General features: G+C 37.7%; 1 protein-coding gene across 1 annotated transcript; it reads left to right on the top strand.

The window, feature by feature from the left end:
- The first annotated feature begins 22893 nt into the window (after positions 1-22893).
- On the top strand, positions 22894-98140 carry LOC140234874 (probable phospholipid-transporting ATPase IA). Its single transcript, XM_072314921.1, has 37 exons — positions 22894-22946; positions 28167-28305; positions 31166-31265; positions 36395-36493; positions 39542-39587; positions 42423-42463; positions 55545-55618; positions 56721-56924; positions 58019-58130; positions 59428-59484; positions 60128-60236; positions 63571-63698; positions 64903-65069; positions 67256-67316; positions 67949-68057; positions 69022-69104; positions 69894-69943; positions 70663-70732; positions 71754-71838; positions 72763-72815; positions 73714-73848; positions 74259-74349; positions 74832-74986; positions 75789-75871; positions 76892-76997; positions 77964-78152; positions 78978-79052; positions 79390-79512; positions 81661-81801; positions 82548-82604; positions 83430-83537; positions 84131-84219; positions 86127-86228; positions 91244-91285; positions 94879-94970; positions 96473-96516; positions 97614-98140. The coding sequence occupies exons 1-37, from the start codon at positions 22913-22915 to the stop codon at positions 97686-97688; spliced, it is 3528 nt and encodes a 1175-aa protein (XP_072171022.1). The 5' UTR covers positions 22894-22912; the 3' UTR covers positions 97689-98140.
- Positions 98141-124622: the final 26482 nt, after the last annotated feature.

Genomic DNA, 124622 nt, shown 5'->3' with positions numbered 1-124622 from the left:
CAGATTGTGTGTTTAGAGCGTACAACCCAGTAGACTGTCCACCCGGCGTCAACTCAAAACAATGACCGATTTCTCCCGTTTACGAGGTGAGTATGTTACCTCGAAATAATGATATGAATGTGGTAGATTAATTTGGACATAACATCCCTCGTGCATTTGTGTGTGTGACACTGTGTAGTGTACGGGAGACCGTCTGAACGGTCAGCCCGCTTCATTGCAAGGCCGTATCGAGTCTCACACAGTAGAGCGAACATCCGTGTCTTGCAGAAGGGAAAGTAGCGGCGTGGGCGGCCTTTTGATGTCGGGTGCCGGGTTGAGCTAGCTGTACGTGTGTGTGTGTTGTGACCATGTTTTTGTCGTGCATTCACGCATAGCTGCTGGACACGGCACGCACCTGGGCCTGAAGAGGCCGGATTAAACCCCGAATAAGAAAAAATAGAAGGACTTTCGAATTAAAGAAAATTAGATTTTCGATTCACAGTATGTGCCTACTATGTGATATTTAGATGATCATGTCGTGATGATTCAAGATCTCCTGTTAGACTCAATTATAGACATTAGCCTAACTGTAACAAATATTCAACACATTCACTGCTACCTGCTTGCATTCTACAATATTTGGTTTGCAGGATCTACTAGTACCGGTATCACATGAGGATATCCAAACATTATACTTTTGCTTCAGCTTCATCAGTCAAACTTTATGAGCAACTGCCAATAACAAGAACACATAGGATTGAATGGTGAAGCTCTAAAACTGGGAATTATGGGTAGGCCTATCTATGTTCAAAGAGGCAGTCGTGGCAGTGATCATGGTGATGAAATGTGTATTAACCCGTTGAGGAAGAGTCCCAAGTAAACTCGGGCAAGTGTCTATGGGAAATGTGTATTGTAGCTAACTCAAACCATCCTCAACAGGTTAATGAGTGCAGAAGTACAATGACAGTACAGTGTCAACAACCCGTAGCCTTCATAGGCATAATACATAAATTCAGGTTTTGCAGTTCATTCATTAACATGCCATTGCTATGTACACCTGACCTAAGGTACATACTTCCATTTTTTCCTATCATTTGTACTTAAGACCACTTATTGACACTAAATGACAGGGTGCATATTTGCAGCAGGGGCAGTTTCATTCATTGATAAAACTGCCCAATCAAGTGTGAATTTGTAGTCTCACTTTCCACGACATGTCCAAGTAATTCCAGCAAACTGGAACACCCCCTGCCGCAAAATCAGACACGCTGCCAGAAAGAGGACGTAGTTACTGCAGACCGACTGGTCAATCTTGACCTTGCGAATCACCAATCAGCTTACATGGGTGTCCTGCGTGTTGAGTGGGTTGCATTTGCCCAAGTCGTACAATTAGTGATTGTGCCATTTTTTTTGGACTCTTCCGGAATGGCTGGAAGATTTTCTGAGGTCACAAAAGCCTAGATATTTTTCATGTCACAAACAGGAATCTGTAGTGGTCTAAACCGAAAATGAATGAAATTGAACTGCCAGTTGCTGCATTGATCATGTGATTGATTAAACTTGAGTAGTAACTCATTTCTTGTAATAACTTGTCCAAAGAAATTAATGCTTAACGTGTTGTTCTTGGATTCACTTTGGGAATGTCAAGTTCTGGTCTTCTGATATTGTAAGCCTTGAATCTTGATTTTTCTATATAATGGCTATTCTCAAAAGAGCACAAATTGAGTACTTTATACCTTCAGGAACTGGGCACCAAATACTGTGCATGTTGTTACCACTCCTTAATTTGAGCTTTACATCTAATGATAGACACTGTGGCTGGGACTGGAGGACATTCCTCTTCTATTCTAATTTTGGCACATTGTAGTCAAATGATTGCATGCATTGGAATTTTTTTGGGCTTCTGGTCTGTAAAGTACTGTAGCACACAATATTTTCGCGGCATGAATTTTTCGTAAATTGGAGCCGACAGCCTTTTTCGCTGCATGACATTTTTGCAAGTTGCCTCGCACATTCAATGGGTATAGTGTAGACAACTTTCATGTGCATTTTAATTTCGAGAATCTTGGCTCGCGATATTCGCAAAATTAAGGTGCATGCAAACATTCCTCGTTTTACAGTACATGGATAAAATCTAACTCAGGGGTCGCACTTAACTTTTTTTTTAACTAGCCAGGCGGACTACTTAGAATCAATTTTGACACTGTAAAGCAATATTTTGGCTAGCCAGACGGACTAGTAACTTCAGAATTTTATGATTTTTAGCTAGTCCGACGTGATTTTGGGTGGCCAATGGCCAACGGACCATCGCCAATTTCGAACCCTGTAACTGCTGAAGGACCATTGTCAAGAGCTCTGCTGGAAAACAATTGTTACACTTGTACTTAGTATCTGTACTTGGCAGTAGAATGCGTGTAAGATCTGTCCCTTAAAGCTGCAAGTACATAATTGTTCTTAGCATGACTATGAGGTTGGCCTATGGCCAGCTGAACGTTTGGTACAATGTATGGATACTTGCAGATCATTGGGTGGGTTGCAAGGTTGACTTCAATTCGAAACCTCCTTTGGAGGCAATTGTCGAGCCTCTAACTACCAGTTTAAATGACATGACGTCAAAAGTTTCAGATGTATTTAGACATGATAGAAGGTGCCAATATATATTCTAAACTACATTGTAGTATTGCTATGCAATATGTGTTTGCAATGATATGAACACTTTTAATATTCTAAACTACATTGTAGTATTGCTATGCAATATGTGTTTGCAATGATACATGTATGAACACTTTTAATGCTATAGTTATGTCTCCACAGTCCTCTCTCCAACCAGGTAAAGGCAAGTGTGCCCTTGTGTTACAAGTCATTGTGACTCACCATATGACTAGACCAACAAAATGGAATGGCAAGTGCTTCGGAATATATGCACTGCTTTGCTTTCTGACCAAGCGTTAGATCTCAGGAAAATTTCACATTAAAAGGGGCATGACACATGAGTTTATATGCGAAACATGGATACAAAAATTGTATGACGTTTCCAACGCAGTGCACTTGCAGTACAGTGTGCCAAGTGAGGCCTGCTTGAATAATTGCAGCTCACGTCTGCATGCAGCAGAACTCGGAAGGCGTAGGTAGGTGCACACTAAAGTGTTTTGGGCTTTAAAATACACACAGTGTGTGATGCCTGGTTGATGACTTACCACCTTTTGCTTTTTTCTTTGCTACCCTGTACCCTTTTCAAACCAAAGTGAAAAAAATGAAATGAAATAAAAAGATGAAAACATCCAAAGCTTGTCGTACACTTTAATGTCCAATCAATTCAGCTTGAAACTCTATGATTGATTCCCTCGCCCCCCCCCCATTTTTTTTTGGGGGGGGGGGGAGGGGAAGGGGGTTAGGAGGAGTGTTAGATTGGATTTGCATTCAGAAGTTATGTAAATATGCCCTGATGTCATCAGATCCACTATGATTAAAGGTTGCTTGTAGATGTGTTACTTTGTAATATCTGCCATAAATTCTTGTGAACAAGAACTTGGGACAAGATTATTTGCTGGGTTATTATATGTCTTCCATTCCGCTATTAAACACAAGGCACAAAATGTGTGCAAAATCCACACTATGAAATATGAACTGTGTACACTGTATTTGGTATATTTTCTTACCCATTGACATGTGAGGTTAGAAAACTCTGTGGGGTATGTTTTGAAACGGCAACAACATCCTGAACACAAAAATCTCACTTTTGGTCTACAGAGTGCCTGAAAATGTGATACAGTTTTGTCCAAGATGTTCCTGCTTGCCTGTTTGACATAAAGGAAAGGGCCTTAATACCCATAATTGGGCAAGTGCTCCTCTTTATTGCTTGCGCGACAGTAAGTGTTAATTGCCCTGGGCCAGTGAATAAGTAGTTTGAAGCATCTTCTCTCTTCATTTGCAAGTGATTGTACAATGTTCAGGTGAAGTCTGTATGTCAATTTAAACAAACACGCCGAGGATAGAGTGTGGATTGCCTGTCGCGAGTACCCCATGCATGAAATGTCTTTTAAATGGCTGCTCGGGTCACAGCCAAAGCGTGTCGTCTGTGGACTTCATTTACGAGGTGGATGCCGATCGACCGTGGCACAATGTCAAACCAGATGCGGACATGGATGGACGTGTCGTGTGCACACATTTCTGATGCATTATTATACATTACAGCATGTAGTCTGTGGTTTTTCCCGCCTAAGTCCCGCCAAGATGGGAGTGCCAATGTAAACCTGTGGCATGTCTCATGTAATATGCAGGTGAATTGTAAGGCTGCTCAGCTCATAAATATCTAGAGTGCATACAGTGCATGTCATTATTGGACAGGGAGGGAGAAAATTATAATGAGGTATCTGATGTTACAAAGATGCATGACAAGTGCATGAAATACATTTAGTCAGGCAAGAAGAGATGTTGAATGTCATCTCGGTTAAAGGCATGATAAGATGTTCTGAGATTGCATTGTGTGCAGGGAAAACTACAAGTACAATTACATGTACAAAGTTTGAAAGAGAAGATTTTAACAATTTGTCATTTATGGCACAGATACTTTTATACTATTTCATTTTCTTATTTTTGTTTATTTGACACTCATAGAACAGAGTGATTTTCTAATAGAGTACGGTACCGAAGTTATGATGTCACAGTCTGTGTTACAATAGCCTGGGTTGGAACGAGGTGCGAGTATAAACACTCGGGCCAGTTTCCATGGCGATGAATGGCTATGATATAACAACTTGGTACTCTATTAATCCAGCCATCTAAAATCAAGCATTCATGTGATAGCCGTAAAGAGGATTTGCAAGGATTGTTTTACAATGCAAGGTTAGCTTAAAACCTGTTTTGATGCCGAGACTCTTTATAAAGGTTTTGTTTGTTTGATTTGTTTACACCCCAGGAATGGTTTCAGTGATATTTGAATTGTTTTGCTTCTTTGACATCATTCTTAGTTCAAAAGATACAGTAGAACATAACAAGTCATGACAAATTTTGTACATACTGACCGTTAAGAAAAAAAAGAAAATGAAAAGAGTGATAAAATAATTAAGATTGCATTTGATAGCAACTGTTAAGAACTCTTGCAGCAATACATATTATGCAGTTATTAGGAATTCTCATGTGGTTTGGGAAGTTTGGAAAAGCTGCTAATAAAAACAAAAACAACAGAAAACCTTAGTGATACATGTAGCTCCCTTGAGACCACATAGGTTCGTTTATCAGTGCACTTTTGAGTCAGAATTAAGATTTGCAAACAACTTTCAGTCGATAAACGGCAAGCTGATTTGATTATGGGGTTAGTAACGTGTTTCTGAAATGCAAATACAGCTGTAAATGCGATTGCAAATGTGTTTGAGTCAGAAACGTGTTTCTTTAGTTATCTATGATATAGATAAATTATGCAAAGTTGTTTTGGAATGCGTTGAAAAAATTGGACCTGCCCATGCCAACCACTGCCAACTACTTGTACATCTCTGCTCCTCATATCAAATTGCACAATGGAGCTTTGCAATGACAAAGCCTCCCAATCGACTCATGACATAGTAGATAAATGCAACAACTCCTTTTTTTTTCTCTTTTTTTTTCTTCTTTTTTTTTTTGCTGACAATTGTTGTCTTTGCTATACATGTATGTCCTGATCACTTGTAATCATATTTAATTTATTTTGTTCATTTGAATTGATTTTTACAAAACATACAAAAAAAATTAAACACAATCTGAAAGGGTTTTGCAAAAGCATTTTCATTGTGGGTATTGAAACACATTTCAAACGTGGGAAAGTTGATAAATGCAGCCATAGACTAACCCCTTTGATAGATAGAATTTCTTCTTCTTCTTCTTTTTTTTTTTTTTTTTTTTTTTTTTGGGGGGGGGATAGTTTTGAGCATTCTTGTGTGTGCATATAATCTGATGTATAAATTAATAACTTACAGTATAAAACTGAAACTATGCAGTTCTCTTTGAGCATTCTTGCGTGTGCATTTTGATTACCCAAGGTATAAATCAATTTATAAATGATTAAATTAATAACTAGTATGAAACTAAAACTATGCAGTTCTGTCTTCTAAATTGCATTAACAATGAGAAATCAAAACAAAACTGATGTGATTTAGGCTGATTTATTCAAGCTGAATGCTGGCCTCAAAGACACTGTACCAATGTTTCAATTAAAAACAACAACAACGACACACACACACAAAAGAAATTGAGCTGTGTGGTCCTGCATGCTATCAGTTTCATATATTTTGTTTAGGAATAAAGCTGGAATTGATTTTTGTGTCAAAGTTACATAAAAATGATGCAGAATTTTAAAAGTGATAATTATGTAGTTCAAAATGAAAGTTTTGTATGCGTGAGTGTTTCTTCATCCGCTGGAACTTCATGTAATGCCTGCAATGTGTATTTTTTACATATTTTTCACTCATAGTTTGCCTGTGTTATTTTTCTTTCTTTCTCTCTTTTTAAGTGTATCTTAAAATGTACGTAGAAGCTCAAGTGAGAGTCCAGCCATGGAAAGGCCAATGGCCTCTGCTGGCTCCTCCATTTTCTCTCTTAGAATTTCCTCTTTTTTTCTCTGTCTCTTTCTCTCCATTGTTTTTTTTTTTTCTTCTTGTACATTACCTAATGTAATGTTATTGTTTTGACTTTGTTCTTTGTGACATGTATTTTAATGAGGATTTGGAAATAAATGAAATGAAATCAAATGAACTTCACTCGTACACATCAGTCAACAAAGCTTTGTTTATGACACATTTTAAATGGATCTACCATCGTGCTTAAAGTGTCTCTGAAGTACTCTACGATTTCTGTCTTCACACTTCCCAAGGACCACAACATGCATAATTCTACATGACCCTCCTCTGACATTCAAAATATATAATATATCAATATGGATAATTGACCCTCTTTGTGTTATATTATCCCATCATATAATATGCAAAGTCCACATTTCTGGGATCAATAGTTTTGTACTTTGATTCATTTTTTTAAAATTTATTTGGTGCATTGAGACTTATGAAGACAAATAATACAACTATGTTGGAGAAATGAGAACACACATTTTATTTAGTGACCAGTATCTAATTTTGCTCATCATCATACCTTCTTAAATTGCCTAAAGTTACTGTAGCAGCAGGTGTTTTTGATAAAATACTATAGAATCACTCAGACTGCCAATGAACCCACAATATCACTTGAAATATGTGCAGTGAATGAGAAGGGCCTAATCACACAATTTATGGGCTGTATTGATGTATGGCTTAGCAAGTGTTGGGCACTACACTTCAAATATTTAACAGGCAACTACGCTGTACAAACTTGTAGTTTATATTCAATGGCTATCATCAATGGTAATGAAATACTCTTTTTTTTCAAGCCCTTTTAAATATCTGCAAGTCACATGCATGTTTTTAGGACTTTGTAGAATAGGATGAACTCCTGAGCTTATTCCAAAATTAACTGTTATATAGAGATGAAGGCAAAGAAGTAGAACAGTAACACTTGTATTAAAATTACACTTAAAAAAAAGTCATGGAATTCAGAAGTTTCAGACATTTCTTGAAACCATGATATTGGTCACAATTTGTGAAATGCAAGAATCATGCAATTTGTTCAGTCAGTGAATGATTGCCCATTGATTGTACATCTTGAATATACAAAGAAACAGAAACCCATAAGGCAGCATGATATCCTCAGATCATCTAATTTGCGTACATAATGTATGATTAATATTTGATCATTATTTGTTTTTTAAAGCGCACATGTCTTGATAGGAGAGCTCTTCATATTGGTTGTGTAAAAAAAAGAATATGCACATCGTGCCATCTTTGCAAATTACATTGTACCTGTTTGCTCAGGCGTTGTTATCTTTAATGTTGTGCACTGAATTCAGTGACAAATGCATGAACAGCTGACAAAAGTACAGTGTGTGTAGCAGTGGAGCTTGCTGAAAAACATTTTACCATTGACATCATAGTCATTTTCGGCTCCCTGCATTTTGGCAAAGTGGCTAACTGTACATGTAGATTGTCATTGCCTTGGTGCTTGTGTTTCTGCATTCGTGATGCTTGGGGGCCGGAGACTCAAGTGGCAACTGCTGTGGATTTTGCAGGGAAATTTTTGCCGAAACTCTTGTTCTTTTTAGCACTGACTAATCAAATGCATCGAGCGTTGTGAAAAGTGCCGTCTAGACCATGACTATGTCAACATGTTGCAGCTTGGGGGTCCCACACCTGTAAATTATTTCCCATGGAGACGTCCCTTGTGACGTGTGAAAGATAATAAAAGGAGAACATATTCTGTAGATTACACAAAAGATTATGTCTTTTGTATTTGGTATCCATTTTAAAGGCATAATTTACCATTGCAGATGAAAAAAAAAAAATCATCATTAGTGCTTTAAATAGCTCTAAAATGCTAGTTAGGGATAGAAACAACCACAGTAAAAATTTGAATCCATATAATCGATGTTAAGTATTGTTAAATACACAAAATGTGAACAATAGTTATAAGAATGCTTCCAGATTAAACCGTCTACAGTTATGGTTTATTGAGAAAAATACTGATATCTCCTTATATTTTAGGCGTTTTTGTGAAAATGTTATATGGTAGGATGTTTTGCGATACAACAGACCTACACATATGCATTTAATGTGATATTTTGAACATTTTTAAAATCACTGGTCCCAAAGGTAAACTGGACCTTTAACCGAACTGTTACACTGCTGTCCAGTTGGCAAGTGTGTGTGGGGGGGGGGGGGGGGGTTCTGCTGAGACTTAGCTTCAGGGGATCCACAAAGGAAGTCTAGATAATATTTGACATCAGAATTGTGATTTCACAAATCTATGGTTAAATATAATATGTGACCGGCGACAACGGTTTCAGGCAAAAGTCGGGAATTTTGAAAATTCATTTTTTCACTGAATCACATTGCCCATTTCCTAAGCTTTGCATTGATATAAAACACGTGTATTCTTCAGCACCGTAAGTGGGCATAGAAAGAGAAATAAAATGCACTTGTTAAGTTGTTAGCCTGACAAAATTGCGAGAAAACAGGCTTTGAAGATTCACCTCTTTCTCAAAGACAATGTCCGAGCGGCGATGCGAGGGGAGAATCACCCATCCATACGATGGTGCCAATCAATGTTAAAGTAGACATTCAAAGAGATCATTAAATTCTGCAATTTAGGCATCAGTAGAAAGCTCAGAAGACATAGAAGGCAATGGAATTTTGTTACCTCGCTTTCGCGTTGCTAGAAAGAAGTAAACGCTCACGAAAAACTGCGGTTTTCTGGAGCCTGATAAGGGCCAATTCGTCAGGAAAGATGCCCGCTTCGCCTGACGTCACGCACTGGATTTGCGGACTCTGCCCGGTGAATGTGTGTACAATGTTAACGGAGGTACAACCTGATTCTTTTGCATTTTATTTCCTTATGTGAAAGTCGAATTGAACGAAATATAACTTTTTATGGTTTAATAGTAATGAAGAAACATTTCTCTCTCGATTTTTTGTAATTCTTACAGATATTTTCGTCAATATTCAGGAATTCAAGCTACTTAGGTAATCTTATTTTTCTTACGTTTGTAATGTTAGCACGTTCAAGTTTCACTGGTCATATGAAGCGTTTAATTGGAAATCATTAGGATGTCCGTGACAGGATTGATAATCTAAGACATGTTGATGTTGACAATAACAAGCAGACTTACGAAAAATGGCGAAATATCAAAATAGGAGAGATTTTAAAACGAGGATCGAGATACCAACTTGTGCAGCCCAGTCTCGTAGCTCGCGATTGCTCGCATGCAGTATGTTCTTGTATTAATCCGCGGTGAAGTGGCTCTACTGCTCCGATCCGCATTGGTAGCCGCTCGCCGCACCACCATCCTCACTGCCTGCGTGCCTGGCCTGTTACGTGATTAGCCAAGTCATGGAAGTACTTTCATTGGCGTAGGAACATCGACGTGAACTACTCGTAATTGCCATGCTTTGCGTAACCACGTGTGTTTGTTTACGTTCGCGCCCGATACTGTAATACTGTACGACTATACGAGATTCTGACCAGGGAGGTGGGAAGAGAAGGAGTGGAATCTTCGACATCGACAAGGTTCGGTGTTTTCGCGAGTAATTACATCACTGCTTCACCAGTGTGCACACGCTCGTAAAACTTCCGTAAATGACATCTGCTATGATAGCTATCACGCCATTGCGCCTGACTAGTTGCTGACCTCAAACCGGTCAGACCAAGGAGGTACAATACTAGGCGAGCAAGGTCTAATAGCAGGGCGGACATAAGCACTTCCCGATTGCTCGGGCAAGTGAAAATCAAAGTCGTACAAGTGTTCTGAACAAGGATAAAAATGCTTGCCCGAATCGGGCAGGCAAATAATTTTGAAGCCACCTTCTTTCTCCACATTTTCCCTTCAACAAACCCATGAAATCATGCACACGCAAGCCCAAAACTAATTACTGTTTAGCGATGTCACGATTTCAACAACTGTCGAACACTGACTTACTTGAAGAAGCCCGGTATTGCATTACGATGCCACATCAACGCTCATCGATATCGAACAAAGTTTTTATTCCAATACGATGTATTAGCCTATTTTGGCAGTAGAAAATAGCAACAGCAGAAAAAAACTGCCATTTTCTGCTCGCCGTTAGCTGCCTACATGAGTCGGGTAGTCACTGGTTGTGCGTGCTCCATGTGGATACCGAGCACAGTGCGCGATTCAAGATAAAAATAACACAAATCAATAACGCGCGGTCAAAAGTGAACACCAAGTTTACCAAGAAACAATACAAATTCCACGACGGCAAGGTGCCCGACTTGGGGATGGGGGGGGGGGGGGGGGGGGGTAGAGGAGAGAGACCATTTGACAAAAACAGAAACCGCGCGTACTGGCACATTCTTGGCGGTCATGAACAGTCTGGGGCCTGGAGGAATGAACAGGGAAAATGTTTGACAAGTCGAAGACCCAGCCAGGATTACAAACGTAATGATTCTTTATTTCTCTCATTTAATTTGCCTAAAATAGGGCTATCTCTCTCTCTCTCTCTCTCTCTTTCTCTTTCTCTCTATTTCCTTTTCTATTTCTTGTAAGAATTGTTTGTACTTACCGATAAAGAAAAATGAAATAAATAAACAGTGTTACACTTGAAATGCCTTATTTTCCTGCTTTAGAATACTTCTCCATTTTGTACATTATTTCTATTCTGAGTTATGAAAAAAAGAGAAAACATGTTGCTGATTGTTACTCTAAAAGTTGTTTATTCCGAAGGTTCGCTAATCTAAAACTTAAGAAATAAGAAATTTAATCTGGGAACAAATTCAATTCGTTTTCAGATTAACAAGCCTTTTCCCGATTTTCACATTACCCAAACTTCAGAATAATGCTACAAATGTTTGGATTATCAAACCCTCTTATATTATATAATTTCGGATAAACGAACTTTCACAGTAACGTGCAAATATTATTTTTTTTTTTAGTCGGGCATAAGGGAATGTTCAGAAAACGTGTATAGACGGGTGGTAAAAAAAGGAGAAAACATAGGTTTGAATTTTAGTTTAGCATCGCGTCTCTTTGCGTGGTGCTCGTTATTCCGAAAAAGAATAAGATTCACTATCCGATGGTAGTTATTTCGAAACACGCATATTGCATGTGCGGATGTTTGTTAATCCGACAAATTTAATTATGGTTTGTTATCTATTATCCGAATGAAACAAGCTAGCTCGAGAGTCGATATTCTGAAGGTTTGCTAATTCGACAATGAAAAAAGAAAAAAAAAATGTTAATCTGAACGTAAGATTAGCTTTGATTTTCTGGTGGTTCGTTAATAATAATAATGATAATGATAAAGAGGTTTTGTAACTCCTTTTTTAGATTCATGTCCGGATAAACGCAGCAATGGAATCACAAACATTCTTGCATTTTTTTTTTTTTTTTTTTTGGGGGGGGGGGGGGACGAATCATATTTCATTGTTACACTTGCGATCATCTACATTCATTAGACAGGGCTCGACACTAACTGTGGCCCGGTGGCCCGGGGCCACCAAAAAACGCACGTCGGGCCGACAATATTTCAGAAATGAAGATTTTGGTGGCCCGATCGGGCCAACAAAAAAGTCGGATGTTTGCTTTTACTGTTGGAAATGAACAGCGGTAACAATCGGCTCCGTAAGATGCTAAAATAATTTGAGTGAATATCGGTAAGAATCAGCTCCTTACGATGCAAAAATTAATGTCAGATATTTGATTTTGCGTTCGGAAATGAATAAGGATAACATTCGGCTCAGGAAGATGCTAAAAGTAAATGTCGAATGATCCCTTGTAACGTTCGGAAATGAATAACAATGATATTCAACTCCGTACGATGATAAGATAAATGTCGGATGTTTGTTTTTACTTTCGAAAGTAAATAGCAATAACATTCGGCTCCGGAAGATGCCAAAATAAATGTCAGATGATTGCTTTTACGTTTGGAAGTGAATAGCAGCAACATTCTGCTCCATATGATGCTGAAATAAATGTCGGATATTTGCTATAACATTTCGAAATGAATAACAGTAACATTCAGCTGCGTTTGATGGTAAAGCAAAAAGTCTGATGTCTGCCTTGGCGTAAAAAAAAAAAAAATGAAAAACAGTATAACATACGGCTCAGTACGATTTAGAGTCTCGACGATCAGTATGTACGATGAATGACGGCGGCGGTTTAGACAAAAAAAAAAGAAAAAATGTGGAAAAAGAAGTACTTCCTCACGACTCATTCTTCCACCTCTGTAAGTAGCAATTCGCTTCGTAGAACAGTATACGAAATACACAGATTACGTGTGGCGAACATTACTCGTACAGTATTGAGTTTATGTACGTTCATCCATTATTATTACAAACAAAAACATGCATAGAGAGCGAGTGATCAGCTGCAGGGAGTCTTGCGTCGAACGTCGAGGGGGCATGGAGCTGGCGCACATGTTCGAAGTATGTACAATAGTACATGTTCCCATACACACACGTGTTTACGCACAGCTCTCACTAGACCGAGGAAGAAATCAGAGCACGAACACTAATATATTCACACACACGCAAACACACACAGCGCAGTGCGAACCACACACCAGCACAGTGCATGAACAGCCGATGCAGACCAGCTGAGAGCGAGACGTACCATCCAGCTTGCTGTGACCGGATCTACTTTTTGAAGGCACGGAACCGAAATGCGGACAAAAACGTCTGAAAGAAATCTCTTTTATGCGCCGCTAGCACTCACAAATTTCATACTTTATGAGGATGAAATGTAAGGAAAAACTGTGAACTACAAGGAGACATGCAAGAAAACTGCTAATAAACTAAATAATTGGACTTGCTAGGCTCCTAAACACAACACTGAAAACAATTCACGGTTGTAGTCTATGGAGCGAATGTGTACTTTCAGAGTACCAATCCAGTGCGTGACGTCATCTGGAAGGGGTATCGGCAGACCGTTCATCGGGGCATTTCGGGTTCACTTTTTCGTCCGATTTCAATAATTAATAAAAAATAGTTGGGATTGTTCTTTTCTCTCGATATTTTGTGTACACGTAGGACAGATGTTCAAATTCAATATTTTCTTATCAAATTTGTGTTTCGTGCTCTTTGAATTTCTACTTTAAAGGTAGGGGATACCTTTTACAGACCTCCCAAAATGCAGCAAAACATTAAATATGAACCTCAGGGGACTTGTTTAGGCCACTGCTGAGAAATTTGGCAGTCAACAGTTATCTACAATTTGAATAATGCACAAAACTCAACTACTCAGTAGTTCTGTGTGTCAGCCACACTTAAGCCTTTTTGTTGCAGTCTTCTGTATTTTTTTAAATCTATAAACACAAATCTAAAAGTATAAGAGGTGATGTAATAACATATAGAGTGTGTGGCAAGAATGTATATAGAAATGTTTGTAAGTTTTGATGAACTTTCTTCACAAAATATAGGACACACATGCAGTGCATGGGTCTGCAAAGGTAGCCTAGTAATGTACTGGAATTTACGGTGAGCCCCGAAAAAAATTCAATTCAAAATCTAACGGTCAACAAAAATGTACTAAATGTTACCTTCCACTTTCAATACTTTATGGGAGTTTCTAAAATGATACTCTCTTCAACATACCACTGTCTTTATACAACTCTTCATTTAAGGCATGCAAATGGGATTCCCTACCTTTAAGCTCCGCCTCTAGCAACCGCATCGCCTTCTGATTGGCTCACTGAGAGAGTCAAATTTCCCGGGCACCTTCCTCGGAGCTCAGCGTATGGAGCCGAAAAACAATGCGTTTCGCTCGGGTTTGTTTACAGTACGTCTTTCAACATGGCGAATACGATAATTGCAGGTACAGCTGTATGGTGTACATGTACATTGTGTATTTGGTGCACGCATTACGCAATGGCATCCACACGCCATGACCGTGTGCATGTAACAGGAGCGGTGGCGAATCCACACTTTTACAAATCGCGTTTTCATTGTGGTTGATTTGTCTATATCATTGGCGACCCTTTTGAAGGCAGAAAATTGCTAGTGCTGGCAAGGGTCACGCTTCCCGTTTGTTTTGCTTTTACAAGACATGCATATGTTGCTTTGTTCGGTGGTGCTAATTAAATTAAATGAAACAAACAAACACGACTCGTTAGTTTAGTGCGATCTTGACGTGTAGTATTTGAATATAATTAGTCACATGTGACTGCTCCTTTCCTCTCATCTACCTTCCATTGAGTCAGTCTGCTGTCACAATTTTTACTACATGTACAAGTACATACATACATGTACATAGACAAATTTGAGAATAACTAGTTTTCCTTTCACATGGTTATGTCATGCTACATAATTTTTGTTTCACTTCCGTTGTCAAACATTGCGGTAGAATAGTTTGGATATAAAGCCAAACGAAGAGCACGCACTACAGAGCGAGCGTATATAAACCACTATAGCAAGAACAATGGAGCAGGTAATCGTGCACGCGTGGACAAAGCATTCCCCAAACGCTGTAACTGGTGTCTCCGAAAGCCGAATTATGTAAATGTTTGCGACGCACCGGCCAATCGCATGCGAGACCCTGCGCCGTAGCAACGCTGGGGATATTGGCGCGGCGTTCGAAAGAAGCTCGAAACTGACGAGTGCGATCCAACATAGGGTGCTTAAAATTCCATTTTCGATAGGAAAAACTTAGTCTTATGCTATGAAATTTAGTGTAGATGTAGAAAACATAACAAAGATTCGATTTCTGCAAAAAACCTAAATCGACAAAAATAATGGTCAAAATCTTTGTACCCCGCCTAGGAGGGAATTTGCTCTTGCGACTTTTGCCTGAAACCGTTGTCGCGGGTCACATATAGTCCCTCCAAATTTCAAAGGGAGTGTATCCAGCCTCCAAAATGAAGTGAATTTCTTTTTGAAATTTGCTTGTTAACCACAACCACAGGTAATTACTATAGTTCTTTTCAACCTTACATTCTTTATAACATTGATTATCCCATGACAGAAGATTAAGTCTTCGAATGATACTTTGAATATACACTGTACCAGAGTGTTGAAATTAAAAAAAAAAAAGATCCTCATCCTGGGATTGTGAAACATTTTGAAGGAAAAATTATCAGCCACCAGACGCCAGAATTTCATGTGCTTTCACAAATCGAATCTATGGTCAAACTGTGGTTAAACATAATAGTCCCTCCAAATTTCAAAGAAAGCATATCCCAGCCTCCAAATGAGGTGAATTTCTTTTGGAAATTTGCTTATCAACCACAGGTAATTACTGTGGTTCTTTTCAAGCTTTCATTCTCTATCACATCGATTACCCCATGATAGAAGAGTAAGTCTCAAAAGGATACTTTTAATACATGTATACAGCGGCATTATACTGTGGACCGTGGCCACAGCCTAGTTTTATTTCTTCCAAACAGTCTAACCTGCCACATTTCTTGAAAGACTTCATTCTTGATAATATCCCATTGAGGTGCATCATTGGACACTCGAGATGTCCGATTATTTGGTGAAAGTGTCCTCAATTATGTAAATTATAAGCACTGCGTTGCAGTGCAGCAAATAACTTTAACATGCCACGCCATGTTTAAGTTACCTCTAAGTCTAAATTGAGTAAAAATTGAAACAAAATGGGACAGTCAGAAGTTTCATCAAATTTAGAGCCAGCAGTAGAAAGTTATGTAATGACTTTAATGACTTCTGTTTTGTTTGAATATAAATGACTTGTGCAACATTGATTATAATCAATCAAAAGTATCTTTATACGCAGATGATACGGCCATTTTTGTGAAAGGGAAAAATGCAAATGCTGTTCAAATTACATTACAGAATAATTTTGATTTGATGTGTAATTGGTTTAATATAAACAAAATACAAGTTAATGTTGATAAGACTAAATTGATGCTGTTTGGATCAAAGAAACGCATTAATAAATGTCAACTTAGTATTTGTTACCAAGGTCAATATTTAGAGCGTGTGTCTGGTCTAAAATACTTAGGTGTATATTTTGACGAAAACCTTAACTGGGCACCACATATTTCCCAAATCATAAGCAAAATCTCTCGAGCTATATCATGTATAAGGAGGATCCGAAAATTCTTACCCAAATATATGTTGATACAGTTATTTTATTCCCTGATCTTATCTCACATAGATTACTGTGCAGTGGTATGGGGGAATTGCACGAAAGGTAATATATTAAAGTTACAAAGGCTTCAAAACAAATACGCAAGACTAATTCTGAAAGCTGATTATACTACTCCAAAAGCTGTTTTACTAAACTCATTGAAATGGCAGTCTGTAGATGGGAGATTAAAATACCAGTATTGTGTTGCAGTTTTTAAAATCTTGAACGATTTAGCCCCTCCGTACTTAAACCCTTTAGTCGAAAGACGCCCTGTGTTGTATTATACCAGACACGCCCTCAATAGTCCACTATTCATTCTGCACCCGCGTACTGACTATAAGAAACGCTCCTTTTCGTACATAGCATGCTCTTTATACAACAATCTACCAAGTACTGTACAAACGTGTCCATCACTGTCAACATTCAAAAGGCAGATTAGATTGATGTTTTAGTAAGTTTATTTGGCAGTAGTGTACATTGTAACATGTTAATGAAACGCATTATTTGTTATCATGGATCTTCTAAAGACAGATGTGTCTGTGTCCGTATGCATGTGTGTGTGTGTGTGCCTCTGCGTGTCTGTGTGTCTGCGTGTGTGCATGATGTGCATGCGCGCATGAGTATATGCGCTTGTGTGTATATGTAAGGTTTTGACTATGTCTATTTCCTTAATCTTTTGTATTTTGAATTGTCATTTGTTGTATTATCTTCTATTTCCCTGTATAATTTTTATCATAATGTGCAAAATGAATCTGTACAATTACAGGGCTCTCTTGAAAAGCAGGCCTCTGGCTTGAATGAGACTTACCCTGTATTTTTAAAGAAAACGTGATTAAATAAATAAATAAATAATTAAACAGTAATATTAGAGCCTGCATTCATTGATGCAGATTATTGTAAGTGTCGTGATATCATTAACCACCACAAGTCTCCTATATACCTGTACATAAATCTTTAGTAAATGATGTTTCTTTTTCTTTCTTTTTTTTTCTCGGCAAAATAAATCAAAACTATGCTGTAATAGTGTATTCTTTGCCTGAAATCAGATGTGTCAAAGATGTAAGAAATTAGCAAATCATCTAGTGGGAAAGTGGTTACAACCGTGAGATTATTTACAGTAAATGTGCATTGCATTGTTCTTTTGCAAATATCCCTATTCATCTACATACAATGCCACTCACTTAGGGGGAGTAGTCAATAATAAGATTTCCCCCATTTGAGAGGCCAGTTTACTGTCTGAATGTCATGCCCTTTGCCATTTTATGTTGCCATAATTCACTGTCTCATGATCCATTTCCACCTCATTATGAACTAGGTCCTGTAATGATTAACTAATGAAGTTGTGCGGGCACTTTTTCTGTGCTAGCAGTGAGCAGAGAATTTGAGGGGAATTTCCCACAAAGTTCCTGTGTTGTCTAGCTACGTAGTTGATTGAGATATTGTCTCTCCACTTTCAGAAATCAGCAGAGTAAAACTGAATAGAACTCAGAGTTTTGAAATAAAAAAAAAAAAAATCTCATCATCTCATCTCATTCTCATCACTGAGTTTGTAGTACGAAATGCAAATTTTTTAGTAATTTTCGAAACTGCATTTTAGAATTACGTAATTGGATTTTGAGTAACACACATGTATTCAAGATGCATTTTACAAGAGATTGATTACTTCTTTGGTTGTTCTGTGATTGCGTCTTGAAATATAAGAAAATTAAGGAGTATCTCTGCAGATGATTGGAATAGTATGGTGATGCTTTCACGTGATTGTGAAAATGAACAATTTCCACCTGTAATGATCTCAATTACAGCTTTTTTCTCTTCAAGGTGAATAAGTTTGTCAATCAGTAAGTAATGCTCACCAGCTCACCCCCCCCCCAAATAGATAAATAAAGAGAGACACAGTAGAAGTAACTGTCTTCCTCCATAAACTATCTACTTATCAAACATCAAGCTTGTCTTTGTGTAGACATGACTTGTAATTTTCAGCAAATCTGGGCCCCATTTCAGAAAAGGTTGATACGATGACAACTCTTGCTGGAATGGCAATTGTCATGGTAATGACAAGAATCCAGCTTCCTGATTGGCTGTTGCTATTGGAAGTTGTGCTATTAGAAGTTGCCATTCCAGCAAGAGTTGCCATCCTAACATCTTTTATGAAACGGGGCCCAGAACTTGAAATATTGTTATTAGTCGGTGAAAGTGAATGTAAGTTATTTAGAGTCATTACTTTAATAGCACTTAAACTCATGTGTAGGAGTATATGAATGTACAGCTCCTCAACTATGTTTTCCCTTTTTTCCTTTTTTTAAGGAGTTCAAGTGTTTACTGAATCTCTCTATTGAGCATGAGAAGGGATTAAAAGTGCACATGATATTTTAAGGAGTTTATGTGCCACGTTTGCAGGCCCGACTCAGTCAACGGTGTGCCAAGTTCGCATATACACTGTATATTCTGCTTAAATGCACACAGCCGCCCAAAACGATTGATAAATTGTCAAATGCCATAGTACAATAAAAGTGAATTCTCGCGATTCCATTTAGAACTGTCGCATGTAGCTTGCATTTATGTGGTGATTGACTATCAAGTGGTATTCCCTGCTGGGTTGCGAGTAAATTCTAAGTTTCTGTCACTGTTTTGTGTGCAAAAGTCATGCCTCTTATACGATAATGTAGCTGCTGATTATCTGAAAGAAAAACAATCATACTTATTCATAGATTTGTCTTACAATTTACACCAAAGCAAAGCTTGTCATTTTTCTTTTTACAACTTTCTTTATTCCATGTCCAGGGTGACAAAAAATCTACAAAAGTTACATAGATTTGAAAAACATAATGTTTTCCCAAAGCATGACTGTATTCCTGTCTCCAAATTATGTGGCATATATAGGGTTTACACCATAGCACAATGATTTTATATACTTTCTAGTTTAATGTTACCCAAGAATAATGTTGAAAGACAAGATGCAAATGTCATTTACCTTTATATTAATTAGGAAAATCAGAATAAAAGATATTGTTTTACATTGTATATTAAAGAATCTTACAAGTTCTGAATTCAGTTGAGCTGACATTTAGTACAGCAGAAGAAGGCACCGAGACAGAAAAACTTGCTCAGAGTTACACTCCAGTATGCTGATAACTGACTGCATTGCATGCGAGAAGAGTTCTGTGATACTGCATTGTTTTGCTTTGCCAATGTCAGTAAATTCTGCTTTGCAACTTGTGTAAATCAAGCCTAGAGACATTTGCTTGTAACCAATTTTATACAATCTTTTTGTGGCATATTTTCACCTGTGTTGATTTGTGATTATAAAGAAGAAATAGGAAGAATTGATACAGCAGAGAGATAGAGAAAGAACAAGTGAGACAAAGTAAGGAAGATGAATTTGATGGTTATGCCCCATCTACAGACTTAATGTAGACTCTCTCTAGACGTTCTCAGGAGATAAAACACAGGGTAACAACATTCCACAGATAGTAATCGCAACGCAAGGAGAACAATGCTTGCAACATCTTCACAGACAATGCTCCAAGACGACCTGTGGATATGTTACCATAGTAACTTCAGCTGTCCCTGTCCAGCTCTTTGCTGGTTGCTTGAGGAGGAGATGTGTATCATTCGATGCATATCACAGGGGCGGAGCCAGGAATCCTGTAAAGAGGGGGCGACTTTACAAAATTAAAGGGGGGCGCAAGCACCCCTCCCCCATTTTTCTTTTGAATTTCTTTTGTTTTAACAAAAAATAAAGGGGGGGGGGGGCACGCACCCAGTGTGCTCCCCCCTGGATCCGCCACTATCACATCATTAACATTGCAGTCACGCTCACAGAGCAAAACAGATACTATAGCATACATACTGCTCACATGCGTACTAGTACAATCATGTATAATGTACAAAGATATTTGAATTTCTGTTTTCTTTTTTAAAGTACACCTAGTGTGTATCACATTTTTTTTTTGTTTCTTATGTCTAAGGATAGAATAATTGTCAATTATTAGGAAAGTATAAATCATAAAATATGCAATAATATCTATAACCAGAATGCTACAGTTTTGCCATTTGACCCTTAAAGCATGCAGTGCACTTTTTTGTCGCATAAAGACCTCTGTCCAAGAAGATGTCATCAGGCTTCTCTGGATAAGATTTACCTCCTGAGCATCTTAAAGGGATTGCATAGTTTTGGTCGAGACCTAACATCAGGTTCATAAGATTTTTTAATGAGATAATGAGAAACCTCTTATGAAATATGAAAGAGCTTGGAATTTTAAGAAGGATTCAACGCTCACTTGGTGAAAATTGGTTTTGAAATGGCTAAGATATCCAGAAAAGGGATCCCAATAAAACTGACAGACCACCACTTTTATTATGATCTCTTTATTTTACCTTGTTTTTAGATATCTCAGTCATTTCAAAACCAATTTTCATCAAATAAACTTTTGATTCCCCTGAGAATTGCATGCTCTTTAACATTCCATAGAGTGGTTTCTGAATGTCTCGCAAAACATTGCAAGCGGAATCCTCACCTCAACCAGTACTGTACAGTCCCTTTAACAGACAGCTTACTGGGCATTACCCTGGATGTTACATGTACCTCCAGTCTAAATTGGAAGGTCAAGGGTAAATTCTAATGTAAGGTCCTTTGAAGGTTACCCCAAGCTTTGTACAGTTCTGGTTGAGGTGAGGATTTAGCTTTTAACATTTTGCAAGATATTCAGAAACCGCTCTGAGATGTCAAAGAGCATGCAATTCGAAGGGGTATCCGAAGTTTATTTGATGAAAATCGGTTTTGAAATGGCTGAGATATCCAAAAACAAGGTGAAACAAAGAGATCCTAATAAAAGGTGTGGCCTGTCGCCTTTTATTATTATCACTTTTTGGATATCTCAGCCATTTGAAAACCAATTTTCATCAAATAAGCGTTGAATCCTTCTTAAAATTGCATGCTCTTTCATATTTCTCAATAGATTTCTCATTATCTCACTAGGAAAGTTATAAACCTGAATCCCCACCTCAACCAGTACTGTGCAGTCCTTTTAAGATGGGACTTGTGGGAGATCTTTTCTGCCTCATCTTACATGTATTTTGTAAATGAAAGAGGGAAGGAGAGAGAAAATGGGGGGGGGGGGGGGAGGGGTGGTATATGAGAGTGTACTGCTACCCCTATCAATGGTATAATCATTGTACCAGCATTTTGAATGAGGTTTATTTGCGCTGTCACAAATTATTCAATCATCCATTGTGTAGATTACAAATTTCAGACATACAATTGTAGTTATGCAAAACACATTCTAATATATAGGCCTACTGTGATATATAGCAGAACATTGGAGACAGTGGGGGGAAAGAGCTGACAGTGAAAGGAAAAAGAGAAGAGAAAAGAGACAGAGAATGGGGAAAGACTTATCAGTGGTGAATTCTTGCATGAGGTCAGAAAGTGAACAGCTCCCTCTATATTGTAGCTCCTCCTCCTGTTGAGAGTGAATGAGTGTGAGAGAGAGAGAAGGGGAGAGAGAGTGGTGAAGGAGAGATATGGTAACTGTCACACTGGGTGAATCATCTCTCCTCTACTGGCTTTATCCCCCCTGGAGGGGCCGTCCGACAGATCAGACCATATCTATTGCGACCAACGAGCCGAGCCTACGTACGTCGAACGGCCTCCACTAGCCAGTGTGGCCAGTGTGGAGAGGGGATAGGGTGTCAGTGTTTTTCGCAATCAGCAGTCGGGTGGACAATAGGACTACAGCAGGAATACCTATCACTCTCATACTCTGGGATCATACAATCTGCATTGTGTATTTGGTGGCAGTGGCATGTGGAATGGTTAAACTCACATATGTACGCCCCGGCTCCCATGCTTATTGTACCTCTCTGGAGCGCTGTGTGCAGTTGAGGTTGTAGCGAGGAAGCTTTGGAAGGCCCCTGACTCTTCGTGTTGTGTGGGTGCGTGGAACGGAGGCTGGTAATCGATGGAATCGCAAGGGGAAGCGACTAACCTGGCTGAGGAGAAGGGGGAAACAAATATAGGTGCGATTCATGCCTCAGGTATTTTCATTCCATTAATAGAACTTGGAAGAGGACTAGAATATGAATTGTAGGTAGGATGATGGAGGTGGTTCTGTCTCCAAGTTCATCTGCCTGGTTTGGATATATGTCATCAAAGTGCTGGGGAAGCAGATCCCCACCCTCACCCCCAACAGCTTTATTTGAGCTGAGGGGATATTGCTCTCAGTCATTGTCAAACAGATGTTGCTTGTCGGCATTATTACAGCAGGATAGACAAGGATGAACACAGCCAGAAGTCTCGTCTGCCAGCCGAGTAAACAAACTTTAGATCCCCTACCTTGGAACATGTGTTATTGATTCATTACCAGTGATAAGAGTAAACACGTTATGCTGTAATTTGAGAATCATTACTCGTTTTGCATGTCAAATAAAAAGAGTTTCTCTTGTGGCCAAGGCCATGATTTTTGTTGTAATGAAAAATTTAATTTTTAGGCGTGTCTTCCTCAGACTGATGTTCAAACTGGCGGGTTGTTATTTGTATGTGGTTTAGGAAAATAACTGGATATTATGAACGTGCATCTTCATCACCTCGAATACAGCTCGCTTGAGAAGACACGTGCATACTTTGCATCATTACTCAGCTCGGCTCGCTCAGCCACAAAACTCTACGTACGTTTGTTATATGTAGAATTCTGTGGGCTCAGCGCGCGGTTCAAATGATTGGATTGAGAAATTTCGGGCAAATGGAAAATACTACCCAAATAGCACTCTAATTCACAAACTAGATCAAGACTTCTTGGGATAATAGCCCGCTGTTTGCGTCTTAATTGCACAAACAGCAGGTTAATTTGACATCAGGCTAATTTCCTAAAAATATAATAGCAAGTTACATGTATGTTGAAACTTTGATTCGATGAAAACAGTCCTATTGAGACTGTGACTGAAATTAATAATTTCCATTTAAATGATATTGAGCTATTAAGTATTTCATATTTCTGAAAAGAAAAGATGACATTTGTCATAGGCTTCTTATGTCAGAGCTTATAATTTGTTTTGAACTATCTTTTTGTTTCTAATGATGATGACAATTGCAGTACATGCAAAATGAGCATAATTTGCAGAGTTTTGTGGCAATTGGAATGAAAACAAAAAAAAGACTCAATAGTGAAGCAAATGATGTAATAACGAAATAGGAAGTGGATTAGGCGTAACTGATATCTCTATCCGTTTATATTTGTTTTCATTATGAGAATGTATTTGTTTTGGCAGTTTGGCAGTAAACCATTCTCTAAATATCAACCATTGAAAATTAGAAAGGCATTCTGAGACAAAAGTCAAGGTACAATGTGGTGGACAATTCTGAATACCAGTAGACCCATGCCACTAACTACGTTGTAAAATTGACTAGTATCTATAGATATGTACATTTGTTTCAGTATGACAGCAGTGTGTGATTATTTGAAAACATCCAAATCTTCTAATGAATTACATTTGATCCCATGAAGACAACACTTTTGTAGCCAAACTGTACCTGCCGTGTATTCATACTTCCCGTGATTATCAAAGAAAGCAAGAGGATGTTGGCAGTAGGCCTATATCTTTTAGTTGGCTTCCCCCAAACGAGTCGTGTGTCCTTGCAAATTTTTTATGAGGCTGTCACAAGCTGTACATTATGTCCCGTGACATGTAACTCTATATAGCTCTGTACTCTGCTTCAGAAAACAGAGCTTTCTACTGTTGTACTTTTGTGCACAAGGGGAAGGATGGCCGGGTGAATAATGTGCGTTTCCTGTGATGGTATGAGTGTGAATGTAAGCAAAGTAATGTACATTTCCTCTCCACAGCTCAGAGCGGCCATCTTCCATCTGCCATTGTAGTTTCTGTTTCCAAGGATAGAGCTCTGTGTATCAGAAATGCTCTTTACGCAAGCTTTACCTTACTTACAGTTAGAAATGAAATCTTGCACAAATGTAAGATCTGAATTCCGTGAGTAATGAAAAATGTCAGCGATCGATTGCACTGGTTGTACAGCGACAACTCTGATGGCTGTAAAGAGGTCCATATGGTTTACACTACGAGGGCCCTGTTGCGTAAAAAGAAGCAATCAAACATAAGTCAGGTATCAGCCAATCAGAATTGAGTATTCAGAGACTTTTGTTTCGATTTTCTGACTTATGTTTGACTTTTATGCAACAGGGCCCAGGTGACACATTTAGCAGAAATTCAGGGGCCCGTTTCATAAAACTTGTCATCAGTGACAACTGCCACATTTCTATGACAAATTTTCTCTCAGCCAATCAGATGCAAGGATTTCAGTAGCTTGTCACATGTATGATTTATGAAATGGGCCCCTGAAGTATGATTCATTGAATAATGATTATATTACTTTTTACTATGTAATTTTGTACAAATATTTTTTAATCTATTTTTTTTTTTTTTTTATGCTGGTGCTACAAACAGTTTAAAGTTTAATGGAGAGTGCCATGAACGAAACAATGCGTTATTTTATTGTTTTTTGTAAGTACAGCTATGTATACCTGCATATTAACTATTAAGGTTTTAGATGACATGGGGGGGGGGGGGGGAGTTAAAAGCATTGTATTCAGATTACCAGCAACTTGCATTTTACATGGTAAGCAAAACCTCGTTATTGCACTGACATTCACAGCTGCCTTATAGCTCGTCAATTTAATGTCATTCCTTATAAAAAAAACAAAAAACACAGAACTAAGAGAACATGTCCTTGCATATTTCCTTGGGATGCACTTTATATGTGCAGGTGGATTCCATTGTTCATGATCTTATCATCATCTTAATTCTCATGTTCTTGATGTTGATCTTATAAAATACTATTATCAGTACTATTATTATTTGATCATAGTTCTACTACTACTACTACTACTACTACCACTACTACTACTACTACTACCACTACTACTACTACTACTACTACTACTACTACTACCACTACTACTACTACTACTACTACTACTACTACTACTACTACTACCATTACTACTACCACTACTACTACTGCTACTACCACTACTACTACATTGTACTACTACAGGTACCAGTAGTAGTAGTATTAGAAGTAGTAGTAGTAGTAGTAGTAGTAGTAGTAGTAGTAGTAGTAGTAGTAGTAGTAGTATAAGGACTAAAAACATCAGCATGATTATTTTTGCAAGATATGACTATGTTGTGCCTGGAGTACAACTGAGAGATGGTCATATTTCATGTGGTGCCGAATTGATTACCTTGTTCAGAAGCATGTACAGAAATGTTCTTTCCTTTCTGGGGACTAGCCATCGACAGGTGGTGTAAATTCCTGTGGAGTGAGTGATAATGGCAAACCAGCCCCAGAGAAATTCCAAGGGATGTGACATTTACGTTCCGTGGATGGGCGGGATGCGGTGTCATTTCCGACGTATCCTGAAGCTGTAATTTTCATCAAAATTGAAAGTTTGGCAAATTATGGAAATTGAGTGTTGGCTTTCAGGGATGATTAATGTACCATTTCAGATAGAAAGCTGTCCGTATATCATTAGGGGGGGGGGGGGGGGAGGATCTAGAAAAGAAAAGGGCTCTACATTATTCAGCCACAGATGCCAACAACAGCAACAACTACATAAAGCATGCTAAAAAATGACATGTCACAACACACAACCAACTATCAAATCAGTGTTCCATGCAACAAGTAGTATAGATACAGTACGCCTTTGCCATGTACATTTCACAGGGTTTTATTTTCAGGAATTTTGAGAGTTGAGTGCTAATCGCTAATCGCATTAACACTCAAAAATATTATTTCTGATCCCAACAAGAATGTGCACATGTACATTTCTCCATCCATTGCCGTTCTCCACAATCGCAAATTTAACCGCTTTTGAAATTGCCTGGAAGTCGTTATTTGCAAAAAAATTAGACTGGCTTAATATATGGCGTATATAATAGAGTTGATCATGAAATAGATTCTTTTGGAGGTGCTGTGAGCTGACAGACATGCTTGCCCTAGGCAACAGAAACTGGTTATAGGCTAGTAAGAATCTAAGATACTTTGTGCCAACTGTGACTTTTTTGCAGTATACCGGTACTGTTTGTTTGCCAAAAGTACTGCATCTTTTGTTGCAAGAACTGTTTTGCCCAAATTCCCAATTCCCAAATTCTCAATTTTACTACACATGTCTATAGCAGGAAAGGTAAAAAATATATACTGTCTTCCAACAACAGTAACTCATATTCATCCCTCAGAATACTGCAGTGCTGTTTACAATATTGGCATCCCTTCACATATTATACAACTTGCCTCATTAGTCATAAAAATTTTTGATTCGTACCTAATGAACTGCATGCACTAGGCAAAAGGGAAACTACTTTTCTAATACTGTAAAACAAGAAATATTTGTGCCATGAAATTTTCACAAATTGGCCTTTTTTGCAGCATGAAATTTTTGAGAATTGCCTCTGGCATTCAATGCATATAGACGCAAACTTTCACATACATCCGCATTTTAATTTCACGAATCTTGGCTCTCACAAAATCAAAATGTGCACAAACATTTCAACTTTGCTGTTACATGTATGATTGTTAAAGTGAATGGAATGTCTGTAATGCATTTAAGGCAAATTTGAGGAAGCTAAACTTGTCCTACTGTATTAGGTTCCACTGCGTAGCGATAGTGTAGATGTATATTCTATTGATTCATGACTTTTTGAAACCAAAAGCTCTCTTTGAAGTGCATATATGAACATCAATTGTAGTGAGAGAAATCTGAGCTGTGTGACCTTGCAGCTATTCTTATGTCAAATGAGAGATATGAAAGGATTTAGCTTTCATTGTGTGTGTGTGTGTGTGTGTGTTTGATCCGGTAGAACATAATTTTTTTCACACGAGTGTCAGACAGTAATTCACTTCTCTTTATGACACACCCAGCATGCAGTTAAGATAAACTTTTGCAGTGCATATATTGAATAGTTGCACACTCAAAGCATTGAAAGGAAGGTCTTTTTAAAGAGGGTGCATCGTTATGAATATGACAAAAACAATACACTTTCTTAATGCTGTGAAAAAGCCACTGTGTGTGAATGGTTGTTGCTGTCATATTATTCAAATCAAATGGCACGGCCAAAACAATGTCAAATTCACATGCATTGCCATTCTAGTTTACTTCTGCTCTACACCCATAACTCCTCGTCTGGCGAAGAAGTCTTTATAATGATAAACAAAATGTCAGTGTTCATTTGTAGCATCTGTTTTTGTTTGAGTCTTGAAATTGGCTTTCATTGTGGTCAGTAATTGCTTCAGAAACCGTAACTTGCATTTAGTTCTGTGAATTATGCTTTAATGTATTAATGTTTGATGTACAGAGTCCATTTTGTATTTGTTGATTGTTGAAATTATGTTCAGTGAAGGTTGGATTCTGTCTCGGGCTATAAAGAGTCTATTTTGCCTCACCAAATGGTGTTGAAATGTGAATGAATGGTGTTTCAAATAGTTGTATCATATATTTTTTGTTCTTTCACTCTTTTATAGAAATGGACGACAGGAACTCCTCGGGTGAGGGTTCCGCCCCTTCCCCGGCTCATGGAGTGTCCCACTCGGCCGACTCTGAGGTTCGTTGCATCAACATCAATCGGGTGCAACCAGTCAGGCACTGCTCCAACGAAGTGGAGTGAGTATCATGGTCTGTGTGGATGGGTGGAGTCTTGCCCCTGTCGGACTAGAGAATTATACCGGTATCAGTGTGTGTGGGTGGAGTCTCGCCCCTTGCAGACTAGAGAATCCTCATACCGGTATCAGTGTGGGTGGATGGAGTCTTGCCCCATTCAGACAAGAGAATTTTCATACCAGTGTCAGTGTGTGTCAGACTAGAATATTTTCATACTGGTATCAGTGTGTGTGGGTGGAGTCTTACCCCTTTGAGACTAGAGAATTTTCATCCTGGGTCCCATTTCATAAAACTTGTTATCAGTGACAACTGCCATATATCTATGACAAATTTGCTCTCAGCCAATCAGATGCAAGGATTTTAGTAGCTTTTAACAACTGTTGTAACCTGTTATTGATAACAAGTTTGATGAAACAGGACCCTGTTGTCAGTAGCCATAGTCACACTGGCAAAACAATGCAATGTTTAAGATCGCAAAGTCTTTGCAATCTTTGGTCGTCCATCCACTCTGGCAACCAAATTTCTCAATGTTCCAATTCTAGAAGTTAGTGTCACTGGTGCTGCAGTCTACTTGCTAAGTAAATATGAAATGTGTGGTGTATACACATACATTGTAGCCATGGAAATATGAACTGGCCTGTTAGATCCCAGTATAATTGACCGTGACTCCCATAGCAAGGTTCTTCAGACCTGCAAAGCCTCGGTCATCTCATGGTCTCAGATGGACCTCTCCCAGTTCAGATTTAATTGACCCTTGAGGGTAAAAGCTCATAAGAACCCTGGACTTTGATATTGCCCTCATCCACTTTGATAATTGCGGTCAAAGCCAGGGAAATTCTTGAGGGAGGTTGGGGATGGGCAACTGATTAAGTTCACTCAGGAATTGAGTGGGCAGCTTCTTGAGATTCTACTCAATGAGAGATTTGAAAGGCTGACCTCAAATCACTGGTTTCCATGGCAACAATGCAGTCTGATTCCATGAAGGCAATGTTCATCCTGATATTATGTTTCCTTGTGTGAAAACAGTAAAGTCAGAAAAAGAACATAATGAGAGCATCAGTGAAAATATTTTTAAAAAAATCTGACACACTAAACTGTTTAGAATTGCAAAAATTTAGAGAGTATGGCATATTGGCGACTCTATGTGATCTATAGGTGTTCGAATGAAAATCAATGAAATATTGTATACAAAACAAAAAGTTTAGTATTCTCTATATGTGGAAATGACATTATCACCTCTGCCAATTTGTTGCAACCAATATTATTGATTATTGAAACATGAAAATGTTAAGTTCAGTGCTCTAAAGCTAGAAATATTTGCAGCATAAAATTTTTATGAAGTGCCACTGGCATTCAATGCATGTAATGTAGACACGAACTTTTGTGTGCATTTTCATTTCACCAATCTCAGCCCCTCAAGAAATTCACAAAAATTTCATGCACGCAAAAAAAAATTTCTGGTCTTACAGTAACATTCTTATTTTAGGTCCCAATTTGATGAAATCTTTACCATTCTGTTCATTATTTGGATTGCACCATGACAGACACTCCTTTGTCAGCAGACCATGTTAAAGGACAAGTCCACCTTCATAAACATGTGGATGGAGTGAATGTTAGTAGAACACATCAGTGAAAGTTCGGGGAAAATCAGACAATCCGTTCAAAAGTTATGAATTTTTAAAGTATCTGCACAGTCGCTGCTAGATGAGAAGACTACTACAGTGTATGATGTCATATGCGTACAACGATATAAAGAAAATAAAAAGAGAAATTCACAAAACTTCACTTTTTGAATAAAGTGCAAATTTCTTCGACTTGTTACTGACATATGATAAGGGTAATATTATTCCTGCCTTCTGAAAGAGGGAAGTCAAGTGTCCTTTTGTGATGCGAGAAAAGTGAAAATATTTTGAATTTTCTTTGTTCTTTCTGTATGTCGTTGTACACATGTGACATCACAAGCTATAGTAGTCTTCTCATCTAGCCTTGACTGAGCAGAAACTTCAAAAATTCATAACTTTTGAACGGATTGTGTGATTTTCCTCAAACTCTCACTGATGTGTTCTTCTAATATTGCTGCAGTCACTCAATCTACATGTCTATGAAGGTGAACTTGTCCTTTAAGCAGTGTTCACTGGATGGTTCCATGACATTTGCTCCTGCGACAAATTGCTCCCATGAAATATCTGCATGCTAACCCAAACACAAATTCTACCCACAAACATAATTCTAACCCTAATCCTAATAATCCTCACATCAGATCAAACCAAAACCCCTATCACAACCATAACCCTAACCTTAAGTCCTTGGAGGAAATATGTCTGGAGCAATTGTCGCTGGAGCAAATGTCGTGTCACCTCGCTGGATGCCGTATGCATTCTGGTCACACATCTACGTACAATGTCGCTTGCATATCTTATGAAGATGTTTAAATACTGCATAAGCTGTTACTTTTGTGAGGATTTAATTTTCACAAATTTCGCAAATCACTGTTGGACCACAAATTTAACAACACACGAAAATGTCGCCATACGCTAGGATGATAATGCACTTATTTAAACCTCAATGTCAAATCACTAAAACGACATCTCAAGTAAATATCTGTATGCGAAAATAACTGCTTATACAGTACTCTCGTAAATCGACACTCGTCAAGGTAGTACTTTTTTGATGAAGAAATCATGACCGTAAGAATATCACTTCTGCATATGATATATTGACAGTTAATATTTACCGAGCATGCCATGAAGATAAAAATCCCAACAAACAAAACTCTCGAAAACGAAATTATTTGTCAAATGAAAGTGCTTACACAGGTCATTTAATGTTATTGTTAATGTATTGTTACTTCCTCTTCCTACAGCACGGGGAAATACACCTTCTTCACATTCTTCCCAAAGTTCCTCTTTGAGCAGTTCCGTCGCTATGCCAACGTCTTCTTCCTCTTCATCGCCCTCTTGCAGGTGAGAATAGTTCCCATAATATGCTCATGGGATGATTATGGGTGCAATGTTACAAGACTTAACTGCACGAAGTGAAAGATAGAGGTGCTGTTTTCCATGAGGTGAAGCCAAGTTGAATAGTGCGCCTCATCTTTCACCAAGCACAAAGTCTTGTTCCATTGCACGATTAAAGACCATACACTATTTCGTCTGTTGAGAATGAGAAGGGCGTTAAGTGGTCTCGAACACTATGGGTTTAGTGGCAACTTAACGCCCTTATCATTCTCAACCGACGACCACATATCAGACGTCAACAGATGTGGTCCACACAGATTCTTAAATTTAGCACAGAAATGCCAACCATTTTCCATGAATGGTAAATACGTACCACAGTCACAGTCTGTGTGTTTGTTGGCAGAACCAATCGGTTGAAGTTGTTTCAATAAAAATGAGTGACCAAAATAATACGCGCTTGTAATTGTTGGGTACGCATGGCAAATGTTTGTTTATTTTGATATAAGAGCTGTGCAATGGAAAAAAAAAAAAACAACTTTGGGTCAGATGTGAGTTTAACATGGGAGTCAATGGAAATTGGTGATGTCAGCCATGCGATATCCAATTTTCCTCAAACAAAATTGCACGGCTGACAGCAGCAGCATGCAATGGTACTTTTAACTGAATGTCATGTGATGGGCAATCGACCAATCGGATAGTTTCATTCTTTTTAGGTGTTGTATAAACTTTTATAACAGAAGTTCTTATGGAGAGGCACTGTTTGTGAAGTATCACATTTAGCTCAACTTTTGTAGATGAAAGAAAAAATGAAATAATTTTTATAGTGTAGATAGTAAATATACATGGAGATTATTTAAAACCCTTGTGAAATAAAGGACAAAGTTTGATTCTTCAGGCATTGTATTAATTTTTTGTCAATTATGTGAGCAGATAATAAAATTTTGGAATTTTATTTGTATTTTCCTTAAAGACAAAGAAAGGAGAAGTTTAAATTCCCCATATTTAAGAGTGGAAGAATCCATCTGATCTACTGTACATTGTGTATAGAAAAAAACTGGTTTAACCCATTGAGGATGGACTGATTTGCTACAACATGCATTTACCATAGACACCTGCTGGAGTATACTCCGGACTCATTCTCTACGGGTTAATGTGAGTGCATCCTCCTCACGTCCCCTCCCTACTCCTTTGTCCGGAGTGAGCAATCATTATTGCAGGATATATTACTTCCTGCTGACTCAGCAAAACAATTACACTGTGTGCTGTGGAGTAGCAAGGCAGATGTGATGGTGGTGTTGAAAAGCAAACAGTAAATAAGGATTAGTCTTGTCTCATTATCTACTTAGGTCTTTAATTGGGTGTTTCAATAAAAGATGGAGGGGGTGGAGGTGTGTAGGTCATTCTGAGTTTGAAACAAATGAACGCCTCGTGGTGAATGATTGATATCCGATTGCTGTGGCTGGAAAAGGACAAAGGGGATGAAGAGGCACATTCTCATTGGGAAATAATTGCAACTTTAAAAATCATAGTGTTTGCCCTTTTCCAATCACACTTGCAATAAGAAATTTCAAAGCTGCGGCAGTAGATATAAATTGTGATTTTCTTGCTACCATTATGGGCATGCACAAGTGGCTGAGGAATTTTGTAATGTTGCAATATTTCACTCTAAATAGCAGTGTTTAAAATCATGGTTGTGAAATGAATGAAATTAGGAAATCAGTGGACAGGTGGAATATTCCGTGGGTACACAGTCTGTCCCCTATCCCTTCCATACCCCTTCTCCCCCTCCTTAACCCCTCCTTTACCCTTCCTCCTCCACCCCCCCCCCCCCACCACTCTACTTCTTTATTAGGCTGTGTTCAACCTTTCAACAAGTGCTTGAGGTGTGGGCGTCATGTGTAGTGCAGGATCTCTCCATATATGGGCATCTTTCCAAATTAAACATTTTTTGTATTTCCCTGTTTCTTGTTTTCCCAAAAACATCCCTTCCTCCTTTTTCTCTCATGTTATCTTTGGGTTTGGTTTTGGAATTATTTTTCCAGGAAACTGAAAAATTGATGTTTTGTTGTTGTTTTTGTAGTGCAGAGAATATTGTGATGAGATTACGTGAGCTTTTTTTTTTAAAATGGAACAACATTGATTTAATTTAAAACCGCAAGTGTGCAAAAAAAAAAAAAAAAAGGAGGGGGGGGGGGAAGATGACTGAAGTGATGTTGTTGGCACACTTTCATCTGGAAAGTCACACCAATTTTGCTCAATTTCCCGCGGCACTATTTCTAGCGAGAGATGGCTGGTGAAAGGCGTCGGTCCCTAATTCTGGCTGCTCCCTGCCTGTGCGACGCTGCGTTCTCTGCTTGCCCTCCCGCTGGAGTAGGCCAGGTGTCCCGCCCCCAGTGCAAGCCCGTCTCTACTACGTCACTCCTGGAAACATTCCAGAGATGCAGCTTAAAGTGCATGAACAGTTTTGGGGAGAAAATTTTCTTAGTTCAAATTTGTCTCATCAAGTGCATCAAGTAAACAACTGTTGGAGAAATTATCAGGAGAATGCCAGTAGAATTGAGATAAAGTTTTCACGGGAATATTATATGATTTTGACCAAAGCATTAAAAAAAAAAGTATGATGATAGCCTTCCCAACATATACATGTGGTATCTGTGTTTGTAAACTTTAAAATGTTGTTTCTCACTTTGTGTGAGTGTGTGGGTGTGTGTGTTTGTGTGTGTGTTCAAGTGTGTATTCAAGTGTTTGTATGTAGTGTGACTGTACTGTACATGTACATCAATGTATATTATACTAGTCCACACTCGTGCACTGAGGTAAGTGGGCCTATACATGTTATTATCATGCTACTTATGAATACTAGTAGCAAAATAACTTTGAAAACTGTTTCCAGTGAAAGTTAAGTGCAGCAAGAGTGTGCCAAGGGCTTTGAAGTGCATTTTGAAGCTGGTTGCTAACACGGTTGTGATGGTAGATATAAAACATTCATTCATCCATTATGGTGGTGAGATATCTCCTCCCCCCTCCTTTTCTTTTATTTTACTACATGGCAATGTTCCAGGTGTATGGTATTGAATTTAAGCAACTACTGTGCACTGCATAAGGGTAAAATTTGTTGTTAAAGGGATAGTTCTTTAGTTTTGGTTGAGATGGGGGATTCGGATATTAGGTTTTTGTGAGGTATTTAGAAACCGCTTATAAAATATGAAAGAGCATACTATTTTACGTAAAGAGGAATTCAAAGTTTATTTGATGAAAATTGTGTTTGAAATGGCTGAGATATCCAAAAGCAAAGTAAAACAAAGTGGTCATAATAAATGGTTGGTCCACCTTTCATTAGGACCTCTTTGTATTTAGATATCTCAGCCATTTCAAACCAATTTTCATCAAATGAACTTTAAATTCCTCTTAGAATTGTATGCCCGAGGCATATTTCACAAAGTTGAAAACCTGAAGTCCCATCTCAACCAAACTATACCATCCCATTAAGGAGACGAAACTTGATGCAAAGTTGATATTGCATAAAATCTTGTGTAAGACCTGTCCTGTATATACTCAGGCTGAGATTTATTACTTTGTGATATTGTTATCTAAGAAAATGAAACTGTTTTTACCTACTTCAGATAATTGTCTAATACAGCTATCTCCTTAATGTAATATCCATGAAGATAGTAAAGAGACTTGTTTTTCAGTTTGACTTTATATGGCACCTGTCTAGTTTTTTAAATCAAACTTTACTGCAAATTGAGCTTGATTGTGTGTTTAAGATAAATGCATCTGTGTGTATTTCGATCAGTACTACAGTTGTTCGTTTTTTTATTGACTTTGCTTTCTCTCTAAAGGATAGGAGAGACAATACCTTTTTTATCTCGATGCATTTGGTTTCAGTTGACTTATTTTCCATTTTCACACACACTGCAACCTAACATACCCTATCATTGAAATCTGGAATCGTGCAAATTTGACAATGAAATTCTTTCCAATGAGTCATTCTTCAGTTCAGGTCAATTTGATTTTTATCCGCTTTGTTCGTGAAAGTCATACATAGAATTACACTGCACATATTTGAATGAAACTATACAAAGTAAATGTGCACTAAAAGTCACAATAAATGATTATTTAAGTATTTAAAAAATTTATTGAAATTTAAAGAAAAAAGTCAAATATACAATTATTTTCAGTGAAAGAGAAAAAAGTGCAGGAGTCTACCATCTTTAATGCAGGTGCTTGCACACACATATGAAAAAGTGTGCAACTTGCCAGGTTCTGGTTTCATTAATCCACTGAAAGAATAATTACCCCAGAATAATAATAGTTGACGTTCAGAGACAAGCAGCCTCGAGGTTAGGAAACCTCGAGGTTAAGCTCTTGCCCCCTAACTTCCACGTGCGTCCACATGACCGACGAATCTGAACCTTGAGGTTACGAAACCTCGAGGTTAAATTCCTGCCCCTTTGAGTGTGTTGATTTTTGTATCCACATGGTGCTTAACTACGAGTGGGGACCATAAGATTTCTTGTGGCTCTTAACATCTAGCAAACCTCGAGGTTAGCTAACTACGAGTGCGTCTACACGATCCCTAACTACAAGCTTAACCTCGAGGTTAAGGCTTGTCGTCTGAACCTAACTAATAATAAAAAACTGAGCTTCCCACAGTTTTTGAAAATCACAGTCAACATTTCAGTGGTAGAATTAATAGATTCTCTGACCAAAGTATGTGAAGCACGTGCTCACTGTATCATGTAAGTTGGACATTTCCCAAGTCAGTTTTGTTTGTTGTTTGTTGTTGTTTCCTTCTTTTTTTTTTCTTTTTTTTTTGGGGGGGGGGGGTGTCCCACCTCAGTCTCAATGTGTTCTATTATCATATTTTAAAAGCTATTGATCTTTTGGACAGCCTGCGCAAAACATATATTTCTAGTAGAGACCATATGAAGGCAGCATTTTAGTGAAATCCAAGCTGCCTGTTCACAGTGCTGTCAATATACTCATCTTACTGTTGATAGCTAATCTCCATCTTCCGTATTTACGTCAAATATCAGCAAACCTTTCACCAAATATTTAAATGTTCTCTTATTCCTGCACATCATCTGATACCTCCATTTTTTTTTTCTTCTTCTTCCACATTTTCTCACCAGCAAATTCCCAGCGTATCGCCGACCGGTCGCTACACCACGCTTCTCCCGCTCATATTTATCCTGCTGGTGTCGGCCATCAAGGAAATCGTTGAAGATATCGTGAGTGGAAATGATGGCTCTATCTCATTTATCTCTGGCTAACTCTGACATTGAGTTTCCTGCAGATATGGTCTTGTTATTGTAGTCTATTTTTAAATGCAGTAATATAAACCTCCTCAAGTGGATATCTTTTATTGATCCACCATGTATATGCTTCTATCATAGGCAGTGTTTTGTCTGAGAGTTGTGAAAAACAGTACAGATATCAAGAGTCATAAAAACTATGGTTCATATGTAGAGAAGAGTGGAAATTACAAAAGAAAGTGAAACAGAGAGAGAGAGAAAGAAAGATATTGTTTTAGAAGCTCTTTAAGTAATTATGCAGAATTGATAATACATAGACTCAAATGGTAAAAACACTATTATCTAAAAAAAGATGGAGAAATTTGCTTATTTTGATAAAGACAATGTGGAGAGTGGTATATAGGAATAGAGAGAGAGAGAGAGTGTGTGTGAGAGATACAGACATAAGATTCAAAGACTCAAAAAGACTTACACTCCAAAAAGATGGAAAGATGAAAAAAAAAGTGTTGCCTTGTTCTGTGCTAGCCACATGTCTAAAAAAAAAAATGTATATCCAAGTCAAGAGGGAGGAGACATAAAATAAGAAAATGATGTTAACAGTGGGACAAAGAATGGGCAAAATGTCATTTGAGGATATTTGATGAGTTGTCTTTCATTCAAAAGATGTTTGGTCAACCTTTTTTGCTATTGAAGTACATGCAATATTGGTTATGTAGCATGGTCTGATTTTGGCCAAACTTAATCATGTTTGATAACAGGAGGAGTATTTTGTGTCCAAACCTGTCATAATTAGGCAATAGGTGTTGTCAACTTGTCACAACTTGCTTTCCACAAATTGTACTCCTCCTCTATGGCAACTATTATTGGGTCATCATGGAGTCAGATTTGTGTATGACACAATATTTATTCTTTCTTATCTTCATCTTGGCTGAAGTGACCCTGTGACTGGGGTCATGATTTATCAGATTTTATGATCTGTTTGAGCAAGGGATAGATGACTAGATGTAAACATTACAAGATCAGCTAATGAAAGTTTTATGATTTTTCAAATCAATCCCCAAAGGTTAGATAAGTGTGTGGTCATGCCAGTTACCACCCAGATAGATAGAATAAGGGACAAATTTGTGGTGTTGTTGTTGTTGTTGTTTTTTTTTTTGGGGGGGGGGGCAGGGGAGTGATTTTTAATGTTTTAGGAAGTTTGGACAACCTTACCTTTGGCAATTGATTGAGATTCATAAAATGTTTGTTAGCTGATCCCGTGATGCTCATTGTAAGTCCTCTCCTCTCCTCAAATAAAGCTCTGTTAATATTGACCATATTGCAGTCATTTCAGCTTGAATATTGAGTATTCTGTTTAATATTGGCAGAAGTCACTGCACATTTCATTTTTTCTGATATTTTAGATGTATAATGAGAACATTAATATCATTGTAAGACTTCAGTGAGTTATTTAGTTGCAAGGATTTGAAGAACTGTTTGAAGATGTTTCAAACAATGACAAGTAAAGGCTTACACCACTTCTGTGAGATTTAAGATATTTAGGCAGAGCTGTCAAGCACTGAAAGATGTGCAATGTGCACACTAAAAAGAGGCAGCGGATTCATTATGTGGCTTTTATTTACAGGCTGAACTCTCCCCCTTTAAATAGAAGTAGTCTTGTCTTCCCATCAACATGGCATTTGTAATGGCCTCTTCCATCTTTCATCACATCCTGCCCCTTGTTACATGTCTTCCTCCATTACATTCCTTCGTGTTGATTCATGCCATTGATACATTTAGTGCCATGTTGTCTTCCCAGGCAAACATTCCATCCCTTAAAATTAACATCCCCACTCTCCTGTATACCTACTTGGGTCCTGTAGTCGTTGGACATTTGATTTCACTTAGTGCTTTTTCTTTGACGTGTAGAAGCAGAGGGAAGCTAAATAAAAACATACTACCGTAAAACGAGGAATGTTTGCGTACATTTTAATTTCGAGAATTTCGCGAGAGCCAAGATTCGCAAAATTAAAATGCACGCGAAAGTTCTTGTCTACACTATATACATTGAATGCCAGTAGCAGTTCGCCAGAATTTCATGCTGCAAAAGAGGCTGTCGGCTCCAATTCGCGAAAAATTCATGCCACGAATATATATTATGTTTTACAGTATACCACTTCATCTATACAACCAAACAGTATTCATATTCTGGTTGACTTGATTATTCTATATCAACTTTATATACTGTAGATATAATGATAATAGTACCTATACTAACAATATTTTTGTTGGAATTCCTACCAGAGTAGTAGTTCTAGTAGTTCAACAGATTGTCCGGTCTTCCTCAAACTCCACTGATATGTTCGACTAATAGTGCTGCATTCACTCAATCCACATGTATATGTGGGTTTCATTCCACAAAGCATGCAAATTTCCAACCTCTTCTTAAAGGACAAGTTCACCTTCATTAACATAAGGATTGAGAGAATGTAGCAATATTAGTAGAACTCATCATTGCAAGTTTGAGGAAAATCAGACAATCCGTTCAAAAGTTATGAATTTTGAAGTTTTTGTGCAGTCACGGCTGGATGAGAAGACTACTGCAGTGTATGATGTCATATGCGTACAATGATATAAGGAAAATATAAAGAGAATTTCACAAAATTTCATCTTTGGAAAAAAGTACACGTTCCCTTGACTCGTTACTGACATATGTTACGGGTAATATTATTCCCATTGTCTTTAGAAAGAGGCAAGTCGTGCTCTTTTATCATGTGAAAAAAGTGAAAATATGTTGAATTTTCTTTACATTTTCTTTACACTGTTGTACTCATATGACATCAGGAACCTTAGTAATCTCCTCATCCAGCGGTTCCAACACAAAAAATTGAAAAATTCATAACTTTTGCATAGATTGTCCAATTTTCCTCAAACTTTCACTGATATGTTCTACTAATATTGCTGCATTCTCTCAATCCTTATGTTTATGAAGGTGAACTTGTCCTTTAATTCATCTATGTATTTCCTATTTGTTATCAAATGCAGAAAAGACATCGAGCTGATGATGAAGTTAACAACAGAAAAGTTTTAGGTAAGTCAGCCATTTTATGTCTCATATGCATATCTATTTCCTTCAACTATTGCCTTATATTTTCTATATATTACTTTGAATAACTTTTCTTTTTCCTTCTCCATTTTACTTGTCTTTTTTCTTTTTTTTTTTCTCCTTTTCTTTTTCTCACGCATTGTTTGTAGTTGTAAGCTTTTCACCATTTTTTTTTTCTTTGTTTCCGAAGATCTCTCATATTACGAGTATAGTCTTTTGAGTGGGCTCCTCATTAAAAAAAAAAGAAGTATTTATTCTCCCCCTCCCCAGACAGTGTACTAACAATGTTAGTCTGTATTTGAAGGTTTTCTAAATGTTTCTAAACATACTGTTAATTTTGCTATTTTTGTATTACACCAAATGTATGTCCAATTTTGATCACTATGTTGTATATTCTGTTGAAAAATGGAAAAAAAGAAGAAAAGTTTGAATTACAATTTGAAATTTGTAACAACAAGAATGAAGTTTGGTCAGGGTAGTCCATGTCAGGTCTATAAAAGAAGTTGTGTATATATGCCATAAATGTGTGAGCTCATAATCCCAAGACCAAAATAATCTGTCATTTTATAGAAGGTCTAAATTCCTTGTTTATTTTGAAGAGATCTGTTTCTTTGTTTGACTGAAAAATGAAGAAGTCACATGATGCATTGTGCGTCAGAAAGAAATTCTATTCTTGGAGACGGGCTGACAGGCAAGTTTGATACAGCACTGACCTCTATGAAAAAAGAAAAGAAAATGAAAATGAAAATTGATATCCCTACGATTGTGAAAGTAGAAAAGTTTTGTTTGTGTGTAGGCAGTGCTTTGTTGATTGTACAAACATTTGAATGCAAAATCTTTGAAATTTTGTGAGACAACAAATGAAGCTACAGACATGCAGTGTTGTTTTTGAATTAGCTGTTTAACATCTATCATGATAATTACCGGGTATGATGTGAATGATAGTATAGCCGTGATAACTAATGACTGTTATGATAATGTCGGTAGTGATAGTAATTATAATAATTTGGTATTTTAGAAGAAAACCAGTATTGTGCCTTGCCTCAGTGGCTTTGATGCCAGTATGCTAAACAAGAACTTACTTGAGGTAACTAGAGAATAAGCCAGTTCACAGTTAGCACTAGTCTGCAATGACCTCTCCAGCCACAGACTTTGCAATAGGCCTACATGGAATAGTCTTCAAAAAGAACAGTTGGAAGCAGCCATGCAGGAAGTAGTAATTTACATGTCAGTGCTGCATGAATGTCTTTTGTTAATGTTGCTGAAAAGAATGCACATTCACCTGTAAATACCAATCTGCACCTGGTTCATTTACAACACAGTTGTCATGAAGCCCTATCTAGGTTTTGAATACCTCAGTTGCAAATCCATTTCAAGAGAAGGTCTTCAATGACCTTTATCTGCACATGCTCAGATTGGAACTGTGAACTGGCTTATTTCACTGAACCTCCCAGTCTTCATGCTATTTTTGTCAGTATGCTTATGTTCAGACTGCAGTATATAAATAGTGCCTCTATTACCTCTGGCATAAGATAAATTGATACCCAGCTCTGTACAGTGCCTTCCTGTCTGTAGCTTAAAGGGATGGCATGGTTTTGGTTGAGATGTGGATTTGGGTTTTAACTTTTACAAACCACTTATATGAAATATTAAAGAGCACACAATTCTAAGAGGAATTCCAAGTTTATTTGATAAAAAAATCGGTTTTGAAATGACCGAGATATCCAAAAACATAGAGGTCCTTATGAAAGATGGGACCTATCTTTTATTAGAATCTCTTTTTTTTTTTTGATACCTCAGCCATTTCACAAGCGATTCTCATCATTTAGACTTGGAATTCCTCTTAGAATGATATGCTCTTTAAGATTTCATATAAAGTGGTTTCCAATTATCTTGCAAAAAGTTTAAGCCTGAATCACCATCTCAACCAAAACTGTAACATCCCTTTAATGCACATGACTTAAAGGGCCATATGCAAAAGTTAGATATTGGGGGGGGGGGGGGGTAGCAGTGGGATGAAGGAAGAGATAAGTGAGACAAAACTGAACCAAAAAGATGTAAGTCTGCCCAAATAGATATTGCAGCTGTTCAGTGATGCACTGCAGGGTCTGTGACGGGCCCTTAGGGCAGTGAGTCGCTGTTGCCAGGCAACGGGGCTTTTCCTCTTTGTGATGTCACACTCGCATTTTGACGACTCGGCAACGACTGCGATGTACGTCGGTGCGTCTGATCTTAGCCGTCAGATAGTCATGGCCACACTATGAATCAGTAACAGAGGGGATACAGGATTGCGTCATGCTACTCTCTAATATTGTATCATGGAGTTCTTTATGAATTAAATTGAATGTAGTTCAGGGGTACTGAATGACGAAAAATAGTATAGCACAAAATTTCGTTTTCCTGTAGTTTTGAGTATATGATAAAAATAAGTATACTGTAATGTGTTGCTGTATTTGTTTGTGGTGCAAGTACACTATTCAGGTCTTCTTTTTTTTTTCACTGCGGAATCGGTCACTCGTAGAAAATTTAGCTTAAATCGTGAAATAAGGTTTTGTTTTGTAAAAAACAAACAAACAAACAAACAAACAAACAAACAGACAAACAACTGGAATGTGGTTTTGTGATTTACTTGTCTGATTTTAATTCAAGTGGGTGACATTTTTGTCAACAACACTAAACGGTATTCCTATGTATTCACATTGGATAAAAGATGCAGATCATTTGAATTGTATGCTGTACATATTTGTCAAGTTTTAGCTTCACATTTTACCCCGGGTATGATCCCTTACATATAAGATCCATTTTTATCTTCATTTACAGTTCTAAGAAATGGATCCTTTGTGCACATCAAATGGCGAGAGGTAAGTGACATCATCAGTGTGACTTCATAACGTCCGTAATCTTGGTAATCTTAGACGGATAAAGGCACAATTTTACCATTTGCAGACGAAACAAAAACCTAGCTTTTGTGCTTCAAAATAGTTCTAAAATGTGAGTGAGGGATAGAAACAACCAGTGTAAAAAAAAAAAGAAGGTTAATCAGTACAATCAATTTGAAGTATTGTTAAATGTAAAAAGAAATGTGAACAATAGTTATGATAAAATTGTGTCTCTAGACTAAACTGTCTACAGTTATGGTCTAGTGAGAAAAATGGTGATATCTCCTTATATTTTAGGCTTTATTGCAAAATTTTTATATGGTAAGATGTTTTGTGATACAACTGACCTACACATATGCATCAATTGTGATAATTTGAACATTTTTGAAATCACCATTCCCAATGGTAAACAAGACCTTTAAACTCCAAATCACCTCATAGCAGGAAAATGTGAGTTACAGTATGCTTTACACACATTTACAGAATGATTTTGTGGGTGCTTTTGGCAGAAAGGCAGCCCCCAAACCCCATCCCCTCCCCCCACAGACACACATACACAAAAACAAAAACTAAATTGCACTTCCAAAAAACAATAACAAAAGGAGACAACATGGCTTTGCTGTTGGTTTGCAATGTACTAGTAAATGTATTCTTTCTGGAGTTGAAAGCAATCCCAATTCTTGGAAACTGCCTGAAATCCGCCAGCGTGAGAATTTCATCCCGATGTAACATCTGCATTGTTTGAGAAAGCAATAAATCCAGTAGCTTGTTCTTGCTCTCGTGCGCGGTTTTGCGCAATGTTTCGTTACGGTCATGCACTTTTGCATCGCCGGATAGAAATCTCGCGCTAATTGCAGCTTCGGTGCATTTGTCGTTGACACTCATACCTCGTAGCAATTACTGCTAAGGGAGCTAATAAAGAGAGTGGCAGTCTCCCTCATCAGACTCTATTTTCACATGCAGATGATAAGTGGCAAATGATGGCTGTAGTCTATGGCACAGTGAATGTATGTCTGCAGATGTACACTAGGTGTTCACATCCTTCCAAGGAAGAAAGCGTTAATTGCTGCTAAACATCAGCACAGTGAAAGGTTAGGACTTAGAGGCTAGCAACTAGTTTCTGTGTTAATTCGAAGTAAAAGTTCAATATGGCAGACTAACTCAGACCCCTGTGTAGATGAGCCATGCTGCACATTAACAACCAGTGCCCTGTTTCTATATATACAACCGTCTCTACGGAGTGTTGGTAAACTCACGTATGAGGAATGTATTATTCATCTGTTCAATAATAACTGAATCTACTTTAATTCATGTCTTTGCTTGAGAATCATGATGACTTTATGAATTTTGAATGACCCTTGCTGGTAACAAAACCATTAAGTGATACTGTGTGTATGTTACTCTGGAGGAATTATTCACATTGTCAATCTATCCCCCCCCCCCCCCCTCCCCTCCCCCCCCCCCCCCCCCCCCCCCCAGGATTGCATGGGGGGGATGGGAGGGGAGAGGGAAAGGAGCTTTGGATACAGGGTATGGTCCCATCAGTGATAGTCAAGGCAACAAAGTGAGTGCCCATGGAAAGAATAATATGTGAGAGAAAACTGTACTCCTAATTTGTGGGGGGGGGGGGCTTAATTTTAATTTTCAGAAAGAATTGATATCCATTCAGTCAATGAAAATTGAGGGAGTATCAGACCTTTCATGGGAATGTCATAAAGCAATCGTGAGCATGGTAGAAAAAAAGAACACCCATGACTTTGACCTCTTGCCCTCTCGGGGGGGGGGGGGGGAGGTCACATGACTAAACTTTTGTTGTTTTACCCTTTGATCTCTTCTCTTCCGCACACGCTGCGCATTCTAGCTCTCACTACAAATGTAGCTGCGTCGTCGTTGGTAGTTAAATTCCAGTTGTAGAAACTTTTTTTTTTTAAAAAACAGTATGCATGACAGTATGCACGATGGAAGAGGGCTGGAAACTTTTAGACATTCTATAATTTGTCTAAAATTTAAAGAGTCGTTGTCACTGGTGCAATCAAACATGAATACTGGTTGTATCATGACTAAATCTATTCTAGTTTTACAGTAACTCATGTGCAGTCAAACATGTTAAATCTACATGGCAACCACTCTTAGGGGAAAACATTCGTGCATGAAACTTTTGCAAATTTCCACTGGCATATTAATGCATTGGGTAGGCAGAACTTTCATAAATCTTAGCACCTTGCAAAAGTTTTATGTATATGAACATTTCTAGTTTTACAATAGAACCTTTATCAGGATTTGAGAGCAGGGGAATGAAGAGAAGAAAACATTTTTAGCTTTTATCATGATCTGAGAGAAAAGACAGATTTGAGTCAGCAATTTGTGATGTAGACATCGTGGCAAACCAGCAATCTTGATTTAAAGACCCAGGGTGGTATTGAGAAATTTGTTTTGATTGACTCTAGTCTGAATCGTATACTGGTCTGCTTGTACTTCTGACATCAAAGCCTTGTTATATCAAGAGATATGGAGGATATTGAACTTATAATTTTCTCTCCTAGTTTTGTATTGTAAAAAAAGTGTCTGCAATCAGCATGTGGTGTGTGATCCTGTAGCTTCAACTTCAAGTCAAAAAATTTATGTTCATATGATATTGTCTGGGCATATCTTACACACATGTTATCATGAACTTTTTTTTTGTGTGTGTGTGATTACATAGGAGAGACAATATTTTAGAATGCCCTATATTGTCATATCATTCCCACAACAGTGCTAGAATTGCCAACCTGCAAGTACAGCATGCTAGGTTTGGGCTTCTGTGTGTGTTTGGAAAGGACTCAATAACTTCTGGAGGAGTGTATTCCTGTAAAACTTCCTGCAGTGAAACCAGGACTCAAGGAGACACTTTTATTGAATTATACGCTGTGTGGCATTATCTGTCAATTTCACATCATGCTTTCTTGTGATGACCCTTTGTAAGGATAATGTTCAAGTCATAATGGGAGTTTCAATATTACTCATGGTTATGCCTTCTGTTAATGATTCAGCTGTAACTCTCATGCATCGTGGTATCAACTGAACTAATCAAAGAGAAGTGGGCAAGGTCTGATTGATTTGTGTTGGTGAAGGTGAGGCTACTTACTGAAGACATATCATAGAGAATATTAACAGGATTTTAGATATTTTAGATGCACTTCAAGCACAATTCCACACCCTGCTCAAATTGACTAATGAATAGAATAAAACGTAATGGTAGATTTTTCGTAGATGTTGCAACGTGAAATAGGAAAGTTATTGATTTGTGAAGTTCATGATATGATTTTAACTATGCAAAGGCAATGGGGATGATGATGCAACTCCTCCATTGGTTTGTTCATGTAAAATTCAGGTGTGATATTCTGTAGATTTAGATCTGATTTCAGATTTTTTTTTTCTCAAGTCTACATACATCTATCAAATTCACCTGAAAATTTTGATTTGTGATTTTTTTCAGCAAACCTCAATATCATCCCTCAAAATTGATGCTCTTGATTGAGGATTTGGCAACTGTTGCATCTCATTTCTCTTTGGAACTAGTAGAAGTCATTCTTGATATGTTGTCACCAGACTTGTTCTTTTTGTTTTGTTTTGTTTTGTTTTGTGTTAGAAAAAGAAAAAAGAAAAATGGAATTTCAGTGAAGATATATGAACAGGTAGTAGAAGACTTTTGAGTGATGTGATGACATCATCACCTCCAATTTGCATATTTGGTTTGCTGCTAATGTTACTCTCTTATGAAAACATCTGAAACTCTGAAAGTCCTGAACTTTCTTTGAATATTTTTGTTCTAGTTTTGATGAAACCTCAACCAAAGATTTGTTTGATTTCATTCATTTAAGCCTTTAAAACATGGCTTTGACTTGCTCTTAAATTCATTTAGGCATTGAGATATGAGATTTATATTTCTTCTTATGAATAGTTTATAGTTATATGTGTCTTTCTGAAACTTTACACACATAATGACAGCAGTGTCATTTGCTTTTGGTGCAACCTTGGTCAAATGCAAAGAGTATAGAAGCTACGGTAAGAGGGCTTACTCTCGCGATTTCGCGTAGTACGCTCATGGGCGAAAAACTGACGCCATTTGCTGAATGACCGATAGAGGGCGTATTTTATGTGATCATAACCCTGATTTTATAGTAGTGATGTTTGTCTGTCTTTCATTTCCCCCTTTTTAGGGGGCATACAGGGGAAAAGATGTAATTAGGACTTCGTTTTGTCATACAGAAGCATCATTCCTGTCTAACCATGAAATGCAATTGAAGAAATGTCATTTATTTTCCAATATGCAGTCCCACAAAGTTTGAGCTAAAGTAGACCGAGAGAGAAAGAGGTAGATGGCGTTTGTCAGCTCAAATACAATCTTTGAAGGACTACAGATTAAAAAGTAATAACATTTCTTCAAATTTTTTTTTTTTAATTATCGACAGAAAATATACTTCTGCTGATATTTTGAGGCCTGAAACACAATTCTACCGCTGTGTTTTTTCTTAAAATGAAGAAAATGAAAGGAAGGTAGGGTTTTCTCCATAGGCTCACGTGTTAAGAAGATTGCGGTTTTGTTACTAAAATGGCCGCCGTTGGGCTCCATGAGGGGCGCGCGGGGCTCCATGGCGTATTACACCCGTTTGCGTGCGAAACCGCAAGAGTATACCCTCTTAGCGTAGCTTCTATACTCTTTGGTCAAAAGTCATGTTACAGGATGAAGGCTTGTGCCGGACTACAGAAACGGATGGGGTTTCCCCATATCCTAGGTACAGTCCGACCTCAGTATAACATCCTAGAAAAGTGGACTTGAGTCTGATGTCACAATAACATTGTATATACACCATTACCGTGACGACAGACCAAAGTCTGCTTACACTGTTACCGTGACGTCAGACTAAAGTCTGCTTTTCCAGGATATTATGCTGAGAGTGGACTGTACTTAATATTCTAGATCTACAAATGTACATTCATGTAAAAAGAAAAGAGAGAATAGCAGTGTTAAGAGAGTGCTCTTTCAGAGAATGCCATTTGAAATATCAAAAGTTGACGGTTGGTGAAGAAAGTACTGGAGGATTTTGTTCTTTTTTTTTTATTATTCATCATTCTGACTCTTTCAAGGCTGAAATAGAGGGTAATCTAATACCATGCGGCATCTACTGAACACAAATGAGGGCACCATTAGGATGTGATTCTGAAATTTGTAGGCAGCTTCCAATTTCTTGCATCAGCAGGCAGTGTGTTCATGCAATAGTCAGTATGGGGGGGGGGGGGTGGGAGGGGAGGTGATAATAATATGATGGTACATGTAGGAAACCAAAGACGAGATCGTGATCAGAATTTTGAGAAGTGTGCTTGGTCAGGCTGACATCTGCAACCATTTGAATGCATAGGGAAATAGATGCACTATGTGTTAACGGGCTACGTAAGCATTGTTGATTATTATCAATAATATTATTGGAATTATTTTGAGCATTGGCTTTAGTAGTCTTGCAGTCAAAACTGCTCTTGATAAAATGTTTCATGAATATAGGATTTTGTTTGCTGCCAACTATACTTGAAGATGGGGACAGGTATGGGCAAAATTGAAAGGAGGCCGCTGAGGCAGGTTTGACTGCACATACAGTACTTGTAGGTAATGTTCAATAGATAAGTGGATTGATAGTCATGATAGTCAAAGGAATGGTACAGTATTGGTGGACATGAGAATTGGGCTTTTAACTTTTTTGTGAGATACAAAAAAAAATGCTTATGAAATAGTACAGAGCATACCATTTAAGAGGAATTCAAAGTTTATTTGATGAAAATTGGGTTTGGAATGGCTGAAACATTCAAAAACAAAGTAAAACAAAGCGATCGTAATAAAAGGTGGGTCCCATAATTTATTAAGATTGCTCTGGTTTGGATATCTCAGCCATTTCAAAACCAATTTTCATCAAATAAACATTGAATTCCTCATGGAAGGACATCCTATTTCATATCTTATAAGAGGTTTCTCATTATCTCACCCCAAAAATGTTATAAACCTGAAGTTAGGTCTCAACCAAAACTATATGATCCCTTAAAGATCGGAAGAGAATGAGGCATAGAATGAGGGAGAGACATATTCAAAAGTTGCTGATCAGCGGAGGAGAAGAGATATTATACAGATAGTGCATGCTAGTAGACTTGCTAAGGGGGTAAACGCTGCATTTTATAGTACAAATGTCCTACTTGGCACAGATGTTCCCTAGGGCAATTGAAAAATTTTCATCTAAAGAGACACTCTGTATCTATGCAAATAGCCTTAATTTGCATAATTTATGCAGAAATACATATAAAAATTATTAAAAAATATATGTGCATCCAGCAGAAATGCCTAATTTGGTAGAAGTATTATATAGAGTAAGTGAAAACAACTCCTGCAAAAAATCATTTCATACCTATGTAAATAAACATAGAATTTGCATAATTATGCAAGTTATTGTGCAAAAATCTGCAGTTTTGAAAGAATTTCTAATCGATTAAGCGCTGGATCTTGAAGTACAAAGTTTGAACCTGGGATGGATGTCCCTTGGGTCAAAAGCAAATGAGTCATCTAAAGAGACAAACTGTCTCTATGCAAACAACCTGTTACTTGCATAATATGCATGCATATCAATACCTACACATAGATAATCAGAACAAACAAAATGCAATTATGTGACAAAATGTCTTAATAAATGACTTTGATCTCAATATCCAAAAAGCTAATAGAATAAGACAATATTCTCACAACAACACTTTTCAGTTGCTTAAATTGTTTCCATATTATTTAATTAACTTAGGCATTTTATGCAGAAATTATGTAAATAAGTATACAAGACGTGAAATTTCGAAACATATTGATCTTTGAAATAATTTTTACTATCAATTTTCCCTCATTGCATAAATGCTTTGCAGGATGGGAAAAATAGCAATCGATAGTGACACTCTTTGAATATGATTATGCAAATATAACAGTAGGGCCTACATCCGAACAGATGCAAGATCGGAACAATATTGCTTACAAAAGGATTGTTTTTCCCTTGCAAACAGTTACTATACACAACTGAGATCATGGTTAGAAAATCATTACAAAAAACACTACCATAGTGAAAGTGTGAATTCTGATTGTCATTGTATTTTGTAGGCAACCAAGCGAATAAGAGTTTTTTTTTTTTTTTTTTTTACATCAAACTGATTATAAACTTGTGCAAATTATGTGGATGTAAGGGTATTTGCACATACAATGTATTAAGAACTTACAAGCTTGAGTTAGAAACAAAGTCTGTTTCTGAAAAAAAAAAAAAAATTCCCTCAGTATACTATGAACTGCTATGGCATGGAAACTATGCTAGGAAATTTATACACAATAACATTTTGATAAGGCAATAATTTATGCAAGAATTGTCATGTGAACAATGTAGGAGATGTTATACTTTAAGTCAAATAATCTTAGTCTCTGACTTAAAATCAGTCAATTTCAACAATAAATCAAAGCAGAAATAATATGTTCATAGCCATAAAAGAGTATAATAGATGGCCTTTACAATTACCAGGATGTGATTTGTCAACACATCGTCACATGCTACTGTTATTTACGAGGATCGTAATTGTCATATTCTTCCTGGTTGTCATTGTTTTCCCTTGGGATAATGTAACTCCCTGGCGGTCCAGAGAATGCTATGTTCCACCACATACCAGCTAATACCTGTATAGATGATCATGATCTACATGATCTTGAAGCTTTTTCCAAAAGATGATTATGTTAACTGGTTTTGTGTAAAGATGTCAGAGGTTGAAATAAAAAAAAAAAAAGAATACACAGGTAAAAATGTAAAAGGTAAAAATGTCAGAGGTTATACATGTGTGTACCAAAATTAACTTTCATGCGACCCATATATCAAATGCAGTGATGGTGATGACTATACCATGTCACTGAATTCCATGTCCTTTCCTACTTATCAAGAGGAAACAAAAACATTTTTCGATAATCAACAAGGGTATCACTGTCAGGCAGAACATGCACAAACATGTACTAAGTTTCATGATACCTTGATTCACATTCAAGATATGGAAGAAAAAGTGAAATATTGCACTTTCATCAGAGCTTTGACCTTTTGGAAGGAAATTTTCCAGAGAATCTCCATTAGGTAATACATGAATATATTAAGTTTCAAGAAAAATCCTACAAGCATCGCAAAATATGAGGGAAATAGTGAAATTTTGAGGGCCCAATCGACCTTGATCTTTGACCCCTGACCTTTGACAAATGACCCCTGCATTCCCTAGAAAATCCCTGCCAGCCCCAAGTTCCATGAAGACACCTTGAACCATTTGCGAGATACAGTGAAGAAAAAGTGAAATTTTAACATTTTCACCTAACCTTTGACCTATTGACCTCAAACTCTCTGGTGAATCTTATTTTGGTAGTACATGTATGCAGTCACTAAGTTTCAATAAAATACCTTCAGGCATTGTATAGATATGGGAGAAATAATGAAATTTTGCCTTGACCTTGAACTTTTGGGCCTTTAACCTCTTGCCGATTTTACTTAAAAACAGCTTATTTAAAAGCCCCATCATACGTCATCCTTGGACCAAGTTTGGTGAAATTTGCTTAATCCAGTCTTGAGTTATCGCGTAAACTGATGCAACTTTCTTAAGTCGACCTTGACCATTTACTTCTGGTACATTTGGATATTAGTATGCAAAATAATACTAATTAGATGGTATTTTCATAGATAAATAGTGTTTTGATATTACAAACCATTTCCTTTTGACCAAAAAAGGATATGCATCCTACTTTGGTAGTTTTTATCATAAAATGAAGTTCTTAGACTGTAAGGAAAACTCTAAAAATAATGTTTTTACTTTACTTTCTTTAGTAATTATGTAAATTAGCTGGTAAAGATGGTTTAATTATTCAAATTCTTTTCTCATTTTGTTTCATAGAGTGTTTCTAACGGGTTATATCTACCTAGGGTGAGATTTAAGGGGGGGGGGGGGGGTTTCATTGTTTAAAAATCAATTTGCATAACTCGCATAATTATACAAATTTTATGTTTATTTTACATAGGTGTGACATCAATTTTTGCAGGAATCGTTTTCACATACTCTATCGAATAATTCTACCAAATTAGGTATTTCTGCTGGATGCACATATATTTTTGGATAATTTTTATATGTATTTTTGCATAAATTATGCAAATTAAGGCTTGTTTGCATAGATACAGATTGTCTCTTTAGATGAAAAAATTCCAATTGTACCGAGGAACATGTGTGCCAAATAGGACATTTGTACTATAAAATGCAACGATCACCCCTTTTTTCGCCCTTAGCAAGCCTACTATGCTCTATGATGCACTATACTGGATTAGAGAACGACAAATACTAAATTATCCCGAGTGCTGTTTTGTTTCACCGAGGCCGCAGGCCGAGGTGAATAGAACTGCACGAGGGATAATTTAGTATTTGGAGTTCTATAGTCCAGTACTGGTGCATCAATAGAACATGCACTAATTGTTATAGTAAATAGGTTCCTCGATCTACGCATTTCCGTAGGTCTAGGCCCTAATTTAGATCTAACAAGACTCACCGTACCGCCGGCACTGCACTTGTTGTACGCAGAGTTAACCGCACCTACCGTAGTTTACGTACACAGCGTGCGATACGCTAGTACAGTCGTGTATGCGTATTGCACATCACAGAGCAGACTCGCTTATAAACTCCTACATTCAGAGCTCAACACGCGCATACGTTGAAATGCTTGGCCTTGTCTTACTACGTCCCTCGGCGGCCCTGCCTAGGCCTTGCGCGAATCTCTTCGTACATAAAGCGTAGGCACGCACTGTCACAAGCGTTATAGTGGCACGGTCGTGCCACTATAACAAAATTTTTACACAATCACGTGATGCTATCCAACCAATCACAACGCAAATTTCACTCTACCTATTTACTATATTTCTATAGAAAACCATCTGTGCCCATACCGTATAATGATAGTGTGAACAGCTGTGCAGCAGGTTGGGAAAAGGAGCAGCGAGTGTCCAGCTTCAGATGACATCAGCCTTAAAGGGATGGTACAGTTTGGTTTAGATGGTGCTACAGAATTCCATCTTTTTTTTTATTGTGTAAGTGTGTTTGTGAGATAGTGAGAAATCTCTTGTGAAATATGAAAGAACATGTAATTCTTAGAGGAATTCACAGGTTATTTGATGAAAATTCTTCTTGAAATGGCTGAGACATCGAAAGAAGCAATCCTAATAAAAGGCAACAGGCCACAACCTCTGTTTGGATCTCTTTGTTTTACCTTGTTATTGGAAATCTCAGTCATTTCAAAACCAGTTTTCATTAAATAAACTGTCAGTTCCCCTTTTGATAGTATTGTATGCTCTTTAACATTTCATAGAGTGGTTTCTTAATATCTCACAAAATGTCAAAAGCTGAATCTTCACCTCATCCCATGCTATACCATCCCTTTAAGCGTGTAGCTACAGCATAGATTTGTGGACAACTGACGGGCAATCTATACAGTTTGCTACAACCATACTGCACTGTAGGCTGTAGTGGAGATCGTGGATATTAGGGTGTAGATTGGAAAATGGTCATGGGGGGGGGGCAGGGAGCGGGGAAAGAAAATAGATTTCATGCATAGGAGGACGGGAATCGTCACTTGATATATCAGGACTGATAATGACGTCCTTTCACATAAGAGGTGCGGATTTGCGTATTACGCTGCGCACAACTGTTACGCTTCCCTTACCCCATATGGTACAGAAATTCCTGCCTGGGCATTTACTTCGTGAATTTTGTGCGATCAACGCGACTGGTTTAAATTAATTGGAATGCACCACGGGCGAGATTGGCGAAGCTCCGGGCCAAAGTGTGTGGCTTTTCTGTGTTTGGGTGTATGTGAGTGTGTGTGTGAGTTGGTGTGTGTGTCTGTCTGTCAGGCTGGTTGTGTGTATGGGCCTTGTGTTTTGTTTGCTATTTATAGATGCCAATTTATATTTACATTGGTCTCCATGAATCATCACAGATGATTTTTTTTTTTTTTTTTGATACAAATCAAGGGCATTTGAGTCCAGATCCACCATTCACAGAGCTGGAAAAATCATTATTGTATTGTTCAATGACAGGATAAAACAGATAGCCTAAAAACTCAATTCACTTTTGATTATTGCTGTGTTTTGCCTATTACTCTGGGATCTGTGAATATTTCCAGTCTCATCAAGAAACTTGACTTTATCGATATGAGTGTCTTTTTTTCAAACAGAGTCTGATAATGAGCTCTTTGATATTGACACTCCATTTATTATGATTCTATATTAAAGCAAGTCGTTATATTGCACTGGCAGACAAAATGGTAAATTTTGTAATAAAGTGGGATTACCAAGTAGTAGATTGTCATTTTAAAAGAGGATGTTCAAATGAAGAGTTTACCAAATCAGTTCAGCCAACTATGTACCTGATATGTGTGTTTATTTCCTGTCCTATTGACTTACATGTATTCATCTTGACAAACCAGCTGTTAAACACACAAATGCCTCCATGTACATGCACTCACACTTTCACACATACGCTTAAAATACACATATACACACACAAAGGCATACTGCAGGGCATACTTTGAAGTATTGTATGCTGATGTGACAGGAACGTAGAATTTTGTAGTTGAAGGTGTTCAAAGTCTTCATGTCTCAAAGTCATCAATAAAATCCAAAGTTGCCAATTACTATCTATGCCATTTGCAAAATGTATTTTGTGAAGTGTTTATTTTTGCAAATTTTGCACGTCCGGTGCTATTCATGAATTTAAAAACATGCAAAGTTTTGTCTGATCTTGACATGAATGTGACATACATGTGTACATTTCTCCGTTCATTAACTGCACTCCATGATGGCAAATTTGACACTCACAAAATTGTTTTGAAGCCCTGATTTATGAAAAATGAGACTCGCTGAATATATGGCATTTTTTTTTACAATATTTAGTTTGTCTTTTTTTTCTCTCACTAAAATTACGAAAGTATTATTTTTGTGTTCAAAATGCTATGTGCCTATTGCTGTGCGAGAGTATTTCTTTTTTTTTTATGAACAGAGGTTAGCAGCCCTGTAACTGCAATGAAAAACATACAGATACATGTAGTTAGCCTAGCACATGAAGTAGATTTTTAAAGGTTCTCATTTCTTCATGATATACTGGTAGGTGTTCATCCTACATGTAAATCAGTTGAGGCTATAAGATGACATCATTGCTTGAAATCAAATGCTCCCATTGGTTTGATGCTGTTTGGTTAAATTCATAATAGTCCAGCAATTGTGATAGCCTCCTTATCAAGTCATTGTTTATTCTATAAACTCACTGTGTAACCAAAAACATTAGCGGCATGAAATTTTCCCGTGAATTGGAGTCAACAACCTTTCTCCTCAGCAGGAAACTCTTGGGAATTGGCACTGACATTCATTGCATTGTGTGTACAAACAAAAAAACAACAACTTTCGCGTGTGTTTTACTTTTGTGAATCTTGGCAACTTGCAAAAGTTTCATGTTCGTGAAAATCTCTGATTTTTCTGTAAGCATAAAAAAAAAGAAGATGAACGTATTTATGTCAGAACTGTTTGAATTACAACCCAAATAAGGCTACAACTTTGTTAACTTAGGCATTGTTTACCATTTGTAGATGAAACAAAAACCCAGCTTTAGTGCTTCAAAATAGTTCTAAAATGTGAATTAGGGATAGAAACAACCAGTGTAAAAAAGTTAATCAGTAGACCCTATTGTATACAAAATGTGAACAATAGTTGAAATAAAATTGTTTCCAGACTAAATCATCTGCAGTTATGGTTTAGTGAGAAAAACAGTGATATCTCCATATATTTTAGGTTTTATTGCAAAATATTTATATGGTACAGTGTTTTGTGATGCAACTGAAGTACACATATTATGTATCAAATGTGATAACTCTTAAACATTTTTAAATCACTGCTCCCAATGGTAAACAGTAAGTTTTTAAGGAGCTGAATTCAACTCTTGTTTTTACTTCTTCTCACAGCTGGTGGTTGGAGATGTGGTTAAGGTCAACCGAGGTGAATTCTTTCCAGCTGACCTTGTCCTCCTTGCCTCAAGGTGAGTCAGAGTGCCCTTCCTGGTGTCAAAGGTCAAGGGTCAAGTCACTTCCTCCAAGAAGATACATTCCTCCATTTTAAAGGGATGGTAAAGTTTTGGTGGAGATGGGATTCAGGTTTTAACTTTTTGTGAGACATTTAGAAACCACTTATTTGAAATATGAAAGGGCATGTACAATTCTATGGGGAATCGAAGTTTATTTGATGAAAATCAGTTTTGAAATGGCTGAGCTATCCAAAACCAGAGGAAAACAAAGTGGTCCTAATAAAAGGTGGGTCTCACCTATTATCCCGCTTTCTTTGTTTCTGGATATCTCAGCCATTTCAAAACCGATTTTCATCAAATAGACTTTGAATGCCTCTTAAGATTGTATGCTCTTAAATATTTCATCCAAGTGGTTTCTAATTATCTCGAAAAAAGTTAAAATCTGAATCCCCTTCTCAACCAAAACTATACCATCCCTTTAAAGGGAAATCTGGAAATAAGACATGATGGTATTTTGTCATATAATAAAGAAGTGGTACTAACAATAGCAAGCGAACACTGACGAAAAACTGTAAATCTAGTTCACAGAAATATGCTGACTGGACAGTGGATATCATTTTAAGGCTAGGAAATAATTTTTACTTTCTGTTGTTGGACATGCAGTTGCATGAACATGCTGGAAAGAGACAGTGAATATACTTTAGATCTAACATTTGTTCTTTTTGTGTGGCATATATGTTTCTTCTTCTACTCTATCTGGGCCCCATTTCATAAAAGTAGGTATGATAGCAACTCTTGCTGGAATGGCAACTTTCCATAGCAACAGCCAATCAGGCAGCTGGATTCTTGTCATTGTCATGACAATTGCCATTCCAGCGAGAGTTGCTATCATATCAACTTTATATGAAATTGGGCCTTGTTCCCACTTCTTTTTCAAATTCTTCTTTAAAGAATTACTTTCAGACCTTTATAATTACTGACTTTAATGTGTGTGCTGTGTCAAGAGCATTCACCATGCAAACTAAAGAAAAAGAAAGAATGTACCTCTCTTTACGTGTTGGCGTGATTTTACTTTAGATAGAATCAAATGAATTTTGTTTTCTCGCGGGACCTCCAGTGCCCCCCAAGCCATGTGCTACATCGAGACAGCCCAGCTGGACGGGGAGACCAACCTGAAGATCAGGCAGGGCGTGCCCCCGACCGCTGGGCTGTGCTGCGAGAGAGACCTGTGCGGCATGGACGGGACAGTGGAGTGTGAGCTGCCCAACCGACACCTCTACGAGTTTGTGGGCAACATCAAAGTGAAGCACGGACAGTCGCTGTGAGTCCCTGTCTGTGTTTGTCAGTCTGTCTGTCTCTCTGATTATATGGCTGTGTCGCTGTCTATCTACATATGTTTGTCAGTATGTCTGTGTATCTTTTTATCCGTCTGTCTATCCATCTGTTTGTCTTATTGTTTGTCAGTCTTTCTGCTTGTCTGTTTTGCTTGTCTGTTTTTAATCTACATACTGTATCTGTCTATCTATCTTTCTGTCTGTTTGTGTGTGGTATGTCTGTGTCTGTCCTTGTATGTCTGTCTGTTGAACTGTCTGTCCATCTTTCTCTGTCTTTTTGTCTGTATGAATGCATGATATATCTATTTGTCTTAGTTTCTGTCTATCTGCTGCCTATGTTTGTTTGTCTACCTGCCTATCTGTCTGTTTGTCTGTTTAATTGTCTATCTGTCTTTCTGTCTATCTGCTTATCTGTCTGTCATCCTGTCTGTGTATCTATCATGATTCTCCTTTCATAAAAAGTTGATATTATAGCAACTCTTGCTGGAATGGCAGTTGTCATAGCAATGACAAGGATCCAGCTTCTGGATTGGCTGTTGCTATAGGAAGTTGCAATTCCTGCAAGAGTTGGAGTATCCTAACATCTTTCATGAAATGGGGCCATGGTTTGCATCCTGTGCTGGGCAGATAATCTGAAACTAATTGTTTATGAACAGAGATCTTATTACCATGGAGGTTTTTAGGATACCTGACCAAAGCAAAGAATTTATATTGATTGATACACACCCGTAGATCACACAGACATGGCTTGTTTAATGTTTTTTTATTCAACAGAAAATGCTTGTATAACATGTCATGCTAAAAGTAGTTAAGTAGATGTTATCCTGACATTAGATTATTTTTAATTGACTAAGATGTTTTGCTCATAATTTATTACTAACAGGTACTGGTAAATTTCAAGTTAGCCAGCATCCTTGCTTGATTCTGCTACCTCCCATTTCCATTCGTCCTGAAATATCTTGGTAGATAATTTCAAATCGACTAAGACATTTCACTCGTAGTGACAGGCACTGGTAAATTTCTAGTTAGCCAGCATCCTTTACATGAATTCTACCCCCTTCCATCCCCTCCACCCTGGCAGAGCCGTCCCCCTCTGTACAGACCAGATCCTGCTCCGGGGTGCCACACTGAGAAACACCCAGTGGATACACGGAATCGTCATATACACCGGCCACGAGAGTAAACTCCTACTGGTATGTTTGCCGCATTCTTCTTTTGTCACATTTTTGTACTCATCAAATTATTTTCTGCACAAACTCAGATGTGATAGATAATCTACTACTGGCCATTTGACTTTGATAGAGAGATGAAGATCAAGAAGAGTTTTATCTAAAAATAGGAGTTTCCATGTGATGAACCTTTGGTATGTGAGATATGTAAGCTTTCTAATAGGAGAAGAAAAAAAAAAAGTATGCTGTAGTAGTGGAAGATTTGACAGCAATATCATAGTGGCAAACCTGCAGTTTGTCAGGTTGAGAAGCACAAGGACATAAATCCATAGACTTTTCACAGCATTCAAGGGGATGACTAGTAACTGATCAGTGGGAATCAGTGGGAATGCTGGGGGTGATTGTTCCAATCCTTGTGGGATTCATTTAACAGTACATTATATATCTATTATGTGAAAATTATTTGCTTCAGAGTGGTCTCATATTCAAGTAATGTGCAGTTTAAGGCCTCGTCACTGTACAGGCTTGCTAACCTGGAAACATTAAACTGCACATTACTTGAATATGAGACCATTCTGAAGCAAATAATTTTCACACAACAATAGATATATAATGTACTCTTAAATGAATCCCACAAGAACTGAAACAATCATCCCCCAGCATTCCCACTGATTCCCACTGATCAGTTACTAGCCATCCCCTTTAACACCTTTAGTAGTCACATGACGAATGTTGCAGTGTATTAAAAAAAAAATCAACTACCAGAAATTTAGCCATGAGAGTCTAAGAGAGGAACTAATAGTCCATGACCTCTTCTCTGTATTCCTGTTAGGGCAGGAATGGAGTCACCAGAAAATGTGGCAACTCCAGTGATAAAGCAGAGATTGAAATATAAGGAAATGTGTTCCAAGTAGACATATATATGTCATTGTCTTCTAATACTCAGAAGTAACTTAACAGAGCTTTCCAATCTAATTGAAAATACATCTTTTTTTATAGGTTCATTGGATATCAATTTACTATTGCTAAATTTAAATTGATTTTCAATTGCTCTCATGTAAAAGAAAACAAAACTATGCTGAAATGGTTGCTCAAAATATTTAAGTTCATCAAGCACCAGACAATCAAATAAGTAGAATATACATTGAATACCTAAAATCTTCTATCCATCAAGAGCCTAAATAAAGAACAGTTTCACCCATATTACTTGCCAAAAAAAAAAATGAAAAGAGGTCTTTAATGCTCATTTTACTAGAATCATACTGGCTCAAGTTTCAAGACAATATGTCTATAAATATGTCCCCTTGATATCCTATGGCAGAATTCCAAGACGGCTCCCCTGAAGCGGTCTACGGTAGACAGAACAACAAACATCCAGGTATGTCTGTTTGTTATGTAGATGGGAAGTTTAGTTGTGAATTGAAAGTTCCTCATTTGTTTTGTGTTTTGTGTTTTTTAGATAATATGATATTACACTGATTGTTTATAGACTTATAGTATTAGAGTGTTATGTACAGCAGAAATGTCTATCTTGGCACATTGAATATTAATTTTTGCTGAACTGACTCAATTTCATTGTATACATGCTAACGATGACCAGCTGCATGCAAATCCCATTGGTTTCAGTGTTGTATAGTACATTCTTAAATTTATTGCATCAGCATTCGCAGTAGACTTCATGTTTAAGCTGGAGTGTATGTAGGTAGTGTGGATCTCTACAACAAAATCAGTGTATGCCTGGTTTAGTAGCTACCCTTCTGTAACTTCAAAGAATGTAGACATGATTTATAGTAAGACACCCAACATTACTGCCTGAAGAACTCATTTGACTCCTTGGTGGGTGTGAATATTTGAAGCAAATGTTTTCTGTTTTCTCCCTTGTCATTTTTTTGAGAAGTGTTTGCAAATCAGAGCACTTAGTATATGTGATTTAATATTTGAGGTTTGATTTTGTCAAATGTGTAATAAGTCCTCTTTTCATAATCTTTTCGTCACATCTTTTTCTGTTCTTTCCTCACCAGATCCTGTTCCTTTTCCTAATTCTTCTGGTCCTGTCCCTCATAAGCGCCATAGCTGCCGAGATCTGGAACAAAGAACACATCAAAACAGACTGGTACCTAGGCTTTGAAGGTGGGTTCTATTTCTTGGTCCCATCCCCCCTGCTCCACCCTCCCCACCCCTATAAAACAAACAAATGAACAAAAAACAGACATACAAACAAAACAAAAGAAGAAAAGACGCATGAGCAATAGTGGGACATATTAAAACAAACATTCAAACTAGAAATTGTAATTTGTCATCACAGACAAATTAAGGTGATCCGATTTTTTTTAAAATCAATGATTCGAGTCCTGATCGCAATAGGCATGACCATACAAATTTCTTCTTTGTTTAGAGACATTTTCCGTGTGATGTTTGGATTCTCATTTAGAAAAGGGAGTGAGATCTGCCATGTTTGGTACCAAATTCTGTATACACTATAACGAAGAAACAGCAACAAGTACATATGACCTTTGACCCACCTTTGCACTCCCAAGATGGCATCTGATAAAAAAGTTGTTATTTTGTGAAATAATTCTCTCGACATCGTCTATACGTGTGAAAAATATGGGAAAGATAGGACAGGTATTCACCAAGATACAAGATGAAACATTTATGACCTTTGACCTTAATTTACATACCCAAGATGTTGGCAGATCAAGTAGTTGTTCTTTTATAAAATAATGTACGTGACATGAACTAAACATGTGCAAAATACGGCGGTGATAGGGCATGTTTTTCTTGAGTTATTGCAAAGAAAGTTGCAGAAAGAAAGAAATATCTCAATACATCGAAGATAAGCTTTAATTTCAACAAAGTTTTTTGACGTGATGCCGACGTCTTATGAAAAACTGGAGGGCACACTTACGATAGCCCAAAGTCTCAGCTACAACATAGTAAAATCTGGGAGAAATTCACCGAAGGTTAAGTGAGCTAGGGCTCGATAAAGACAATCACGTCAATTTTCACATCTAGAAAAATTCCCTCCCATAGAGATAACACGTCATAACGAAGATACAGAAAGATGTGCATATGACCTTTGACCCCACTTTGCACAGACAAGATGGCATCTGAGCAAAAAGTGGTTATTTTGTGAAATGATCCTTGTAACATGGTCTTTGGGTGTGCAAAATATGGGAAAGATAGGACATGTATTCACCAAGATACAGGATGAAACATTTATGACCTTTGACCCTAATTTACATACCCAAGATGGTGTCCAATCAAGTAGTTGTTATCTTATGAAATAATGTACGTGACATGAACTAAACATGTGCAAAATATGGGGGGTGATAGGGGCTGTTTTTCTTGAGTTACTGCAAAGAAAGTTGCAGAAAGAAAGAAATATCCCAATACATCGAAGATAAGCTCTAATTTCAACCAAGTTTTTTGACGTGATGCCGACATCGTATGAGAAAACGAAGGGCACATTTACGATAGCCCAAAGTCTCAGCTACAACATATTAAAATCTGGGAGAAATTCACCCAAGCATAAGTGAGCTAGTGCTCGAAAAATATAGTCATGTCAATTTTCATTTCCAGAAAAACTGCACTCCCATAGAGATAACACGTAAACTGGTCAAATTTGACAAGATTACATGTAATCCATTTTTACGAGGTGATGCCGTCATCCAATTAAAATTGTGTTATCATATTACTGAAAGATCATTAAATAAGCTACAACATACTGAAATCTGGGTGAAAATCGGCAAAGGATAAGTGAGATACGCTCAAGTGAACTTGAAATTTGATGACGTCATTTTGAAAATTTACTTTTTTATTCTATTAAGAAAGTTGATATCTTTTAATCATTTTGCCAGTATTGCCAACCCATGAAATGACATGTACATCTCATCGGCTTTCAAAATATGTAAAGAAAATGGGGGGTCACCGTCCATCCTGACGAGTAAAATCGGATTTAAAATTGGCTGTTTTTTGGTATAGTTGCACTGTATATCGCCATTGACGCGCGCGCGGAATTTCAACTTTGACGGGCCCGTATGACGTCATATTGAGTCGGATTGACTTGAAACTTGGTAGAAATATTCCTTGACATTTCAGACATCCGATCCGTGTGAAAAAGCGGGATATTTTTTATCGCATATGAGCTTTACGTGCGTATATGCGCGCATGCGTACGCGTCCATCGATTTTTTTCTGAAATACTACAAATGACCTAAAACGTGTGCAAAACAATTTTGAGCTCGATTGGAGCATGTTAAAATTTCAACGCGCGCGTACGCGCTCGTTTACCAGGATCGTGATCAAATTTTATGAGATATATCGATAGAGCTTGACTTGAACTACATGATATGTAAATTTCATTGAGAAATTCCATTCCATTAATGAGATACGAATGTGAACGTGATTTCAGATAATGACGTCATAGTGACGTCATGGTTGACTGATCACAGTGATACATTAGATCTGTCGTCCTTATGACGTGATACATATATGGTATCAGTTTAGAAGTGATAGGTGAATGACTTTTTGAGTTAACCGCTGCACAACATTTGAGGAGAAAGAAATAAAGAAGAAAGATTCAGTACAGATACAATAGGTGATCCGAGAGGATACTCGGATCACCTAATAAAATGCTGCAAACCCACCTGCCCTCTTATCCATGGCAAACTGAAACCAGCGAATAAAGCAAATGGCCACACGCCTGTTACTTTCGAAATGTGGGGCTCTTGAATAAAAGGCCATATGAGCATGCGGTAGAGATTGTTTTGTAATGCCCTGGATTTCTGGAGGAACTGTTTCTACAGTTTTTGAAAGCAAAAACAGTCTTTCCTAGGACCAAAGAAGCAAAGTCTACAAACATGAAATTCAGGACGAGAAGTGCCTTTACTTGGGGCAGTGGATCAGGTGGTGCGAAGGTTGGAGACAGATATTGAAAAGCAAGATTTGTGTACGAGATACAAACTGGAATACAATCCGTCTTTGTTTTGGAAATAACCCCTGGAAGTTTGAAAGGGAAACAAAAAGTGGTTTTGACGAGACTGATTAGCCACTCTGCTGTGGAAGTATCAGTTCGTCGTGTTGATGGATTATGTCACGCTCTGTTCAATTCCACAAACCAAACAGCTGTAGCATCCAATGCTTAGATGCCTTGGAAGTACAACAAGAAGATAGATGAAAAGCTCAAAGGTCCTAAGTCATATGACCCAAGAAGATAATTCCAGTTGAGGAAGTCTCACCACCCCTCCCTGCCCCATCCAATCTGGGCGGAGATGCAGCTGTGGTTTTCACTTTCACGCTTAATGTGGCGAGACTATGTCTTTGCTAAGCGATACATCTTATACCAGTCATCATCTAGCCAGTGTGCTATGTGATATGCAAAAAAAAAAAAAAAATGTGTAAAACAAACAAACCAACAAACTATGTGGTAAAAGATTTGTATGTTCTTTTTTTTCTCCTTTCAGACAAGCGCCCAAACGCCTTCGGCTACAATTTGCTGACCTTTATCATCCTTTACAACAACCTCATCCCCATCAGTCTTCCAGTGACTTTGGAACTCGTCAAATTCGGCCAGGCGCTTTTCATAAACTTTGTAAGTCTTCTTCGATCACACTCCCTTTCTATTATTAGTCATTGCTGTGAGGTTTCCTGTACCTTGACACAAGGCACAGCAGGTTGTACTTGACTTCACAGAAATCGACCAAGCGCAAGTGTGTTCAAAGAGAGTTCTACATCTGATTGGTATGAAAAATGGTGTTAAACTTGTGATCGTAATACAAAATATTTACCTCTGAAATTTCCAGCCGTCAATGCTCCAGCTTTTATCAGCAGAGTGACCGGTCTTCATCTTGATCTCATGATGCTTGATATAAAGTGGGACATAGATCAAAAGTTTAACACCATTTTCAGTTGAATTTCCAATACAGATGAGCTTCTGCTCTAATCTTGTTGATGTACAGGGCAGTACTGTGTACAGTACTGCATACGGTAACTATGGAATTTTGCCTAAACCCTCTCGGCTTTGCCTCATGGATTAAGCATTCCATTGTTACCTTATGCACACAATTCCGACTGATGCACTCCAACTTGTGCGTCATATGTATAATGGGTACCTCAGAGCTGCCAAGTTTCTTTGATCCGTCAGGAGGCTCCCTGAAACCTAAATATCGCTTCATCTCTCGACAACAAAATGTAGAATCCTCCCCCATTTTGGATTTTGGACTTTGACCCTATGTATGCAAAAACTTTTGCATTTGATTTCCTCTATAGCAGTTGGCACATGATAGAACCTGTGTAGTGTTCTTAAGACCACCTGTTCATGTATTCTATTAATTCTGTTTCCTTTTTGTGGTTGTGGTTGTTGTTGTGGTTTTGGTTATGGCTGTGGTTGTCAGTTTGTGTAGTAGTCTTTTTTTTTTTCCCCTACCGTTTGCATTAACTTATTCTTTATCCTTATCCCCCCCCCCCACACACACACTTTTATTCCAGTCATAGCATGTTTCAAAAGAGGTAGATTTATTCATCATATAGTACAGACAGTGAAAGGTGCATTTCCATTGTGAGCTTCAAATTATAGTATTCAACTCAAACCTGGCAGACCTACATAGAAATTGAACCCTTGTTTCGACTGGGCCTCATTTTCCTGATTCTTTGCATGCAGGTGTATGTTGTACAAGTATCTTTACATCCAGAAGGTGTCTTTTTTGAGAAACAATCTTGCATGAGGTACATTTTTTTTTTGAGAGAGAGGAGAGAGAGAAACTAGTGTTGATAACATTCAAATTGTTTGTCTGCAGGACCTTGACATGTATCACAAAGACACGGACACTCCGGCCGCGGCCAGGACGTCCAACCTGAACGACGAGCTTGGACAGGTCAAGTACATCTTCTCCGACAAGACCGGCACGCTGACCCAGAACATCATGGAGTTCAAGACGTGTAGTATAGCAGGACTCATTTATGGGTAAGTCATCGCTGCTTTCACTCAATTCTTCTCTCTTGTGAGGGCATTCTTGCAGATAAGCTAGGGCACTTATGTAAATCTCATACCTGTACATAACCTCCTGTAGAGATGTGTGTCAGAAAGAAGCAATCACAAAATCATTATGTCAAGAATTAGGAAATATAGTAAAGATTTGGGATGTCACATGTTTTGGTGTTGGTGTTGGTGTTGGTGACCACATATTCTTTCTTGGGTATGTATGTATCTGGAAAACAGCAAGAACATGATTGCTGAAACGTAGGGAGTGGGTAGGCCCTTTTCAGGGCCACATACATACCCAATGTTCTACCACCAAGCCTTCAAAGATTCCATGTTACATGTTTGGTATCTCCCTTATATGATGGGTGTATGTTTTATAGCAGCCGTGTAAAAGTGCAATGTTAAGTTTATATCCAGTGATCATGGCAAGAAATGAAATAGTTCTAACGATAAAATTTGTACATAGCAATATAGTATATCTGGACCTGTTTGTATAAATGGTTGCGATTTAGTGTAAGGGACAAATTTTAATCTATAACTTTGTGTGCATTTGAACAAGTTTGTAATCAAAATACATTTTACGGGATGTAAACATATACATTGTTGTAATTTTCGAGGGTTTGTCGTGTTGTCTCCTGCTACATACATGTACCTAACACATTATTCATAGCCTTTCAGAGAATTTGAGTCAGTTTTCAGTCCTTGGAATTATGTTCATCCCCACCAGTCTCATAGTCTTGTTGAGTGATAGGTGCTTGTGGTTGAATAACTTCCCTTTTGAGACCAAATAATCTGGCTTCCTCTCCCCAGAATCCTTCCTTCCTTCCTACTCTCTATTAAAGTGTGTTTTGCTTACAGTGGATGCACTTTGCTATCATCCTCCTTTTCAACTTAAAGGACAAGTTCACCTTCATTAACATAAGGATTGAGAGAATGTAGCATTATTAGTAGAACACATCATTGAAAGTTTGAGGAAAATCGGACAATCCGTTCAAAAGTTATGAATTTTTGAGGTTTTTGTGCAGTCACTGCTGGATGAGAAGACTACTGCAGTGTATGATGTCACATGCGTACAACAATATAAGGAACATATAAAGAGAATTTCACAAAATTTCATCTTTTGAGAAAAGTACACATTCCCTTGACTCTTTACTGACATATGTTATGGGTAATATTATTCCCATTGCCTTTAGAAAGAGGCAAGTCAAGTGCTCTTTTATTATGCGAAAAAAGTGAAAATATTGTATGTTGAATTTTCTTTACGTTTTCTTTATACTGTTGTACTCATATGACATCACGAGCCTTAATAGTCTCCTCATCCAGCGGTTCCAACACAAAAATTTTAAAAATTCATAACTTTTGCATCGATTGTCCAATTTTCCTCAAACTTTCACTGATGTGTTCTACTAATATTGCTGCATTCTCTCAATCCTTATGTTTATGAAGGTGAACTTGTCCTTTAACCCGTTTGAGACTAGTCCCAAGTATACTCGTGCAGATTTCTGTGGGAAATGTGTAATATAGCAAAATAATCTCATCCTCAGTGAATTAAGGTCATTTCCTCAAGCTTTGTCTCTCACATTCTCAGAAAAAAAAGACAACTGTAAGCAATCATACAAGCTAGAAGAATTACTACTCCTATTTCCATCACAGTAGGTGTTTTTGTTTTGTTTTTGCTTTTGCTTTTGCTTTTAAATTGTTGGTTGACATTTTCACTTCCTCTCTTTGTACCTCTAAAATCCAGAAATATCACAGTGTGATGCTAAAAGTTTTAGATATGATATAGAGATTGGCAATGAAAGAATCATACAACAGCAGTTCAACCTTGTTTTTACCCTCCGTTAGTTGAATACAGAGAGGAACTTCATTGGGTGTGAAAGAAATTATTCATTGCCAGCTGATTAAAATGTATGTTTCTCACCTGGCATCAATCATGGGTGAATTCAAAATAATACCATCAAAACTTCACCTTTTTAAATGTCTATTTGATGACATCTTTTGGCGCCATGTTGAAATCTTCTGTCCATACATTGTACGTTAAAAATAAAAAACAAAAACTGAAAGTACCTGATATGAATTATTAGCAAGAAAATAGTAGATATTTTGAATGTGTGTGTGTGTGTGTGTGTCAGTAATAATGCTTGATTTTCAACATTTCTATCTTTCAGAGATAACCCTGATCTGGATATCTTCTCGGATAACAAAATTGCAGAATATTTAGAGACAAACGTGAGTATGACATTTGTAGCATATATATTGGTTCCCTGTGAGTAGTAACAATTTTTAGTCATGATCAGTGTTATCACTGGAGCTGAACTTAATCATCATTGTAGCTGCCTGCTGTGGCAGTGCACAAGTCTTATCAGTCAAGAGTACATCAGGTCAAAAATATGAATGAGAGTTGCACCTGAGTGTAATTTTCTTTTTACAGATTGCCACTGTGGATATCAATTTTAGAGTCAAATGCGACTCTTGTAATACAGACCTTCCTTGTTCACAGATATCATATAAATTTGGATTTTATGCACTCTGTGCCAGAATTTAATCAGGAGTTTTATGGAACATTCAGTGCTCCTTTCTGCTGCACATGTACATAGACTCTGCTTGACCTGAATGAATAAATCTGTCTTCAAAATGTACACTGTGAACCTACTTCACTTACGACCTCTGACCTCATAAACCATGGATCAGGCTATTGGACTCTCCCAACCCTGCATCTGCTGTACTTGCACAGGTACATAAAGTAGCTTGTGAGTTGTGATGCCAGTGTGGGGCATTTTTGTTTTAGAATTTGAAGTGAGATTCTAATGTGTCTGTCATGTTTGACCTTTGACCTTTGTGACCTCTGTGTTTTCACACAGGCCACTGCCCCACACATACGGATGTTTGTCACCATGATGGCCGTATGTCACACCGTTGTCCCCGAGAAGGACGAGGACGGGAAGATCCTGTACCAGGCCTCGTCACCAGGTAGGATATGGGTGTCGCCGGGATGTCGACTGTCAGCATCCTGAACAGCTGTTTTTGTTCATCTTCTTGTGTTTACTTTGGATAGAGTGTGAAAGCAAATCATATAAACATCATTTTGCATCGTTGTTGTTGTCATGATCCACTCAGCCCTTTTTAACATCTGTAGTTTTCAGATTAAAGCTAGAAAAGTACTGAGAGAGTGCAGACCTACGCCAAGCATTTATTTCCACCCGTACATGCGTGATGAAAATCCACCAATTTCCAAATGTAGAGGCCTTTTTGTTTACCCAATTGGCTTCCAGCTACGTGGCGCCTAGCCCAAGCAGAGCACGTGCTTCAGAGCACTTATGTAAACCTCAAATACGTGCAGCTTGAACTCCAAGATCATTGACCCTATGGTACCAAAAGATTAAAAAATCCTTCAAAAATCCATAAAAATTCCTTGATGATCATGACCAAACTGTAATTATCTGTTCCTTGTGTCATTATCGACTTTTCCTGCAAGTTTCATTTAAATCCGTTAACAATCTTTCGAGTTATTTTGCACACAGACAAACAAACAAACAAACAAACACCGATGAAAATTTAACCTCTTTCCTTGGTGGAGGTACATGAAATAAAATGTAAGCCTTTCTGTGCTTTGTTTGCAGAGTAGTATGTACACTGGAGTACTTTCTTTTGTGATTGTCACAGATGTTTGGAAATTGATAATCAATGAAAAAAGATTACCCTTTCCCCCTATTAAATCTGTATTCTGATATTCTCATCCACATACACCATGGCCTTCCTGTGGGACTGAGGCATACCTTAGGTATTGCTACACAAGATTGTGGCTTGCTAACTTTACAGTTAGGTCAACAATGGAAGAATTACTAAATGCTTTTACAAGTTAAGTTTAAAGTTATTTAAGGTGAAGAACATGATTAGTCTAAACTTATAACTTGTTTCATTATTTTCTCACCAGACGAGGGAGCCCTTGTAGAAGCTGCTGCCAGGCTTGGCTTTGAATTCATCGAGAGAACACCGGAGAGTGTAGAGATCATGGTGGTGAGTTGAAGTCACACATCTTCTTCAACTCATTAAGTCCGTAAAACCCATATTTCTGTGGATTGGTATTGTAACTTTTTGTTAAAATTTTGACTATTCAATTTGTTAGTGTTTCATAAGATGAAATAAAATCTTCTTTTTCATTTGAGTCATGCCATGACCATATGCCATTTTTTTTTTCAGGAGCAATATTATCACAAGCTCCTGTATCAGTAAATTTATAGCTGATCCTTAAATTGGCAACGCATTTTAGAAGGTTAAAGTTCAGTTCTTGACTCTCACTTTTCATTGCCACATTGTTCACTGAGATTTTACTGTTTGGTACACTGTGCTTTTATTGGTAAAGTCTTTCTGCTATAGGGTTATCACCCTTGAATGGCACAATGTGTTTACTAATTACATATCATGGTGGAGCACCTTTCATTGGAGAGCATGTGTTATGACTTTTTCCCCCAACCAGCTACCGTTATGTAAAATTGAAAATAATTTGTTGTGCATTCATGCTTTCATTGTGTGTTCTGGTCCTGTTTTTATGTGGTGTTTCGTCTCTTGTCAAAATGTTACAGTACTTTTTTTGCATGTTTCCTATGTTCTATGTAGAGTTCTTATATTCTGTGTATATGCTTTTTATCAGACGTGGAAATAAAATGAAATTAAATGAAATGAAACGGAAAGTCAGCACAGAGTACTTTGAGAAAATCTGTGTTTTATAGGCTGTCAGTTTTGCAGAGTCTCTATTAAATTTCTTTCCTGTAATTCTGTATGTTTGTGTCATTCTTTTTACCACAGATGGGCAAGCAAGAAAAATATGAAATCCTCAATGTCTTGGACTTTACAAGGTATGATGCCTGCAAAGTTTTTCTTCTCTCAATATCGACTTAATTACTCTCAGAAGATGTGTTAAATACCTGATAGCATGTGTGCCTGTATGTAAAACTGTAAAGGTGGATATTTTCGCGCGACTAATTTTTCATGCCCGGCATGGAAAGAAGAGTTTTGCGGGTTTTGAATTCCTCGGAATCGAGACATCAACTACAGAAGATAAGGGAAGCAAAAAAATTTGCGTGCTTTTATTTTCGTGCTAGTTTATGGTTGCGCGAAATGCGTGAAAATTACAACACCGCAAAAATTTCCACTTTTACAGTAGAGCCACTGAGATAACAAATAAAAAAAAATAGTGAGCATTTCATACTAATTGATACATATGTATGCATTTTACATGATTGTTTATATTTGTTTGCACTATACTTAATATGTTGGGTCAAGAATTTCTTCTAGGAAAAGAGTAGTATTCATATTCTCTGAATGTGATGACCAAAGAAGAAAATTTCCTAATTCCAATAATCAGTGCAAGTGGTCAAAGTTAGAAAAGAAAAATATGCTGTTTCAAGTTATCTTAGTCTCTTATTGCAGGATCCACAAATCACCGCTGTCTTGGCTCAAATTTAGTCAACTCACACGCCCTTTATTTGTAGAATGATTGAAATGTTGAGAGGAATGATCTGGAAGTTGTGAACATTTCAGACCCCACTCCTGTCTCAAATTCCTTCATCCACAGTGACCGCAAGAGGATGTCTGTCATTGTCAGGACGAGCAACGGAACAATTCTGCTCTTCTGCAAAGGAGCTGTGAGTATTTGAGGCCAGTCTTATCGCTCTAGACACACCCATCTGTTGGGCACTGTTAATGTTTCAAAATATCAAGAAGAACATTAAAAATTGAATGTTAAGAAAAAAACCTTTTTCATAATGTTATGCAAATGTTGTTAAAAAGTCATCTCATGAGACAGCACTTGTTAGGCCAGAATTGTCTTATTGACAGCTGTAACTGTATATCACCTCAACAGCAAAGATGATGATGATGATGTTGATGATGTTGATGATGGTGATGATGATGATGAGGGTGATGGTGATGATGATGGTGATGATGGTGATGATAATGATGATAGGATGCTGATGATGGTGATGTTGGTGATGATGATGATGGTGATGATGATGGTGATGATGGTGATAATGATTATGATTATCATTCATATAATGCATCATATCGTGGTCATTGCAGGTAATGTATTTAGGAGGGTTGAAAATGTAGTTGAGGGAGGCCAGGCATAAAACCTGAGAGGCCATAAAACCTGAGAGGCCATAAAACCTGAGTTATGTGCCTATAATTATCTCTAAATGGTATTTCTTATCCCAATTTTAGACCTTCTGTATGTTTTCAACAATGAAAGCCACCATCTATTGAAAAATATATGGGTCTGTGAACATCTTAATTTTTCTTGGTAGACACTTTGTACTATCAATAACAAGTTGATAACTAGATACAGCAATGCAAACTTGGTTGCAGTGTCGTTGTCTCTGTGTATCATACCTGCAGTGCATACCCAAAGTTAGGGCCCTAATTTGATTATATGCTGCTTCCTTTGTTTGCCATCTGTGTATATGAGAATGTCCCCACCCCCTGAGAACTTCCCCAAGGAATGTTCTACCTGTAGGGGGACATTCCCCGATAGTCCCATATCATATGATCATGTGTATCCAATTGCTGACTAGTATTTCGCTAACCTTTATGGTTACAAGCGTTCGCCGTAGTTTGTGTTGCACATCATTTGTGGTAAATGACTTCTGCTGGTGTCTCTTCTGTTGCCAGGACAACGTCATCTACGACAGACTAGCCTCCGATCAGGAGTTCACACAAGACACTGTCAGACATCTAGAGCAGTTTGCCTGTGAAGGTGAGAGAAAAACATACAAATTATCTTCTTTTGTGGAACTGCTAACTGGGATGCAACCCCCCCCCCCCCATATGTTAGTATGTTTGGGGTTTACTGAAATTTGAGTTACGCATATGTTTTGCTTGCTACTTACTTACAATTATCCTATTTTTCAAATAGAATGTAAATGGATACCTTCACAATATGTTCATTTTTGCATATGTGTGCGTCAGTATATTTTCTGGGGCCCGTTGCATAAAGCTTACCGTTGAATTTCAATGGTAACTACCGTCAAAATTAGGCGTCACAGCCAATCAGCATCAAGGATTATAAAATTTACCGCTAATTTGAAGACTTACTGCTAGAAAGGAACGGTAAGTCCAGCGGTAAGGGTTTTATGCAACAGGGCCCAGGGCCCTGGTCTGCAAAAGTTGTCAGCCGAGTTCTCGATCTGAAGGACCAAGGATGTTGTCAGTGGGTCATGGATTCAAACCCCAAGCCTGGCTGCCAGTATCAGTAGCTCTCTTCTGAAGTGTAGTGCGAGTCCTGTGGGATAAATGATTTGCTAAGGCTGTTCTGGAATGGAAACTTGCTGGAATAATTGTCTGGAGTGATATTGACCACATAGTTATTTTAATTAACCCTTTATGTGACAATGGGTAAAATGTACACAACTCTCATAAACAAACCTATGAACAGGTAATATAATATGGCACACAAAGAGTTAAAGATATCGTCTGAAACTGAGTGAAGAGTTATATCTCTCAATAACAAAATGTTTTATACTTCTACCTTGGTATTTGATAAGAAAAATATTCATATTCTTATTTTGTAGTCCCCCTCCTCCTCCTTTTAAAGAGCAAGTCCTGAATATGTACACATAAATTAATGTGTATATGTGTAGCAAACATTGAAAAGGAATGACTACTGTTATTTTATTTGCAGGTCTACGAACACTATGCTTCGCCTTCCGTGAGATTTCCAAGCAAGAGTATGAGGTACGCTCATGCCTGTGATATCAACTTGTCATGTTATGTAGCCTTGTTTGCATGATGTGATAATGTGTCATTTGAAATCAATGATTCTGAAATTATAGACCGATTCTGTGACGCGCAATGTGTATTTTTGGCATGGGCAGCGCCATTACTGCGGTGTATCAGCCGACCCCCCCTCCTCTCTCCCCACCCCTCTCACGCGCACGAAATGAAAAACTAATGCATGGTTGTTTTAGCCAATGGGCGTCTTGTACTGAGTGCGCGAATGCTTGCTTAGTGCGCGAACCTTTGTTACAAGTGCACGATAAACATGTTGCCCGTGGGGTGGGGGAGAGGAGGGGGGGTCTGCTAATACACCTCAAAATGAGCTTATGGCTGCGCCCAGTGCCACAAATTGTCTGCTGCCCTCAACGAGCCCGAATCGGTCTATATTTCATTTAAGAGCTTGGTTTGGAGAAAGCCATTCAAACTGTGCAAAGTCTAAAGAAATTTCACTGACGGTCAGGAAATATGTCTAAGTTTTGATGTGATCTTATCTTTAGGGACATAGTGTTGTACAATGTGTGTTATAAAGAGAATGTCTATACACTGGAGATTGCACATTATGAAAAGTATGGCAGTATTCTTTAATAGTATTATGTTGACAAAAGTCACACAACGGGATACATATTGGACTCATCAGTGTAGAACGACATATAACATTCCGCATATAAGAATGTGGAAGATGGAAGTCTTACTAGTGGGTAAATTAAGTCATCCAAAGATATGTGTTGTGCGGGATATGAACACAGAACATTCTTTTTACAGGTCTAGAGCGTTGTTCACTATACTGCAGTGCTTCTGCAATCATGATTTCAGTGTGTGAAGTGACAAGAGTTTGATGTTATGTCATTGTGTGCAGGAGTGGAGCGCCACATACTACAAGGCCAGCACAGCCATCCATGATCGGGAGGAGAAGCTAGCGGAGGCGGCCGAGCTCATCGAGATGAACTTCACCCTGATTGGGGCATCAGCCATCGAGGACAAACTCCAGGATGTGAGTAGATGAAGCCAAAATCGTGATAACTCCTGGGCTCCATTTCATTAAAGGGGATGGCTAGTAACTGATCAGTGGGAATCAGTGGGAATGCTGGGGGATGATTGTTCCAATCCTTATGGGATTCATTTAAGAGTACATCTGTTGTTGTGTGAAAATTATTTGCTCCAGAATGATCTCATATTCAAGTAATGTGCAGTTTAATCGCCCCGTCGCTGTACAGGCATGCTAACCTGGAAACATTTTTTCTTTTTTTTTTTTTTGATACTCACTGTGTATACATTTGTGGGATCCATGACTGAAAATAAACAAATCTAATTTTATCATTGTTGAGAACAAGACACATTTAAAAAAAAAGTCACCTAGGAAAGACAAACAAACAATTAACTTGATTTTGCGTCATGTCCCAGGGTGTACCAGAGACAATTGACACTCTTCTGAGGGCAGACGTCAAGATTTGGGTTCTCACGGGAGACAAGCAAGAGACAGCCATCAATGTTGGTGAGTTTCTCGTGGCAGTATTTACTCTGTTTCCTCAGCAACTTATTTGGGGTTTCCACTTCTTCTTTTTTTCTGATTTCTCTGAAATTCTTCTCCTTGAAGATCTTTCAAACTAGACCAGTGAGAGTGGACTAGAGAAAATGATATAATAGTAATAATAATATGAATTTATATTGCACTAAATCCACTCTGTAGAGTGTTCAAAACGCATGCATACTATTATTACAGCTTCTCACAGTTCTGGTAGAAGTTTGCAAAGATCATCATGGTTTTGAACATTATTCTTTATCTAATAATTAAGCAAATCTGGTAACAAATCTTTTAACCAATGCACACTGTCGGTGAGTCTTTATTCAAGGCTGTTACATAAAGAGACGTGAGGAAATTTGATTATGGCAAGAGTTCTTGATGGAAACCCTCATAATGTCAACCTTGTGACCTTTAAACCCTTTTGTTGATGATGGATGACCTCTTTGACCCAGGCTATTCCTGCAAGCTCCTGAACCAGTCCATGCCGCTGCTCATCATCAACGAGGCGAGCCACGACGAAGTCAGGGACACGCTTCAGAGGCACATCAGTGCCTTCGGCGAGGAGCTCGGCAAGGAGAATGACGTCGCCCTCATTATCAATGGCACTGTGAGACTTCTTCCCTCTCTCCTTCTTTTTTTTTCTTGTCAGACGTGATAGTCTTCACCAGTCCCAGTTGCGATCATTCTGGGATAAATTTTGCTTTAAATTATGCTTGATATAATAAGTGATGTTTTATTCTTGAGATGAATGGGTATCAATTATTAGTAAAGCTTTTGGTATCGATGTAAATAATAATGATAATAATAAGTAACACTTATATAGTGCTTAATACTGATGTTTCTAAGTGCACACGGAAAAAACAATATTACTTTAAAATACAGCATTATGTACATATAATATAACAATAGCAAAAATCAGGATTGAGTAAATAGAAAAGTTTTCAGCAATAAACTGTAGACTGAAGTATAAATCAAAATGTACATTACATGAAGCGAGGAATGAGATCTTTCCATTGTTGTCTTGATATCTGTGATATATCACATTTGAAGAAATCATGATATTAGATCAGAAAGCATAATTGTTACAGTACAGATCCTATCTTTCAGATATTCTGACTTGTGTTTTCTGCCTGTCATTCTATCTGCATGCTATTACTCACCCATTTCTTGGCTCAACCTCCCCCTTATACCAGTGATGTAGCTCAGATGATGAAAGGCTTGATTCTGTTTCAACTTTGCAGTCTGCAAATGATCTTATGATCAACAGTTGTTGACATCAATTGTTTTGTTGATTTCTCTTTCAAAGTTCCTCACTAAAGTACATGCGTTGATGACTTTAATTAATCATTTTACCAGTATATTAGCCAAATCAATTTAAATTTTTTTCTTTTTGTTACTTTCATCTGCAGGCACTAAGGTTTGCCTTGACCTTTGACCTTCGCAAGGACTTCCTGGAACTGGCCATGTCGTGCCGATCAGTCATCTGCTGCAGGTAAGAAATCAAAAAGTGAATTTGTATGATAGTCCTGATCAGTATAACATGGATGGTTCAATTAAAGGAAGGAAAATTTGTGGGGATGCAAATGGCTTTGTCAAAATTTCTCAGAAAGGCAGATCTGTAGATTTTGTTATATCTTGGGAAATAGCTTGTGACAATTATGTTGGACTGACAAATTTCCCATTAGAGTGAACATCCTGAGGTTACAAACCTATAGTTTTTGAATCAACTGTTGTCAGTTCCAATTGTTAGAATCCTAGAAATGATATTGTTTTCAGGAGTTAACCACTATCTTGTAAGGTAGTTGTTTATTTCAAGCAGCTGCCCAAGCTTTCAAAGAAAAGTTGTATAGTATTGCTGAAGTACACTGTACCTTTGCAACTGATTGACAAATTGCCCTACATCGACGTAAATAAGCACTGAATTGATCAGTGTTTTAGTAGTAGCCATGATAAAAAAAAAATCATGGGCGTACATACTCGAGCAGGATTCGAACCTACGACCTCCTGATCACCGGACAGGCGTCATCTCCACTAGACCACCGAGCTTTCGCCCGACAGCAAGTGTTGGTTCTAATCCCTATAGCATGCAGCGGGTACTGCTTTTGTTATTCAAATTCATGAAAATTCTTCCGTCGAGGTGTTTTCTTTGCAACTGATTGACAAATTCCCCTACATCGACGTAAATAAGCACTGAATTGATCAGGGTTTTAGTAGTAGCCATGATAAAAAATCATGATCGTACATACTCGAGCAGGATTCGAACCTACGACCTCCTGATCACCGGACAGGCGTCATCTCCACTAGACCACCGAGCTTTCGCCCGACAGCAAGTGTTGGTTCTAATCCTTATAGCATGCAGCGGGTACTGCTTTTGTTATTCAAATTCATGAAAATTACACCGTACCTTTTATAATTTCCTCATGATCTCATAAATAGAAGATTTTACATCAATATGATGTACTAGTGTGTGGTTGACCATCCATACCTTTACTGTTTCCATTCACATGTTTAGGGTCACACCGCTGCAGAAAGCAGAGCTGGTTGAGTTGGTCAAGCAGAGTGTCAAGGTGGTCACACTGGCCATTGGCGACGGGGCTAACGACGTTGGCATGATCCAGGTAAAATTGTACAGAATGCCATAAATTGCCTGAATTGACGATTTGGGCAGATGAGGTCAGATACCTTGAATATTTTTCTTTTTTTTTTCTGTTCTGTCTTCTCCTGTCCATGCTGTCACATCAATTTGAAATTGTGGAGAATATGTTATGTTGACGGAGCATAGCATGACATGGTAAACAAATAATGAATGTTCACGTGCTGGAGTAGACGGAGACCATCAAACTTGTTGCCAAATGGTACCAAACTGCTGCCATTGGTCTTGAACCAATGACCTTAAAGGACATGTTCACCTTCATAAACACAAGGATTGAGAGAATGTAGCAATATTAGTAGAACATATCATTAAAAGTTTGAGGAAAATCGGACAATCCGTTCAAAAATTATGAATTTTTGAAGTTTTTGTGCAGTAACCGCTGGATGAGAAGATGAGTGTAATGTCACATGCGTACAACAATATAAGGACAATATAAAGAGAATTCCACAAAATATCACCTTTTGAAAAAAGTACACATTCCCTTGACTCATTACCGACCTATGTTATGGGTAATATTATTCCCCCTGCCTTTAGAAAGCGGCAAGTCAAGTGCTCTTTTATTATGCGAAAAAAGTGAAAATATGTTGAATTTTCTTTACATTTTCTTTATACTGTTGTACGCATATGATATTACAAGCTGTAGTAGTCTCCTCACCCAGCGGCTCCAACACAAAAATTTTAAAAATTCATAACTTTTGCATCGATTGTCCAATTTTCCTCAAACTTTCACGGATGTGTTCTACTAATATTGCTGCATTCTCTCAATCCTTATGTTTATGAAGGTGAACTTGTCCTTTAAGATTGCGAGTGTCTGGTTCTATCCACTGAACCACAATGTCTCCACAAAGTTTTGAACATGCATTAAAAAAAAAAAAAAAATGAACAAGAATCCAGTCTTTAACACACCTGTGTTGTTGTTTTTTGTCGCTAGGCGGCGGATGTCGGGATCGGGATCAGCGGGCGTGAGGGTCTGCAGGCGGCCAACTCCTCGGATTACTCCATCGCCCAGTTCCGCTTCCTCCACAAGCTGATGCTGGTCCACGGGGTCTGGAGCTACAACCGCATCTCCAAAGTCATTCTGTACTCCTTCTACAAGAATATCTGCCTCTACATCATGGAGGTTAGTCATTCTTTCAAAAACCATACCTTGCAAATATATCTCAAACTTTGAAGGAAAGAGATTATTTGTAGAGTTGGAAAAGATGTGCTGTAACAGTATTTTTCAAATGTCACCCTCTGCATTTCTAAGAACGCAGCTGCTGAGCTACAAGTTTAGTAAACATTTCAGAAAAATTATATCAGTTGGATTCATACCTGTCATCTACTGCTTTACCGGGCAGTGATACTACCACCAGGCTATCCCTGGTTGCCGGCAGTGCCATAATGAAGAGTAGACAGCAGATTCAACATCCCATTTGTTTTGTTTGTTCTGTTTGTTTGTTTGTTTGTTTGTTTGTTTTTCCCAAAATGATTGTTGAAAGTGTAGATGAACAGTTGCGACCTTGAAAATACATAGGGTGACGTTTGATACAATCTGTTACGGCACATACAAGTGTATCTCAAAAGTTATTTCAAAACATATGTCGAGATATGTGTATATCTCAAAGATAAATGGGAAACGTAATGGTTAGCTTCAAGATATGTGGAAAATATGAAGAAATGTTTATTTCAAAAGTGTGTCAAATATACAACGAAAATGTGGGAGATGATTAACCTGCGCCTTTCAAGTCTTGGAATCGCCTCGTGGAGTAATATATATTGTTGCCATAGTTACTGTAGTCAGGGGGTTAAAATCATAAACATGTGCAGGGAAGATGTACAAGGTCGTGTGTTTTTGTAATGAACCTATATATAGGATATGCCAATAATTCACACAGTATTTCTGAACATAGCTACAGTGTGTTAACTCTTTGTCCCTTCATATGTTCACTTTTTCTCCTAATAGTTCTGGTTTGCAATTGTCAATGGTTGGTCGGGACAGATTCTCTTCAATCGTTGGGCCATCGGTATCTACAATTTGGTAAGAGACCTGTGGTGTCACGCCAGGAAACTTTGTCCATGGAATCATATTTTAAGTTTATGCTGTATGTTCATCTTCATAGTTTGCTTGTTACGTCACATTAATTTTTAGGACCTTTATGCTCAACCTTATGCTCAATCTTGTGGTCAAGAGTTATCAGAGTGCCAAGTTCTTGAAGATCACAAAAACAGGAAACGTGGAAAGTAATGAATAAATGCTGATGGTGGTTAAAAGCAAAAACAGAAACAAAAAAACTTTGAAGATTTTTATATCAATGGAAATGTAAAGCAATTGTGATTACTTTTGGCATGATTTTGTTTTTAATCTGTCTTATTAGGTTTTCACTGCATTGCCACCATTTGCCATCGGACTGTTTGATCGTAACATCAGTGTGGAGAGTATGAAGAAGTTCCCCCAGCTGTACAAGTCCTCACAGAATGCAGAATACTTCAATTCCAAGGTACCTCCTCCCTGGGTCCTGACCTCAGTACAGCCTCACAGATGCATTAGTCTCTGCTGCAGGATGTGAATGTACAATTGTATAAATGAATATATTCCCCTGGGTACCAGTATTTATTCCACGAAACTCAAAAAAGTGTTTCGCATCATGTCAAGTGCTCGTCATTGTGAAGATATAATTTGTTAATTTTTTATTCACTTTTGCCTGTCCCCATGATCAAGAATGTGTTGGACCTCAACACTTTACCCAGTTTTTGTTTGAGCACAATTTTGTTTCAACAACTGAGGATTCAAGTATTCAAAATTTGATTACTAAGTCTGTTACCAATGTATTTGCTCAGAAAGCAAGGAAGATGTCAATAGTAATATCCTGTGTGCACTTCCTATAATCTGCAGTATAATCAAAACATTGCAGAGCAAACTTCAGCTCAGTGTTTGTCTGAGTTCATTTGAATTTCTGAAACAATTTTTATGCCTCCGCCACGAAGTGGTGCCGGAGGCATTATGTTTTCGGGTTGTCCGTCCGTCCGTCCTTCCGTCCGTAATGAATTTTGTGGACAAGGTAACTATCAAAACCTGTTGAGGTATCCTAATGAAACTTGGCATGTATGTGTATTAGGGGGTGAAGTTGTGCCTATCAACTTTTGGGTGCACATGCTCAAGGTCAAAGGTCAAAAGGTCAAGGTCAAATACATAAAATTTCACTATTTCCACCATATCTATTGAATGCCTGAAGATATTTTCTTGAAACTTAGTGTATACATGTATTACCCAATTAAGATTCTCTGGTGAAAGTTTGCGTCATGAGGTCAAAGGTCAAAGGTCAAAAGGTCAGGGTCAAATACATGAAATTTCACTATTTTCGCCATATCTATTGAATGCCTAAAGATATTTTCTTGAAACTTAGTGTATACGTGTATTACCCAATTAAGATTCTCTGGTGAAAGTTTGGGTCATGAGGTCAAAGGTCAAAGGTCAAAAGGTCAAGTAAAAATATAAAAACTTCTTTTTTTTCTCCATGCCTTGGAAAATTGTTCAAGGTATCTTCATGGAACATAGTATATACCTGTACTGACTGGAAGTGATTATCTAGAGAATGTAGGGTTCATGGGGTCAAAGGTCAGGGGTCAAAAGGTCAAGTGCAACACTTCAAAATTTTACTATTTCCCTCATATTTATGCAATGCCAGCAGGGTTATTATTTTTTTACACTTGGTGTATGCATGTGTAACCTAATAGAAATTCTCTGGAAAGTTTTTTTTTTTTCTTCTTTTTTTGCCTCAAAGGTCAAAAGGTCAAAGATCAAGTGAAAGTGCTGAACTAACTTTTTCCTCCATATCTCGAAGTGGCTCAAGTTATCTTGAAACTTAGTACATATTATTCATGTTCTACCTGAAAGTGATTATCTTATGAATTTTAGGGTCAAGGGCCAGATGAAAATGGTAACAATTTACTATTCAATTCAGAAATTGCACTTTTTCTCCACACCTGTACCTTGAAAATTACTCAATGCCTAAATGTATGAATGGGTCAAAGTCAAGTTAAAGTCCTTAAATCCCTAGATAAATGCTCTCCTATTCATCCAATTAAACCTAGGTCAAGGAAGGTGAACATTCAACACATTTGTGACAAACTTGTCATTTCAATATTTTGCCAATTTTGTGAAAATGTAATCACACATTGTCCACATGTACTATCTAGACCTATTGGGAAAATCATGCATTATGGCGGAGGTATACCAGTCGCCAAAGCGACATTTCTAGTCTGTGAATGACATGCAATGCCTTGTCTGTGTGCTGTCTTGCCAACACAAACAACTAACCAAATAGATTGCCTATTTTCATAGGAGCACTCAAGATACACCATCTGCAATATTGCCTATATTTCAGAGCTGCTAAGTTTCCCTGATACTGCAGAAGGCTTCCTGAAAACCCAGATATATCTTCATGTCCAGATAACAGAATATCAAAATCTGCCTGATTCTATACTCATTTTTGCTGACTGAGATACATGAAACACGGAAGTTGCTCCCAAATTGCTGTTTGGAATCTCCTTAATTTAGATGGCTGAATGTTGGCAGCCGTGCTGTCGAAAGCTTGCTGAAGTAAATTTAGCGGAGATTTTACTACACTTTCATGATTCCGACATAGGTCTTCTGGATGTGGACTCTAAACTCCGTCTATCACTCGATCCTCATCTACTGGTTCGTCCTGTTCGCCACGCAGCAAGACGTCGTCTGGAGCCACGGCAAAGCCGGCGACTATCTCGTGGCGGGAAACATGGCCTACACGGTGAGGACCAGAAAAGATAAAATATGGCCTTGATTTCAAGCATTTAGACTCATTTAGACTCTTGTGTTTAGAAATATGCAAATGACTAAACTGTTCTTTGTCCAGGCAATTGCATTCATTGCATTATTCTATCTATGAATGTCAAAACATAACTACTTAATTATCATAACTACTTTATTGTTCCTGTTTCTGCTCTACATCAAGTCTGTGCATTACCAAGTTGATATTCATATAAAAACCTCCTCCTCTTTGCCCGACCCTTCCTCATCCTCATCATCATCATCATCATTCTCCTCCCCCTCCTCCCTTCTCCTTCCTCCTTCTCTTCTTCCTCTTTCTCCTCTTCCTTCTCCTCCTTCTCTTCCTTCTCCTCTTCCTTCTCTTCCTTCTCCTCTTCCTCTTCTTCTTCTGCCTCTTCCTCTCCTCTTCCTCCTCATTCTCCTCCTTCTCTTCTTCTTCCACCCCTCCTTCCCTCCTCCTCTTCTTCCTCTTCCTCCTCCTCTCCTCCTCCTTTTCTCTTCCTCTTCCCCTTCTCCTCCTCCTTTCCTTTCCCTCTTCATGTTCTTTCTTCTCCTCCTTCTCCTCTTCTTCCACCTCTTCATCCTCATCCTCATCCTCCTCTTCCTCCTCCCTCTTCCCCCTCCTTCTCCTCCTCCTCCTCATCATCATTTTATAATTACAACCACTGCTACCACTTTTGTTTCTACCATGATTGATACTGATACCTCCATCATTCCTTCTCCCAGTTTGTGCTCATAGTTGTGACCCTGAAGGCAGGCCTTGAGATGGATGCCTGGACCTGGGTAAGTCCGAGACCATCTTTAATAAGTCCGAGACCATCTTTAACCTGTTTCTGGAGGGTGTTGAGGAATAGGAATCTAAGCTTTCTAAACTCACATGATCTCGTGGGGTTGCGAAACGTGGCAATTGGAGCTCTGATCAGGCTGCCTAGGGCAAGGTTGAGAATTGATGTGGTGTAGGGTGTTCAGAAAGTTTTGTATCCACTCACACACCCTCACCATATTTGTACCAAAGTCATTATTCAATCTTACAAGTCAACAGCTAGCATTAGAATGGCATTTTCAGAATTTTACAGTAAATTTACCTATGAGGATACATTCCACAGGGATCCAACAAATAATGATATACATGATTATTATGCGCTTGTGCTTTCTTGTGTGTTTGTGTGTATGTATCGATTACAAAATTGGTATATGCTTGTTCAAATAAATAGTGCAGTCAAACAATTGTATAAAAGAACTCACCATATGATTATGTGTGTGATTCATTAATTGCATTTGTCAAAAAAAATATGTTTAATGTGAAAGTATATACATGTCTATGCTATATCATTGATGTTTGAAGAATATGATGGTCACTGAGGAGAGATATAGGCCCTGAAATAAATTCTTACCACTGCTGCACAGTTTTGAATATTATGAAAGTCATGGCAACAGCCCATCAGCTTCCAGTATCTGCTCTTGTTGCTATGGAGATGATAACAAAGGTAACTTTTCAATAAGTGTAAGTGTTGATGCAACGGGGCCATGATGTCATATATGATGATTTTCTTGTGGTTCAATCTCTGCTCAGCGGTAATGTGCAGTGTATGTTGTTCTCTCTCACAGCCTGTCCACGTGTCTCTGTGGTTTGGAATCGTTGCCTGGCTCGTCTTTTTCGGTGTCTACTCGGTCCTCTTCCCTCTCTTCACGTTTGCGTCGGACATGTTTAACGAGGTAAGCGATCTCCAGTGCTTTGCGCTTGTCTCTAAGTTTAGGAGATGGGCTGGGGAAAGATCTAAGTTATCTATCCTCGGTCATTTAGCAACACTACCATCAGGCTATCCCTGGTTGCTGGCAGTGACACAATGAATTTGGAACAAATACCCAGGCTCTGAAATTCCGACATTGTTATGTTGAATAGTCCATGGCAGACATGGCTTATTGAATTAAAGCAAGAGATTTGATAGCGTAAATGCGGAATATTTCGTTACATTTTTACAAATCTCGCGAGTCAGGTGCTATCCATGAGTTTAAAAACACACAAAAATATGAACTCTGATCCTAACATGAATGTGTCATGCAAGCATAAAATTTTCTGTTCAGGATTGTATAATAGAAATGCGAATTTAGCCACTTGCAACTTTGTCGGGAAGTCCCAATTCGCAAATAAAAAAAGAAAAAGAAAATAGACTTTGCTGAATATATGGCTTATACGGTATAAAAGCAGAGGGGTGAAGATGTACTGTGACTTTTAATCAATTGCCTCCCTGTATAAAAATGTATTTGTAGGAGATGACATCATTTGTCCTCCTCTGTTTCTCCACCAGGCAAACATGGTGTTGTCCAGCGGCGTCTTCTGGATGTTGCTTCTTCTCATCCCCATCGCCGCCCTCATCCGTGATGTTGCGTGGAAAGCGTGAGTATATAGAACGCCATGAGGGGGGAGGTCCCGAAACCTTGAGGCAGTCCACTGTGAGAATGGGAGGAGCCCCAAACTAGTGTGCATGTCATGATAATACCCATGCCCTGTTTGATACTACTACAGTGCACTCCAATTATAACGAACACGGTTATAACAAAATTCTGGTTAAAATGAAGTAAAAATTCAGGCTGCAACATTATCCTCTCTACATTTTTTATTGTGTATTTGTTTGGCCTTAAAGAAATTTTGATATAACGGCGTGGGGGGGGGGGGTGGTACTAACCATCACGTTTTGCATTTGTTTGATTGATGTTTAACCTGCAACATACATACTGCATACTGTGAGAGGTGAAATACTTGTACCACAATACAGTGCACTCCCGTAATAACGAACACGGTTATAACAAAATTCCGGTTACAATGAAGTCAAAATTCAGGAAGCAACATTATCCACTCTATGTATTTTCATTGTTTGTTTGTTCGGTCGTAACGAAATTTCGATGTAACGAAAGAAAACTGCTGGTCCCAAGGACTTTTGTTATAATGGGAGTCCACTGTACTTCAAAGACTCAGGTAGCATGGGTATTCCATAGAGTGAGAAGCTAGCCTGGCTCAGATGTATTCGAGAATCGCTGTCAACGAAATATGTACAGTTTTATCACTGATCTCTACGTAAGTACACACATACAGCCGAAGTCGACAGTTACTGATGAGCATACGCTTCAGCGCACATTTTGTCTGACTGGTGCTATTCTTGGTTTTCGAATGTACCCTGACTGGCAGGGAATGAATCGAGCCACCCATGAATTCCCAAGCTACCAGGTCTTTTGGCACTTGCTCTGGGAAGGGAGAGTGGAGAACAGGGGTCAGACTTTCTTCCAGAGTCCCCAAAATCTCCATTTACATCCTTTAATTCATCACACCTTTAACCCTAATCAGGTCGGGCTTTTTTGGCTATGCTAAAACGAGATCTCGGCCATCGGTGGTGCGACCACGACGAAATTTGGCATGCGTGACACCTACGTCATAATCTACAAGATTGTGTCATAAGATTTTTTGAAACAATCAATTTCTAATTTTAATTGATTAATTATGCAAATTAAGCTTAAGATCATATTTTAGCATAATTAAAAGCATTGAGTCTACTTTTTTGTCTGTAAATCTGTTTTAGCATATTCAACAATTGTACATCACAAAAACTTCCAAAACTCATTTCAATTCTTATGTATTTTATTGTTTTAGAATTTCTTATGTATTTCTTTGTTTTTCTTTGTTTTTTATTGGAAATTGTCACTGACCACTTTTCTACCATAATTAGCATAAAATTAATAAATGAAAGTAATTAATTGTATAAACAATCAGGTTTTTATGACTTTCATGACAGAGCACTGTTTTCCATTGGAAATGTACACAAAATCACAAAATGGTGCCCGTTTTGGGGCGACATGCCGTTACAAAAATGGGAGTGGCTTCGAAAAAGTATGCGCGGACGTTGCAAATTTGGTCTAAAAATTTGTGTGAGCCTTGAACGAAGAAAGTCAAGATGCCTCGTGACGAGGCCTTCTCGTGTTACAGATTTATAGCGTGAAACGTCGAGGGGGGGGGGGCAGATTCTAGTGGCAAATGTGAAAAGGAGCTGCGATAGTAATCGAATCAACACACAGCTCTTCTAATTATATTTCCTCAACAATATCAAAATATTATGCTTGTTTTGTTTTGTTTTGGTTTGGTTTGGTGGTGGTTGTTGGTTTTTTTTTTTTTTGGGGGGGGGGATAATTTACAAACTACAAACCCTTTCAATTCTATTTTTCTTATTTTACTCCACTTGTTAGTCGTGAACATGACATGGAATTGTGATTTATGTCTGCTGACCCTGCTCGATGTTTCTCCCTTCTCCACAGTTTTAGACGAACGCTGTTCAAGTCTCTGGCCGAGGAGGTACAGGAGGCCGAGGTCCAGCACATTGACCCGACGGCCATCATTCAGAAGTCGGTCAAGAAGAGGTATGTGTTTCAGACTGCCTTTTGGTCACTTCATCTCTCATTCTGTTCATCCAATGTCCATTGATCTGCCCTTTCATGATACTTCTACACTCAAGCTGTACTGCTTTGGTGTAGACGGTTATTTCTTTCGAGATTTTTGTTTTCATATTTTGTTACAAATTTGTCATGGTTTGACATAAAAGTGTACCTTTTCATATCCTCTACACCTATTTTTTTTTTCCCAGGAATTTTCTTCATTTGAAGAAGGAAAAATGTTGTCTATATTGTGTTAGTTACATTTGCCCCGGATCAAACGCTGAGAGTGAATTACATTATTTGGTGTCAACATCGTCTATGTTTTAATTTCCTGCATGTATTTCTTAGAAGTTCTCAAAAACAAAAACAAAAAACAATGTCTTTTTTTCTTTACAGTTTCAGTTTCTTTGATATTTTGTTTCAGTTTATATAATACAGTTTCTTTGATATTTTGTATGCGCCCAGCATCTCTTGACCTATATGCAATACAGCATGCTGCATAATTTTTATCTAGATTACGTCTAAAATTCTAAATGTTTGCAATTTGCTGTTTTATATTTTGTCTTTGGTGTCTTTGCTTTTGTGCATGCATGTACATGAATGCAAATCTTGAGTCTGTAGAACCTTGTTTTGTGAATTTGTTGAATTTTCGACAAATTTCTATTTCTATTTCTTCTTAGTGATGGTAAGAAATGTTTTTGATTCAAACCCTGTGTATCCTTTGCTCAAGTTAAAGTTTAGGTGGAATAGCATTTTATTTCTGAGCAGTAGCCATCTCTTTGCGACCTCCCCAAATTTCCACTTGAATTAGTCTCACAGTTTATTTTTTGTTAATTACATAAAGATAGCATCTTCTCAAAAGTCAGTCCACGCTTTATGTGATGTGATGGCAAACATTCAAAATATCCATTTTCTCTTTCCTTTTTCTTAGATAGATTTGGGTGTTGTGCAGTCATCCTTAAGACACAAGGATTTAAATTCTTTTTTTTTTTTTTTTTTTTGAAGAAAATATTCCATACTGGCCCTAAAAATTATGTGTGATATGGATTTAAAGTTTGAATGTTAAAAGGATCAATCATAATTTGCTCTAAATTGAGCATGCCTGTACATCAGGCCCCTATGTGTTGTACTTCAAATAAGGATTACTGCCTTAAAATGGCTAATTCTGTTCATGAATGAGGACTTTTCTACATACACATTCTGATTGCTTGTATCAAAAAGCAAAGCTTAGAGGACTGCAAAATTGTTGTCTTTATTGTGAAATCTGATAAGTACCCGTGCTACACAGTTATCTTTGCACAGGCCATCCCTGTAAGGCCTTGATGTTTTCGCCTGCCAACTTTCTCTATGTTAATAAGAGAAAAAGAGACCTGGAAGTCATGAAGTATGGTCAAAAATCTGGATATTTTCTCCTCTATCAAATCCTCATGATTCAATTTGCATCGTTGTCTCATAATGATTAAGTTCAAACATAGTTTTTGACTGTGAATGAATGATTCTAAAAGTACGCAAAACAATTTATTCGCCATTCCAGTCAGAATGCAGATATACTACTGGGAATGACTCTCGCAAAGCCCACCAAGAAAACTTTGAAACTTTGCTTAAAGTATTCCAAGGTGCCCTCATGCTGTCACTATTATTCTTTTAATTTATTTTCTCTGCAAATTTCCCAGATTTTAGTCATGAATGAAATCTGCCTGCATCTTGAAGTGCATATTTATGACAAAATGTATTGTAATGTTCTATGATTTTGAAATTGATTGACATCGATGTTCTATGTGACCTGATTGACAATGTCGTCAAACTTTTTTGTGCATGAATGTTTCTCTTCCTCCTCCCCCGTCTAGTCTACATAAAGCCTTTCACGTGCGTACATTTTTTTTTTTTTGTCTGTTGTAATTTTTGTCTTTGCATGCCATCACACACATGAATATAAATATGTGTCAGACCAAATCGAGTGAAGTATGTTGCCTATATGCTTTTAAGTTTTAAGTGTTACACGATTAACTCTTTTAAATTGTGGTGGGTGGTACTTCTAACATGTGGATTTGAGTATAAATGCACTGTATTAAATGCAAGGAAGCACAGACACTTACCCAAAAACTTAATGTTGTTTGTGTCGTACTGATGTGAAAGGGTTTACTAATATTCTCCTCTTAACAGAGTAAAAAAATTACGGTTGATTAAGTTTTGGTTTGATGGAAAACAAACTATCAATTATTTGTCTTCAGCACTGGTCAGACTGTTATCATGAAGTAGAAATGTTGTGGTAATGCATAAAGGCAAGGGGAATTCAAATTAAGATATCCATTGTCATGAAAAAAAGTTGATATGTCTGTGTGAGATTGAGTGAAAGTTTGTTTTCATAACAAACCACAGAAAGGGAGTTCTAAAGATATTTAGTATTTTATTTTTCAGACATAATGCTAGATCAGCAAAATAATTTGATATGAAACAACTTGTATTTCTCCTACCAATAAAGTGCTCAATATTGAATGTGATAGATTTCATTTGATACCAGATTCCTTCAATTTTGCAAAGCAAAAGACTGCATTGCAATGACTTAATACCACTGAAAACTATGGAGTTCCGGGAAATTCCTTCTGCTTGAAAACACAGACTATAGTTTAGAATTGTCATGTTAAGTCATACAGAAAATTTGTTAGCAGTGTGAGAGGAAGATGTTATGGTACAAAGAATGTGAAATCATTCTCATTGCATTGCTGCTGTGCATTTCTGTTGGCACAAAACTCATGGAGGGAGAGTTGGTACCACTTCCATGTCCATCTCCTACACCTCTGTCCCTACTCTACACCCCTCCTTCCACTCCCAACCCATGTACCTTTGCCCCTCCCCTTGCCCTTATTTCTCCCCTCCTCCTCCTCTCCTCCCCTTACTCTTCACCCCCACCACTTTCCATTAACCTCTTCTCTTCCCCTCCCATTTCCCTCCTTCTTACTTACATCTCCCTCCCCTCCCCCCCCCCCCCGTCTTTCTCTCCCTACCACTTCCTCCTCCCTTTCCCCCTCTCCTAGCCCCTCCCCTTTCTATTCATCTTCCCTTTCCCCTCTCTAGCCCCTCCCCTTTCCCCCTCTCCTAGCCCCTCCCCTTTCTATTCATCTTCCCTTTTCCCTCTCTAGCCCCTCCCCTTTCCCCCTCTCCTAGCCCCTCCCCTTTCTATTCATCTTCCCTTTCCCCTCTCTAGCCCCTCCCCTTTCCCTCTCTCCTAGCCCCTCCCCTCTCCCTTTCCTTGCCCTTCGCTTTCTCCTATTTCCTCCCCTTCCCTTCCCTTTCCCTTTCCCTTCCCTTGACCCTCCCCTTGCCCCTCCCTTTTTCCCCTCCCCTTTCCCCTCCCCTTTCCCTGTCTTTTCCCTCCCCTTCTCCCTCTCTATGTCCCTTTTTCTTCTTTTCTCTCTTCTCTTTCACTCTTCCACCTGTTCCCCCCCCCCCCTCCTTCCTCACCACTTGTTGGGTATCACTGGGTTTGTGTGTGAGATGATGGGTATTCATGCACTTTGACAGCTTGGGATCCTGGTAGAATAGGCAACATGAAGGAGTCATTACATAGCAATGTAATTAAAATGTCAGTTCAAAGCAAGCTGTGAATATTTATAAAGAATGCCACCTCAGAGAATCCACCCAAAAACAGAAGTGCTTGTGTTGGTCCTCAGTGGTGCTTTGTCAAGCATGAAAACCTGGTGTTGGGATGAAGGTTGACATACTGTAACCAAGGGCTGGTGGTGATTGATATGCCTAATGTTTCTATATGTGGCCTGTTGCTAGGCAACGCTGGACAGAGTCACCACCACGCTTCAAATTCTTAGTAGTAGAAGAAACAAAAGTTTAGCTGTGATGACAACAGAATATCAAAAGATACACAATATGCCTTCTGATAACTGAACTATGACCTATTGTCATCAGTAATTATGTATTGATCTAAATATGAAAATGTGTGTGTGGTAATATCAATTAAGATAAAATAGAGTTTTGGTGGTGGGAAAATTAACAGGCTCTGTCCAATTTCTTTAGCCACAGGCTGTATGTGGGAGAAATTGTATAACATGTAAACTTTGGTGGCAGTATAATTAACAGACCATAAAAGTGAAGGTACACCTAACTGTATGGGGCTTGTGGGTTCTGTTCATATCAAGGGTGCAAAATTATATATGCCTTGGTGATGAGTTCATTTCAAGTGAACCTTTTGCAGTGCTCTCTGGGTAAGTGAATGAAATGAAATGGCTTTAATATATGCTAGAGATCAGCAGATGTGGCTAACTTTGTGAATGCATATTTTCATGCAAGAGATGTACATCAGCTTATTTTCAAAATCAGTGCAGCAAAAAGAAAGACTTCAGACCATGCTGCAAAGTTCTATTTATGCCTGGCAATTGTGTAGTGGAAAGAGAGGCAAAATGGATGGTTTACAACCGGAAATATTAAATACACTTTGCTACTAGAAAGACAATGAAACTTTTGACTTGGTGGTAAATACACTAATTTCATGTATTTATATCTGGGTTCATATCTAACATTTCTTTATCTTTGCTGGAGATAGTTTTATTAAGGGGGGGGGGGGTTGAAGAGGGCAGGTTTGTATGATTTTAGCGATGGTTTGATGTCTCTGTAAATTCCATTTGTGGTCAAACCTCAGATAATCATAAGCCTCGCCATCTAAGCTTGCTTAGTTTGTCTCACAAGCGTTCCTCCAAAGTATTATAGATATGTTGTTCTTTCTTTTTTTTTCCAAGAGTAATATGTGGGTAATAATGGTAATCACTGTAACAGTAAAAAGCAGGACAACATTGGCTGTTTCAGCTGCAAAGCAATTTGTGGTAGGCCTTGTTGCATGTCTGTGGGTGCCACTCGTATTCAGTGGTTGCTCTTTGTTTGGTCTGCCATCATCTTCAAAAGCTTGTAGTAAATCTCTGTCTGTTCCGCATGGTGTGTGCCTTCGCACCATCTTTTTTTCTCTCTCTCTCTCTGTCTCTCTCGTCGTAAAGTGTTCAGTATCTCGGCAAACGGGCTCAGAGAGCCAAGACGGGGTAAGAAGCGATTGCCGCTGCATGAAATCCGACTGATGTAGAACAAGACAAAGCGCCTTATCTTTTTATTTTGGCATGAAGCATGTTCACCCTTTAAAAATTCACATGATTCTTTTAATAGAATATTAGATAAGCTGCCTGCATGACCCCCACTATTTTGTCATTTAAATTCTCCCTGTGTTTGCAAAAGTATTCTATTGTACTTCAGAGAAAGTGAACTCGCAGAACAATTTCTTTTATTAGAACAAGCACCTTGACGGAGGCTTCAGTTACATTTCACCATGTAGAGAATAATGGACGGTTTTTGGCAAGTAGTATGAGGATGAAACATTTTCTGTTGCACACTAGTTACGTTCAGGCGGTGATTCTTAACCTCAAGTAAAAGCTAACCTCGAGAATATGTTCTATGGGGCGGCAAGTGTTGCACGGTCAATTTCATCACAAAATCAGTCATAGCTGACTTCGAGGATAAGTTCTGTGGGGGCGCCAAGTGTTGCATCGTGGTCGATTTCGCTATGAAATCAGTCATTTCGGTGGAAATGACTAATTTCGTAACCAAATCAACACAGTGCAACACTTGGCGCCCCATAGACTATATCCTCGATGGTAGCTATCCTTGAGGTTAAGGATCACCATCTGAATGTAAATTTTGATACACACTCTGTTGAAGGAATATTTTGACAGAATGATGCAGTCCGTAAAGTATGCTTTGGCTTTCAGCTGTTTGAAATATGAGGACTTTTGTGAGTTTTACAGTGAAGGCTTGGTCATGACCACTCTGGCAAGCATTTAAAACATACAAAAACATTTTCACTTTTTTGTTGTTGTTGATATTTACAAATGTTATGGCTCATGGAATCTTGTAGATGCTTGCTTTCAGCTTGCATGAAGTAAAAATATTCACACGCCCAGCTAGCGCTATGACTGCAGCAGTGTGTAATGTAATGCTTCTCGCGTAAGCTTGGTTGTTAACAAAAAATTTACTTTCCCGACTGCCTTGAAACAGTGCGCTGTGCGCCATGTACCTGTAATAATTTGTATGCCAGTCTCGTATACTTGTGACCTTTCATACATAATACATAGACTCTTTTTCCTTTGTCTTTGAGTTAAAACGATTACACATTGACTTCCATCCCGTTGGCCAGGAATTTTGGAGACTGATCGCAATTTTCTTTTCCCCCAGGAACACGGCCATGTGATCACTTCAGTTGATTTCTCTTCTTTTTTTTTCTTTTTTTTAGTGTCCATTTTATATCCGTTCACTCCACTTTGATTAACATGTACTAACCAACTTCAATCATTTTTCCATCTCCATGGCTCTTTGAGTTACTTACATGTGTGCCGTGTTTTGACTTGCAACAAGTTTTATCCAACATTCTTATTGGTGTGTAGGTTTTGTCTAACAAACGATGGGAATATTTATGATTGATTTACTGTGGTTTGTGCTGTGTCTTGAGAATTCACCCTTTTTAATTGTATTTAATGTCATAATCATCATCAAATTAACCTGACTGGGTGCCATCATCCGTATCATCAGTAACCATGGCATTGCATATTTTTAAAATCAGAATATGTAACTTATTAAATATTTGATCTGTTTTTTTGAAGATTTACAGTGATGCATAATCAGCAAAATGGGTCAGAACTGTCAGCGTTACTAATCATGGAATGTTATGTGCCATATGATGTGGCTAATGATGATGAACTGACTTCTTTTAATAATGTTAAGTCTTTACTTTAAATCTGGCTAAAATTGTTTTGTGAGTCCGACTGTGCTGGCCTTTCATGTTTCAATTGTAATGAAATTAAAAAAGAAAAAGAAGAAGATGATTGGCTGACTGGTTTGGCAAAAGCCGAGACTCTTTTTCTACTTATACTCATGAGATATAGGAGAGAAGAACAAAGGATAACTAGATGGTGTTAGGGGATTTATTTGTTTTAAATTCATTTTTGGTTTTGTTTCAGTAGGGTAGTTCTGTCAGAAGCTAAAAACACTGTATTTCTCAGATGCCCTACACAAGTATGAAATTTCAAGTTACAAACATATATGGGGAGAAAAAAACAAAACTTATTTCAGAAGATTTCATGGATATTGGGATATCAAGGAAATTTGTAGGAGTGTAAACAGCACTGAACATCATAAAGGTCAGATGCATTATATTTAAATGTTGGTTCATATGCACTTATCTATATATACATGGTTATTTATAAGCATGTACTCGCAATGTGTATGCCATGTGTTACACACAGATTATACTCATAATACATGTTTTACCAGTGAAATATATTTGACCATGCTTATGCTATTTAGAACCGATATTGGTTCACATTTGGTGGGCAATTTGCACCCTGTTTCCATGGAAACCTCTTGACATGTTACTGACAGTGAGGATAACTTCACTGTAATACACCCAAACTCAAATATGCAAATGAGTACTGAAATTGTAATTGCTCTTAGATCGTTACATGCTTTGTACCATCTGATATTAAATAACACTCATTACTCCAAATTACATCCATTCTGCTAAATTGCATAATTATCCAGACCATCACCCGTTTGTAATGGCTTCTTAGAATAGACAATTACTGCTGGGCAAACTACAGGACAATTTTAATGATTAGCAGACAAGTCTAATAAGCAACAAGCAACTAATCCATTAAGAAAGGCCTGTGTATATATCGAGGTCTACAGGGCTTACGCAAATAGAAGGGGGAAAAAAGTACTGGAAATATTGTAGAAAGTGTTAAATTTAATCACCAATCAGTGTGACTTAAAACAACAGAGGTCTAATGTGCATGGTAGGTATGTTTGCTTTATACACTACCAGAAGACAAGCCATAAGGAAGGAAAGGATTGCAAGAGACATACAGATTGTTGCTGTATTTTCCTCTTTGATACCGTAGCAATGAAAGTAGTACTAGCAATAAAAGTAGTATCCATCCTCTTCAGATAATTTTCATTTGTATTGACAACTATGGATCTTAATTCTGACAAAGAAAGTCGTAAAATCTATTTAGTACACGTGATGTTTTACAGAGCTGTAGACTGTTATACATCAGCGGTTGTTCCGAAACTTCATAGAATGTTTTTTCTCTTTTGTTTTGTTAAGTAAATATTGTTGATTTCTTGCATTTTTTTGTTTTTTGGAAAATTGATGAAGCACTTTGAGTCTGTACCGAAAAGACGCTATATAAATATTGGTTTTTATTGTTATTACTATGATTTTTTTTTTTGGCACAACTTAAATATAGCTGCTGCACAATGCACATTCCCATTCAGTATTCATTTTGAAATGAATTTGAGCTGAATGTAGCATCAGATGCATATGAAGTGAATGATATTTGATTTAAAAAGAAAAACAGAATTATTTCTGTCCTTTGTCATTCATTTGTCTGCATACCTGGACACTGCAATGATAAGGAAATACATTTGGGTTGCAAGAGAAGACTTGAATTTTTTCAAAGTCAGCAGTACCAGGACTGTAGGATGTATTTGTTCTTGGTTATTAGGAAATTTCAGTTTCATCACCTCAGTAAGGCTGGACAGCAAAGTTTGATGGATTTCGTCTCCACTGTTCTCTCCCTTCCTGTAGTTTCAGCGAAACGTCCCGCCTCCTGACCCGACTGTTTAAGCGTTCGCCCAGTAGCACACGACACCTAGCGGAGGACCAGGAGGTCCCAAGGCGTAAGATGAATGATTCCTTTATTATAGATTGTATTTTGGTGGGGTTTTATTTGCTTAAACTGGTTGTTTTATGGTCTTGATGGCAGTGATTGTGTTTGTGACACGTTGGCCATGATAACCTTGTTTTAGAGAGTTTCATGGCAGTGGCAGGTATTTGTAGGGATGTGATGATGATAATGATGATGGTAATGATTAAGATTGTAATGATGATGGTGGTGGTGGTGGTGGTGGTTGGGATAATTTTGACAATGTTTGTCACAAAAGTAATGCATAGAAGTTGAAACCTTGTATTTATAAATATTTAATGTTATGGTGATGGTGGTGATGGTGATGATGATGGTGGTGATGGTGGTGGTAATGGTGGTGGTGATGGTGATGGCAATGATGATGATGGTGATGATGATGATGATGGTGGTGTTGGTGATGGCGATGAAGATTGTGATGATGTGGTGATGATGAAGATGATGGTGAAGATGATGATGGTGATGGTAATGGTGATGATGAAGAAGATGATGATGGCAATGACAATTGTGATGATGATAATGGTGATGATGATGATGGTGATGGTGATGATGATGGTGGTGATGATGATGAAGATGATGGTGATGGTAGTGGTGATGATGAAGATGATGGTGATGGTAGTGGTGATGATGAAGCTGATGATGGTGATGGCAATGAAGATTGTGATGATGATGATGATGATGATGATGATAGTGATGATGGTGGTGATAGTGATGGTGACGGCAGTAAAAGTAAAGTCATAGAAGTTGAAACCTTAGATTCATAAATACTTGCTGCAATGTCATATGTGTGATGTTGCATAACTGCTGAAAATTAGTCATAGTGGAAAGAATTACATATGAAAATGAATTCTTAGTGAAGTATGCAAGAGTTTTAGATTCCAATGTTGATATTTTCCGCTATCATATTTTGCAAATTAATGATGTTCTGTATTTCTCTTTAATCAACTGCAAAACTCAAGAACGAGTGTATATTTTTGTCATCTACATCTGTTATGATGTTAGATAGTGGTACTGTGCTTCAAAATGCACAAAACCAAAGTCAAAATCTCATTTTTCAATCACTACAGCAATAGGCTACCTATTGACGTATTGCCAGGCAACAAAGTAATTTGTGAGTCCTTTTTGTCATCATTCAAGCAATTTAATGCTGTGTACAAACCTTATCTTAGAAATGAATGTATCCCAAGTATTTGCTTCAAAGGAAAGAAAAAATATTGCTACATTTCACGGGGGTTACTATTAAAGCAGTCATGTGATATGTGCATAGCTGCAGTGCTAGGTTCTGGTAATGCCATACTGTAATTCGTGATCATGATGAGTTGGAATGGTGTTGTTTTGTTTGGTGACCGAGTAAAAGTGTTCTGTGAGGCAGCATTCTGCCAAAGACTACCAAAGTGCCTTCACCACGGTGCTCTCGTCACCGCTGTTACCATGGAAACCCTGTCTGTTATACCAAAGTGTCGTTTACTTTTCCCCTAGATGGTTTTGCCTTCTCCCAGGAGGAGCACGGCGTCATCACACAGGTGAGTTCTGGGGGAGTAGCGAGGCAGTTTGTGGTGTAGCAGCCCCTGCCCCCACTCTTAATCCTTTATGTGCCACTGAGTAAACTCCCTCTGTGCCACATTATTCTGAGACTGCAATGTAGGCATGCTTTGGGAAACATTCTGTTTTCAGGTCCATGTAATCTTTTATACATTTTTGTTATGCTGGACATGCAATGAGTAAAGTTGTAGAAAAAAATGCCAAGATTTGCTATGATGCTAATTTTGTGACAAATCTATGATTATTTTCAAAAAATGACCAATAGCTAATATATTGTCCTGGCATACTTTTACACACAAAACAGTGACAAAAACATAAAATTTACTTACAATTTACAATAGGGAATACAGCTTAGTATTCAATCACCACATAATAGTAAATACAAACTACATGTGACAGGAATGAAATCGCCAGTGAAGCTTTCATTGTTATGCGGCATTTGGCGATTTATCATCCAGTTTGGGCGGGCTTGTGCATTTGAGCAAAAATTACAAACTTGGCACGATGTCAACTGAGTCAGGTGTCCAAATGTGGCACATAAAGAGTTAATAGTGAAGCATAGTCAGAGATGCCAACTGTTCCTTTTGCTGTTGTAATTTCTCCTATTTTTTTCCCCTCGTGGATGCGTCAGATTTCATGGAAAATAATGTTTTCCCTAGATTGTAAAAACCACCTTTTCAGCCTTCAGAATATTGCAGTGCTGTGTACAATGTTGCCATCCCTACTACTTAGTATGCTCAGTTGTTATTATTCACCACTCAACTTTAAGTCCTTGTGAGTAGACTGCAGTGAATTGGTGGTAGTAAACCTTTTTTTTTTTTTTTTTTTTTTGCCGAGTGTGATAGCAAGCTACTTGTCTGTTGTTTACCCTTCTCTCCTTTTTTGAAAATGCCAGTGGAATATCGTATATATGCCATATAGTTTGCCGTTATTTTGTTTTCCTGAAGTTTGTAAGTTCATCGATATTTGGGAATTTACCAACTTGGCAAACATTGCCTCTCATAATACTTTTATTTTGCCGTTCATAAAAATATTGTCTGTTTATTTGTTTGTTTGTTTGTTTGTTTCTTCTCATCAGGCGGAAGTCATCAGAGCTTACGACACCACAAAAAGACCGTCTGGAGCGGTCGTCATCCATGAAGAGCGCTCCTAGCGACGACGCCGACCCTAGAAGCACTCTACTAGAGATGCACCGTCTACTTAATCACCCATAGCTGTCGCCCAAATTTCTGTGTACTGGTATGTGAATGATTGTCAACATCAGTAGACACTAGAGCCAACAGGGCACAAATGTGGTGCCGCAAACTTTGAAGCTGGGCCCCGCCCCCTCAAGCTGAAAAATATTCTGTATGTATCTTTCATTAGTAGACCATTTAGTGTTGCCAATTTTGAGAATGTATTGCAGGTAGAAATTTGCAGGAGAAGTCTTTAACTAATTCAGGTCTGTGAATCCACTCGTGTATTCATGTTTTATTTTTTTAGTGTGCATCTGATTGTGCCGTCCCTTCATGTGCACCATTTTTACACAATCAGGATGCGTTCAAAACAGTACAGAGTCTGATTTGAGGCTAGGTACTCTGTCTCTTTGTTTTAGAAATGTAGATGCTACAAATGATTAAAGAGAAGAGCCTTTCGTACTCATTAGTTGTGTCACCAATGAATGTATGATGTCAGGAGGGCCATGCACATGTAGTGCAATTACTGAGGATTCGAAGCTAAAATACCTCGTTGTATTGGAGATAAAACGTGTGTGATTGATTCACAACTATTATCCTCTCAAGATTGCGCTTCGTTTGAATTGTCAGAAACACGTCTCAGGTTACGAAGGTGTAGAGAAAATGAGATTTGGGAAGAAAACAGACTTCGAAATTACCCTTTCTGTTAAGCACTGCAACTAGTGGCACTGCACACCACCCTACTTGAGCTAGTCTCTGCTGCAGACCTTGATCACATTGTTATCCAGATAAAACTGCCATGTTTACATTGAACTGTTGTCTTGTGGTGATAGACACGATCATTTCATTGTCAGTTTTTACTTTGAAGAGGTCTGTGACCCCTGTCATAGAATATATGTATTTCATGCAAATTTTAGTCGTGATGGGGATGGAACAGCACAAGTCTGGATCTAAGACTAATGATTTAGCTGCTATTTTCTTGCATTCTTCAAATTTCACTTTTCCATGCATGGGGAATGGCAGCAAGTAATTATTACACAATAATGCTATTTAAGATGAGAGGGAATAAAAGTGATAAGAACAACAATAATAGAGACTTTCTTCTTTTCTTTTTAATCAAGATTCAAATCTCACTTATTGTTTTTGAGATTTGTCCTTTCAATTACATATGTATTCTTCTATTTTTTTTTTACCTTTTTTATGTAATCTGCATCTTTTCTCATGTACACAAAATGAGAAGGGCTCTAATTCTTTGCATCATGCACATTTGAGGGGGAATATGTGCTAGGGAAGGAGACAAGAGAAAAATAAGTGGAATTAAATTCAATAAAAGTTTATGGCAATATTACTGACATTGAGTGATCACAGTGCTGGAAAAAGGAGTTTTAGCTGAAGTCTTTTTGTAGTGTGTTAATAGATACTGTGAACTTCATGAATAGATGCCATTTACCATGGGCTATGTGCATATCATTGGGATGAGGAAGTAGTTCTCTATGTGATACTTGCCAATGGTTGTAAAACAGTTAAAGTATATTGAATAAAGAACTTTTACATGATAATTGGTTTTTGATATTCCATATATCCCGTGGAAATAATAGAACTTGTATGTCAAAACTGTGCTATATAACTGTTTTCACTCCTTATGCACCCTATTTACAGAAACATTTTTAAAGGTATTTTCAACTTATGAAAGCTGTTAGTTTAGCTCAACCAGGTTGTAACTCATAGCAGTCCCAAAGTTTGACATCATTCGTTTTATTGTGGTTGACTCGAGGGTATCACCAGTAAGATATGCGGTCATTTTCTGCCTCTGATTTTCATGATAATTAACTGTTGTATGTACTTCCAAAAGTTTCCCATTTGTACGGGAGGAAAACAAAGAGATGTCTGCCAGTTGTATCGAATGCAAAAATCACAGTGAAAATGTTTTATTTGTTTGTAGATATGATCTGATATACTGTGAATACAATGCTTCTAACTGGGTATATGTAACTGTGATGGCTTACATGCCATAATGTTTCACATGCTAGAGCGACATTTTTTTTTTTTTTTTTAGTGAAGACTGTTTTCACTCTTCACTTCTGCCTGTCAGTGTTGACGTGGATGTGGTACGTATTGCGCAATCAACCAGTGTATGTACTGTAGACTGTAAATGACCGTGTCATGTATGTTATTTAATGTATGTATATGAGATGTGTAAAGATTCCTATGTTATATGTTACACAGATGGTAAATGTACAGTATATGTGAACATTCTGCAGAGCCTAGCCAAACAGTTTGCTGTATCATATGCGCTCGATCCATTACTCATCATTTTCAATTGTGCCATGGTTATACAGTTCAAAAGAAATAAATGTGCTCTTACATGATAAAAGCCTTTTTTTTTTGGTAAAGTTTTATGCACTTTGGCACAAAAAAAAAATGTAAAATGTATTTGTCTTATCAGGCTTCACCTTGGCTCGTTTTCTATAGTCTTTTGAGTTTTGAAATTAGACTTAACTGCAACTATAAATTGTTTGCCATAATCTTTCAAATTTTTTTTACCGCTCTGAAGAACTGTCGTGTTATTGCTGGTTCTTATATTTCTTCATGTGTTAAAGCCCCATACCAAGATCTCTTCGCTGGTAAAAGAGGACAGGGGCGGATCCAGGAATTCCATAAAGGGGGGCAAAAAGCAGCTTGTATTTCTGGTGCCACTTCTGGGGTTAATCGGCTGACAAGCAAAACAAAACGCTTAAGTGCAAATTTTCTCCTCGTGCCACTTCAATTTTCCCCCTCTTTATTTCTTTTATTTAAAAAAAAGAAAGAAAACAAAATTAAAGAGGGCGTACACCCATTGCACCCCTCCCCACCCCGGATCCGCCACTGTACGATTAGATACAGATTATCTGTCACTGCGAAACAGACAGACATTTTAGTGCAATTTGTAGTGTTTGATAGATAGACAAGAGGCTTATTGTGGGAGGTGGCATATAGTGGTCAGGAGTTTCATCAGAAGTTTTTATCAGAAGTTTTATCCCTTCAAAAAAAAAAAAATATATATATATAAAAATATTAAAAAATGCCAGTCTCCGGAATCATCCATCAGGAAAAGATTGCAGACATTTCTCTATTCAGAAGATGATTATTTAACTGAGCACTCCATCACCTGTGGGGTTTGAGAAATACACAATGAGACTGTGGACATCTTTTGAATCCATTTGGTGAGCCAAAATGGGTGTCTGGAATTATTTTTCAATTGAGTAAGAGCTTTTCGAATAAAGGAGGACGATACCATATTGTAGGGAAAGGAATTTCAGCAACCTGCTCAAGAGATTTCTTTTTGGTGAAGACTGTTTTCCATGCATACATGAATGGAGTGTGGAGTCAGGCATACACACCAAATTTTATTGCTGCACTGTCAGTACAGCAGCGTATTTGATACCCACAGAGTTACGTTATCTCAGGCGCCAATGACTATGCACACGACAATCACGCATTGGATTAAAGTTATCGATTGCAAGATGGCGCTCTTTGTTGTGAGGGCCTTCCCTTCTATCCTATGCATCCAGCTTTGAGATATTTTTCGGCTGACATCTAGCAAAACCTTGTTCTGACGTTTAGGAGAATTTCATTGGATATTTTCTTCTTCTTTTTGCTTTCTTTTCAACAGCTTATGTAGATGTTGAATCCTTTGCAATATGTAGTACTTTTGTTCTTTGAAATGTCCTGAGTATATACATGTATAAGAAAGTTGTGTTCAACCGTCGATTATTTATCATTTGCATTATGCTAAAGTGGACACATTATGTAAGTTAACCGTGTAACAATATTTATTTGTACTTGATAATGGCATTCATTATGTTTTCATTCATATCTTATAGAAACATAATCAGCGAAGTATAATTCATTTTATATATTCTTTCCAGCAAGCCAGATTTAAATGTCACACCAACAAATAGCGAATTTCTGGTCTTAGATGCCTAGTAATTATTCTTAATCAGTGTAGGTCCTGCCGGAGTATAACCATATGCACTTTAACATCAACTATTTGGATGCCACATTTACACCCATCAAAAAGAATTGTGACGGTTTTAATTTTTTAATGATACTTTTTCATCATTATGCATGTTGTGTCCTGGATGTATGTTATTGAAAAGATAGTAATCTTTTAAATGCCATAAGCTATTTAGTAAAGTGCAATATATCACCTGGAGAGAATATTACATGCATGTATGTCCGATGCGTTGATTTTTTACTGTAAAGACATTCCTACATGTAAAAGAGAAAATTGCAAATTTGTTGATCTCTTCCTTTTTTTGAGTCAGCATGCAGAGACTCCAACTCTCCCATTTTCGATGGGAGATCTCCCGCCGAAAGCCCATTTTTGCAAAATCTCCCGTTCCCCCGTTTGAGATTTGATTTCTCCCGCCCTGGCTCTGTGTCTCCCGGTGGAAAGGATTTCTCACTTATTTCTATTGTATGTTGAAAGAATAAGCCTTAGATAGCACCAGAGAACACCTAGAACCCAAGGAACTTCGCGCCTCGCACACATCAACTTAGAGTCTCCCGTTTGCTAGGGGTTTCGGGCGGGAGAATCTCCAGATCAGAAGGTGCTTGGGGTTGGAGTCTCTGCAGCATGTCATATACTGTAATAGAAAATGTGCACTCACAAATGTAATGGCAATGATATTCCTAATAACCATGTAAAGGTTATGTAGTATTTTATATTTACTTTTACCAAATGCCTGCACTTTATTTAATTCCGTGTGATTACTCACCTAGTTCTGTAGGTACTGCATTATTGGAACTAGGACTCAAATAGTAAAATGATGAAATGTTAAAATGTTACTGTGCAAATGAAAATTTTTATTGACAATTGTAATATGGACACTTCTCAGTTGCTTATGCACTGAAAGAAAATGTATGAAGTAATGTGAGGAATAACTGTAATATGCTTACTTTTGAAGGATGCTCTTTGTATAGTGACAGAAATATGACAGCAAAATTTCCTCAGAATAGAATGATTCTGTAAATCGTGGAGAACAGAATTCAGTTGAAATGTATTTTTGTGATCCAGCCTCAGTATCATGATACATTATTGTCAGAGACATTCTGTTTCTGAACAGTTACAGCTATATTTCTTCACTGCATTAATCTCTGAACGGTGAAATAATTGCAACTGTCATGGCAACAATTGAAAGCCTCATCTGATTGGCTGTCTGTAACCTGTTGCTATGGTGATTCAGTCAAAGTGATGTTGCTTTCTGCTGAAGCACAATTCATTTGGAATTCTCTGGAATCAAGAAATGATAAAAATTCTGATACCCATATTTTCCAAGTTATCTTTTGAAGCTCAGCTCATCCGAAAAACGTATTCATAGAAGAAAAAAAAAATATGCAGAGGGAAGCCTTTTTTTATGGTCATTATTGTAACAGCTTTGGATAAGACTAGCTTTTAATTGTGGATTGTGCTGGATTATACTCTTAACATCTTTGGATAAGGCTAGTTCTTAATTGTGGATTGTGGCGTCATTATCCAATCAAGGATGCTTGAAAATATGCAGGACAAAACTTGCAATAGAAATCAAGAATATACACTACATGACTTTTTCAAACACTTTCTTGAAACAAGCCCGTGAAATTAATGTTTTCTATAATCAGAATCCAGTGTATATGTTTAGTTGCAAAACAGAAAATAAAAACAAAGCAAAATAAGGCAAAACTGAAAAGCAGTTATTTTCGTTTGTCAAAGATCAGAATATAATAATACTGTGAACAAAGCTTTTCTTGAAATTTACAATTATTTTTTTTTTCTTGAGAAAGTGTAATGCGTTATGTAGTTGCCTTCAAAAGTGCCACCATGCTTAAAGACTTAAAAACATGCATGATGCTTTGCCCCAAGTGAACTTCTTTATCATGGAAAGCAGGGTGTATTTTGATCAAAATGCATGCATTTTGTTATGGCAAAAATTGTGTAATGTTGCTGTGAATAAAAGAAAATATGATATTGAAATACACATGGGTTTCTTTTTTAATTTTTACTAAAGCTGCCTCGTGTGACATAAGAACTGCTTAGTGCAGATCCTGTTAGGGTAATTCTGCAATGAATTATGAAATAAAGTACTCTGTGCAAACTACATATTAATCGACTTAGTTTTCTAATGAATAGAGTAAAAGTGATTGTGCTGTAAATGTCAGCAACTACATGTTCTTTCTTTTTAATCTCATGTTCGTGGGCCCCACCCTAAGTCAGTCCTTGTCCTTAACCTGATTAGTGAAGTATTATAATTAACAAAACAATGTATTTGTATTTAAAATTCTAGAGAATTAGTCTCCATGCTTTATCCATTTGTAATTGTCATTTTCTTTGTAGTGTGTGTGTGTGTGGGGGGGGGGGGGAGGGTGACAGGATTAGAAAAATGCTAGTTTAATTTTCAATATAAATGTTCTTGAAAGCAATGAAAACCTCATCGGATCCCGCTATCACAGTTTGCGCGTATTTTGCTGCTTCCCATATGTGTTAGGGGAAAAAAAACCCAACAACTAATCATGAACGACATTTTATTGCAACCGTTCTATGAATATGAAAGTCTTCTCTTCTCGAAACCATATTAATGTCTAATTTTATCAAAGCGGTAAAGTAGTTTTGCATCGTGCTACATGTGGCTGGACTGCAATGTACTTGCTTGAGATATTCCAGAGTCGATTTGCTTCAAGACTTCGCCGTTATATACAAAGTCTCGATGTTCTCCGTTAACTGCTGTATTGTTTCTGAATGATCTGTACATTTTTTGCTTTCCATGTTGTACAAAGAATATCAAAGAAGAAAAAAACTATGAATGACATGAAAATGACGATCGATGTGTGATGATAGTACCAAGTCATGTCCGCAGAAAAATTATGGTAATAAATTGGAGCATGAAGGTGTCACTTTCAATCGCAGTCACATGTATGATCTCGTTCTTGGTGTGGAAACTCATCTGTAGTGGAAATTCATCTGAAATTGGTGTAGAACTTTTGATCTCAATACAAAGTGTCTACTTCCGAAATTTTCATCTGCCAGCGCTACAAGAGAGCCATGATATATTAAAACCTTCGTGACTTTATAATTACATTGTATGTGATAATATGCACCGTAATTCCAAAGTCACGGAGGTTTTAATCTGCCATGGCCCTCTTGTCGGGCCTGTGCAGATAAGGGCTCCTGCAGAATCGGGGCAACTTTGCAGCATCATACTCACATGTTCTGTCTTTTTTTTTAAATCCATGGTCATCAGTATTTCGTCATAATTCACCAACAAAAACGAGGTCTGACATTGGTGTTAAACTTTTGATCTCAATACAAAATATTGACTTCCGAAAATGCACTGCAATTCCAAAGATGCATGTATTCAACATAATATAGTCTGCCTGATTGCTGTGCGTGGAATCTCCTCGACCCTGACGTGTTAATGTTTGCAGCCCTAGAGGTTTGTGTGTGTGTGTGTGTGTGTGTGTGTGTGTGTGTGTGTCTGTGTGTCTGTGTGTGGGTGTGTGTGTGTGTGTGTGTGTGTACATTGTGTGTCTGGCATGGATGTTGTTAAATTTGATTTCTCCATTCACGAAATAAGATTTTTTTTGTCACTTTATCGTAAGGCATTTTAAAGGCAAGTGATTTCAGTGGCATTTTGTTTATGGAATAATTTTTTAAAGAAATAAACCTACTTATATTTCTATTGCAAACAGAGCTCAAAGGATGTATTACTAAAGAGGCACAAACGAGAATGAAAGGTATATGAATAATGGAATGAGTGACAAGAGTATTTGTGTGCCAACCTGATTGAATTCATACGGCGCCTTAAGTCACACAAGCACAAAAGAGGGCGCCTTATCATTCCAGGGAGAGAAATCCCTCTTCCATCTCCCTGGTCATTCAAAGCTTTGAAGATTTGTATGATGATTGTGTCTATACCTAAGCGCACAAGATATAGAAGAGGAGTTGGGGGGGGGGGGGGGTAAAAAGAAAAGAGAGGCGAAGATCTCGTAGCTGTTCTTATTTTAAGTGCTGTTTCTAATTTGACAAAACTGTCAATACTTGTAGGTGTACTACCGCAAAACATTGTTGACTTACCTCTTTTTCCCCCTCATTATGTTTGTCCAATTGGCGCAAAATTATCAATTAATAAGCTACACCTTGCTTTTTGCAATAAAAGCGATGCCCAACAATATGATGAGGATAATAGCAAAGAAATATAACACCCGTGATATTAGAAACTATGAGCCTCGGATAATCAACGCTAATATGCTGCGGCGGTGTCATTACCATGATTGGATATTCTCCTCGAATTTAGCTTTTTAGAACGTAACGGTCAGCCGCGTAAAGGGGAAAAAATCAAAACGTAATGGTCAGCACGAGTTTAACAATAAACAGTAGGCCTAATTAGTGCTGCTGCGCAAGTGTGTAGTCAAAAGCAGCGCCAAAAGACGGACGCATCGCTTACGCGTACAACAGGCTACTAGCACCATTCAAGCAGTCTTTTTTCACTCTCACTCACCTGTACGAGCAAATCGCGCACTTTTTTTCGCCTAATGCTCGCAGCGCGTGTCGCTGTTATGCGAGCGCATTTTATCGATTGGGCGTAGTCGTTCACATCTGTTTGGTCGCCGGTTTCAAGCGGTACTATGGGCACTCTTTTACAAACGCAGCAACTTCTCTTGCTAGGTCGGCAACGACATCGTGATTGACAACAACTTATGGATATTCTAATTTCCGTCTTCTTCTGTCGAGACAAAACAACTTTCACTTCGTGTTATCGGTCATTATTTTCTCAGTCAGTGCTGGACGGTAAGTGGCAAACAATAATATAGTTCTGAGATTTTATACCAACATTGTCAATATCTTCATGCATCAACGAAACATTTTAGATAAAAGTAACGATGCTGTCTTTGTTTGATTTTATTTATGTAACAAGGAACAGAAAGCAAAGGGTTTCATCTCACTGATTACATAAATAGCAATATCACACTGTGTAGACCCGATATAGGTTTGCGTTGTCTTTGTTTGTGTTTGACACAATTACTGTTATTTTGAGGACCACCTTATACCATTTAGGAAGATGATCGTTACAATAATTACAATCGTTACAATATTATACAGTTATATCCCAGTGAAACATGCATTTCAGAACATTTATGGAGTATGATGTTCTTGTTGTTTGTTATTTTTTAAGCAGGCAAATTAAGAAACATTATTTTTAGAGACAAACACAAAGCATATCAATGCAGAGATAAGAACAGATTCCGTCAGTTTTGTATACAAACTCTCTTCCGTCATATTTCACTGTTTTTGATATAGAGTGTTAACACGAAATCAATAACTTAATAAATGCTCAGATTGAAAAAATGTGTTATAACTTTTACGTTCTATCCACCACAGCTATATGTTTCGAAGTTAGGTATATCATATGCAACTTGCCAATCAATATTTTACACGATATTATAATGTCTCCCACATTCCACGCGAGTGAAACTACGATAATATTCAATGCCTGAGACTTGTGAAATTTTTTATATACACAATAATTACTTGCACGATGAAGACGAGTATACATGGAAGGTGCGACAAACACATTCTTGCCTGTTCATGTAGGCCTAGATATTCCCTGGTCGTCTGGACGTAACACATTCACTCCTTCTCAGCGATGTATAATTACATGGTACACGGCATGCATCATGCACGCCATGCAGTACAAATGATGAAAGTAATCGAGAAGGATGCGGTAACGATGCCTTGGATGTGGTTGTCATGGCAACTAAGACTACTCGCGGCCTGGCCGCCTTTTGTATAACTGCTTATTGTGAGCCCGCGATGTATTACAGTCATGTACAGATATATTCTGTCAAGTGTTTGCGTGCATGAAACGTTTGTACAATTATAGAGATGCTGTGGAGAATGTCCTTTTTTGCCTATATATCGTAACGTGAAATCATTAACACATAATAATGCACATTGATTTCTCGTATTTCTGCAGTTTCTCTGACTTTTTCGATGATGCGAAATGTAGATGTTATGAAGTTCATGCAGCTTGATAATAAAAGAGTATTTTGGTGTTTTTGTTTGATAAAGGGGATGGCTAGTAACTTATTAGTGGGAATCAGTGGGAATGCTGGGAGATGATTGCTCCAAACCTTGTGGGATTCATTTAAGAGTACATTATTATATCCATTGTTGTGTGAAAATTATTGACTTCAGAACGGGTTTCATATTCAAGTAATGTGCAGTTTAATTCCCCGTCACTGACCAGGCACGCCAACCTGGAAACATTAAACTGCACATTACTTGAATATGAGACGATTCTGAAGCAAATAATTTTCACTCAACAATAGATATACAATGTACTCTTAAATGAATCCCACAAGGATTGGAACAATCGTCCCCCAGCATTCCCACTGATTCCCACTGATCAGTTACTAGCCATCCCCTTTAAGAATGCATTCATATTATAAGGAACACGCATGACACACCTAGAATTTAAGTTCATACTTTGATTCAGTTGGTTACCATTCCCGTTTTTCTTTTTTTTTTTCCAGTTGAACAGCCAGAACAGCCTATCAACAGGCACAGTGAGCACCTAGCTGTATACACTCGAAAGAGCACAAAGCACAAATTGCATCCATTGTAAACACCACACCACAAACCCTCATCCAGTTGCTGAACAGGCTTTGATGAGAAGCTCCGTAGAAGTAGAAGTAGAAGTAGAAGTAGAAGTAGAAGTAGAAGTAGAACAGATGATCCTATTCTTTTATGGTACTATGATAGGTATAGATAACCATTCCAAGGGGTGCAGTAATATACAATATGTTTTTGTCTCGAATTCATAGCTAAAGTTGCGGTCTTCTATTCACACTATGTGCTAATGCAATATTCATTCGTTGTCCATGCAGAGTACAGGTGAAAGTCGTAACAAAGTACATTGTCTACTGATTAATGAACAACACGCTCCTCGCAGGAACCAAACGTATCATCTCATTCGAAACATGATGACGTAACAATACCTCTTGCTTTTCAGGCGTTCAATAATAATAAACCGTCTTTACAATGTCACCCACAGTGACATGATAATAGCAATATAAGTATAGTAAAAAAAAACACACATTTTTTTACTTGTACCACTGATAATTAGATCATTGTATTGATGTGAAAAACTATAAGAATTTATTGTCTTTTGGAAATAACAATTCTCGCCAGTTCAAAGTCAAAAAGTTATAATTTCTTTCCTCAGTGGCAAGTTGGAAAGCAGTTATATTCAAAAGTAACTTGCTCACTTTTATGAATTCCATTGGCAGTATTATACCGTGTTAGCTTCATGATTATACAAGCAGTTTTTGAAAAATCGAGATTGTGCATTATAGAGGAAAGCAAAGCTTATGCTATTGACGGAAGCTAGATGAGACACACATACATAAAACATACATAGTCAGACTCGTGTATATACACACACATACACGCACACACATTCACAATTAGTTATTTGTCACACGAATTCTCTACGGGGTATCCCTATACTTGACGTCACGCGAAAGCAATCGATATGACTTAAATGTAATTATTCCATGCGCGAGGGTTCATTACCAGCTTTGTAGAACTCTTTGTGTGTGTGTGTGTGTGTGTGTGTGTGTGTGTGTGTGGGAGGGAGCGAGCGGATGATTAACTAATAATCCACACGCAGTATCAACAATCAAGACTATTAAGTGATGCTTGTCGGTTCCGTTTGTAAGAATATCTGAATTCTGGTAGCTCGATGTATGGTCGTTATATAAATATGTGTAGTCCAGTCAAAATAGGGTTTGACCCACCACTAATTGCAACAGTAGGAATTCCACTGCAGTGCAACTTGTTATGGGCTCCTTAACACCGTACTAAAAGTCCCAAAAAATCCAGTGGGGCAAATTGGCTAAATTTGCATAATATGCAAATTAGCTCCCATAATTATACAAATACAGGGTTTCCATGAAAACAAGGCTTCTAGGTTTCAGATTGGAACACCGAAAGTGTTGAAACCTATGTTTGCAATGTCAGTTAGTGCGATGCGAACATTTCCATGCACATAGTCAGGACCTCATTTGCATAATATGCAAATTAGCTCCCATAACGATAAAAATACAATATTTCCATGAAAACTAGGCTTCTAGGTTTCAGACTGGAACACCGAAAAGTGTCGTTTACAATGTCAGTTAGTGCGATACAAACATTTCCATGTACATAATCCGGGCCTCATTTGCATAATATGCAAATTAGCTCCATAATCATAAAAATGCAGTGTTTCCAGGAAAACTATTCTTCTAGGTTTCAGACTGGAACACCGAAAGTGTTGAAACCTATGTTTACAATGTCAGTTAGTGCGATTCAAACATTTCCATGTACACAATCTGGACCTCATTTGCATAATATGCAAATTAGCTCCCATAACGATAAAAATAGAGTGTCCATGAAAAACCATGCTACTAGGTTTCAGATTGGAACACCAAAAGTGTTGAAACCTGCGTTTGCAGTGTCAGTTAGTGCGATGCAAACATTTCCATGTACATAATCTGGGCCTCATTTGCATGATATGGAAAGGGTACCGAGCTAACGGAATATTCAAATGCTTCAAAGCGCCGAATATGAGCATATAGAGTGCATGTTCAAATATGATATTTCAGTTTCTCTTTACCAAAAACAAACTCTACAGCATTAGTGAAATAGCATGAATAATATTATGCAAATTAGAGTTTGTCATCAGACAGATAATGATAGCTTATCCATCAATTACGTAGAATCAAAGTACGAAATTAAACAAGTGTCAACATCTTGTCCAATTTTGTAATGAATGAACTCTATTTGGAGGGTGGTTTATTCGAATCTGGATGATTCAGCTCTTGCATCCTTGAGGGTTTTGAGATATTGAAGATGGCACAGTCAACTTTAGAAAACCCTGTGGGTAGTGCCCAAAGTTACCCCTATCGATCATAATTATTATTCCCATGACCATTGACAGAACATGCATCAACCAACGCGATTTCCGTTGTTCTAAGCGTACATGATTTTTTTTTAAGTCGTTCTGCCGTCTAGCAAAGATTCTTTTATTTCCATGAAATAGAATTGGCAATGACAGCGGAGACAGTTTTCTACAATGTGTATCTTTTTAAATAAAATGTGGTGTACAGTCAAAGCGACTCGCACCCTATCCCTATACCCTCACGGCCCGGTACAAAACATAATCATACGCACCTGAATACAGCTGTCCGAAGCGAAAAACTTTTATAACGTCCTTTTCGTTTCATTTCCATTAAAATTCAGTGAAAGTTATAGAAGAATTATTGTTTCACAATATCTATAAGCTGAAAATAGTTCACATACGAAGGCAACCACGTGGAGGGTAACCAAAATTACCCCTTCCAAAGGCAGTCTAAGACATGCAATAATCATGTACCTACGCAAATACATAATTATGTTCTATGGGTACATGCCTTTAAATAGTCCTTCTGGTCCTCTAGCAAAGAAACTTTTATTTAATGAAATTCAATGAGGTTAACAGAAGATATAATGCTCTGCAATTTTGACTTACGCTGACATAGTTAAAGTAGTGATCATTCGAAGGGAGCCTACTATATGGGAAGTGCCCACATTCATTGCCTCTATTATACCTGACCCTTATAACGCAAATACCAACGCAATTACAGTCGTTCCAAAAGTGCATGTCTCAAAAAGTTTTATGACTATCACTTGAGTTTTATAACTGTGTATAAATATTGTAAGGTGCTATACAATCATTGTACATTCATTTTACATAGTTTTACGCACCTCATTTTCTGTTCCAAAAAAAAAGTGATGTCTATAATATATTATGTTCTTGTCGAAATATGAAATAAAAATTGAATTGAATAATTTATTGTATTGAAATTAATTCCTGCCATATCAAAACACTTTTATTTCTATACAAATTGCCGGGGTAAAGATAAAATAACAACATTGATCTACAATATCTATACAGTACAAAGGGTTCACTTGCAGAGACCACCTTGTGGGAGGTGCTCAAAGTAACCCTATGCATCCTAAAGGCAGTGAAAAACATGCAGTATATACAACCGCGAAAAATGTTCCATGGGTACATGCCTCTGAAAAGTTCTTCCGCCTGTATAGCACATACGCTTTTATTTTCGTTAAAATGCAATTGAGGTGATAGGAGACGTTGCTTTACAATATTTATTTTGTCAAAAAGGTGGACATTCAAAGGCAAGCCATTGGGAAGTGCGCAGATCACCCCTACCCTGACCGTCGTGGTCCCAAAACAGGTTAACAAAACATGCATTATGTGCCAAAGCAAACTCAGTTGAACATGCATGTAGAAAGTCGTTTTGGCGGGTGGTAAATAAGACACTTTACTTTTCATGATTTTTAAATGGTAGAGACACTGCTTTACAATAATCATACAGTCAAAGGGATGCGCATTCAAAGGCAACCGAGTAGGATGTGTCTAAAATCATCCAACCCCTAGGGCAATACATTATAGGAAATATGCACTACCATATAGCACGAATATGTTCCAATTTTCCATGCCTTCATAATACCATAGTCGTTATATGGTTGTACAGCAATTGCCCTTTTGTTTTCAAGAAATGCAATATAATTACAAGAAGAAAAATTGCTCTACATTAACTATATTGTCAAAAGGGTGAACATTCAAGAGCAATCCCTTGGGAAGTGTCCAAAATTACACCTCCGCTCAAGCCCCGTAGCGTATACAACGCACGGATACTATGAACGCAAATACAAACGTTCTTTCATGTCTTTAGTCTTTAGTTTTAGAAGTAGTTCCGGCAATACTGTTACAGCTACACACTTTTATATCGATGACTGTTGTGGAAATGATAGAAGAAGCATTGCTTCACAATATCTATGCAGTTAGAGGATGCACATTAAATGTCAGTCCTGTGGGATGTGCCCCAAAGTACACCATCCTCATGGCAATATAGACAACATTGAATATCATTAACACGAATATACTATATGTTCCAAACGTACATGTTTTCAAACTTCGATCGTGCCGTACAGCAAGGGCACTTTTGTTCTCAAAAATACATTGTAGTTAATAGAGGAGACATCGCTCTACAATATCCAAATTGTCTAAAGGGTGAACATTAAAAGACAATACCTTGGGAATGGTCCAAAGTTACACCTACGCTCACGCCCCCTTAAAAATACAGATATTAGCAACGCAAACACCATTGTTCTATAAAGCATGGATGGTTTTAAAAGTAGTCCCGGCAATACGGCAAATACACTTTTCATCAATGAAAAGTCATGGAAATGATAGAAGAGGCTTAACTTTACAGGATCTATACAGTGAAGAGAATGCATATTAGATGGCAACCCTGTGGATGTGCCAAAAAATATTCCACCCTCACAGCAATATAGAAAACTTAAAATATCATAATAACGCGAATATATATATATGTTCCGAACGTACATGTTTTCAAAATTCCGTCGTGCCGTATAGCGAAGGAACTTTTGTTTCCAAGAAATACAACTAATTAATAGAGAAGACATTGCTCTACAATAACTATATTGTCAAGAGGGTGAACATTCAAAAGTAATCCATTGGGAAGTGTCCAAATTTACACCTACGCTCACTCCCCCTTGTTGCAAAACACAGATATTAGCAACGCGAATACTGTTGTTCTAGCGTGAATGATTGTAAAAGTAGTCCCGGCAATACAGCAAATACAATTTTCATCGATGACAAGTAATGGAAATGATAGAAGAGACTTAACTTTACAAGATCTGTACAGTGAAGAGGGTGCGCATTAAACGGCAACCCTGTTGGATGTGCCAAAAAATAATCCACCCTTCACAGCAATATAGAAAACATATAGTATCATATAACGCGAATATATATATGTTCCAAATGTACATGTTTTCGAAACTCCATCGTGCCTTATAGCAAAAGCACTTTTGTTTCCAAAAAAATGCAACTAATTAATAGAGGAAACATTGCTCTACAATAACTACATTGTCAAAAAGGTGAACATTCAAAGGTAATCTCTGGAGAGGTGTCTAAATTTACATGATAGAAGAAGATTTGCTTTACAAGATCTACACAATAAAGAAGGTGCTTATTGAAGGGCGATCCTGTGGCGTGTGCCCCCAAAATGCCCCTTATTCACTTGGCAATATAGAAAACATAAATATCATATAACGCAAATATATAACGTTCCAAACGTACATGCTCTCAAAATTCGATCGTGCCTTATAGCAAGGGTACTTGTGTTTCCAAGAAATGCAATGTAATCAATACAGGATACATTGCTTTACAATACTTATATAGTAAAAAGGGGTGCACATGTAAAGCGGCCCCTTGGGAGGCGCCCAAAGTTACCCCCTCAACCCCGCGTCCCCATTATGCACGAGTACTGTTGTTATGAATGTACTCTTACAGCTACCGCTAATTTGCATTTTATGTAAATTATTTTTGTATGACCAATTCGAAAAGGCATCCATCGTGTTCATAGACCTACAAAATATAAGTTTATACACTTAAATCTTTACAATTGGATAACGGGAAGCTAAGATCTGTCAATTTTCTCTCATTACAGGTGCTAATTTGCATATTATGCAAATTTTACTATTTTGCCCCACTGGATTTTTTGGGACTTTTAGTATGGTGTTCAGGAGGCCTCAACGACTTGCACTGCAGTGAAATTCCTACTGTTGCAATTAGTGGTGGGTTACCCCCGAAAAAGCGCTAGATTGACTGGACTAGTGTGTTTATGTACAGAATTGCGGTGCGTGGATGTGACGGAACTTTTCATCCAGTTCGACGAAGTAAGTCGAAGAAAGAACAGGATCATTATTTCCTACCAAGAAATTGTAAACTTGTAAACTGGCAGAGTTTTGATCCACAAAATTTAAGTGAATGAGCCGGGAGTTGATTATTGCTAGAATACTCCTATAATCATCCGTTTTTTGTTGTTGATGATGAAATGCTGTACATATTGAATACGTAATTGACACCCAATACATAATACTGAATTCATACCATCTATGATAAAATTTAAGTAGTTGTCTGTGGTGTAATAAGGTTTCCCTATAAACTTTACAGCCCAATATGATTTATCTTAATACACGAGTTATTGTTGTTGTTGTTGATTTTGTCATTATCATCTAGCTCTCTGGATTTATAACGAATATGAAAAGGAATGCATAGTATATATTTCTTTACTATTTCTGTTTTATTTTGTTTTGTTTGTACATTTTTATGTTTGTGTTTTGTTTTGTTTTTGAGGAGGAACTTACTATTTCATAGCAAAATGTTGCTGGATCTCTCCCCCCCCCCCCCATCCCACCTTTGGTTTATCACTCATTTTGCCTCTCCATTCTCTTTAGGCTACATTCTCCCCACTTCTCATCCTCTCTCATCCTTTCCCTCATTTTCATTGTCAATTTAATATTCGGTCATTTAGGTATTATTAATTCATTCGCAATGGGAATGGTATACCGCATAAATTATGCGGTATACCTTTCCCATTGCGAATGAATTAATAATACCTCCAGGGAGCAAAGGAGATCGCGAATTAACCCCAGCGCTCTGGGATAATGAACACCAAACGACTGAAATCAAGGCCACGGTGACTATCAATGATACGCTGCAGTGAATATTAACGAGATTACCGCCTTCGCCGCTTACCAATGTATGGTATAAACAATCAACTTAGTTCATATAAGTCATGCTGTATACTGAAGGTCATCGCGTTATGTTTTTAACTTTATGCCACAATAGGCAGAACCATGGCTGTTCCGTGTCTATATGCCATTAACCCTTTGTGTGTTTTGAGTATCGATTGGCAGAGAAAACCTCATAGCATTGTACACACTGTCCAAAGTCCCTGGCATAGAAAGGGTTAAACAGCTAATACATGAGTTGTTTGAAAAAAAATCATCAGGAATACATGCTTCTATTGTATCTTTTCAGTGTGCCGTTTAGGTAAAAAAGTAGGCTTAAGTATAATACGTGTATTCAGTTTTAATTTGATTGAAGTTCTGTAGTTTTCTATAAAAATCTTGCAGTAATGAAATAACAATATATATTATGAACAAATATTTACATAAAAAATGCGCAGTATACTGTCCTTGTCTACTCTACTAAAAGCTTCATGATGAAGCCATATTTATTTTGCCAGTTATTATAGCGTTCTCAAAATCTTATTTCGTCTCTCTAGGAAAACCTTATACCTTAAAGGGATCGTATACATGTAGTTGTGGTTTTGTCCTAACTTCAGGTTTCTAGCATTTTGGTGAGATATTGAGAAATGTCATAAATTATGAAATAGCATGTGATTCCTGTACAGGAATTCAACGTTTATATGATGAAAATTAATTTTGAAATTGCTGAAATATCGAAAAAACAAACTATCCTAATAAAATGTGGGACCCACCTTTCATTACGATCACTTTGTTTTACTTTGTTTTTGGATGTCTTAGTCATTCCAAAACCGATTGTCATCAAATAAACTTTGAATTTCTCGTAGAATATATATGCTGTACTATTTCATAATTGTTTTTTTTTTTTTTGTATCTCGCAAAAAGTTAAAAGCTCGATCCTCATCTCCACTAGTACTATACTATCCCTTTAAACCTTACAATATAAACTACCTGTTTTATTAATTTTATATATAAATTCAGTGTTTTGTATTCAATATAATACGTCTTCAATTTCATCAACGAAAACAAAAATCAAGCATTGTGGCTAATATGATTTAACGTTTCAATAAAGTTTTGACCACAAAATGAGCGTTTCACGCGTTATCATGCATTGTCTGTTTTGTTATGTATTGCATGTTGTATATACATGACTTTGATGTTTGTCTGGAAGATAACGTAAGAAAAGCTAGACATTTTGCGCGTGGATGGAAACTTACTGCATGGTAACCCCTTTTCGGGTGATTTTTTTTTTTTTTTATTAAAAGTTAATTCATTTACAAAAGTAAGCAGTTCATTTCAGCCTTTATTTAGCCTGTTTCTAACAGATCTCTAAATTCAATCGATTTCTTAATTGATAACGATGCGTTGATTTTTTTTTTTCACGTGCTTTCTATTTTACATGTTTGACGTGGGTTATCATAAGTAATGATAATGAAAAGTCTATGTGTTATCCAACGCAATTAGATATACTTTGGGACTTCCACATGAGAATGTGAATGTGCCCAAACTCAGTTACGAAATGATATGTCTCATAGAAGGTCTATCAAAATTAAAAAATTGTGTTTTGTCCACTAGGAATGATATTATGATATATATTATCATCATTATCATCATATTTCACGGAACCACGTGAACCTGAGTGATAATCTTCATCCTTTATACTGGACAGCATGAAATATAATAAATAGACTGTTTATTCTATATCTCGACACCACCGTGTCTGATGATTATACCCCCAGAAGAAGACCTCCAGCCTTGATGAGCTTTTTAGACCTTTCAGGAATAGTGGATGAAACAAATGTACAAGATTACTTCAGAAAAATAATAATTTTGTCTATTTGGGTCCTGGTGTTAAAAGAAATACAATAGTATCATATTTTCAAATATTGAACGGTCTTGTGAAAGCGTTTGTCCATTAAACATACTTTGCAAAACGTGAGGAGGGTAGTGACGCGGTGTCGACAAGAATGATAAAACTTGATGTTCGCTTAGATTCGAGATTTCTCTCTCCCGTTCGTCTGATATCCTAATTCTGTCTATCTCAATCTTGCTTTCCATGTGTGTTTTCTCTTCTCTCTTTCCCTCTCCTCTTCTCCCTCCTTTTTCTCCCATCCCTCTCTCCCTCTCTCACTATAGTATATATTATAGATATCTCTCTTTCTTGTTCCCTGCAATAAAAATCTACTCCATGCTCTAAAATCTTGGGCACAGATGATCATCACCATGTGGATTGTTCCATCTGTCAATCCAACGTGTGCTGTTCTCCCATCATGGCAGTCTTGCTTTCCTTGCCCGCCTTTCCAGATTTCCACGGGTCGTTTATTTGACCCAACCTCTCAGTCTTCCCACCTCCCTGCTCTCAGCGTGCCCGCTGCCTCGGACAGGGGCACGTTTCGGCCACGCCCTGGTGTACCAGGCTACCCTCCCGCCTCGAGACTCGACGGGAGAGCGCGGGTTTCGTGACATCAGGGTCCGACTAGACAAAGCTATGGAGAGCCATATACCTGACGGGATGTTGTTATTCGAACGCTCAAACTAGTTGAAAAAGAGGGTTCATATCAGTCGCACAAGATAAGTTAAACATCTTTGACCTCTCATACGCAATCGTGAGAGAAGGTTGAATTTATCAATTACTAATGTGATTTTGGTGTAATAATCCCCCCTCTGTATTCATGTTTCTGGCTGTATATAGCCCTTGCCCCTTCTCAGGTTATCAAAATTTTCTTTTTATCCAACTTTAAAACTTAGTGATGATGATGATGATGATGATGATGATGATGATGATGATGATGATGATGATAGCGATGATGATGATTATGATGTTGGTGATGGATGATGATGGCGATGATGATGATGATGATGAGCAGAATTTATATAACGCCATTTATCTGCAAAGAACATTCAAAGGTGCCCGGCTCCCAAAAAAGTATTCGTCACATGATATTTTACACAAAGTTGCTGGAAAAGATAAAGATCTTTAGAGATTGAAATGGAAAGCCATAGTGCCTATACTCCGATCTTACTTCTTGTATAATTGATCAATCAACGTTTGAAGGAAACCTTGCTCCTCATCCTACAAAGCATTTCCCCTTACATTGTGTAAATACCGGGTCAAAAGACCTGTTCGGTTTGAGTGCTGCTTTTTTTTTATACCTTTATTTCTATTTCAACTATATCTATATATATGCCTAACAACAGTTGATTTATGCACTGACATATCAATGCACCTGATTCATCTGATAAACCATTAAATCACCTTTTCTTCTTATTTTGTAAGTTCCCCAGTTGTGAACAGCAAGCAAGTTACAGTGTTTTATAAAACCAAAGAGGCGTTACGGTCGATGTATTTCGTCCTATCATCTACCCTTTTTTTTCAACACATTGCACGCCATCTATACTCCCCATCGGTCCAAGTGGTGTGATGTTTTCTCACCCAGCAAGATCCATAGCTATCAAAATCAAAATGGATGAGATCATCTCCGTTCTCCTCTTGGCTATGTGAAACTTGAGTTGTTAGTTCTTACTGGGCACATCCTGTAGGAATCCTATTATTTCACAAACAAAAATATGAGAAAATAATGCCCTACTTTGTCGTCATATCTTGACCTGGCAAACTCAAAACACTCTCGCCGACGTAGGTCAAACTCGTTTTGGAGAAGTTGTTTATGTCTTCTTCGTTATTTTAGTGTGATCATTTTTCATTCCCCAATAAAAGCCGAGAGTAAAAAGAAGATTTTGCAGAAATTTGACACCATTAAGAGTGGTGCAGATGCTATACTCCCCCTCCCCTTCAGTAAAATAACAAGACTGATAGGGCTTACAATGAAGCAACACAGACCAGCTCAAAGAGAAATCCTCCTCTCTATCATGAAGCCAATATTAACATCTGCAGATTAAAAAAAAAAAAAAAAAACCCGGCTTTAGTGCTTCAAAATTGTACTCCATTTTTGTATATACATATGTCATTTTTTTTTATACTTTTGTCGGAAATGAAATGAAATGAAATGAAGAAATGAAAATGAAAATAATTCTAAAATGTTAGTTAAGGCAGTGTAAGGGTTTAAACAACCAACGTTAAAGTGTTCATCAGTATAATCAATATTGTGTAAGACACAAAACGTGAACAATGGTTTTATTAAAACAGTTTCTAGTATAAACCGTCAACAGTCATAGTTTATTGAGAAAATTAGTAATATCTCGATCCTCATATTACGAAATTTCTATATGGTAGAACGTTTTGTGATACAATTGAACTATACATTATGCATCAAATGTGATAACTCGTACATTTGTTTTATCACTGGATCCCAATGGTAAATACAGTGGCTTTAACCCGCTCACGACGTGGATGTTATTTCGTATTACCTTACATACGTATATAGACTGGCAATGGTCAGCTTTAATCTCGCAGTACAAATGCCATTTTGATTGCGTTTATTCAATTAGTGTGTGCAATTTGACAAACTGCGGGCAAGCGGTGGGCGAAAGGTGAGCTGCTATATTTGCCAATATTTTGAGGGACGCCTGGACTTATATATTTACGGTCTGCCTGCTTTCAAAATGTACGCTTTCACGGATACCTGGTCCCGTACAATGATACGCGAATATAAAGCCAGCTTATGATAATTTGATTGCCCAAGCTTTCACTCAGAGCAGTTAGTGTTTGCTTTTTGTTTTCATTGTTTTAATGATTGGCCGTGTACCAGAGGCCCTACTACTTATTTCGTGGCAGCCTTGTCTCTTAATCGGTTTATAATAAAAAGCAAGACAATATGTTCTTCTTTGATGCGAAGAGTTGGTGTTCTATATTATTCTCTATAGCAAGTAGCATGATGACATACAATAGCGAAAGTGGCATATACTACTCCTCAACAGAACGTAGTACATACATGTAGATACATACTTCAGTTGTTGTTTTTTCGCCTAAGATATTCCTTTGTCGTTTTCCCCTCCCCCTTTTTATTTAGGAAACTGTGAACAAGAGGAAAACTTGTGTTACCTTTCTTAAAAGAATATTTTCGAAGATCATTGTGTCGTCTTCGTTTTCGGCATAATCTTGACCCGATCTTCACGCAGCGCGGAGATTTTGTAAACCACAGTACGGCTTGACGATAATAATCACCATGGCAACACGCGAACAATTTCCTTCTCTCTCCCCCTCCCTCTCTCTTTATCTGCCTCTTCCTCTCTCACGATGAACTTACAGCAAGAAGTGGCATTCCAACCCCCGTATAATCGCTTTTGATGGATATAAGTCATGGTAGAGGAATTTCTGACCTCAGTAGGAGCCAAAAGGTGATGGTTTACACCCTAATATGCTCCATGCCCAGCTGTTACCAGACTTAACCCCACCCAACTCTCTCTCCCCCTCTCCCTCACTTTCCTACGTTCTCTCCTTCTCTCTCTTCGTCTCTTCCGTCTGACTCTGCCCATATGAGAGCTATGGTGTTGACACCAAGGTAGAAAACACGGTCAAATGCATCACATTTTGGAGATTGGTGGTGAGTTTTCAGGTACGGTTTTTAAGTCTGGGAGTATTAACACCGTGTACACATCCTTGATAGTTCCTCTCAATCTTGGAATCGATTCATTTGTAACCAGGACTCGATATGGAACAGACACAGTGTGTGTTTAGGGTTTGAAATTGTGTGTGGGACAATACCTGCTCCCATGGGTGTAGCCGACGACGCGAATTGGATATTGCGGATCAAGAGTCATAAGGTGAGTTTTGTGTGTTTGACCTGCTACTACCGGTGTTTGTATGCATATTCCATACATAGCATGCTCAGGAATGCCGGTTAAAAACATATCGCTTGAAGTCTTGTATGATATGTTGTCTGCCCTGAAGTGAGGTGCCATACGTACGTTGCGAGTAGTTTGTCTGTTCGTCCGCAACGGGATGTGAAAGGACAGGCTTTTTTTTCAGTCTTATATTTGACTTTTAGTTTGCCCACCTGCCGAGAAACGGAAGTCCAAACTGTTATGCACTTTCTTTGTTCTCCCTCCTCCTTCTGTAGTCGTAGGACTGCAATATTTTTTTTTCTTTCGACGCACCAAAAACAATTAAACCACATTTGAGTGAAACAATTGAAAAAATTTACGGTAACATAATGTTACAACATGTTGCTTTGTTGCCTAGCAACGCAATTATGTGCCCTTGTGACAGATTTAAAGCTTTCTTGTGATTCTTTCAGAGATTCTTTAGAATTTCTATAATCCGGGCACGGATCGACATTGATTGCGGGCTAAAGAACCTGTAGGTGAGAGGCATGTCAATGCTGAAAATAAAATACTATAGGTCTGATATAAACTGTACCACACACCAAACGTACCAAGCTGTACCATTAAAACACCAGTCGACGCCAACCATACCACACGTGATAGCACGCCATACCATACCATAAAATACCATACCATACCAAACAAAACAAAACTATACAAAACCATACATACCACACCATTCCATGTTTACATGTTTAATACGTGTCATACCACACCACACTTTATACCACACTTTGTACACTATACCAGCGCACACTAACCATGCCATACCATACCACACTATTCCAAACTACCTACTATTATACCATCCTATCTCACACTATAGAGTAATGAATGAAGGGGAGGCAAGTTAATCAGTGTCTGGCTTTTCATTATCTTTAAAAGAAAAACAAACAAGAACTTGCTTGAAAGGTACAGGAGCGTGTGCGAATTTTTAAATCAAATAGGTCCTAGGCCTATTTAAATTTTTGGTCACAGACGATAGTTGCTTCTCATACACCTTTCCTATCCTTACAACAGTTGCACCCTCTCCCCCACCCCCTCCGAAACATGGAGAGATCGTGTCATCCGTTGCTTAGCAACAAGACAATACTGAATTAAACGAAAGTTATGTGTGTGGGAGGCCATTACAATTCTGGGTTGGGTCAGATAGTGGGTGTCAGCTTGGCAATGTCTTTGGTATGTGTGCCTGGGTATGTGGAATGTGTAGATCTTTCCCGCTTGTGAGGAATCCAAATCAGGAGTCCTTTCTGCATTTTTTTTTTATATACAGAATAATGAATATAGTAATGTGTAACATATTTTAGCAGTATTAACGTCATTATCTCCATCCTTTTCATAACCATCATCATTTTCCTCATTATTGTAATTCATGATTTTCATGATAATTTAGCCATGGTTGTCATCATAAGCATTGTCATTTCATCGTCATCGTAATCATGGTCATCATCATCATCATCGTTCATTCATGATCATCGTTGTAATGGTCGTAGATATCATCACTGTCATCAAAAGCATCATAATGACCATTATCACCATCATCACTGATACATTCTTCATCGTCATAATCGCCGTCATCATCATCATAATCATCATCATCATCACAATCATCATCATCATCATCATCATCATCATCATCACTATCATAATGTCCGTCGTCATTGTCATAGCATCAACATCATCATGGTCGTCATCAAACTCACCGCTGGTACTATCCTCATCGTCATTATCGCCATTATGCCATCATCATCTCAATGATTACTGTGATGCTTTTTACAATTAAATAGTCCAACCTTGCTGTCTCCCATCTATATAGTTGTAGGATAAAAAGCAGTCCTACAACTTTGCATCATTTCTCTGGGCCATAAATGAAAAGTTTGATCCCAAAACCGATTAAACACCACTTTTAATCTTTCTAAAGCAAGTTTATTATCAGATGGAGCAACATAAAACATTTCCAATGATGCCCAACTTGTTTCATAATAAGGACTATTCTTAAAGTTATGATTACAAATATCCCACATGTTCTTATTACTTCCTTTCTTCTTAGCAGCTTTAATAGCGAATATGTTAGATTAACAAGAATGGAGTCAACACGTTTTATAATCTAATTCTTCAAATACAGATCTCATTATTCGTAATTGCTGACAGGAAAACATGACGTTACAGAAAGAATGTTTTCTGCAGGATATAAATTCAAGTTTTCAAAAACGTGCAATTTTACTATTTGAGTGTGTCGTTGGGTAGCCCGGTGAAATAAAAGAACTCTTTATGCTTTCTTCAAACAACAGCAAAGACAAAAGTAGTGAGAAAAAAAAATCAAATCAGGAACACCCCAAACATTTTCCTTACCCTGTAAGCGACTCCTCCCCTCCCCGTATATCATATCAGCCAGGAGAAACTAAGGCCACGTTTATTATTATCTGATGTTTCATAATATTCACCGTGACATTCCACAGTCGTTATCAAAATGAGTTCAGGTTGACGTAAACGCGATTCTCAACTTATCAGCCACATGTATAGGTGACGCGATAAAAACTATATACATTCAGACCTTGACATTTGATTCTACAGTGGCACGAACTCGCCATGATAATTGATCGTGTTTCGGCAGTTATCAAATTGGCCCAAGGTCATTCACCCTTAGCTACATTCCTGAAAGTGCATGTCATGTTCAAGTTGACTCAAGTACAAACGAAGATTGAAGTCAAGCAAGCAGAACAACAAATAATGTTTCACCAAAATCGGGCGTGAAATGTGAAGGTTATTATCATTTAAAATCCGCATGGTTTCACGACGCAGCGGTCTCAACTACATCTGCAGATTTATAGGGATGATTCAATTCAATTCAATTTGGTTATACCATCAATCGAACGATAATATTTGATTTGATTTGATTTGATTTGATTCGATGTGATCAAATCAAATCAAATAAAAATACTACACATTTTTGTCAATTCATATTGGTAAACAGTTTGAAAGAATAAAGTGTATACAAAGTATATGTACGGAAGATTATGTAACGATAATGATGACATCTATTATGTCTTCACCAGACTATCATTGTTTGTACATTCAAGATAGTATAAAAATCATGCTTTAAGTCGAAGATTTCCTCCCCCTAAAAGTCATCATGTGACTAGGTCAATTCAACTCTGCAATCAATTGATACGATAGATCTCAATAGTTTTAATTTCGTCTCGGTGAAGGGATTTACTGAAGATTTGTGTTTCGGTCAATGGGAAACTTTTGAGGTGATGACATCATCACCTCACCTAATTTGCATATGCAATTGTGATCAATATCATCGACAAGACAAAACATGCGAAATGGTGAAGTTTCATAACTTCTTTCTGTCGGTCTGATTTTAATAAAATTTTTACTGTTCTGTTTGTTTGGCTTCATTCTGTTAGTTGATTAGATGATGGAG

The sequence above is a fragment of the Diadema setosum genome, chromosome 11, assembly GCF_964275005.1.
Source record: "Diadema setosum chromosome 11, eeDiaSeto1, whole genome shotgun sequence".
NCBI classification, from domain to species: domain Eukaryota; kingdom Metazoa; phylum Echinodermata; class Echinoidea; order Diadematoida; family Diadematidae; genus Diadema; species Diadema setosum.
Note: the sequence above shows the minus strand (reverse complement) of the source record. Positions and strands in the feature narration are given on the sequence as shown.

Bases quoted from the DNA above. Each gene is read 5' to 3' on its own strand.
- LOC140234874 (XM_072314921.1), top strand. From the start codon at position 22,913: ATGAACACAGCCAGAAGTCTCGTCTGCCAGCCGA. The intron at 22,947-28,166 runs GTAAACAAACTT...ACTCTTTTATAG, and splicing joins AAGTCTCGTCTGCCAGCCGA to AAATGGACGACAGGAACTCC. The intron at 96,517-97,613 runs GTGAGTTCTGGG...TCTTCTCATCAG, and splicing joins AGCACGGCGTCATCACACAG to GCGGAAGTCATCAGAGCTTA.